At 40.8% G+C, this 144,179-nt stretch overlaps 1 protein-coding gene across 4 annotated transcripts; it reads left to right on the top strand.

The window, feature by feature from the left end:
* The first annotated feature begins 32,732 nt into the window (after window positions 1-32,732).
* LOC124593722 (pre-mRNA 3'-end-processing factor FIP1) lies at window positions 32,733-141,589 on the top strand. 4 transcript variants are annotated; one of them, XM_047132037.1, is made up of 8 exons: window positions 32,733-33,065; window positions 46,474-46,609; window positions 67,690-67,829; window positions 99,922-100,048; window positions 105,753-106,057; window positions 109,454-109,708; window positions 131,468-131,754; window positions 141,345-141,589. In XM_047132037.1, the coding sequence occupies exons 1-8, from the start codon at window positions 32,910-32,912 to the stop codon at window positions 141,490-141,492; spliced, it is 1,554 nt and encodes a 517-aa protein (XP_046987993.1). In that variant the 5' UTR covers window positions 32,733-32,909; the 3' UTR covers window positions 141,493-141,589. The 4 variants fall into 4 exon arrangements, with proteins under 4 accessions (XP_046987993.1, XP_046987992.1, XP_046987991.1 ...); XM_047132036.1 differs by having other exon boundaries at window positions 67,645-67,829; window positions 131,510-131,754; XM_047132035.1 differs by having other exon boundaries at window positions 67,645-67,829; window positions 131,468-131,748.
* The last annotated feature ends 2,590 nt before the right edge of the window (window positions 141,590-144,179 follow it).

Below are 144,179 nucleotides of genomic sequence, written 5' to 3'. Positions count from 1 at the left end.
TAGGATCCTACGGTCTTGGCGTGCATCCGTGCGTCGCTGCGGTCCGGTCCCAGGTCGACGGGCACGTGCACCTTCCGCCGACCACTGGCGACAACATCGATGTACTGTGGAGACCTCACGCCCCACGTATTGAGCAATTCGGCGGTACGTCCACCCGGCCTCCCGCATGCCCACTATACGCCCTCGCTCAAAGTCCGTCAACTGAACATACGGTTCACGTCTAAGCTGTCGCGGCATGCTACCAGTGTTAAAGACTGCGATGGAGCTCCGTATGCCACGGCAAACTGGCTGACACTGACGGCGGCGGTGCACAAATGCTGCGCAGCTAGCGCCATTCGACGGCCAACACCGCGGTTCCTGGTGTGTCCGCTGTGCCGTGCGTGTGATCATTGCTTGTACAGCCCTCTCGCAGTGTCCGGAGCAAGTATGGTGGGTCTGACACACCGGTGTCAATGTGTTCTTTTTTCCATTTCCAGGAGTGTGTGTATATATATATATATATATATGTATATATATATATATATATATATATATATAATGACTTTTGAATGCTATTAAGGTAAGTACATTGTTTGTTGTCTATCGAAATCTTTCATTTGCTAACTATGCCTATCAGTAGTTAATGCCTTCAGTAGTTGAAATCTTTTATTTAGCTGGCAGTATTGGCGCTCGCTGTATTGCAGTGATTCGAGTAACGAAGAATTTTGTGAGGTAAGTGATTCATGAAAGGTAAAGGTTATTGTTAGTCAGGGCCATTCTTTTGTAGGGATTATTGAAAGTCAGATTGCGTTGCGCTAAAATACTGTGTGTCAGTTTAGTTATGATCAGAATAAGTAAAGATAAAACTGAGTACGCTGAGGTCTGCTCAGTTGTTTGTAGATCAAATAACGTAAGAGGTTTACAGTGCAGTAATTCATAAGTTTCTTTAAGGGGACGTTTCATATGTCGACCCTTAGCCAAGGATACCTCACTGGAAACTTCTGATTTTTTCTTGTAGTTTGTGTAATTAGTGTAGTTATTCTGTATTGCTAGCGCTTAATTGTACAGAGGGTCTCCTTTGTAGCTGTAGTTTTTCATTGTTGTACTGTAAAACAGTTGTGGTGTGTATGTAGATTTGAACCAAATGTTTCACAGCTATGCTTGTAATTAATTAGATATTATTTTCAGTGCTATATTAATGTGTTTTCTTATTTTATTCTTCAAATTGTGCTTTTCTGTGTTATCGTGTGAAATATTGTGCCAATTATGGCGTGTGAAAAACGTAATACTAAGCTCCAAAGTAAACTGAGAAATGACAGTGAAGACGAGAGTAGTTTGTTAGCGCCACCATGTAATCAATTTACTAATGTTCGACATAGTAATTTGGTAATTGTTGATAGGGAAATGGACCAGGCAATAAATAATGGTGTTGATAGTGAAACAGCTAGTGAACAGGGTAGTATTGTCGATAGATCGGTCGGCAACAGCTCGCCCCAGGAATCCGCAATGACACGTCACACTCTTGCAAATACTGTAGAATCAGGTTTTGCGTCATTACCCGTTTCCCAATCAAGTCAAACACATTTCCTGCTTTTCAAAATGCGAATGTTGCCGGAGCAAATGCACTGGCGAAAAGCACAGAGGAACATGTTTCAGACACCAGTGCATTGTTATTACAATTAATGCAAAAAATGGGACAATAGCTTCAAAAGTTAGACACAATGGAACAAAATCAGAGACAAACACAGCAAAAGCTTCAAAAGTAAAACACAACGCTTGAAGAAACACGCGAAGATTTAACTGCTGAGTTACTTAACATCTAATCTAAATGTCAAAAACTCTGTAACGACGTAAAAACACAAATTTGTGAGCATTTTCAACCTATTTCTTCGCGGCATGAAAATGCATTACAGAATCTCGAAGTAGCCATAAAGGAACTGTAAGCTATTGTTCATGAAAATCACGAGACTGCGGGCTAAAATTGACTCAGTTACATCTACCGATTCGGTTACGCAACTTGCAAAAACTAAGGAAAACTTAAGAGGGCACAGTAGATATTCTAAAACTTGGTTAAGAAAAAACAGACTGAGGAAATCAGTTCATTATCGGTGAAAGTAGCCGAGCTTTCGGCTCAGTTCACTAACTTATCTACGAAGGTAGATGAGAATCTGAATGACACAAGAACAGTAGTCTTCACTGATATAGAAGAGTATGAACAAATTAAGAAATTTAAACAAAATCAGAATCAAATTAATACGCAACACTAAAGAGAAATCCGGGAAGAAAAAGATCAGTTGGTACAAGCAATAAAATAATTACATATTTCAGAGAACACTCGCGCTTCAATATGGGAAGAGGGACATAGAAAAGCCACAAAATAATAACACAGGTCATTTCGGAAATTATGAAAGAAATTGGCAAGATGCACCGAATTTTGAGATGGAACCGTCGACACGATGTAACAATGACCGATATGCGACTTGCCGACATGATGATTTTGACTATAAGCTGTTCATTACTACACGTAAATTCAAAACATTTCAGCATTCTGGCAACGACATTCATCCACAAGCGTGGCTTCATCAAATCTCTCATTGTTTTCCTCCCAGCTGGTCATTACAGCACGGACTGGAATTTATGTGTGGCTACTTAAAGAATGAACCAGCTGTAAGAATGCGATCGGTCATTCGCGATTGTCACAGTGAAGGAGAATTTTATCATGACTTCCTCTCAGCATACTGGTCTCAAGCTACTCAAGACTGAGTAAAACATAGCATCATAATGATGAAACACTTTGAACAATCTGAATTTTACAGTCTTGTCAAATATTTTGAAGACATGTTGCACAAGAATCAGTACATGTTAAACCCATAAAACCCCTCAGAACTCATCCGCATTTGCTTAATCAAATTGCCTGAACATTTACGACATATTATTTTGGCAGGACGTCGCATAGACGACATCGAAGGCTCTTAGAGACTTTTACAAGAATTAGAAATTGACACAGACAGTCACGGGATGCGAAAACAGGAAAACAATCATTACAGGTCACGTGTGTCACAATTCCGCGATGACAGAAATAATAACTGGACACGACAAGGCTATTCTTACAACGCAAATCGTGGCCAAAACATACACCACCCATATGACAAACGTTGGCAGAGTAATAATAATTATAGGGTTCAAATGGCTCTGAGCACTATGCGACTTAACTTCTGAGGTCATCAGTCGCCTAGACCTTAGAACTAATTAAACCTATCTAACCTAAGGACAGCACACACATCCATGCCCGATGCAGGATTCGAACCTGCGACCGTAGCGGTCGCTCGGCTCCAGACTGCAGCGCCTAGAACCGCACAGCCACTCCGGCCGGCTAATTATAGGGAAAGATCACCTCTCCGCAGTAATGACTATGACACAGACAATCAGAGAAACAGACAATATGAGAACCAAAATAATTATTATCAAGGGAGACAGAATAATTTCAGACGCAACGGTCCACCGCGCAGTTACGATTCTGGGTGAAATTCTACACCACGTGACCGACAAGAAAGAAATTACAGAAACTACCGACATGACGACTGACGATATAATCTTAGCAACAGACCAGAATTTAATCAGAACTGGCGCGATTCAAACAGGGCAGGGCCCTCTCGACAAGCTGAAATCTCCAAATCCCAATGACGATGCGTGACAACAAAGGTAACAATGACTCGCACCGCAGGCGGCCACGTGCTCTGGCTGGGCTTGAGAAATATAACATAAGCTAACCTTGAGAAAAATTGCAGTATTCTTTACTGACATATACCGCATGATAATTGCATTCAAGTTAATATTCTGCACACTGAGAAAAGGTAAAGGATTACACCACATTTCACATGTAAAATCGTTTATTGAGAGATAATCTGCTATTTAACTTAGTCTTTGCCATAAAATTTTTCACTTCACATTACTAGTACGCTTTGTTACACTTAGAAACTGTTAACATGCAACAATGCTAATGAGATTTTAATGTAACATTTTGGTTTACTTGAAAATACATTCTGGATTTAGAGTACTTCCTGTGAAGTTACAGATGGCTTAGTATTTAGTTTATTTGACAGCTACACAATTATATCACGACGCTACTAATGAGTGACACAATTTATATTATTCCTTTTGCATTGTATCTGTTTTATATCTGCACAGTTTTTCTGAATTCTTCTGGAAAGTAAAACATGCTTTAGTAGTAACTTTGTGGTGTAGCTACAATGAGATAGCCTTTCCTGTAGCAGAACAATATGTTACAGTACAGTACTTTCTTGATCATGGCAATAAGCGTAATAACTACGATATCTATACCCAAAGCATTTCACTTTTGTTTATGACGAGGTTAAGTACATTGACTTCTGCAGAATTGTGCTTATGGAGGACGATAACTACGACACTTGGCACATTTTTACCGTCAAGTAATGACAGAAATCATCTTACCAGCAAGACGTACAGTTTAGCACCACAGGACATGCATTTGAGTGATTAATTTTTGTACTTAAACATTTATTTTTAAAGATTTTTCAATTACAAAGATACAAAGATGGTTTTCTGTGATACATTTCATTCCATTGCTGTAATCTGTATCACCTGAGGGTATAATTACATTAATCTTCAGGGGGTACATGCCTACTTTGTGTACCAAGCACGTGGCAAGCGCTAGGAGTCCTAGCTAATATGGTACTTGCTTATACAACTTTACAGATCGGTACCATATTTCTCTACCACAGAATTACACAGCTATCTGATCATTTAACTGAGAGAGACAAACTTTTTTTTTACTATGTCAGTGACAGATGTTTATGCAGTTACGCAGCTGGATAACTTCACACCTATGAAATTGTATTTTGTCTGTACTTTGTGAACCATTGTTATTATATGTTAGCTTTGAATGATGTATTTGGTATGGGATCATGATTTTTGAAGTACGTTTGAGGTAGATTACTTTATTGAAACGAGAAGAGAGCTATTTTTTTAAGGTTTTGAAGTTATTGAGGAAAGCTATGACATTTTTGAGATTTGACTGAGGTGTTATGATGTTATTATTGTACATCTGTAACATAAATTTTCAACCTGTGAAATTTTTATATGAGACTGTCACTGTAGCAGAAACTGCTGTCGTAAATATTTCGGTAAGGAAGGTAAGTGGCCTTGATGTAATGCATTGTGGGCGCCCAACTGTGCGAGAGTCACCTGGAAAAAAGCCATTAAGTGGAGAAAAAACAGACCATTAACCTCGCTATTCACATTTCTTTGTAGAAAGCATCGCAAATACGACACACTCATACTTGAAGGCATATAATTACACTCTGGAGCTCATAATTGCTGATGTTTACTGAAATGCCATACAGCTTGTGAATGATGCTTCATGCTTTGGTTTATATATATATTTGCTCATTTTGTTTAATATCTAGTTTCTAGTTGCACTGCAGCATTGGTTAAAATAAAATTTAATAGCTGCACTAATATCACTATTTTCCATTTACAGATGGATTAAAGAATAATTTTATGATCTACTTTCTTTTAAAAAAGGGAGCACAAATAGACATTTCCCTTCACAGGAATTGCATACATAAATTTTTCAACGATTTGGTAACTTGTTTGCTAGAGTAAGTTATCATGATGCATCACTCTAGTATTAAGATGTGAAATAGGTATTAGAAAAATTCCTATCTTTACTGTAATATTTTTTCTGTTTGAGCTTTATCGTGTTTAGGTATGAATTATTGCATTTGTCAGGCATTGTCCTACTGAATTTTACATTGTATCTAGCCAGTTTTACTACTGATCTATTTTTCTTATTGCTGCACATTGGCACATATTATTTGTAAAGTTGTATTTGCTTTGCTAATTTAGATATACTGCTGCTCGCTTTGCCAATTTGCATTTTTTTGTCATTGCTGTTTGTGTTAATTATTTTGTGCTGCTGCATTGCCTCGTTCTCTAGTATATATATCTGAGCTCAGTAGATTTAAGTTAGCTTAAGAAGGGGTAGGTTATATAAGAGAATGATCTGTGATGAATTGGAAGAAATGCATTGAGAAGCTGCAAGAAAAAGGTTTGGCCAAACAAGTAGTGTACAATGAAGAATAATTATTTTGAAAGAGGATTTGAACAAAAAAGTAGGGTTTAGGGACAACAGGTTTAGGTAGGATTTTCTTGGAAACAAATGGTGAACTAAGGGAGATCTCTGACAAGGGAACCTCCCCATCGCACCCCCCTCAGATTTAGTTATAAGTTGGCACAGTGGATAGGCCTTGATAAACTGAACACAGATCAATTGAGAAAACAGGAAGAAATTGTGTGGAACTGTGAAAAAATAAGCAAAATATACAAACTGAGTAGTCCACGGGTCATATAGGCAACATCATGGTGGAAGTGAGCTCAGGAGCGTCGTGGTCCTGTGGTAGCGTGAGCAGCTGCTGAACGAGGGGTCCTTGGTTCAAATCTTCCCTCGAGTGAAAATTTTATTTTCTTTATTTTTGCGTAGTTGTTATCTGTCCGTTCGTTCATTGACGTCTTTGTTCACTGTAATAAATTTAGTGTCTGTGTTTTGCGACCGCATCGCAAAACAGTGCGATTAGTAGACGAAAGGACGTGCCTCTCCAATGGGAACCGAAAACATTTGATGGCAAGGTCATAGGTCAACCGATTCCTCCACAGGAAAACATATCTGATATATTCTATACGACACTGGTGACGGCATGTGCGTCACATGACAGGAATATGTTGTCGACCCACCTAACTTGTACACTTGGCGAAGCGGTAAAAAGATTCTTCTACCTTGCCCGACTTAGGTTTTCTTGTGGATATGATAATCACTCCCAAAAAAAGTGATGAAAACATAAGAGTTTTTCACATAAACTGAAAATAAAAAATTAAACTGTTCACTCGATGGAAGATTTGAACCAAGGATCTTTCGTTCCGTAGCTGGAGACCACGGCGCTCCTGCGTTTCCAGTGTCCTTGACGTTGCCTATCTTCCCATGAACTACTCAGTTTGTATATTTTGCTTATTTTTTCACAGTTCCACACAACTTCTTCCTGTTTTCTCAATTGATCTGTTTTCAGTTTTTCAAGGCCTATCCGCTGTGCCAACTTATAACCAAATCTGAGGGGGGTGCGATGGGGAGGTTCCCTTGTGAGAAGTAAAGAAAATTTTGTTTGCAAATCTACATCTACATCTACATCTACATTGATACTCCGCAAGCCACCCAACGGTGTGTGGCGGAGGGCACTTTACGTGCCACTGTCATTACCTCCCTTTCCTGTTCCAGTCGCGTATGGTTCGCGGGAAGAACGACTGTCTGAAAGCCTCCGTGCGCGCTCTAATCTCTCTAATTTTACATTCGTGATCTCCTCGGGAAGTATAAGTAGGGGGAAGCAATATATTCGATACCTCATCCAGAAACGCACCCTCTCGAAACCTGGCGAGCAAGCTACACCGCGATGCAGAGCGCCTCTCTTGCAGAGTCTGCCACTTGAGTTTATTAAACATCTCCGTAACGCTATCACGGTTACCAAATAACCCAGCGACGAAACGCGCCGCTCTTCTTTGGATCTTCTCTATCTCCTCCGTCAACCCGACCTGGTACGGATCCCACACTGATGAGCAATACTCAAGTATAGGTCGAACGAGTGTTTTGTAAGCCACCTCCTTTGTTGATGGACTACATTTTCTAAGCACTCTCCCAATGAATCTCAACCTGGTACCCGCCTTACCAACAATTAGTTTTATATGATCATTCCACTTCAAATCGTTCCGTACGCATACTCCCAGATATTTTACAGAAGTAACTGCTACCAGTGTTTGTTCCGCTATCATATAATCATACAATAAAGGATCCTTCTTTCTATGTATTCGCAATACATTACATTTGTCTATGTTAAGGGTCAGTTGCCACTCCCTGCACCAAGTGCCTATCCGCTGCAGATCTTCCTGTATTTCGCTACAATTTTCTAATGCAGCAACTTCTCTGTATACTACAGCATCATCCGCGAAAAGCCGCATGGAACTTCCGACACTATCTACTAAGTCATTTATATATATTGTGAAAAGCAATGGTCCCATAACACTCCCCTGTGGCACGCCAGAGGTTACTTTAACGTCTGTAGACGTCTCTCCATTGATAACAACATGCTGTGTTCTGTTTGCTAAAAACTCTTCAATCCAGCCACACAGCTGGTCTGATATTCCGTAGGCTCTTACTTTGTTTATCAGGCGACAGTGCGGAACTGTATCGAACGCCTTCCGGAAGTCAAGAAAAATAGCATCTACCTGGGAGCCTGTATCTAATATTTTCTGGGTCTCATGAACAAATAAGGCGAGTTGGGTCTCACACGATCGCTGTTTCCGGAATCCATGTTGATTCCTACATAGTAGATTCTGGGTTTCCAGAAATGACATGATACGCGAGCAAAAAACATGTTCTAAAATTCTACAAGAGATCGACGTAAGAGATATAGGTCTATAGTTTTGCGCATCTGCTCGACGACCCTTCTTGAAGACTGGGACTATCTGTGCTCTTTTCCAATCATTTGGAACCCTCCGTTCCTCTAGAGACTTGCGGTACACGGCTGTTAGAAGGGGGGCAAGTTCTTTCGCGTACTCTGTGTAGAATCGAATTGGTATCCCGTCAGGTCCAGTGGACTTTCCTCTATTGAGTGATTCCAGTTGCTTTTCTATTCCTTGGACACTTATTTCGATGTCAGCCATTTTTTCGTTTGTGCGAGGATTTAGAGAAGGAACTGCAGTGCGGTCTTCCTCTGTGAAACAGCTTTGGAAAAAGGTGTTTAGTATTTCAGCTTTACGCGTGTCATCCTCTGTTTCAATGCCATCATCATCCCGTAGTGTCTGGATATGCTGTTTCGAGCCACTTACTGATTTAACGTAAGACCAGAACTTCCTAGGATTTTCTGTCAAGTCGGTACATAGAATTTTACTTTCGAATTCAATGAACGCTTCATGCATAGCCCTCCTTACGCTAACTTTGACATCGTTTAGCTTCTGTTTGTCTGAGAGGTTTTGGCTGCGTTTAAACTTGGAGTGGAGCTCTCTTTGCTTTCGCAGTAGTTTCCTAACTTTGTTGTTGTACCACGGTGGGTTTTTCCCGTCCCTCACAGTTTTACTCGGCACGTACCTGTCTAAAACGCATTTTACGATTGCCTTGAACTTTTTCCATAAACACTCAACATTGTCAGTGTCGGAACAGAAATTTTCGTTTTGATCTGTTAGGTAGTCTGAAATCTGCCTTCTATTACTCTTGCTAAACAGATAAACCTTCCTCCCTTTTTTTATATTCCTATTAACTTCCATATTCAGGGATGCTGCAACGGCCTTATGATCACTGATTCCCTGTTCTGTACATACAGATTCGAAAAGTTCGGGTCTGTTTGTTATCAGTAGGTCCAATATGTTATCTCCACGAGTCGGTTCTCTGTTTAATTGGTCGAGGTAATTTTCGGATAGTGCACTCAGTATAATGTCACTCGATGCTCTGTCCCTACCACCCGTCCTAAACATCTGAGTGTCCCAGTTTATATCTGGTAAATTGAAATCTCCACCTAAGACTATAACATGCTGAGAAAATTTATGTGAAATGTATTCCAAATTTTCTCTCAGTTGTTCTGCCACTAATGCTGCTGAGTCGGGAGGTCGGTAAAAGGAGCCAATTATTAACCTAGTTCGGTTGTTTAGTGTAACCTCCACCCATAATAATTCACAGGAACTATCCACTTCTACTTCACTACAGGATAAACTACTACTAACAGCGATGAACACTCCACCACCGGTTGCATGCAATCTATCCTTTCTAAACACCGTCTGTAGCTTTGTAAAAATTTCGGCAGAATTTATCTCTGGCTTAAGCCAGCTTTCTGTACCTATAACGATTTCAGCTTCGGTGCTTTCTATCAGCGCTTGAAGTTCCGGTACTTTACCAACGCAGCTTCGACAGTTGACAATTAGAATACCGATTGCTGCTTGTTCCCCGCATGTCCTGACTTTGCCCCGCACCCGTTGAGGCTGTTGCCCTTTCTGTACTTGCCCAAGGCCATCTAACCTAAAAAACCGCCCAGCCCACGCCACACAACCCCTGCTACCCGTGTAGCCGCTTGTTGCGTGTAGTGGACTCCTGACCTATCCATCGGAACCCGAAACCCCACCACCCTATGGCGCAGTACCAAATATTACACTGAAAACTAACCTTGTCCTTTCCTTTTGTGTTATTCCACCATGTGTTTGTGTACCCTTGTGTATTTGTGTTCTTCCTGTCTTTATGTGTCTAGCTGATAAGAGTTATGTTGCAGAATTTTTCTGATACTAAGCTACATTCATTATGAGGAGGAATACTGTTATCCTCAAATATAATTTGCATTAATAATATGTTATTTACTTTGTGAAGATGTTTAAACATTTTTATTCTGTTCTGTTGTAATGCTCATGTGTGAAGTTAATGTTTCGAAAACTATTCTCATTATTTTATTTATTTACTTATGTCATAACTTCTTTAAACTGATGTATATGTTTATTTCTATTCTTTTGTATAGCCTGTATTACTAAAAATGTTATCTGTGTTATTATGTTCTTTAATGATGTATTTCATACCTTTGTAATTGTATTCTCATGTCATAAATTTGTAGTTGTATAGACACCACTTCTGCAAATTAAGTATTTTCATTTCACTGTACACATTTCTGTTTGTCATAGTATATGCACAATATGTGAGAAAAAAAAGGACTCTTAGTGCTCGCACATGTGGTGATAATTCAGCAAGGGACTGGTTAACAGCATAGCTGGTGCTAAGGACATTCCAAAAATTTTTGTGATCGCACAAGTATTGTATAATGGACTTGTTATATTATCTGCAAGACTTTTCAATGGTGATTGTGCAGCCGCATTGCCCTAACAGATGGCTGCTGGCCATCTCTACAAGGACTACCATGGGCCTGTACCTTTGGTGGCCCATCAGTACCATTATCTCTACAAGGACTGCATTGGGTCTGCACCTTAGATGGCCCACCAATACCATCACCTCTACAAGGACTACATTGGGTCTGCACTTTTGATGGCCCACAAATACTATTATCTCTACAAGGACTACAGTAGGTCTGCACCTTTGGTGGCCCATCAGTACTATAATCTCTACCAGGACTACAGGGGTCTGCTCTGTGATGACCTACCTACCAATATTCTTCAAAATTTCGACTGATTCTGCTGTGGGATTGCTCTGTTGTGGCCCAGTACCTGTCTGCATATCAAGAGTTAGCACTGTGTTTCCGTTGGAAGGACAACACTGCTTCTTCAAGACTGCATGGAAATCAACTAGTCCCATGTGCATTTCCTTTTACTGATCAGACTTTGTGCAATGTAATTACTACTGTGATGAATGATCAGGACTGTATGTATGAGAACAATTTTTGCTTTTGACCAACATTGTATCAATAATTGTGTGCATTTGATATATTTATTAGCGTTAATATAAAAAATAGCAAATTTGTCTTGGCCATTGCCCAAAACAATTTGTAAAATTTCTTTGTGGGGAGCATGGGGGCTATATAAGTAGGCTGTTTACGTTTTTATGTTGGTAACGCCACGTAGAGCTCTGTATAAAAATCAGTGACTGTGTTGTGTGCAGTCTGTGGCTGGTTGGACTCATTGTTGGAATATTCGCTTGTATACTGTTGGGCTGTTGGATGTGAACAGCACATAGCGTTGTGCAGTTGGAGGCGAGCTGCCAGCAGTGGTGGATGTGGAGAGAGAGATGCCAGAGTTTTGAGTGGACAATCTGGATGTGTGTCCATCAGAAAAAGGAAATTTGTTTAATTGGATATCACAAAATTGTATATATATATGACTTTTGAATGCTATTGTGTAAATACATTGTTTGTTCTCTATCAAACTCTTTCATTTGCTAACTATGGCTAGCAGTAGTTAGTGCCTCCAGTAGTTAGAATCTTTTATTTTGCTGGCAGTATTGGCGCTCGCTGTATTGGAGTAGTTCGAGTAACGAAGAATTTTGTTAGGTAAGTGATTCATAAAAGTTAAAGGTTATTGTTAGTCAGGGCCATTCTTTTGGGGGTTATTGAAAATCAGATTGCGTTGCGCTGAAATATTGTGTGTCAGTTTAGAGATGATCAGAATAAGTAAAGATAAAACTGAGTTCGCTGAGGTCTGCTCAGCTTTTTGTAAATCAAATAACGTAAGAGGTTTATCAGCACAGTAATTCATTAGTTATTCTGAGGGGACGTTTCACCATTTATTGTCACTTCCACTGATACTGCAAAGTAGTGCAATGGTAGACTTAGTTTATTTGGAATTGCTGTGTGACTAAACCTTTCATAAGCCATTAGGTATTGATCTGTGACAGTAGCATTGGGCTCAACAGCTTATATGTTGCATTTTGTATGCATTCGTGTAACTCTGTCACCAGTAAGAATGTTGTGGGTTGGTTTCCAGCCTGCACAGCCCGTTGTCTCCTGCTACAGGTGAGGTTGATGGAAGGAATCACCACGCATTCCCCCTCTCGAGAGGAAAACACCAGTGTCAACTGCAAAGAGGGATGTTTGAAGCTGACTGACAATGCTTGCTGGAGGATATGCTTGGGTTGTCGCTGCTGTGCTTGATCTTGTTCTGTGGCTTCCAGTGAGAGGAGGACCACTCCTGCACATGGCGCTGGGAGCATGTGAAGTAGCATTGCTGCTCTAGTGGTGCAAGTGCTAGCGGCAGTGGTGACAATTTTGAGAGTGGCAGGTGCCTATGGGGCAGGGCACTGTCTGCTTTGGCTGGCAACTGCGAACTCGGTAGTGGAACTGAGGCAGCATCAGCTGGTAGTGAGTCAGACATGGCGTTGGCCAGTGGCATGTCGGGGACAGCAGAGAGGACGCTGTTGGCCTGTGTCGTATTGGGTGCAGTGCTGATAGCACTGTGGCTGGATCTGGTGGTAGATGGGGGCAACTCCACCTCTATGGTATTTGCTCTTTGGCTGGAGGAAGCTCTACGGTGTAGGCCAGATTGAGCCTGTCCATGGAGATGGTTGTCGCAATCCCGTTCAGACAATTGGAGAACATCTTGTCCCCATGTCGCAACACCAGGTGCACACCTAAATACTGAGGGCAGAGTGGTGGTTAGTAGACATCCACCTGAAGCTTGCCGTGAGGTCATGGTGGATGATGTTGCGGAGGTGTTGGTCACAGTTGGAAGCTATTGAACGAAACGTAGGACAGTGCTGTGAGTGGCTGTACACATACCAACTTGGCAGCTGAAGTTCCCAGTTCAGTTTTGTGTGCAATCTGCTGGCCTAGAAGTACCAGGGGTCAGGCAGCAGACCATTTAGAAGAATAACATGTAAGGACAGCTCGAAGTTTGTGGTTAGCACCTCCAGCGTGCCATTAACTGCAGTGTGGTAGCTGATGGTATGGTGGAAACTGGATGCACAGGTGGTTGTTAGAGATTGGAAGAGGACCAAGGTGAATGCCACCCACAATCGGTATTGATGTTGTGTAGGCAACCGAAGCAGGACACCCATGTCTGAACAAAGGCTGCAGCTTCACTTTTGATGATATTTCAAGGGTTGTGTGGCCTTTGCCCAACGAGTAAATCTGCAATAATTGTCAGCAGCTATTGGAGGGTAGTGGACCAACAATGCCAAGGTGAAGGTCAATGAACTGGTGGTGCGTGAGGGGAAAGTCAACCTCAGGTGAGTGAATATGCCATGCAACCTTGGTGTCCTGGCACACCACGCAGGACTGGGCCCAATTGCAAACATCCTATATGCTGTCAGCTAGTGATTAAATCATTGCATCTACTGGGTCCAATGAAACCAATCGGTCCTGTATTGCCCCCAGGTTCTGGCCCATGGTGTCAGCCATTGACTTCACAAATTCGTTTAGTTCTGTCGTCAACTTCTGCAATGCATATGTTGTTTAACACACCCTTCTCCAAGTTTGAGAAATGCATGTAATTCTGTCAGCAGTTTTTTATCATTCATAGACTCCCTTATTTGTGCCTTAGTTATCTGAATATTACTTTCCACTCTGCATCTCAGTGTAACTCTGAAAACACCTCTTCTGACTTCCACATCTCATGCCTCATTTCTCACATATTATATGGCAGCCTTAGCATCCATCAGTGAGTGGTGAGAATAACATCCTCTTGCCTGGTGAATAACACTCCAAATTTTAGTTGCTGGTCCCACATTGTTCCTACTCCATTCTCAGTGAAGCGGTTTAGCACTGCCTGGAATATGAAAACCCTGGCCCCCATTTATGATGAGCAGCAACCTAGAAAGGAAAGATGTAATTACTCTCTCTCCACATTTCGAAAAATCCAAGATCCCCAAAGCACTTTCTTGGGTGAAAATACTAAACCCTCTGAAAGTGAAAATAATTACAGCAACAATTGTTATTCCCCCTGATTCTTATACCAATAAAATTACATTGTGATACACTTACCAGTTTTCCTCCCTACCCATACAACAATAACACTTTAACTAATGTTACAACCCAAAATACTCAGATATACCTCCTATATTAAAACACAACAAAATAATACTCAGTGGTCTCCTTTGTTACTTTCGCAACCCATACAGTATCTCACATGCAGTTGGCACAAGATCCTTGTGCTCTCCACTCTTCCTTTTTTTCTCCCTTTTTTTAGCTGACAGCACATGTGTGATAATTGGAGGCGCCAACGATGTATATCACAATGAAACTAGACGTGCTACAACAGTTTTAAAGCAAGTAATTTGTAAAATGCCTGAAGTGAAATTTTTTGTTGTCAGTATCCCTCATAGGTATGATCTCATGGAAAACTCTTGCGTGAATACTGAGATTATTACCGCCAACAGACTTTTCGCTGAGATATGTCGAGGTTATCCTAATGCTACATATGTTGGGATAAATAGTGATTGCAGACAGCATTTTACAGAGCATGGACTTCACAGAAACATGAAAGGGAAAGAAGCCATGAGTGCTGAAATATCGAATGCTATTAAAGACTCTAAAGTAGAACGAAACACTATTACCCTGTCTGAAAACGGCCTTATTAAAGCATCAACATTAGCGGAAATAGGAAGAGCTGATGTCCCACAATCATTGGTAGCAACAGAAGATTCTTTGACGTTAGAAGAAGTAAAAAAATCTGAAGTGTCGTCCAGTACAGCAGCCACATCAGCCAAATTGTCAGTAGTGTCGAAATCATCAAAAACAGCTGAACCATTATCATCAGCAGCAGATGTACCACCCTCCCCAGCAGGTTCAAAATCAAGTCCAGAATCTGTGACTAGTCCATCAATCAGAAGAACAGAGGCAAGAACAGTGGTACAAAATGCCACTCAGATATCATCAACAGAAGAAAAATCAACACCATCGGAGCTTCATTTATCAGCTTCATACGCAGTTTCAACGTCCACAGTAACGTCAGTGCCAACTGTAGTTCAAGATTTAAACGAAAATACACTTTCAGCAAAAGTTCCAGTATCAATTGGAACATCACTTCCAGTATCAATTGGAACATCACTTACAAAACCAGACTCAGCATCAAAGCTGGCAGCATCTCCAACATCCACTGAATCATCAACTTCAGAAACACCTCCAGCATCCACTGAAACAGCAGCTATAACTACAGATACAAGAAGTATGGTGGCACATCCAAGGGTAAGAGATACAAGGAGCAGGAAACGTGTAATTCTTAAGGATTTTTGGTACCCAGCCTCGGCAAGGAACAGCCGGTAACATTGGGAAACATGAGTACAAACTCCTCTCAATCTAATTTCAATAATTTAAAAATAATGAGCCTTAACATACAATGCATTAAAAATAAAATATTAGAACTTGAGATTGCAGCCAGTGAAGCTAGTATAGATTGTATTTGCGTTCAAGAACATTGGTGCATGAGTTATGAACTAGAAATTATTTGCATTTCCCCATACAAATTAGTAGGCCATTTTTGCAGGGAGGAAACAAGACATGGCGGTGTTTGCATTTATGTAAAACCTGGAGTAAAGGTTAAAAATATGACTGTAACTGAATCCTTGAATGAAGAAAAACATTTTGAGGCTGCAGCAATACAGTTGAATATGCAAAAGAGTAAATTAATAATAATGTCAGTGTACAGATCACCATGTGGTGATCCTGAAATTTTTAGAAATAAGTTAGAGGCATTGCTCAAAATATTACATCATAAAAAATCAACAATAATTATAAGCGGAGATTTTAATGTCAACTTATTGACTGAAGGTGCATCCAAAGATCAGTCCCTGAATGTTTTACATAGCTTCAATTTGTATCCACATATAACTAACCCTACAAGAATAACAAACTCTTCAAAATGTCTCATAGATAATATCTTCACAAATATAGATGCCATAGATGTAGATGTAATAAATGTTGACCTAGGAATATCTGATCACAATGCACTTATCCTTAAATTTCCCATAGCCCCTGTGACCAAAAATAGTTCATACCAAATGTACAAAAGAACCTTCTCCACAAATAGTTGCAGTCACTTCATAAATACACTGACTACCCAATCATGGGCAGAAGTACTGTTACAAACTAGCACAAACACTGCATATAATCTTTTTTCTTCCCTGTTTATGTTGAATTTTGAAATGTGTTTTCCTAAGAAACTTGTCAAAACAAACACATATGGGCATACACATGCTAACTCCTGGATCACAACAGGTATTAGAAATTCCTCCAGGACCATGAAAATGCTTAACTATAGACTGAAAAGTTGGACTGACCCCAAGTTTAAAGAATATGTAACAAATTACAAAAAATATATAGAAAAGTAATTACAAAAGCAAAATTACTAAGTAATGATAAATTAATAAGAAAATCAGGCAATAAATCAAAAACTATTTGGGAAATTGTGAAAAGGGAAACAGGTAAGGGCCTCAAGGATCAGGAAATAGTACTCAAAAATAGTGAAAATGTTGAATTAAAAGATGAAACTCTGGCAAATTACATTAATAATTACTTTTAAGTGTACCAGTGTCATTAAGTAAAAACTTTACTAAACATGAGAAATTAACAGCCCCAAAAGTAGACAGTAGTATGTTGTTAATTCCCACAAATGATAATGAAATATTAAAGGTGATAAAGAGTCTAAAATCAAAAATGTCTGCAGGTGTGGATGAAGTGCCTGTGTCAATAATAAAAAAAGTTGCCCAACAAATTATAAAGCCCCTGGTACATATTGCCAATTTATCTTTCAGCGAAGGTGTGTTTCCTGAGAGGTTGAAAATCTTTAAGGTTAGACCTCTGTTTAAAAAAGGAGATCCATACAAGGTAGAAAATTATAGACCAATATCCCTTCTCCAATCATTTTCAAAAATTCTAGAGAAATTAATGAAAACCAGACTCATAAATTACTTAGATGCTCACAAACTTCTATACTGCAATCAACATGGCTTTCGCTCAGGCCACAGCACAGAATCAGTTATCCATGCCTATACCAAAGAGATTGTCAGGAGTCTCGACACTAAAAAAGTGTAGTGGGAATTAACTTAGATTGATTTAAAGCTTTTGATACAGTAAATCACAAAATTCCGTTAAACAAGATGGAGGCAATAGGTGTAAGGGGAGTTGTGAAGCAGTGGTTTGAATCTTACCTTCAAGATAGAACTCAGGTGGTAGAAATCATCGCAGAGCATAAAAATCAGAAAATCAAGTGGGTCTCAGATGCAAAGAAATTGGAAATAGGTGTCCCACAGGGCAGTGTTCTCGGTCCTTTATTATTCTTGCTTTATACAAATGACATAAAAAATCCTAATATTTCTACCAAAATAATGTTGTTCGCAGACGACACTAGCATAATTATAAATGATGACAAAAAATCATTAACCACCACAACTGATATAGTCCTGAAATATATACAACATTGGTTTAATGCTAATGAGTTAACACTTAATCTAAGTAAAACAAATTATATACAGTATGGCAAAGCAACTCAAGATATGGACCTCCAGTTAAAACTAATGGATAAGAAGATAGTGAGTGTACAATCCACAAAGTTTTTGGGCATGCACATTGATCAGAACTTAAGCTGGATAGACCATCTCAAGTACTTATCCCACAGGCTCAATTCGGCATGTTTTGCGTTGAGGGTATTATCTAGAGTATGCAGCACAGACTGTACTAGACTAGTGTATTTTGCTTACTTTCAGTCCATCGTGTCTTATGGCATAGTGTTCTGGGGTAAAACTAAATCAAGCTTAACAGATATCTTCAAATTTCAGAAAAGAGCTGTACGAATCATAACACATAACTCTCCAAGAACTCATTGTAGGCCCCTTTTCAAAGAACTGCAAATACTCACAATGCCATCACTGTATATTTTTAAAAGCATTCTGTGTACAAGAGCACATATGAAAAATCTACGTACAAATGAGGACTGCCATAATTATAATACTAGAACTCGTAAGAATTTGTATGTAGAAAGGGTAAGGACAACACAAACCCAAAAGCATGTAAGTTATTTTGGAATAAAACTCTACAATGCTCTGCCAGTGTACATGAAGGCAATAATAGATGAAGTAAAATTTAAGACTGAACTTAAAAATTACCTTTTAAGCAAAACTTTCTATGACATAGATGAGTACTTTGATTGTGTGTAAATTTATTGCCAAAAATTTTAATTTGTATGTCTAAACTTGTACTTTTAAAAAATGTCTTGAAAGTGATATTCCATTATTATGTCTGTAGTACTTGTACTAGTATGATAACTTTGTTGTTACAATTCCCACATCATGTAAATGATATACAGGAAGATAACAAAGTGAAAATGAAAAAAATGATACTTGGGACAATGAATCCAGAGTACCTCGAAATGGTCGTAGACATTCAATGTGAACTGTAGTTGCTTATATTGGCTATTCTAGCTTGAGATCTACTGGTGATATCATTTCAATCACCTGGTATGGCCCCTGATACTGTGTAATAAACTTTTCTGTCTTACCTTCAGAATGAACATACTCAATAGAATCACCCCTTGACTTACTATATACTCTGACTACTTCCTGATAAGTTTTCCTACCTTTCCTGACTCTCAAAAACTTTTGTGCTTGCCCTTTGTACAAGTTTCCATACTTCTTCCAATGTCCTTGAGAAGTTCCACATGGGCTCTCCATTCCACCCAATTTTCAGTTTGGCTACATCAAATGGCAAAAGCATGTTCCTTCCATAACTACCTTATGTGGAGAAAACCCAGTACTGGTATGCATTTTGAAATTGTATTCTGTCACTATATGTGGCAAATAAATATCCTAATCATTATGGTTACTGTTGACATAGTAACTCAACATCCTACAGACAGTACAATGAATTCATTCTGTTCTTCCATGTAGATGAAACAGGCTAGACCATGGCTTTTGAACCCATAATAAGTGATATAACTCCCTCATAAAATATTAAATGTAGTACCTTGACCTGTGATTATCATCTGAGGGCCACCAAATTTCATCAGTCAATTATTCAGCATGTTTTAAGATTTAGATTAGATTAGATTAATTATTCATTGCATAGAACCACAAAATTTGGTATCCTCCTGTGTGTGTAACATGTCAGATAAACACATTACAAAAATGTAATTAGAAAAACTTAAGTTTCATTAATTTTAATGATCCTCAGTCAATAAACAATAAAATTATGTACATGAATTAAAATTAAACTTCTAATATTTACAGGTTTAATACTTACACCTGCTTTCATTAAATCCATCATTCACACAGTAGCTAGTTACTTGGCTATTACAACCAAGTATTCTCAAAAATTAAAGTAAATTATTCATTTCAATGATCCTCAGTTAAGAACAGTAAAATTATGTACAAGATTTAAAATTAAACTTCCACTATTTGTAGACTTCAGACTTGCATCTGCTTTCGATACATCCATCATTCACACAGTAGATAGTTACTTCACTGTTACAACCAAGTATTGTCAAAAATTAAAGTATAATAAATTTTCATTAAAATTGTCTACTGTGCTTGTTGAGAAGTTCATGGATGGAATAGAAGGAGTTTGCCACCAAAAATTCTTTTAAATTCTGTTTAAATTGTGCCTTGTCTGAAACTAAACTCTTAATGGTTGCTGGTAACTTACTGAAAATATGCATTGCTGAATACTGGACTCCTTTCTGGGCAAGATTAAGTGATTTTAAATCTTTATGTATGTTGTTCTTATTCCTAGTATTGATACTGTGTACTAAGCAGTTAGTTGGAAAAAGAGATGTATTATTTACAACAAACTTCATTAAGGAATAAATATACTGTGAATCTGTGGTTAGTATGCCCAGTTCTTTGAATAGGTTTCAACATAATGTTCTTGGATTTACACTGTACATTACTCATATTATACGATTCTGTACTCTAAAAATATTTCTTAGTTTGTGGAGTTACCCCAAAATATGACATCATATGACATAATGGAGTGAAAATAAGCAAAATATGCCAGTTTTTTATATCTCCTATGTCTGACATCATTCGCATTGCAAACACAGACTTTAGCAGTTCGTTAGTATGTTGCTCCCAACTGAATTTATTATCAAGTTGTAATCTCAAGAATTTTACACTCTCAGCTTCTCCTATTTTCATGTCATCATATTTTATACACACACTAGAAGGAAATCTCTTGATAGTTCTGAACTGCATATAGTGGGTCTTTTCAAAGTTTAATGACAGTGAACTGGCTATGAATCACTTATTAATATCAGTAAAAATTTGATTAGCTCCCCTTTCTAAATTTATGTTTGATTTACTATTTATTACAGTGTTTGTATCATATGGAAATAAGACAAACTTGGTATCTGGTAATGTAACAGATAACAGGTCATTAATATACCCAAGAAAAAATAGTGGGCCTAGTATGGAACCTTAGGGAACACCACCTGTAATTTCTTCCCAGACACATGATGTCTGATTGCCTACTGCTGAAGTTTTATGTAATGACACTCTTTGTTTTCTATTAGTAAGATATGACTGAAACCACTTTGCACCACTACAAGTGACGCCATAATGTTTTAAGTTACTTACAAGAATGCTGCGAATCACACAGTCGAAAGCCTTTGATAGGTCACAGAATATGCCAGTTGCCTCTAATTTGTTGTCTAACGAATTAAGGACATATTCACTGTAAGCGTAAGTAGCCTTCGCAATATCAGAATCCTTAAGAAACCCAAACTGTGACTTTTACAGTATGTTATTTTCACTAAGGTGCTTAAGTAGATGCTTGAACATAACTTTTTCAAAGATTTTTTAAAAAGCTGGCAAAAGTGAGATTGGTCGGTAATTTGATGGCATTTCTTTGTCCCCTATCTTCAGGAAATTTAAGCCAGTCTGGGAATGTTCCTGTGATAAGTGATTGATTACACAAATAACTTGCAATATGACTAAGCTCACATGAACACTCATTTATTAACTTTGTTGATATGTTATCATAGCCACTAGAATGCTTTGATTTCAAGGACTTCATGACGGATTCTATTTCTTTGGGTGAAGTAAGTGTCAGTTCCATTTTACTGAGATTGCTTGTGCGCACTTGTCTCAGATATTCCATTGCATTATTTACTGAACCTGACGACCTCATGCTATCAGCAACAGAGACAAAATATTTGTTTAAATGGTTTCCAACACAACATGCGTTTGTTACCAGGGTTTCATTTATTTTTAGAGCTATTTTTTCCTCATCATTTCTGGTACTACCTGTCTCTGAGTTAACTATATCCTATATTGTTTTTATTTTATTGCTGGATGTATTTATCTTCTTCTCATAATGCAAGTGTTTAGATTTCTGGATAACCTTCATCAATATTGTGCAGTAATTTTTGTAATGAGCTATAATGCTAGTATCAAAGGTGTCCCTACATATCAGATAGAGTTTCCATTTTGTGTCATGTGATATCTTTATCCCTTGTGTGATGCATGGTTTTTTATTAGACTTCTGCTAAAATTGAGTTAGGGGAAAACAATTTTCAAATAAGGTACTAACTTTATTAATGAATGTTTTGTATTTTCCAATTAATTTCTTTGAGCAATCTCCTAAATTTATGAGTTTTTAACTATTTTATTGGCCTTCTGTACTCAATTCTGATAGATGTCTTACCCTGACAATTTTCAAAATTTAATGTTAGATGTTGCATGTCATGGTCAGATAGCCCATTTACTACTGGTTTTGTAATGCGTCTTAGTTTCCTAGAATTGTCTATAAACATATTATCAATGGCAGTCTTGGAACATTTGTATATCCTAGTTGGGAAATTTACAGTAGAAATTAAATTGAATGACAGTGTAACTGATTTTAGTAACTGTTCGCTGACAGTGTTTTTCAGGACATCTATATTAAAATCACCAGCAGCCACTAGTTCTTTGTTTTTCTAATTTTAGATGAGATAATAAATCTTCAAGACCGTTTATAAACATGTTGAAATTTCCTGAAGGTGCTCTGCTCCTCCATTTTCCATATTTAGTCTATAGAAGTAAGAGGCTAACTTAAATTCTGTAAGGTTTAACATATCTATACCAGCAGTCACATGATGTTCAGAGAGGCAGATTATATCAACTGGGTTCGATGACTCTAATTCTTCATTGCAGTTAAGTAGTTCATTAATTTTACTTCTAAGCCCTCGAATATTTTGATGCACTAAAGATAGTTGGCATTCCACATTTACCAAGATGAAATCAGGTGGAAATAAAATTTCTGCTGATTGCTGTAAATTTTTAACCAACAGCTGTGTTCACTGACCCAATGTGCTAGGATTATGCTGTTTGATTTCTTTCTAAAACTGAAGGTTTGTTTCAATCTTTACTTCTCCCAGAACTTGACTTCCTTCTGTCCTACCTATCCTAAAAAAAAGTGCTGCTCCAACACCTATGACCACTGGTATATTACCACTCATGGCAGTGCCTCCCCCCTTACATTTCCTTCTATTAGCCAGTCAGTTTACCCTTCCCTTTCTTGTTGAGGTGTAGACCATGTGTAGTATAATCCCACCTACTGAGAGAATCAAAATGGCTCTGAGCACTATGGGACTTAACATCTATGATCATCAGTCCCCTAGAACTTAGAACTACTTAAACCTAACTAACCTAAGGACAGCACACAACACCCAGTCATCACGAGGCAGAGAAAATCCCTGACCCCACAGGAATCGAACACGGGAACCCGGACGTGGGAAGCGAGAACGCTACCGCACGACCACGAGCTGCGGACACTGAGAGAATCAACAGGAACCAAACCAATATGTGACACGACCCAAGTAGCCATTCCAACTCCAAATTAACTCTCATGACAGAAGAGCTTAAATGAATTCGGTCATGGCGTCTCAGAACCGATATAAACTCAGCATTGGTATGTCTCATTGCTGATGCAATCTTTGCCAGGTCACACTCTATATTGTACCCAGGATCTCTGTCAAACTACTGCCCAGCCCACTGTAGTTTCTTACTGATTCAGAATGGCGATTATTGCAATGTGTGGTGAGAAATGATCAATAATAGTCAGAACATAATGGTTTCCCACTGACGTCAGACTAAAAGGTCCTAAAACATACATTCCCATGATCTCAAAGGGTTTGGTGGCTCCAGTAACATCTGTAGCAGTACTTGCTGATGGCATAGATCTGCCTATCATCCACATGGTTCACAATTCCTTACATACTAGTCTACATCCCTTTTCCTTGTCCTCCACCCTTAATGCTGTGCTACCCGTTGACCTGTTGGCCTACAACTTCCATGCCCAGATAACACATGATTGAGTGTTTCCTTCAATACCTCTTCTTTCACCTCAGCAAATACTACTATGCACAGGCCCAGGTTAGTTGACCTACTTAACAAACTGTCATGCACAATGCACCATGGCAGCTTAGAGTCTGTGTCAGTAGCTTGCACTATCTGATGCTCTGAAAGCCTGCGACCTAGTGCTTGTACTACTGTAACCTTGTTGCTAAGATTATCTGTGTTCCCATACTTCTTGCTTGGTTTATGAATCACTGCAAAGTCAAACTCATTTAGTCTCAAAACCCACCTCATAGGTCGGCTTGAAGGATACTTCAACCCCAACAATCAGTTTAATGCTATGTGAGCAGTTATTACCCTGAACTTTTTGCCATATAGGTAGCAGCTAAAGTTTGTTACCCCATTCACAAGGTTCAATAATTTCCTCTCATTTGTAATTCTTCTCAACTTTGTTTAATTGTTGCAAAGTGTAAGCCATTGGATATTTCTCACCATGTATTACGTGACTCAAAATGAGTGTTCAACTTAGAAAATAAAATAATGTCACAGAAATACACAAATTAAAATTTACATTTGTGTAAAATATGAAAAGTTTGTAAAAATTCTGCCAGTAGAAAATGTTATAAATTACGTGATTAACGAGGGTTTTAAAAATGAAATATCTGTTCATCGATTTGAAACTAACAGTAATCAACTAAATGAAATTTTATTATTTTTTTAAATTAACTTTTCAGGTATAGATCCTCACATTCCATATAATATCTGCATTACAGTAAACTGTCAGTACTGATTTGCGTATTTTGCATTACATTGTACCACGTCACATCAGAATATGTTGATTTTTATGCATATTGCACACACTAAATGCCTTTTCAAAATCAAACTCACTGCAAGAGGCTTCTTCATGATTAATCATCACTTTACTAACTCTTTCCATAGAAAGACTGTTTCTGATTTTTGTTTTTATATTGTTCATGCAATTAAACCCTCATTTGCAGTAAAATGTGTGGAGGGGAATACTAGTGGCGCATTGTATAATTAACTCCATAAGAGGGAATTATTCACTCATCTTATTAACGTAAGTGAACTCTATCAGCTCTTTGAAATTAATTTTATTGTACCTACTGTTCAACACCTTCTTAAACAATACCTATTCTACTTACAGATCATTTAAATTTATTGATGTGGCAGAATTAATTAGTGTATGTATAATCATTGTCCTTTCTTTAGTTTTTAGTATACAATATATTAAATACGACTAAATTATCTAGATTAGATTAGATTAGATTAGATTAGATTAATACTAGTTCCATGGATCATGAATACGATATTTCGTAATGATGTGGAACGAGTCGAATTTTCCAATACATGACATAATTAGGTTAATTTAACAACATACTTAAGTTAATATAACAACTTTATTTTTTTGTGTTTTTTGTTTTTCTTTATTTTTTTATTTTTATTTTTTTTATTTTTTTTTATATTTTTGTTTTTTTTTCTTAATTTATATCCAAAAATTCCTCTATGGAGTAGAAGGAGTTGTCATTCAGAAATTCTTTTAATTTCTTCTTAAATACATTTTGGTTATCTGTCAGACTTTTGATACTATTTGGTAAGTGACCAAAGACTTTAGTGCCAGTATAATTCACCCCTTTCTGTGCCAAAGTTAGATTTAATCTTGAATAGTGAAGATCGTCCTTTCTCCTAGTATTGTAGTTATGCACACTGCTATTACTTTTGAATTGGGTTTGGTTCTTAATAACAAATTTCATAAGAGAGTATATATACTGAGAAGCTACTGTGAATATCCCTAGATCCTTAAATAAATGTCTGCAAGATGATCTTGGGTGGACTCCAGCTATTATTCTGATTACACGCTTTTGTGCAATAAATACTTTATTCCTCAGTGATGAATTACCCCAAAATATGATGCCATATGAAAGCAATGAGTGAAAATAGGCGTAGTAAGCTAATTTACTAAGATGTTTATCACCAAAATTTGCAATGACCCTTATTGCATAAGTAGCTGAACTCAAACGTTTCAGCAGATCATCAATGTGTTTCTTCCAATTTAATGTCTCATCAATGGACATACCTAAAAATTTGGAATATTCTACCTTAGCTATATGCTTCTGATTAAGGTCTATATTTATTAATGGCGTCATACCATTCACTGTATGGAACTGTATGTACTGTGTCTTATCAAAATTCAGTGAGAGTCCGTTTACAAGGAACCACTTAGTAATTTTCTGAAAGACAGTATTGACAATTTCATCAGTTAATTCTTGTTTCTCAGGTGTGATTACTATACTTGTATCATCAGCAAAGAGAACTAACTTTGCCTCTTCATGAATATAGAATGGCAAGTCATTAATATATAATAAGAACAACAAAGGACCCAAGACTGACCCTTGTGGAACCCCATTCTTGATAGTTCCCCAGTTGGAGGAATGTGCTGATCTTTGCATGTTACGAGAACTACTTATTTCAACTTTCTGCACTCTTCCAGTTAGGTACGAATTAAACCATTTGTGCACTGTCCCACTCATGCCACAATACTTGAGCTTGTCTAGCAGAATTTCATGATTTACACAATCAAAAGCCTTTGAGAGATCACAAAAAATCCCAATGGGTGGTGTTCGGTTATTCAGATCATTCAAAACTTGACTGGTGAAAGCATATATGGCATTTTCTGTTGAAAAACCTTTCTGGAAACCAAACTGACATTTTGTTAGTACTTCATTTTTACAGATATGTGAAGCTACTCTTGAATACATTACTTTCTCAAAAATTTTGGATAAAGCTGTTAGAAGGGAGATTGGACGGTAATTGTTGACATCGGATCTATCCCCCTTTTTATGCAAAGGTATAACAATAGCATATTTCAGTCTATCAGGGAAAATGCCCTGTTCCAGAGAGCTATTACACAGGTGGCTGAGAATCTTACTTATCTGTTGAGAACAAGCTTTTAGTATTTTGCTGGAAATGCCATCAATTCCATGTGAGTTTTTGCTTTTAAGCAAGTTTATTATTTTCCTAATTTCAGAGGGAGAAGTGGGTGAGATTTCAATTGTATCAAATTGTATAGGTATGGCCTCTTCCATTAACAGCCTAGCATCTTCTAATGAACACCTGGATCCTACTATATCCACAACATTAAAAAATGATTATTAAAAATATTTTCAACTTCTGACTTTTTGTTCGTAAAGTTTTCATTCAATTTGATGGTAATACTGTCTTCCTCTGCTCTTGGTTGACCTGTTTCTCTTTTAATAATATTCCAAATTGTTTTAATTTTATTATCAGAGTTGCTGATTTCAGACATGATACACATACTCCTGGATTTTTTAATAACTTTTCTTAATATAACACAGTAGTTTTTATAATTTTTGATAGTTTCTGGGTCACTACTCTTTCTTGCTGTCAGATACATTTCCCTCTTCCGGTTACAAGATATTTTTATACCCTTAGTAAGCCATGGTTTGCTACAAGATTTCTTAAGAGTATATTTAACTATTTTCTTGGGGAAGCAGTTTTCAAATGCATTTACAAAAATGTCATGAAATAAATTATATTTTAAATTGGCATCAGGTTCACGGTACACCTCATTCCAGTCTAACTGCTGTAGGCTTTCCCTGAAATTTGCAATTGTTAAATTGTTGACTGAACGTACTACTTTGGAGGACTGTTTAGTATTGCTGAATGGAGCTATGTCATATATTGTAACTAGCTGTGCACCATGATCAGAAAGACCATTCTCAACAGGCTGAGCATTTATCTGGTTAAACTTATCTTGGTCTATAAAGAAGTTATCTATCAGTGAGCTGCTATCCTTTACCACCCGAGTAGGAAAATCAATAACGGGTGTCAAATTGAAAGAACCGAGTAATACTTCAAGGTCATTTTTCCTATTACCCTCTTTCAGAGAATCTACATTGAAGTCCCCACAAATAATAATTTGCTTCCCCCTGTCTGACAGATAGCACAACAAGGAGTCCAAATTTTTCAGAAATAGATGAAGATTTCCTGATGGGGACCTATATACAGTTACAATTATAAATGTGCCTTTATTTAATTTAAGCTCACAGGCACATGCTTCTATATGTTTCTCTACACAAAACTTTTTTGTTTCTATACTTTCTGCACAATGATAACTTTTGACATATATGGCAACTCCTCCTTTCTCCATATTTTCTCTCATTACATGTGCAGAGAGCTTATAACCACTTACATTTACCTTATCCATATCAGTAACAATGTGATGCTCAGACAGGCATAGTATATCTATTTCATTCTCAGCTTCTAAATCTTCCAAACAAACCAGAAGCTCATCTACTTTATTCTTTAAACTCCCAATATTTTGATGAAATATACTTACATTATTTTTAATTATACTTTTATGAGAACCTTTCCTTATTCTAACATTTGCAGTACTCTCCTGTCTGAGTTTCTCATTGTGCTTAGGCCTAGTTCCTATACCAGTGGTCACATGGTGTTCAGAGAGGCAGATTATGTCAGTTGGGTTGGGTGACTTTAGTTCATCAATGCAATTACCTAGGACTGAGATACAACTTGGTGGAGATAAAATTTCTGGTGATTGGTGAAAATTTATAATTGATAGCTGTGATTGGTGATCCAATGTGCTAGAATTGTGCTGTTGAATTTCTTTCCTAAATCCCCTAGTTTCTCATTTTGTATGCCCAGTTTTAGTTTCACTGGGACTAGAACTTCACTCCCTTTTTTTCCTTAAAAGTAATTTATCCATCAGTTCTTAAAATGCACATATACATGCATGTGCATTTGACAAGAGTAAGTGAACCACACAGACCCAATCAGCAATGAGATACACTAGCTGAGAGGAAAAGTTTCATATAACTTGTTTGAGTAACATATTGTTATGGCCTGTTGAAAACTGAAAGGTTGTGTTTTTAGACTCTATTGTTTGCTTCTGTGGCAGATTATGTCGCATTTTGGGAGGGAGGCAGCACTTCATTTATTTCTGTGACAGATTGTTAAGGTTTGTTTGTGCTTATAGCCTAGGGCTCAAAACAACGAAGTTTAATGTGCGTCTGCTCTCTCCTTTTGGTGAGGCAATGAATAGTGAGATAACAGTCGTTTGTTTCTTTGGTAGAATGTTGCTGCATTTTGGGAATGCTATATTAAAGTTCATCATATTTTTTGACTTCGAGTAGAAAAAGGCGACAGAAGCGACTATGACTTACACCCTGCTCCAACAACCCCCATGTCTGGTTGGAAGTGCACATGACAGCACAAACTAAATTTCATAATTCAGAAAGATTTACACTGAACTTGACGTCAAAGCCTCTTTCAGCTTCTCAAATATGGGTTGGCAATCTGCTGCCACTGGGATTTTATACTCTTCTTCAGTAACTGTGTAAGTGATCATGCAATATCCGCAAACCCCTTCACAAATAATTCGTCAACCCCAAGAATGATTGCAATGACTTACTCATCTGCAGAGTCAGAAAACCTTGCATTGCCTGTATCGATCTGGGATGTGTCTTTACCCCCTCTTGACTAATTACATGTCCTAAATAATCAACTTCCTTTCTCCATACTTGATATAAGATGCATAGAACATGACCAATTAAAAACTTCCCTTAACTGCTATACATGTTCTTTCACATACATTGGAAGCATAACATCGAGATACACTACACATTGTCACAGCTACAGTCCCCTTAATACCCCATCCAACAATCGTTGAAACATGGTCGGTACATTCTTCTAACCAAGCTGCATTCCTCAATATTGTTAATGATGCCAGGGGACTAAAAATGCAATTTTAGACCGATTCTACAGAACTATCTCCAGTTGATGGTACCCACTCCTCAAAACTATTGTAGAGAAGTATCGGCACTGCTCCACATTATCAAGGGTTTCCATAATGTTGGTTTTTGGGTATACTAGTATTATTGTTTTACTTTATGTAGATATCGATAGCCACAGCAAAATCTATGCTTTTCTGTTCCATGAGTCAATTTCTTCATAATGATAGCTGCTCCCCAAGCGCTAGTGCTCGCCTCTATTATGTCGTTCTTTAGTTCTTTGCCAATGAATTCTCCATAATTGACTGTAAATTCCGAGGTATGTAGTACAGATTTTTGTATATATGTGCTGCGTTTCCTTTCGGAATTCTATGCTTTATTAAGGGCAGTGAGGGGCAAAGTGATCCTAAATTTCCAGTAACAATTCATCCATTTTTACCCTCTCCATTCCCTTCAAATGCTCTGCCTTCATAAGAAATACATCTTTAATGGCGATCTGTGTATGGCTTGGCCATATGTGCCATGTGCATATCACCTTCATCCAAAACTTCTACATTCGCAATTGACAATCTTTCGGTTAGCTTCACCTCATCAGCTCCAAATTTATCTAAATTGATGAATATCACTCTCCCATTGCCTCTTTCTTGTATGGGCACAACACTCCTCCATACAAAACATCACGATGCACCCAACACGTCATCTGCCTCTAGTGGCTCTCTCACACATAACATGCCTCTTAGTACGTCTTTGTAACATTTGAAATTACTGGGGACATCACCCAGCAGTCTTTGAGCTCCCGTTTGTGTTAAACGACCGATTATGTCGCCCTTGTCCATTCCATCCCTCACTTCTACAACCCCTATGCTGGTCAACCACACTGCACTTCTCATGTTGAGGTTGACAACATTCTGTGGATGTGACCCAAACGTCCATACCTACAACACCTTCTGTCAGCAGAGAGAATGCTTCACGATTGTGAATCCATGTGTCGCAACACGTGTTTCCTCCAGATCTGTTGCTATCCTGATCGACGGGATAGGATTTTCGTGGTACCTGCCCAAACCCTCATAGACATGTCAGGTGGTAGGCCCCTCAGGAAGCCATCTAGTGCTCTTTGTTCAACTTCCTGGAGGATAAACTTGTTCACCTCTTTGTTCTCCCTCAGTTCTTAAGTATGTACAATGGTTTTTACTATCCTATCGATGAAACTCGCCTTTGACTCATTCTGTTTTTGTGATATCTCACTCAACTGCTCATGGAAAAATCTCGCACTATTCAGCTTCTTATAGTTGCTCATATATCAGTGCATTCCTCAAATATTTATGATATCTAACAAACGCTTTCACTTTCCCTGTCAAGCATAGCTTAGCAGTTTCCATTATCTAGTCATCCATTCAAAACTCAACCCTTGCCATTGCTACCAGATGATTCAGGAAAGACATCTCATCCTCAGCTGATTTGCCAAAAAAGGAAGTGATCAAACTAGCAGCAGCAGTTTCGTTCAGCAACAGAGCAGTCAAACTGGATAATGCAGTATCCTCCCTCATAGAAATCATTTTCCCATGCATCTTTGTGTTATCTGCCGACTGTTGCACTATTTGATTTGTTAATGACTGAATCACCTTCTTTCCAGTAACACCTTGCGTCTTGGACTCTGCCATTCTGGTACCCTATCCACTAATCTACAGTACACAATCAAGTTTAACTCAGAACTAAAATAATGGCTCAAATACTTTATGGCATAGAAAACTAATGTAAACAATACACCTAATCATATGCCACACAGTAAATTCCTTATCAATGAGGCTCTAATAATGATATGTGAAACACTTTGCCGACTGTCACCTAACAGGTTGCACTGCATACAGCTTATTGACTGCAAATAGTGCTCACCAGTATTGTTACAAAGCTGTACCAATCAGCCAGTTCCTCTGACTTCACGAATGTTACTTTCAAATTTCAGTGATAATCCCACCTTGTACCCACCCCCATTCACACGAAAGTTGAAGGACAGGAATAAATCAGTTCTTCATCTTGGTAGTGGTTGATGGTGCTGTGCACTCTCCTGTCACCAAATGTAGAGACCCAGGCGGATGACTGCTACAGAGGCAGGGTTGAACTGAGATAGGGGGTTGTTTTCAGGACGATGACTAATGGTTCCTCAGAGACACATCATTACTGGTCAGACATTTCATTGAAGAACAGACTACAGTACTTAGTGATGCTGTGTGGTGGTAACACCCCCAGTGCGTTTGATGAAGGCAGTGACTGGGTAAGCGCCGACCCAACAGGCAGCCATGGCCTGTTGTTATATCATAGGCTCAACAGGAACACTGATGTGTGGAGTATGGTGCAGCACTTGTGCCAGTTGGAAAGCACGCAGCTCACAGCATTCAGTAGGTCTGCAGTCAGTGGAGGCCAACTCTTGCGATGCCTGCTTTTAGAACCACGTCACCTTGTAGTTCAGTACGGTCCTCTACTCGTAGATTGTGGCTGCCAAATTGCGATTCCTTTGGCTAAAATGACGAGTATTTATTCCATACTTTTACCAAGGTATTATTATCGACCACGTAGGCTATAAGGAGCCCGTGGCTTGGATGTGTAATAACCAGCCTACCGAAACCGCAGTAGTTCTGCCTTTTTTCTGTGTCGTCGTTGTTCAGATGGCGGCCCCTTGCCTAGCCTGCAGTGTGACAATCGGCTGGTGGTGTTTGAGCATCTGACGCAACAAGGTTTGGTCGGTTCCGAGTTCATCCGCTCACATGGTCTTTTGCAATAGCAGTAGCAACGTCGCTATTTTACGCAGTACCGGTAACGCCGAATAATAGATTTGGCGCCACGTTTAGCTCGTATTTTAATGATAGCTGCTGAGGGTTATGTCTCACTGACTTTGCATGTACTTGTAATAGCCACTCTCTTGGCTGCAAAGACGAAATCGGGAAGGACACTTGAATCCAATCCAAACTAATGAGTGATACACAAGGAAGGTTATAATGTCCACGACAGCGCTGGCTGTGGTGTGTACTTTTCTCTGTGTCACCACATGTCGTGGACAGTTTTTATCACTTCTAAATAGTTTTGTAGCACCAGTATCTCTGAAACACTATTATGTCCGTGGAATAATAGATGTGCTTCTGCTCTCCGCTTTCACCAGTATATCGATAGACCTTTCTAGTCTACTGTCAAGATTACTGATCATGTCTGTGTGGATAATCTTTGCGTGTTTACAAATGATGTCGCTTCATGAGTATTAAGCAGTTTGTTGGTCGAAAGTGCAGTGAAAATACAGTAATGTTTTTTCGGTGTAATAATATTCCGTGACTTTTTTGTGTGTCAGAAACCGTATAACTTTCGTGTAACGTCAGTCAGTATTTCAAGAAATGGCAGATGATTCAGGGAATGAAGATCAGTGGTTGTACGGGGATTCGAATCAAGATGCCCCAGAAAGGGATAATAAAACTGATCCTAAAGACGTACCGGACGCAGTTCATAATACTGATTCTCAGATCGACACTTTGGAAGATCTCGGCGATCAGGCACGTATTATGAGAAACGCATCTATTGACAGCCGGCATGTTTTACCAAATATCTGTTTATGCGTACTTCCCCTTTTTGGTTTTTAAGTAACAACAGTAATACGTTAACTCTAATCAAGAAGTTACTTTCGAAACCACGACTTACTTTTTTATTACAATACGACAAGTAGGCCAATTCTTGAATATGTGATGTTTTGTATTGCCCTGTCCCAGTGTATCAGACTTGAAAAATACTCCAAAAGTCAAATTATACATTAGTTTTGACATCAGAAAGTGACAGTCATGTAATATTGGACTATCGAGCCTGTATAAGGACTAATCACAACTAGAGTTGAGATTAGATACATTCAAGAATGCTAGTTACATTGATCAAGTTTGTTTCTCTTCAGTCCAGAGCATCGTACTGGTCGCTCTAATTTGATATTTTCAGTTTTAAAAGAAATACATAGAAATGTTGTTGTTGCCTTCAGTCTGAAAACTGGTTTGATGCAGCTCTCCAAGCTGCTCTATCCTGTGCAAGCCTCATCATCTCTGAACAACTACCGCAGCCTCATCCTACTGAATCTGCTTCCTGCATTCATCTCTTCTTTTCCCTCTATGAATATGTTACACATTAGAACTGTGGCTCTTAAGAAAAGGCCATGAAAAGTATCAAATTTTGCTGAAGATTTTTTAGTGATCTAGTTAAGAGTGTAAAAAGCTCCTCGTAAGTAGGGAAAGGAAGCATCACTAAATTCGAAGATTAACTGAAGAATCATATTAAGAAGAGACTATCACATTTTATTCAGTAGGGTCAGTGCTTCCATTGAGGCAAGAATTAGGACCAGTAGTTTTATATTAAGAACTTATTTACTGACTTGCATACAGTGATTAAAGTTCCACGTATTGGGAGAAGGTATTCTGGCATGAAAGATGCTGTGATTTGGTGAAAATGTTACTTAATGGACATTGGCTGTGCACCTCTTCCTACCAAACAATTTATATATTGAGCAGTCCCTTGATTTGGAGGTAAAGACTCAGTTCACACAAGTCCAAAATTATTCACATGAGTTTGTTTTGTGACACGAGTCTCATAGAGTACTTCTAAGCAGAAAGTGGCATGTCATCAGAGTGCTACTAACCTCATTTGTAGCAGACTACTACATGATTGGGCATCAGCAATGGACGCGTGCTGAAGTAGTACATAAGTTTTCAGTCATTTGGCAAAATGGCGTGTTGGTTCTCCACCTGCATGGGTTGGCTATCAGCTGGAATTGGCACAGTTGTTAGATACTGGAGTTGTATTTGTTGGATTTGGGGTAAAATCCTCGTTTGACAATCCAGGTAATCTTTTTGTTGTTTTACTAAATCATTTAAGGCACAACCTGGGAGGATTACTTTGAAAAGGACATTCCGCTTTCCGTACTTCTCAAGCTCAAGTTTTTGCTCAGAAATAGTGAAGAATTGATACAGTCCTTCAGCTTGGACCAGTGATGCTATCAGACACAACTACTCCTCATCACAATACGTAATCAGAGTGGTGATAAAGATGTGATAAAAGGTGTCTCATTTTAACAACTTAGGTATTGACAGATTGAGAAATAGGAGTTTTTAGTGAGAATGTAAGTATAACATCAGATTGTGCACTGTATCTATTCAGGGTGTCTCAGAAACAATGCGGCAAACTTCTATGGGAGGTGGGGCGCATCATAAGGATTAAGAATTGCATAGAAACCCAAGGCTGCCAATGTCATCGTATGCCACTAGGTGTTGGCCCTGTACGTGGGAGTACTGGAGGGGAACGTGAGGATTTCCTCATCTGAGTGCTAGCCAGCATCCAAGGAGCACAGGAAGGTGTACAGACAGTGAGCTCACAGGCATGCGCTTGATGTATGGTATAAGTGATTGCAGTGGACAAGCCGTTGGATGCATAATTCCAGAGAGACATCGACCAAATGACTGCATCAAAGTTTGTGCGACTATGGGTCATTAAGAAGTAGCAGGGCTAGTGAGGGTAGGTCTCAATTGGCATGTTCATTCATTAGGGAAAAAAGTGTGTTCGATGCCATGGAGACTAATCTAGAACCAGCATAAGTGCTGTTGCCTTGGAGTTAAGCATGTGTTATACCAGCGTTCAGCGTGTTTTCAAGACCAGGTCCTTATTGCAGACATTTCATTTCCACAGGGTGCAGTTATTACACCCTAATGAGCATTCTGCACCTGTGTGTTTCACAATGTGGTTTCTGTAACGAAGTAACCCAGCTTTCGTTTCCCTGGTAAGGACATTTTCACCAGGCATGGGATATTCAATGACAGCAATGAGCATTTATGGGCACCAGAAAATGCTCCACAATGTGTGGCACCATGCGGCACAACGTCGCATCACAGTTAATGTGTGGGCGGGTTTTGTCAGCAACAGCTTTTAGTCAGGCCACTTCTTTTACCGTCCCACTTGACTGCAGCAGGTTATCGTACCTTCTGGAACAGAGTCTTCCCAGCTTGCTTGAAGGTGATCCAGCAAATTTGAGGTGCAGTGTGGGGTTCCGGCACAGTATGGCACCTGCTTATTTTTTACTAGGTGCTTTTAGGCATTTGAACAAGTTATTCCTGCATCAATGGATTGGGTGTGTTGGACTGATTATCTGGCCTCCATGCTCACCGGATTTATCGAGCCTTGATTATGTCTTTGGGGAGGCATGAAATCTCTTGAGTTTCCCGTTCCTGTGGAGCCTGAAATAAATCTCGTTGCAAGACTCATCTGCACAGCTGTTACAATTAAAGAAACTCCTAATGTCTTAGAATGTGTCCGGCAGTCAACGTTCAGGTGTCAGATGTGCTTGGCATCTGATGGTGTGAAATTCAAGCATCAGTTGTAACTTTAGAGCTGCATTAATATCATACCCCATGTGCACTAATTATGTCCAATAAATGTCTCAAATAAATCAGTCTTTTTTTTTTCCTTTCCGGTTTTCGACTTCTGCTATCACTCTCCCCTGACGTGCACAGCCATGGGTAGCTAAGCAATTCTCAACCCTTAGGTCATATTTGTTAGCATTGCCAACTCGCAATGGAACTACTACAATTACCAATCATTTGTCAGAACAACCTTCATTTTTTAAAAATATTGTGTTTTTGTGTTCATAGGTTTGAAAAAATCACAATCAAACTCGTCGTCTTCCAACCCAACGTGGAACCCAGGCTATATTAGATATCAGTTTGTCGTGACGACCTTCATTTCAAAGAACAATGCCGATGTTGATGTCTGTGGCTCAAGCAGAATGGCTGTATTACAGATATTAGTACACCTATTTTGCTCACTCTCTAATGACTTAGGATGCATATTCTCACAGGATGGCAACATAGTGAAAGAACTGGAAGCGAGGTGTAGCAAAGCTAATGCAGTGAGCGCTCAGCTACGATCTACTCTCTTCTGCAAGAAGGAAGTCAGTACCAAGACTAAGTTATCTGTGCACCGTTCAATCTTTCGACCAACTTTGTTGTATGGGAGTGAAAGCTGGGTGGATTCAGGTTACCTTATCAACAAGGTTGAGGTTACGGATATGAAAGTGGCTAGTATGATTGCAGGTACTAGTAGACGGGAACAATGGCAGGAGGGTGTCCACAATGAGGAAATCAAAGAAAAACTTGGAATGAACTCTATAGATGTAGCAGTCAGGGCGAACAGGCTTAGATGGTGGGGTCATGTTACACGCATGGGAGAAGCAAGGTTACCCAAGAGACTCATGGGTTCAGCAGTAGAGGGTAGGAGGAGTTGGAGCAGACCAAGGAGAAGGTACCTGGATTCGGTTAAGAATGATTTTAAAATAATAGGTTTAACATCAGAAGAGGCACCAATGTTAGCACTGAATAGGGGATCATGGAGGAATTTTGTAAGGGGGGCTGTGCTCCAGACTGAATGCTGAAAGGCATAATCAGTCTTAAATGATGATGATGATGATGATCTAATGACCACATTATTGGCAGAATGTGAGTAATCTTGTTATTGACAAAATGTTAATAACTGACCTTCCTTTATCAACTGGAAGACAATATCAATACATGTTTTGTTGAAATCACGCTACATTGACTGCACAAAGATAAATTAGTTTAAACGATATCAGCTATACCGTTCTGTCCATTAAAATTACGTCATCGTGAAAGTGGCCTGCAACAAATATTGAATTGGCATGAATGGCTATATCACTCACAGTTCTTGGAGACGCCCCAATGTGATTTTCAGTGCAGCCTAGGGACCGATGACCTCTGCAGTTTGGTCCCTTTCATCCCTAAACCAACCAACCAACCGATCAGTGCAGCCTGACATGCCACCATTCTGGATATTGATCTCAACCTCTCTGATTGCCTCTTAAAAATTTCTAAACATTTTACAGAGGTTTCACAGACACACACACTACTGGTACCCTCCAGGCCAGTCCACTGAAAGATCTCTCCTGTCATATCCTTGTGTGCACCTGATTCTCAAAGTACATCCCTTGTTACTGAATATCACTGAACCTGGAAAAATTTAACGCCTTCCAATAGAGCATTGACCACCTTCCATCAAGCGCTCAACTTCTGAACATCCTTCGCATCTTTTCTAGAGTGATATTCCACTGCTCACCTGATCTACAAAATATCATCCTAATGACATCCTTATTCTCAAGTTTTTACCACATGGATCGCATCTGTGTGAATGACCCAGGTGCAAATCTATCCAATGCATTCATACAGCACATCCTACTCCAGTGTCATCACAGTCATGCCCTGTCAGAGGCAGGGAACCTGGAAAAACTTTCATGCCATATATCAGTTCAGAGCAAAAATGTGCTTTCAGTGTACTATGGCATTTTCATTGTGTGCTGCTGTTGGTAACTGTTTGTGTGATGAATAATGAGAAGTGAAGTGAACATTACAGATTGTGAATTGGTTCTTGGTAGCCAATCATCATGCTGCTTCATAATTTCCTGTCATTCATAAATGAAGTTAACTAGTATTTTGTTCTATTAGATTAGAATTTAACCACATTGTCAAAATTTTCGGTGAATTGGAAATAGGATCTACAAGTAGGTTGTTGCAGTGACAAATGTATATCACAGGCTGTGCTACACATTAATCTATAATGACATTCATATGGACATTTGTCAGCTTTGCCATCTCACAACCAATTGTTACCCTCCAGCCTAACCTAGGTCTCGGGCTTCACTACAGATCAGTCTTTCAAAATGTCAAGTTTTCTTCCATTCACATTAGTTGGCTTCACCAACTCGCAACAAAATTGTCACATTCCAACCCAACATAGACCTTGGACTTCAATACAAGTTATTCTGTCAGCACATTTAATTTTCCTCCAGGCCTCAATATTGAAAACAAATCTATTCTCATTGGCTACTGTACACTGTCACCTGATCGTCTATGACAACAGTAACAAGGACACACTGGAAGAGCTTTGTACACCATAAATACATTTCGTCTAACTCTGCTGTGACGTCAGCGCAGCTTTTTACATGTGCTCGACTACCAGCCAGCTGTCTACCTGAACGAGTGGTCATTGCCAAGCTGTTGCTTATAGCAAAGTTGACCACCTAGTGGCAAAATGTGCTGCTCAGTATAACATGCCATGACTTCAGTGACTGCTTCACAAGTCATACCGTCTAGATCTTCTTTCTAAATCTCTGGATTGCATAGATTGGAATCGTTCTAAAACAATCTTTCCCTCATCAGTCACTGTGCTAATCTCAACCCCTCCCCCCAATCCAATTGGATCAACTTATCGTAAAAGCTACAATTGTGCTGCTTAATTCACGACATGCCATGACTTCAGTGACTGCTTCACAAGTCATACTGTCTAGATCTTCTTTCTAAATCTCTGGATTGCATAGATTGGAATCTTTCTAACACAATCTGTCTCTCGTCAATCTCTGTGCTAACATCAACCCCCCCCCCCCCCCCAGTCCAATTGGATCAATTTATCGCAAAAGCTACACTCATGCTGCTTAATCCATGATATCCCTTCCCCTCTGTATATGTTAGAATTACTTTTTGCATTTCCTCACTGATCTGGTTTTCCCCTAATGGTTTCTTCTGTAGTGGTCTTCTACAAATGTAAATAGTATGTGGTATACAGTACAGTATTTTCACAGTTTCATGTCTCAGCGGAAGATAAGATATATATGTGTGCATTACACAGGGTGCACATTAATAAAATCGACAAACTGCAGGGACATATTCCTGACTAGAAATGGAGGGAAAAAGATCCTATGAACGCGTGTCTGGAAATGGATGGTGTGCATGCAGCTACAACAAATGGTCACGGAACACAGTACTGGGCTGCATTGCATCCATGTCACAATAGATGTTCAGAGTGGCCACCATGGGATTGCAGGTACTAGGGAGAGTGGCAGTTGGCATGCAGGATGCACATGATCATACTTTGGCTTACACAATGTTGACGGGCCACTTGCTGGAGCATGCACTAGAGGTCATCTCAATATCCTATAGAACCCGGTCCTCCAAAGCTGGAATAGGCACAATCCGCCACCTCCCTGCATGTTAGTCTGTTTGACAGAAACCATGATCACACAAATGCCCAAAAAGCTCTTGACACATTGTGTGATGTGGTTGGTGAGTTGAAAGTACTTTTTTTTTGGTATAGCTTTGCTGCCTCTTGACCGTCTCCATCTGGTTGACTGTACACAAACACCATCTCAGCTTGTTTCTGACAATACCAGACCATTCTGCTGCATAACAGTACACTGTGTTAAACACACAAGGCACGTGGTCAGAGGAACTTTCATTTGTCAGCGCCATGTACAGTGGCAACAATGCTTATCTGGATACATGTTCAGAGGACATTTTCTCCCTAATTTCCGGTCAGGAATCCATCCCTGCAGTTCGCTGGTTTTATTAATATCCACCCTGTATACATTCCACAGAGGGAAAACAACATAGAAAAGTTTTTCACTGCCTGTCATAGCATGTTATTGGAGTGAACGCTTCAGGGAGCACGGTCTTCATTGACTGAGTGTGGGTTTGGGACTTCTGGTTCCTGAACAAGCGTCTGGTTAGTGCTGCCAGTCTTCTGTAACCATAAGCTCTGTGCATGTTTCAGTGGGCACCATACACCAAGATTGTGAATGACTGTGTATCACAGGGAATGGGAATCTTAGCTTTACCACCCAGATCATGGGGATGGTACAAACACTATTAAAAATTTCAACATCTAGGTGCATTACATGCCAAAAGTGTGCGTAGCTATTGAGGTGAAACAGTTGTCTAACTCCTGCCCAAGCAATTGAAAATCTGTCTGGGTGGACCCATAGTTGCTCATGAGGTGTCAGTGGATCCTATAACAAGCATAAACACACACGACAGGGTGTATGAAATCCCCCTCCCCAAAAGAAAAGGAAGATGGTGGAGGGAACATTTAAAAAACTTAAAGTTTTAGGTGGGTTATTAGTGTCCTAAAATCCGTGAACTAACTTTAAAATAATAACTTGCTTGGAAACTGATAGAGAAGGGAAGGTGGAATTATTAAGAAAGTCATTAAAAATCCGTGAATTCAATATAGCAGTTGGCATCTGTTACTTTCTCAACTGTAGAAAGAGTGTAGCTGTAGCCACATTAGATGGCGTGATCTAATGGAAATGGATATCCTGGAAATTAAGCAAGAATAGACGTGAGCTGGAATAGTCAACATAAAACAAATAATAAGACACAAAATAATGGAGAACTAATGGAGACTTCCACTTTCATTGCAACTTTTAGTACTCTGTTGTGACCTGAATATATCATTGCAAACTTGCTCACCTGTAAGGTTAGTCAGTCTTTACCTTGTTAACCTTATGAGCTGTTTAAAGTGTCAACATTTTGAGCATACAGCAGTGAGTTCTAAAGGAGAAGGTACACATGGAAAAGCACCCTTTGAACATGGCACTATCTATCTGGTTCCACCTGTATGCATCAAATCTTTCTAGGAGACCGTCAGTATGTAGCCAAGGCTGCCGAGAGGAAAAAAATTAATTAAAGTAACAAAATGTATCTTCTAAGCTGAACCCAAAAAGCAGTTTTAAGATTAAACCTCCAACCTTTGTCATCCATACTTCTTAACCCAGAATCTAAAGTAGAAGTTTCGATGCAGACAACATCCATGAAAACAAGAAGCAACAGCAGCACATGTACCTGCAATTTTACCTGCTAAAGCTAGCAGTAACATAGGTAGCCATAAAACAGGACAGAAGAAGGCTATTTTAAACCTAAATGTGGATTAAGTAGTCCAAAAATAGGGTGCCTACCCTTCCTCCATCACCCATGAAGGGTAAAGAGGCAAGGAAAGGGCCACAAAATGTTTTTAACAGAATGTGAGGGAAAAGAGACAAGGAAAGGACCACAAAATGTTGTCAACAGGATGTGCCAGGTGTTATCATGTGTGTACTACTGGCACAGCTGACTGATGAGACTAACATCATGGACCTAGAAGCTTCAAGACAAGGATGGGCAAGCCCCTGGTCAAATGGTGGCTCAGCACTGTGACATGAAGCCAGGAGGAAATTAAAATCATAGCTTTGAAACAGCTCTCTTACTTCAGTGGCATATTAATTGATTCAGAACACCATGCAGGAATTTAGACTCCTTTCATAGTGAAGGCCCCATGCTTTTGCCTGCAGCAGGTATGTTTTAAACATACTGCCTTTCCTGTAATTGGTGGCTATATCCTCCACAGAAAAGGGTGACCTTACTGTGGTCACAGGCCAAAGGATGAGGTGGCATTGTTTATCGTGGGGACATACCACTCCTCATCTGTGGTCTTAACTACAACGCAACTGGCAGCTGTCACAGTTCATGTGCGTAATAATAGTTACGAAAGAGGTGCAGGTTAATTTTAGAACTGGTGGGTGCAGGGAGGCATGTATGCCAGGTGACATTTTTTAAAATAAGTTTTATGTAATCCTAAATTGACCACCACATTTTATTGATATCTACATTGATGGCCCGAAGTGGGGGTCTTAATTGACTGGTCAGTCATGTGTCTCCTCCTCCCCCCCCCTCCCCACCCTACCCACCACCCCCAAATATGTCCTCTGATAGGGCTCCCGCAGCAAATTTCTCTCCGTTATATGGTATTTTTTGCTATCCTGTGGGCACTGGACCATATAACATTATGACAGTTATATTCTAGTTCTAAAAATTCCCTTCATGCCATTGAACAGATCACTGAGCAGACGGAATGGTTCAGGACTTCAGCTCTCACTACTACTCTTGCAGGAGGAGAAGAAGGAGATAATTTTCTCCTGTATGTCAGAGCATGCAGGGACCTGGGGAAATGATCATGCTTATAGGGCTAACATGGAGAGTTGTTCTCTCCAACCAGCACCTTTTCTGTCTCCCTCTGAACAGCCACCACATATGTGACGAGGAGGGCAGTGTGTTGGTGGGAGTCTGTGGCAGGAAATGACGGGCTAAAAGCTACAGTTAGTGAAATTTGCAGTGTCTTGGTTGCTTACCTTCTTCCAGTCATCATGAACAGACATAGTACTTAATGAGCTAAGGATGGGACATTGTTTCCAAATGCGCGGTTTTCTCCTACAACAGGGGGACCCACCAATGTTTGAAACATGCAGAACACGGGTGTTGAGGCACAATATTTTAACTGGGTGCATTTTATTTGCTGGCCTGAGAGGAAGTCAGTGTCATCTGTAGGACCTGCCCATTGTTTGAAATGTGATATGGATTTAAGTTTTTGTTTGTTATCTAATTTCCTTTCCAAAACATTGGGAAGGAAATTTTTGTATATTACAAGACCACATTTGTTGCTCTTGTAATGGGTTTAGAAGTTATTGTTGTTTTAATTGATTTTAATAACAGTCTTCTCTTTATATTTTATGTATGGACAGTGAAGACCTTACTGTTTAGTGACCTAAAATAATAGTAATTAAGTTAAAAATCACAGTCACCTTCATTTGAATAACACATTAATGAAGAAGGGAGGGCGTACATACCAAAGTAATGGGAATGTTCATTTATTTTCTGTTTAGAATTCTGTAAGAGAAGACATGCCCACATCCCATCCCCTTAAAATGCCACCTTTTTGCAGTTTCTTGAGTTTTAATCTACAGTTCATAACCAATAAATTGTGGTCAGAGTCCACGTCTGCCCCTAGATGTGTCTTAGAATTTAAAACCTGGTTCCTAAATCTCTGTGTAACCATTATATAATGTATCTGAAATCTTCCACTGTCTCCAGGCCTCTTCCATGTATACAACCTTCTGTCATGATTCTTAAACCAAGTGTTAGCTATGATTAAGTTATGCTCTGTGCAAAATTCTACCAGGCTGCTTCTTTTATTCCTTACTCCCATTCCATATTCACCTACTAGTTTTTCTTCTCTTCCTTTTCCTACTATCAAATTCCAGTCCCCCATGACTACTAAATTTTCATCTCCCTTCACTATCTGGATAATTTCTTTTATCGCATCATAGATTTCTTCAATCTCTTTATCATCTGCGGAGCTAATTGGCATATAAACTTGTACTACTGTGGTAGGCGTGGGTGTAGTATCTATCTTGGCTACAATAATGTTTTCACTATGCTGTTCGTAGTAGCTTACCCGTGCTCCTATTCTTTTATTCATTATTATACCTACTCCTGCATTACCCCTGTTCGATTTTATATTTACAACCCTGTATTCACCTGACCAAAAGTCTTGTTCCTCCTGACACCGAACTTCACTAATTCCCACTATATCTAACTTTAACCTATCCATTTCCCTTTTTAAATTATTTAACCTACCTGCCCAATTAAGGGATCTGACATTCCATGCTCCAATCCATAGAACACCAGTTTTCTTTCTCCTGATAATGACATCCTCCTGAGAAGTCCCACTGGAGATCTGAATGGGGGACTATTTTACCTCCGGAATATTTTACCCAAGAGGATGGCATCAACATTTAACCATACAGTAAAATTGCATGTCCTCGGGAAAAATTACGGCTGTAGTTTCCCCTTGGTTTCAGCTGTTTGCAGTACCAGCACAGCAAGGTCGTTTTGGTTAATGTTACAAGACCAGATCAGTCAATAATCCAGACTGTTACCCCTGCAACTACTGAAAAGGCTGCTGCCCCTCTTCAGGAACCACACATTTGTCTGGCCTCATAACAGATACCCCACCATTGTGGTTACACCTACGGTATGGCTATCTGTATCGCTGAGACAAGCAAACCTCCCCACCAATGGCAAGGTCCATGGTTCATTGGGGGGAGGGGGGGGGGGTGAAAAGACGAGGGCTAGCAAAAATCCTTGGGTAACAGAAGAGATATTGAATTTAATTGATGAAAGGAAAAATTATAAAAATGTAGTAAATGAATCAGGTGCAAAGGAATACAAACGTCTCAAAAATGAGATCAACAGGAAGTGGAAAATGGTTAAGCAGGGATGGCTACAGGTCAAACGTAAGGATGTAGAGGCACATATCACTAGGGGTAAGATAGATACAGCCTACAGGAAAATTAAAATAGACCTTTGGAGAAAAGAGAACTACCTGTATGAATATCAAGAGCTCATGTGGAAAACCGGTTTTAAGCAAAGAAGGGAAAGCAGAAAGATGGACAGAGTGTATAGAGGGTCTATGCCAGGGTGATTTACTTGAGGGTAAATTATGGACATGGAAGAGGATGTAGATAATGATGATGAAATGGGAGATATGATACTGTGTGAAGAATTTGACAGAGAACTGAAAGATCTAAGTCGAAACAAGGCCCCGGGAGTAGACAACATTCCAATAGAACTACTGATAGCCTTGGGAGAGCCAAGCATGACAAAACTCTTATCATCTGGTGAGCAAGATGTATGAGACAGGTGAAATACCCTCAGACTTCAAGAATACTCTAATAATTGCAACCCCAGAGAATGCAGGTGTGAAAATTACCAAACCTTCAGTTTAATAAGTCACGGCTGCAAAAACTGTCACGAATTCTGTACAGACAAAAGGGGAAAACTGGTAGAAGCCGACCTTGGGGAAGATCAGTTTGGATTCTGTAGAAATGTTTGAACATGCGAGACAATACTGAGCCTACTACTTATTTTAGAAGATAGATTAAGGAAAGGCAAACCTACTTTTCTTGCATTTGTAGACTTAGAGAAAGCTTTTGACAAATTTCTGAAGGTGGCAGGGGTCAAATACAGGGAGCGAAAGGCTATTTACAATTTGTACAGAAACTAGGTGGTAGTTATAAGAGTCAAGGGGCATAAAAGGGAAGCAGTGGTTGGGAAGGGATTAAGACAGGGTTGTAGCCTCTCCCCGATGCTATTCAATCTGTATATTGAGAAAGCAGTGAAGGAAACAAAAGAAAAATTCGGAGTAGGAATTAAAATCTGTGGAGAAGAAATAAAAACTTTGAGGTTCGCCGATGACATTGTAATTCTGTCAGAGACAGCAAAGGACTTGGAAGAGCAGTTGAACGGAATGGACAGTGTCTTGAAAGGAGGATATAAGATGAACATCAACAAAAGCAAAACGAGGATCATGGAATGTAGTCAAATTAAGTCGGGTGATGCTGAGGGAATTAGATTAGGAAATGAGGCACTTAAAGTAGTAAAGGAGTTTTGCTATTTAGGGAGCAAAATAACTGATGATGGTCAACATAGAGAGGATATAAAATGTAGACTGGCAATGACAAGGAAAACATTTCTGAAGAAGAGAAATTTGTTAACATCGAGTATAGATAAATTTAAGTGTCAAGAAGTCATCTCTAAAAGTATTTGTATGAAGTGTAGCCATGTATGGAAGTGAAACTTGGGCCTTAAATCGCTTAGACAAGAAGAGAATAGAAGCTTTCAAAATGCGGTACTACAGAAGAGTGCTGAAGATTAGATGGGTAGATCACGTAACTAATGAGGAGGTATTGAAGAGAATTGGGGAGAAGAGGAATTTGTGGCACAACTTGACTAGAAGAAGGGATTGGTTGGTAGGACATGTTCTGAGGCATCAAGAAATCACCAATTTAGTATTAGAGGGAAGCGTGGAGGGTAAAAATCGTAGGGGGAGACCAAGGGATGAATACACTAAGCAGTTTCAGAAGGATGTTGGTTGCAGTAGTTACTCAGAGATGAAGAAGCTTGCACAGGGTAGGGTAGCATGGAGAGCTGCATCAAACTAGTCTCTGGACTGAAGACCATAACAACAAGAACAAGAAAAGGCGGTAGTTGTAATTTTTTGCCTTCTTTGTTACATATTTGTAAGTACTGTATCTGTCTTTTTCTCGTGATTAGTATGTTCCATGAATGAAGAAACAATTTGTGTTGTGCATGTTGACAGGTTTTCTCTTTATACTGTGTTCATATTATGAGTTGTTACTGTCCTACCAATCAGTGTTCAGATTGCTTTTGTTGTATCTCAGGTCTTACATTTTCAATAAATCTGTATTCATTTGTTCAGCCTTTGCCGGCACCAGAACCTCCCACCATAGCACCACCAGAGATTAAAGATGGTGAAGAGGATTCGGAACTGAATATAGCTGAGGGTGAGGGTGCACAGATTTCAAGAGAACAAGGGGAGGTGGATGCTGAAGGAGGTTAGATTTGAAGTAATTTATAGAATATGCTAGATATAAATTTAATTTACATAAATTTATGTGTAAAGTAGGTTTAATTCGTTTAACATATATTTCTGTAGGAGATTATTGTTGCATTGGGTTGTAGCTTTTTCCTTGACAAGAATAATGTCTTATAAGCGGTTGCCTTTGTAGGTGTGCTACAATTTTCACAAGGTATTAAAACAAATGTTTTCTCTATCTCCTTCAATACATTGGTCAGTGGTACTGTTCTATGCTGAGCATAGTAACTTCTACACATTTTACTGTTGTGACATTTCTCATATTATGTTGTGGGCGTGGCTGGTGCTGTGAAACATACCAACCACATTTGAAGGGTTGTATCCTGCTGGCTGCTGTGTTTTCTTGATGACTGGTTTTGCCTAGTCTATTTTCACTGTTAATTTTATATGTGGTCTATTATTGAATAACATGTTATCAAACATTTCATTTCTGCACTTCGTATTTTATGGAAGATGCCAAGGATGCACTACAGTAAGGCAGTAGACCAGGTTGATCTGGTATGAGGTGTATGGATTTGGCATGCAGTTTCACATCTCTCATGGCCAGGCCGAAGAGCAGGATGATCGCGCTGGCATCCAATGTTGGCAGTGTAGAGGAACTGAGGCATCTGAAACATCCAGTGGCCGTGTCCGTAGACTGGGATCCAGGTCCCACCGTGAGGTGTGTCAGACGAGAAACGGTTGGCAAGACTGTCAGCAGCTGAGGAGCGAACTGTCTGGATCAAGTCTGTAAAGAGAGCAAACATAGGAATTGACACATGGAACAGGATAGCTGAAAGTGGTGCAAAAGCGCTCTGAAAAGCATATGAACAAATTGCGCCTATTGGCAGGAAGTGAGGGCGGGAGCACTTCGAAGTGAAGATTGTTGAGCTGAGAAGGCAGAAATGAGTACAAGATGTAAGGGGTCCGTAGGCCCTTACTATAAGTTTGCACTTGGCACAGGTCGATGGGGCAAACAATCGATAGTGTATCGTGTTGCGAGAGCGAGCTTAGAATTGAGTCAGTGTTGTTCCCAGGTTGTGGGCCGAGCCGTGTGGAGGCCTGTTGCTGTAATGCAAGGCTTTACCGACAAAGGGAGTGGCCATCGCCACGGTTTAACCCCTTTGTGTTAGAATAATACGGGAAAGTGAAGAAGTATAATTACGAGAGTGATTAGTGATATTTCTGTGCCAATATTTTTGGTTTCGCGTCTACCGCGCCGGCATCATTTGGATTGCAGTGTTGGATTGCAGTGATTGAATTTGCGTGTGACAATAATGAATAGCGAGGAAGCCTGTGCTGAGATTAGCCGTAATTAAATATGTATGACGAAGGCAGTGGCTGTCTCCTTCCTTTTGTATTTTTGAGACGAATATAGGTCCTTGATTATTGAAGCTGTGTTGGCATTTCTTCTTGTCACCGGACATTTCATTATTACAGCATTTGAGAAGGACAAAATGGAATGTAACAACTCCGTAGCAGTCAAATCCGATTGCCAGCCCCATTAGGTACACAGTCACATTAATTAATATTTATTTGGGCTGCTATTTAGATCCGGATCCGGTCGAGATACATAAATCGGAGGTGTTACACCCTTGGCTTACCGTGAAAGGACTAGTGCAATTTTCGGACGAATCGTAAAGAACAATAGGTAATTTTATCTTGCTTAACGCGATAAAATATTTTTTCCAATTTTGGATCGAGACAGAGCATAAACTTTGAAATTGCGACAAGAAGCAGTGCATTTTGAACAATACGAAGTAATAGCATCTTACGATTGTGACTAAACTTTTTCTTTGCCATATTAGTTAAGAATAATGGTGTCAATAAACTGTGTTATAATGTGCAAATGCGTAAATCTGCGCGAAAAACTGTGAAAAGTGGACACTAAAGAAAGACACGTGTGAACATTAAAATAGCAAAACGAACTAAGAATTTGTCACTAAAGCTTTTACAGAAGTGTTTAATAGTAATATTGTGACTGGAATTGCTTTTTAAATAGTGAAAATCGGACAGCTTCATGAGGACCCATAAACTGTTATGCGGACGACAATTTAGGTGGCGACGCAATTGTTGAGTGACGTCACGCAGGCCCGTGTAGCAGTTGCGCCAAAGAGCTTCGATCTGCGAGGTGATTTCACACGTCATCCCAACTACCTGTGCGAGGAGTAGGTCAAGTACAGACGCACTACACCGACGGTCTTCAGCGCGACTTCGAGACACCGAGTGCCGACCCGGCATCTAGCGGCCGAACTACAAACTACACCCGCCTGCAGTGCCACGGAGCGGCCGACGGAGAACTACGACGACTCGCCACAGATCTTCAGCGCGACTTCACGCGGCTCTGGCGGCAGTACAGCGCCACGCCCACTTCAAACGTCAAAACATCGACTCGTGGTAACGTCAGTTGGTGAGTGAAGATGACTGGTTGGCATAACATTAAATTGTAGTGTGCAGTCTTCGCGGTAAATAAACAATTGTAAACTGAGTTTCACATTAGGAAAAGTGCCTAATTACAATAATTTCCGAAAAGTTTGCGAAACATACTCTGAAATATAGCATACTTATGGATGCATGCTGCGCTGTCTAAATGGTGATTATACAGATATGCTCATTGTGTTTGGTGATTTTACATTTATAGATTTAACGAATGGTGTGATTTATCTTATTTAGAACATTTTACATAAGCTGTGTACGTGAGAATTGATATTTGAAGTTATTAGGTTTTGAGAGTTGTTATGTTCGGTATTCAGATGTATTGTATCAATTTTGGGATTAACTGAAAAATACTTCAGGTACTGTTTGATTAGTTTCATGGTAATTAGGAGTGTTTTGGGTTACTAGAAGTTATGTTATATTACTTGCCTGTGCATTAAAAATAAACCAAACATGTCTACTGAAGATAAGCAAGTTTGTGAGGCAGTAGTTGAAAGGAAAGGGATAGGACAGGAAGACAGAGATGATTCAGGAATCAGTGATTATGTATTGTCATTAGAGAGCCCATTAGCGCATTCAACTAGTTATTCCGAGACACCGGGACAAGCGACGAGAGATAAGCCAGTCTCAGAGGATGCAGATATACGGTCGATGTTAGCAGAGTTGCTAAAGGAGACCAGGGCAACAAAAGAGAAGGATTTACAAGAAACTAGAGAAAGGGAAGAGATATTCTGCAAATCACTAAAGGAAGATTTACGAGAATCGTTAGAGAAGGAAGCCAAAGAAACAAGAGAATCAGTAAAGGAAGATTTACGAGAATCATTAGAGAAGGGTTTACAAGAAACAAGAGAATCACTAAAGGAAGATTTACAAGAAACTAGAGAAGAGGGAAGAATGTTCCGAGAATCATTAGAGAAAGGTTTACAAGAGATCAAAACATCGCAAATGAAGATAGAATATAAGCTGAAGAAGGAAATGCAGGAGCTACAAGAACAGTTGAAAATGGACATCAACGAGAGAGAGAATAAGCTACAGAAGAGTATAGACCAAGTCCAGGGAGACGTGGAGAAGATGGAAGGAAAGTTGACAAAAAAGATAGAAGACGATGTTGAAGAAACTAAGGCCGAATTGGGAGAAAGGATCGCCGAGGTGACGCAGATGCAGAAACAATGCAATGATGCAGTTAAGGGGATAGGAGATAGGCAAAACCAACTGGCTGTCAATCTGAGAAATGCTATAGCCGTGCAACGAGAAGAGGATAACAAGAGGGTTGCAATTGAGGTCAGGCAATTACAACAGGGAGTGCAGCAATTGGAGAGCAAGACAGAAGAAATTGATAAACGAATTAACAATGCCACTTTAACCGTTGGGGAAGGTAGAGTCGTTACCTTGATGAGCAGTGATAATCGGTACGTCCGAAATAATACAGGGCAGAAATTTAGACCGAAAGGAGGGTTGCACCCAATGATATTTATGAAATGGTTAAAAGGAGTTTTCCCAGCACATCTTAAAGACTCAGACAAGATTCAATTTGCAATAGATAGAATGGAAGGTGAGGCCTTCACTTGGGGAGTCAGGAAGAAGGAAGGGACTACTAGTTATGATCAGTTTGAAGAGGAATTCTTGAAGAAATACTGGTCCAAAAGTCACCAGTGTGCGGCAATTGAGGACCTACTCCACCGCAAGTCACTTAGTACATGGAGAGGAATGTTGAGAGAGTTTGCCGAACATTTGTGGGAATTGAACGAGACCTTGGAACAACCCCTGAGTGATGACGTAAAGATATCAGCGATAAAAAGAAGAATGAGCCAGAGAATGCAAGAAACTGTATCCGGGAGCCTAATTAAAGATAGGGAGGCCTTGATGGAAATACTGGAACAGTTGGAATCTGTTCGATCACAGGAACACAATCAAGCTAATGATCAAAACCGAGGTGGAAGTAATGACCCAAGGAATCATTTTGGTAATTCGTCTAATTATAGAGGAAGAGGTGGTGGCCATAGGTACAGGAACCATAGTAGTGAACGGCAATGGAGAAATGATTGGAGAAGGAGTGAAGAACCAAGAGATCATGAGAGAGGATGGGATAGGCGAATGAATGACACAGTGCATATAGAAGAGGCGGAGAGACCGGAAAACTGAATGACACTCCAGATGAGGTCCGGTCAGGAGTGAGAGCTACAAGGACCAGAGTAAACCTACTAAGACGCGACAATGGTGGAGATCTGAGAGAAGATCTACTGGAGGAAAGAAGTAGGGTTCCCAAAGAACCCATGCTACCCATGATGGGGATCAAGCTATGTGGACTGAATATCGAGGCATTAGTCGATACAGGAAGTGAAGCATGTGCAGTATCCAAGAGGTTATATGAACAAGTACTAAAAGCAAATATTAGCTTGCCTAGTTTCCCGGTGAGTGGAGTGAGAATTGTGAATGCGTTGGGTGCAAGGAGTAAACCTATTAAAGAACAAGTGTTGATTACCTTCGAGGTAGAGGGAGAAGAATACGAAGCAACATTTTTGATGGTGGATGGATTGAACACATCAATTATTTTAGGGATAGATTGGTTGAATGAAGTTGATGCAGTAGTGAGTTTTGATGAAGGTACCATCAAGGTCAAAGGAAGAAAGGGAGAAGAGAAGAGGTTAAAGTTTGCTGAGGGGAGTGCAATCAAAGAAGAGGAGGAATTCAGAAGGATAAGTTTGTGTTATGAAGAGGAACCCACCATGGGATACGGGGAAGAGGAACTAGAAGAATAAGTGTTGATATACCTTGAGGGATTAGCACGAGAGAATAGACATAAAGAGGATAAGATCAGTAAAAAGTTGGAGGAGATGAAACACCTAGATGAGGGGACTAAGAGGAAATTAGCCACAGTATTATACAGGCGTTGTAAGATATTTTCTCAACGGCCTGGTATCATGAAAGGGGTGGAGTGTAAGCTAAAGATAAAGAACCATAAACCGTTTAATATAAAACAGTATCCCATTCCCCAGGCGAAATGAAGAGCAGTAGATGAAGTGATACAGAGGATGATGGACCTTGGTGTTATAGAAAGGGCCAACAGTCAATATAACAACCCCCTATTTGTTGTTGATAAGAAGGATGGAAAGGTGAGGATAGTTTTGGATGCACGAACAGTGAACAAAATCATCAAGCCGGAGCGGGACAAACCTGAGACTATAGAAGAGCTTATTCAAAAGTTCTGAGGGGCAAAGGTGCTTAGTAGTATCGACTTAACTGCTGGTTACTGGCAAATACCATTGGCCACAGAGTCCCGCCAGTATACAGCATTTACTTATGGAGGAAGGTGCTATCACTTTAGAGTGTTGCCATTTGCGCTTAATGTGTCAGTGTCTGAATTCATAAGAGCGATGGATAAGATACTAGGCGAGGAGTTACTTAAAAAGGTCACCGTCTACGTGGGTGACCTCTTGATAGCAAGCGAATCATGGGAAGAACATTTGAATAGATTGGATGCAATCTTGGCAGCTTTTGAAACCGCAGGGGTAACTGTAAACCTGGACAAGTCGGAATTTGGCAAATCAAAGATAAATTGCTGGGCCATATAATATCCGAGGAGGGTATCTATCCTGATCCTAGTAAAATGGAGGCTATTAGAAAATTTCCGACCCCCCCATAGTAAGAAGCAGTTGCGAGCATTCTTTGGGGTTTGTGAGTTTTATAGAAAATTTGTCAAAGGATCTGTACTTAATGCCCCGAGTATGAGGGAATTGACCAAGGTGAGGATGCCGTGGCATTGGAGTGCAGAGTGCCAAACCGAGTTTGAGAATATCAAGGAAGCACTATATAGTGCAGACATATTGTACCATCCGGATTTTTCCAAGGATTTTTATTTAGGAGCAGACAGCTCTGACTATGGGCTAGGAATACATTTGTACCAAATGGAGAGGAGCAGAAATGGTGAGAGTGTAAGAACAATAGCGTTCGGTAGCAGAAGTTTAAATGCTTGGGAGAGGAAATATTCGATTACTGAAAGGGAGGCATTGGCAGTTGTGTGGGGGTTTAAGCGTTTCCGGTATTATTTGGCCGGGAGGCATGTGAAAGTAGTGACTGACCATAAGGCCCTTACATTTCTGACTACAAGCAAGTTGAGGCATAGCAGACTAACGCGATGGGCCCTGGCATTATAAGACTATGACTTCGAGATAATTTATGAACCAGGAGCAACACATATAATACCTGATGCTTTATCAAGATTACCAGCTGACTCGAGAGGAATGTTGGTGGACAGGCCAGAAGGAGGAGGAGTTAGAATTAACTTGGTGAAGGGAGTACAGTATGAAGAATTCATAAGGAAGTTCCTAAAGAATGTGCATAGGGAACAAAACGAGGATGAGAAATTAAAGACAATTAAAAACAAATACAGGTGTGCAAGAGAGGAAAGAATTCGCACATTTTATTATATTCATAATGGGATACTTTATAAAAGAAACAAGGAGAGTGAGGAGAACTGGAAACTCTGTGTGCCTGAGCATGTGGTAGAAAAATTAATTTGGTATACGCACCTCAACAACATGGGAAGGCGTATACGTAAGATACTGAGTACATGTGACACCTGTCAAAAATTTAAAACGACTACAGTACAGCACAAAGGATATATGCATCCAATTGTACCAACAGTAATTAAGGACATAGTTGCAGTGGATCTCTTTGGGCCGCTTCCTGCCTCACAAGGGAATTACACACAAATCTTTAGTAGTGGAAGAGCTGGTTTCCAAGTACATAAAATTTTACCCGTTGAAGAAAGCTACTAGTAGAGCCATCATTAACCATTTTGAGAAAGACTATTTTCAAAAGGTGTGTATTCCTAAGCGAATTTTGAGTGATAATGGGTCACAATTTAGGTCAAAGGGGTGGACAGAGATGCTAAATGAGCACAGAATAGAGCAAATTGCCATTTCTAGGTATAGGCCAGCTTCTAACCCTGCAGAACGAACAATGAAGGAATTGAACCGTTTATGCCGAACATACTGTCATAGGAAGCATGGTTCATGGAAAGAATATCTGGAAGAATTTGAGCGGGTCAGGAATCACCTCCCACATGATTCTACAGGGTTTGCACCATGTGAAGTATTGCTCAATCAAGAACCCGACAGTATTTTTCGTGAGTTGGTAGTCTACCCACCAGGATGTTCATTGACTTGGGAAAGGAAATTGGAGCTAGTGGAATTAAGTATGAAGGAGAAGGCTAGAAAAAGACAGGAAAGACACAACAAAGCTAGTGAAACCGATAACTTACCGAATGGGAGACCTGGTACTAGTAAAGGTTCATGCAAAATCAAAGAAAATAAACTCTGAAATACATAAATTTAACCACGTTTATAAGGGACCGTACAGGATTATAAAAATTGGTCATCCTAACACTGTGGAGTTGGAATATGCACGGACAAAGAGAGTGCATGGTAAGGAACACGTGGAAAACATAAAAAGGTACTACTCGCACGAGAACAGGGATAACCCAGATGAGGAAGGGGAACTCGATTAGGGCAAATGTCTGAAATGAGAGTGTTCAAGCTCCTTGATGTAGTTGAGCAGGACATGTTTAGAACATTTAGTTGTTAAACGGACATTTGAAAAAGGAAAATGTTTATTTACATTGTGTTTTCTGATGTATTATAATTAGAATTGCATATTTCATATCGACGATTACCTGAGAATGGGTATAAAACCTGTAACAACTAATTTGTAGTATAATAATTCATATGTCATGTGTTCAAGTAATAATTTTTGAGTGTATGTTGTGTGTTTCATTCAATATTGGACTATAGAGGACTATTGCTGTTTGATATAAAAAATTGTAATTTGGACAATGCCATGTTTATGAGGTGTAATAACCTTTTGTAGAATATTATTGTGGAGGCAGCCCACTACCGGAGTCGAGGGATTATTTGGTGAATTGTAATTTCATTAATTATTTACACTATGTGTTTTGTTCAGATGTAGCAATGTCTAATTCCCTTGCCGATTGTTTTACGCCAGTGGCTCCAAAGAAGTTTTCGAGGGCGGGGATGTAAGGGGTCCGTAAACCCTTACTATAAGTTTGCACTCGGCACAGGTCGATAGGGCGAACAATCGATAGTGTGTCGTGTTGCGAGAGCGAGTGTAGAATTGAGTCAGTGTTGTTCCCAGGTTGCGGGCCGAGCCGTGTGGAGGCCTGTTGCTGTAATGCAAGGCTTTACCGACAAAGGGAGTGGCCATTGCCACGGTTTAACCCCTTTCTGTTAGAATAATACGGGAAAGTGAAGAAGTATAATTACGAGAGTGATCAGTGATATTTCTGTGCCAATATTTTTGGTTTCGCGTCTACCGCGCTGGCATCATTTGGATTGCAGTGTTGGATTGCAGTGTTGGATTGCAGTGATTGAATTTGCGTGTGACAATAATGAATAGCGAGGAAGCCTGTGCTGAGATTAGCCGTAATTAAATATGTATGACGAAGGCAGTGGCTGTCGCCTTCCTTTTGTATTTTTGAGACGAATATAGGTCCTTGATTATTGAAGCTGTGTTGGCATTTCTTCTTGTCACCGGACATTTCATTATTACAGCATTTGAGAAGGACAAAATGGAATGTAACAACTCCGTAGCAGTCAAATCCGATTGCCAGCCCCATTAGGTACACGGTCACATTAATTAATATTTATTTGGGCTGCTATTTAGATCCGGATCGGGTCGAGATACATAAATCGGAGGTGTTACACAGAGTACATGAAATGTTAACCTGGTGGGCCCAGAAGGCATAAATGAGTGTGGAAGCACTGGAAATGGAAATGATGGTACTGGGAGGGTAGAGTTGGGTGCAGTAGCACATGGGATGTAAAATCTGTAAAAAATTTTATCTGGATGGCAGAAGATTGTGCTGGCAGGAAGAGGTGTGTGTGGAAGCATAGTTGACTGCAGAAACACTGTAAAAATAGGAAATCAAGTGCAGTTATGGTGCCTGGAACAAAGTCAAGAAACGTGCTCAGATTAGAAACAGAAGACTGGATCAGACATTTCGGGCATGGATGAGGCATGGAATGTGGCAGACATGAGGGAAGAGTCTCAGCTACAGAGGTGTGCTGGTAAGAGACATTGGAAGGACTACATGTGATGGTGGATGTGGACACAGGCTTAGGTGCCAGGAAAGAAGGAAACTGCTGCAGTGCTGTCTGACAGCGGATGACCATGGAGGAGTGTCGGGATGGGCCGGCCAGGGTGGCCGAGCGGTTCTAGGTGCTACAGTCGGGAACCGCGCGACTGCTACGGTCGCAGGTTCGAATCCTGCTTCGGGCATGGATGTGTGTGAAGTCCTTAGGTTCGTTAGTTTTAAGTAGTTCTAAGTTCTAGGGGACTGGTGACCGCAGAAGTTGAGTCCCATAGTGCTCAGAGCCATTTGAACCATTTTTTGTCGGGATGGGGGTGAGATCATCCAGACCTGGGATGACACTGGATGAGGGTTTGGGTGCTGCACCAGAAGCAGGAAGCTGTGGTGAATGTGTGTGAAGTTGGTAGAAGCTGAATAAGTGTCTGTGATGGTGGCTGGGTCCACCTGGTGTCTTGGAGGTGCTGGTGAGCTTTTTTATAAGGTGTGTCTGCTGCATCTTCTGTACGTTGGAGAACAAAGGTATGACTTCAGGCATCTATTCCACATTGAAGATGAACAACTCAGAATGGGAGACATTGGTGCAGGAAGTCATTATCAAAGTCTATGCAACATAAAAGTCAGATGTGCACAGGCCTCGTCTACCACGGGCAGAGAATATGTGTGAAAGATTAAGTTCACCACTTGATATGGGACAAAACTTGGCAGCAGAAGTGATTGAGGCACAGGGCCTGAAAAATCCTCATTGCCAAATGAAGTGTCATCTCTGATGCAGAGACCAAGTCCTGGTGATGGGAAGGCAGACAATGGCTGCTCCCTTGGCTGTTTCACCATGGCTTCATATATAGCAAAGGTTCTGAGCAATACTGTAACTGAACAACTGCAAATACAGTTGGTGGCTGGCCGAGAGCTTGATGGAAGACTGCCATGGAGTGGCATTGTGTGGCACTAAATACCCGGCTGTTTAGAGATACTATAGGAGTCATTTGTTATCATGTGGCCTGCAGAAGCAAACAGGTCCACAGGGGCATTGACATCTAGTGGCACTTGTGCTGCCACCTGCTGGCCTAGTCAGTGTGCATGATTGGAAGTTCTGTTGTCTGCTGATGTAACCACTTTCAGGCTACGCCACCTGTGTACCACAATTGTGGAGGGGTTGTGGGTCTGTGGGCTAGCAACCCGTACACCACACGAAAGGTGCCACAATACTACCAAATCAGACTTGTGCTACACTTAGATCTTTGTTACTGCGTCATCCAATTTGACATTCACAATAACTGAAGGATGATATTGTTCCCAAATTATGTTCTCTCAGTAAATTTGTTTCAGACTCAGTTTTCACCCGAAAAAGTCATAACTATAATATTAAGGCATCCTCCGCAAAAAGTAAAATATTGAAACTACTACCTTTTAATATTTTATTTAATTTTTTGTGTGTGTCCCCCAATTTGGTAGAATGGCTTTAACATAGCTACTAGGAAGGGTAAGTAGTGTAGGACATGCTTGTCATTTTTCCTTATTTTTAAAGTTTCTTCAGTCTTTGTATTACTTTTATTTATTATAATCTTTTATTTCCTGTACAAGGTTCCTGTGGTTTGTATAAATGTGCTGGAGTAGCCATTATTTGTTGTTAACACTTGGAGCTTTTTCAATGTCTACAAATGCTGTATGTGTTTACAAGTAGAATTCTAATCTTTTCAGTATCACTTGCAGAAAAAAAGTCCATTGTCTATAGTTGGTCTTCCTTTTCTAAATCCATTCTGCTCTTCATCTATGAGAATTTCAGAAATTATTGCAAGTCTTATATTTATTTTTCTTGCAGTTAACAAACACACCAAGTTAAAAAGAATTACACCTCAATTAATTTTTCTTCTCTAGTGATTTTCTATTCTCTGCAGGAACAGTAGATATGTAGTGCTCTGCACGCTGTGTGTTCATTTTTACTGTATCCTTCTCATTCTTTTTGGTATGTTTCAGAATTTTATAGTGGAGTTCTGTTTACCATGACTACCATTTTCTGATGAGATTCAGATTATTATTTATTATTATTATTATTATTAGTAGTAGTAGTAGTAGTAGTATTTTATACATCATCAGCAAATGTGTATACAGGGTGTATAATCCCCGGGACAACTGGAAAATTATGGAAAAATTCGAGAATTTCTTAATCTGGGAGAAAACTGGGGATAAACTCAGAATTTTTTAGAATTCCGAGAATTTTTCATTGTTTCCATTTTCAGTTAAATTTTTGTGATTTTGACTGGAAGAACTGATACTCTAACAAAGAATTGTACTGTATACTGCAGGAATAAAATGTAAACAAGAGAAAAAAATAAATAGAACTTAAGTTGCAAAGAAAATGTGCAGTTTACAACAACAAAAAAACAGTGCATATATAAGTGTCTGGCAACAGCAAAATTTGTCAATGGCTTTAGGATGGAGACTATGCAATACTTAATAGCAACAAACTGCTTCAAGTGAGTGTGATGTCACAATTGTTTACATTAGGTTCATTTGAGCAGTTGCCAGTTCTCTCATACACATGCGCAGTTGAGTCACATATGAGCAGCACCTTCTCCCACTTCTGGCTTTTACGTGTTTCAGCAGAAGCAACAAGCAGCCAGATGCTACCTGGAGAATTTTTTCTGGCGTGCCCAAGCTGTCAGTTTAGTTTAGATTAGATTAAATTCAGTTTTTGTTCCATAGACCCAAAAATGAGATGATTCTCGTGTGTGTGGAATATGTCAGAAAGTATAACATAAAAAACATAACTTTTGAATGGAACACTTACTACCCTGATCATGTGTCAGGAGATTGTCACAATAGGTGAATACATTACAGTTAACTGGAACTTCTAATGTTTACAGAATCAATACACTGTCAGAATGACAGTGCATATGCACAGCAGTCTAAGTTGTGGTGGGGAGGGGGTAGTCTCGACGTGACCCGTGTTTATATCCAGTGGTTTTGCTGTTTTCTCTTTGTTAACAGTTCTCACGTCAAATGGAAGCAAAACGGATTTCTGTGATGAGCAGATATCAAGTGAATTAAAATACATTCACGTAGTTATGGCAGGCTAAAATATGTTATTAGTTTCAGTGTACTGATTTTACTGGCACATTTTCGGCAGTCTAGCATTAATCACGTTGCAGAACAATGAAGCTACTTTTGTCGGTCTGTAAAAGAAATTTTTCGCAAAGGCAATCAATTCATCTGAAACAGTGTGTTTCACTCCACACTGTTGTCTTGTTTCAACTGTTTGCTTAATTTCAAGTGTACGTTTTCATCTTCTGTATAATAAAGAATCAAACATGAGATAATACAGTATTGGTACTCCAAGAAAATTTGCATCCTGAAAACCACAACAAAAAGTTTAATATTAGGTTGGGGCCTGTTCCATTGTGAATGTGGACATACAAATGTGCACTTTAAGTCGAATTATGCATTTTTGTATGGTTTACAAAATCCCAGTGGTCATGGAGTGTCCTCCGATGTCCTGTTTCTTTTATGACTTTATGTAAGATTTATTAAGGCTATACAAGTACAAACATAGGGGCTTCCTACAACACCGTAACTCCCCCTGCGGGTCCAGGGGTAAGAATGGGCCCAAGGTATTCCTGCCTGTCATAATAGGCGACTAAAAGGAGTTTCACACATTTTGGCCTTTATGTGATGGTCTCCTGTATGGTTTGACCTCCATTCTTCAAAATTTTCCCAAAGAGTGAGCCAATTTGGGAAGGGTACCTTACATGGTGCATCGTGTCCGTTGCGCATTGAGATCTTTAGCCCACTTTCTCGTCGTCGCATCTCAGTCCCGCTCGTTCTCCGTCTCTTGGGTGAGGACACCTTCCTCGGTGCATTTTCCACAATGCACTGTGCAGTGTCGCTTTCTGCGTCGACGATGACCATGGACTTCTTTGCACCTGATATACAGCACGACAGCCAGTACGTTGTGGTGGGGCCACCATGTACCCTGTTGGATGTAGCCCCCTGACCACACAGGGATCGTTCTGCTGATGCCTGCGCCGTTAACTCTCGACGTATGCCAAGGGGTAGATGCACATCCCCCTGGGGCATCGGGACTCCCGGCAATAGCCATCCTGTCAAGTGGCCTTTGCTGCGGCTAGGTGGTGCCCATGTGGAGGGCCCCTGGTTGGAGTGGATGGCATCAGGGCAGATGACACGCAGTGAAGCGTAGTCCACCATCTTGTGCTGGTGGTGAAACACCAGCAGTCTCTGAGTGTCCACGAGCTCAATTCAATGCACAGAAATATGACCCCAAATTGTTCCCCTCCCTGGCCACACGATGGGAGGAATGTCAGGCTAAGGATGGCAGCGGATCTTATTCGCCCCTGTACCTTGTATGTTCAAGAGCTGTGAGCTCTATCTGCAACAGCATTGAAGCACTATGCCTCGTCGACGGGTGTATCGTCATCGTCGCCACCGGATGCCAGTTTATAAACACATAATTAGTCTTGAAAATAAACTGGGAGGAAATGGGACTGCACAATCTGTTGTTCTTAATAATTGTAGTACAAAGTAATATGACCAGTTACAGTTACATTCTCAGCAAGTACACCAAGTCCTTTCATCCATACATGTATTTTCTCATCATTAGAAACTTTTCTACATGAGCGGGTATACAAAGTAAAAGGCATATTACTATAAACTTGTATGTTCAAGAGCTGATGGGGAATCTTTCATGACGATGAAACCTCAGTTTTTTGTTGAGCATTTAGAGGACAAATTTGGGGAGGTGGAGGGATTGTCCAAAATGAGATCTGGGTCAGTCTTGATCAAAACAGCATCCTCTGCCCAGTCACGGACATTACTCGCTTGTGACAAGCTGGGGGGTGTTTCTGTAACCATCATGCCCCATAAGAGCTTAAATATGGTCTAGGGTATCACATTTCACAGGGACCTTCTTTTGCAGTCTGATGATGAGCTGCACGCCAGTTTAGAGCAGCGAGGTGTACATTTTGTCCAGCATGTGCACCGGTGTCCGAGGGATAATCAGGTTGCCACCAGAACCTTCATCTTGGCCTTCAAGGGTGATACATTGCCGGAGAAGGTCACGTTGTTGGTCTACCACTGTGATGTAAAGCCCTCTATCCCTCCCCCGATGCGGTGCTTTAAGTTCTGGAAGTTCAGCCAAATATCTTCCTGCTGCACTTACAGCATCATATGTCGAGATTGCAGATGCCCATCACATCCCAACAATACTCCATGTCTCGCCCCCCCCCCCCCCCCCCCCTCTCCCTCCCTTCCCATCTGTGTCAACTGCGGAGAGCACTAATGCCTTTCTCGCCAGACTTCAGGATTCTCCAGAAAGAAAGGAAAATCATGGAGTACAAGAACCTGGACTGACTGACTTAAACTGAGGCTAAGAGAAAATTTGAACACCTGCATCATGTACGTATGACATCGTCTTACGCCGCCGCTACAACAGTTCTGGCACCATCAGCTCTGTTAACCCGTCACCTCTCAGAGCCAGAACACTCCACCTGCTTCCTTGACGGTGGGGGGGCATTTCCCTATCTGTTCCTCCTGCACCACCTACTTCGGAAGCAACACCCTCCACCCCCCAAATCACTGGGGACGTCCGTCCCCACTTCTAAGTTGGAGAAGCGGAAGTCTTCTTCAGCTTCTCTCACTAGAAAGGTATCCCTTGGGTCACTCCCTTCCCAGGTTTCTGCTAGTGGGAAAGATGACACCCACCAGTGGCTGAAGAGCTCAAAAGCAGCTGGTCGTACGGCTTCACGCTCAACCTCAGTCCCGGAGACTGAGCCAATGAAGTCCTCCCAGCCAGGGAAACCCAAGGAGTAGCGTGAGAAATCCAAAAAGGAGACCCCTAAGACCAGGGAAATTGTGGTGGCACCCACACCACTGCTACCTACAAGCTCTGCATCTTGAGGATGGGGTGGAGATTCTGGCATCCGCTGAGGTCCTTGATCTCGCCAGACCCTCAGACACTGGATATAGACTGCTCAGGCAATAAGTCAGTGGCAGCAGGTGACTCTGAGGTTTAAACTGCCTCATTGAATGTTCCATGCCTTCCCAGTCTCACAATGGCATCATCCTCCAGTGGAATTGCAGCGGTTTTTTCACCACCTGACTGAGCTATGGCAACTGTTAAGCTTAACACCTGCTTTTTGCATTGCCCTCCAGAAAAACCTGGTTCGCGGCAATGCAGACCCCTGCCCTCTGCAGCTATAAGGGATATTACAGGAACCGTAGTGACCATAATCGAGTGTCAGGCGGAGTTTGCGTTTATGTCCTAAACTCAGTTTGTAGTGACACTGTGCCCCTTCAGAACCCTCTTGAAGCTGTGGCTGTCAGAATAAGGACGACACAGGAAATAACTGTCTGCAGTGTATATCATTCTCCAGATGGTGCAGTACCCCTGAATGTATTAGCTGCACTGATTGATCAACTCCGTAAACCTTTCCTACTTTTGGAAGATTTTAACACCCATATCCCCTTGTGGGGTGGCACCGTGCTTACTGGCCAAGGCAGAGATGTCGGAACTTTACTGTCTCATTTCGACCTCTGCCTCGTAAATACTGGGGCCGCCACATATTTCAGTATGGCTCATGTTAGTTACTTGCCCATTGATTTATCAATCTGCAGCCCAGGACTTCTCCCATGTATCCACTGGAGAGCACATGATGACCTGTGTGGTAGTGACCACTTCCCTATCTTCCTGTCACTGCCCCTGCGTCAGGCCCACGGACGCCTCCCCAGATGGGCTTTGAACAAAGCGGACTGGGAAACTTTCACCTCTGCTGTCACCGTTGAATCTCCCCCACACGGTAACATCGATGTGATGGTTGATCAGGTGACTACAACAATTGTTTCTGCGGCAGAAAATGCGATCCCTCGCTCTTTAGGGTGCCCCCCCCCCCCCCCCCCAGCTTAAGGCAGTCCCTTGGTGGTCACCAGAAGTTGGTGAAGCAATTAAGGAGAGTCAGCAAGCTCTACAGCAGTATAAGCAGCACCCTTCCCTGTAGCAGCCCACAGCCTTTAAACGGCTCCACACCCGTGTTCGCCAACTTATCAAAGGACTGAAGCAGTGTTGGGAGAGATACGTCTCGACCATTGGGTGCCATACGTCACCTTCCCAAGTCTGGGCAAAGATCAAACAACTTTTCGGGTACCAGATCGCAACAGGTGTTTCCGGCGTTACCATAAATGGCGTGTTATCTACCAATGCAAATGTGATTGCCGAGCACTTTGCTCGACTCTCTGCGTCGGAGAATTACCCCAGCCTTTCGCACTCTCAAACGTTGGCTGGAAGGGAAAGTCCTCTCATTCACTACGCGCCACATTGAATCTTATAACACCCCATTTACAGAGTGGAAGCTCCTCAGTGCCCTTGCACATTGCCCCGACACAGCTCCTGGGCCTGATCGGATCCACAGCCAGGTGATTAAACATCTCTCATCTGACTACAAGCGATATATCCTTGTCATCTTCAACCGGATCTGGTGCGATGGCATCTTTCCATCGCAATGGCAGTAGAGCACCAATCATTCTTATGCTCAAACCCAGTAGAAACTCACATTATGTGGATAGTTATTGGCCAATCAGCCTCACCAACGTTCTTTGTAAGCTGCTGGAACGTATGTATGGTGTGTCGGTGGTTGGGTTGGGTCCTGGAGTCATGTGGCCTACTGGGTTCATGTCAGGACAGCTTCCACCAGGGTCGCTCTACCACTGATAATCTTGTGACCATCAAGTCTGCCATCCGAACAGCCTTTTCCAGACGGCACACCTGATTGCCGTGTTTTTTGACTTACGTAAAGCATACGACACGACTTGGCGACATCATATCCTTGCGACATTGTATGAGTGGGGTCTCAGGGGCCTGCTTCCAATTCTTATCCAAAACTTCCTGTCAGTCCGTACTTTCCGTGTCCAAGTTGGTGCCTCCCATAGTTCCATCCATATCCTGGAGAAAGGGGTCCCGCAGGACTCTGTATTGAGTGTGTCTATTATTAGTGGCCGTTAACAGTCTATCAGCAGCTGTCAGGCCCTCCGTCTCACCTTCTCTGTATGCAGACAACTTCTGCATTTGATACTGCTGCTGCTGTACTAGTGTTGCTGAGCATTACGTACAGCGAGCCATCCACAAGGTGCAGTCATGGGCTCTAGCCCGTGGTTTCCGGTTTTCAGCCATGAAGACGTGTCATGCATTTCTGTCATTGATGTACCGTTCACCTGGAACCAGCACTTTACCTTAATGATGGTCCACTCACTGTAGTGGAGACATATCGATTCTTAGATCTGGTTTTTGATGCTCATTTGACTAGGCTTCCTCATCTTCGTCAGCTTAAACGGAAGTGTTGGCAGCACCTCAATGCCCTCCATTGCCTGAGCTACACCAACTGGGGTGCAGATGGCTCCACACTGTTGCAGCTCTACAGAGCCCTTGTTCAATCCCGCCTTGACTATGGGAGTGTGATTTATGGTTTGGCAGCGCCCTCAGCATTACGTTTGCTTGACCCATTGCACCATTGCAGAATTCGACTAGTGACAGGAGCTTTTAGGATGAGTCCAGCGACAAGCGTATTGGTGGAGGCTGGAGCCCCTCCATTGAAGATCAGACGTGCACAACTGCTTGCCAGTTATGCTGCACACATTCTTAGCTCTCCTGAACATCCTGATTGCCATCTTCTTTTTCCAACCATGGTGGTTCACCTCCCACATAGATGGCCCAGGTATGGGCTAACGATTGCGGTTTACGTGCAATATTTTCTGTCTGAACAGGAGTCCTTCCCTTCACCACCTCTCCCAGAGTTCCATTCACGCACTCCTCCGTGGTGTAGCTGTAGGCCGAAGCTTCGCCTGGACCTTTTGCGTGGCACTAAGGACTCTGTTAACCCTGCGGCTCTCCACTGTCACTTCCTCTTGATTCTTGAAGTGTTCCAGGGCTCTGAAGTGGTTTACACAGATGGCTCAATGGCTGATGGTAATGTTGGCTTCGCCTTTGTCCACAGAGGCCATATTGAACAGCATTCCTTGCCCGATGGCTGCAGTTTATTCACTGCAGAGCTGGTGGCCATATCTTGTGCACTTCAGTATATCTGTTCATGCCTGGAGGAACCGTTTCTTCTCTGTACTGATTCCTTAAGCAGTCTACAAGCTATTGACCAGTGCTACCCTCGCCCTCCTTTTGTGGCGTCCATCCAGGAAACCATCTACGCCCTGAACCGGTCCCGTCATTCAGTGGTGTTTATGTGGACCCCAGGACACGTTGGCATCCCAAGCAACGAACTTGCCGACAGGGTATGTGGAAACCACTTCTGAAGAAGGGCATCTCTGAACCTGACCTGCGTTCTGACTTAGACGGAATGGCATAACAGTACGCGTAACAAACTGCATGTCATTAAGGAGACTACAAGTGTGTGGAAGTCTTCCATACGGGCCTCTCACAGGGAATCAGTTGTCCTCTGCTGGCTTTGCATTGGCCACGCTTGGGCGACCCATGGTTACCTATTGCGCCGTGAAGACGCGCCTCAGTGTCGGTGCGGCACCTGGTTGACAGTGGCCCATATTCTGGTGCACTGTCCCACTTTGACTGCCCAGCGACAAAGTCTCGGGTTACCGGACTCGTTGCTGCTCATTTTATCTGACAATGCCTCATTGGCTGATTTAGTTTTATGTTTTATTCGTGAGGGTGGCTTTTATCATTTGATCTACGTTTTAGCACATGTCCTTCGTCCCTGTGTGTCCTCCACTCTAGTTCTTTTAGGGTGGAGGTTTTAATGTGTTGCAGAGTTGCTGGCTTTTCCTTTTTATTCTGGTGGTCAGCCAGCCACTGTAATCTGCTTTCTTGTTTTACTCTCTTCTGTTTCTAGCACCTCTCTGTTGTTTTCTTGTCCTCTTTTGTTCCTTTTAGTGTTTGTTGCCTTTCCTTCATTCTTGTGGTTTTTCCTTTCTTTCCATTTTGTATTATATGTCTCATCTGTTTTATTCTCACACTTGGGGCATTGTTTTATTAGGAACAAGGGACCAATGACCTTGTAGTTTGGTCCCTTCCCCCCCTCTTTTAAACCAACCAACCGACACCATAACTGTGCATGCGCAATAATGCCTGTTTTCTGGCACACTCTGTTAAGTGCTAAAAAGAACCGATTTTAACATGTTTTAAAAGTGTTACTTTCAAAGTAAATTTCCTTTTATCCAAGATGAATTTTGCTGTGTGTGAGAAAGTGCGATGAATTTCTTAAATCACAAAGCATTTGACTCTCAGTTAAAACGTTAACACTTTAAGGGTCAGCCTTTTAGAAGAATTTCAAGCCCAGAAATTAAAAATTTTGCTGGCACATTTGTGTGGTGTATCTTAAACAGTAATACCCACAAGAAAAGACCAGAAGCTTATCTTTTTTTGCAACTGCACTATGTGCACTAATTTAAACCATTAACTCTTTCTATTCATGTGTTCGGGCTACTTAACAGTGATGTTGCTATTGGCTGACTACATAATGTGTCCTATGTTCTGAATATCTGCTGTCATCAGACACGAGCTATGATCGACTTACAAAAGCACATCACAATCTCAATTTCAACGCTTCAAAAAATAACGTGCTGTGTTTGGTGAAATTTGAATTTATGATTTTGTAATATGAAAATATGCAGTGTATTTTAGTGTGAGAAGATAGAGCGTACATGTTGCTGCACATCAAAGACTTTTTTTTTTTTGTAAAGTCCAGGGATGTTCTACGCTGATTTATAAAACCTTAACCGTTCACAGGATTTACAGTTCCGGTGTCACATGGAAAAAATGTATTTTCACCTGGGGAAAAAAATGTGTTTTTAATCGGGAAATCCCAGAAAAACCCAGGAATTTTGTTCCTTATCCACGTATACACCCTGATATGATGAAATAATAAGCACCCAATTGCATAAGAGGTGCATCTTATTGTTGATACTCGCAAATAATGCAATAGGTGTAAACCTCTGAAGAAGGGCACCAAGTGCTCAAAACCAGTAAAGAAATTAAATTTCTTTTATGCAACTGGTTGCCTTTTATTTCATTATATTATTTATTATTATTGGTGCTATTATTGTTATTATTATTCTTATTATTATTATTTTCCCTGTTGTTATTTTCTGGATGTAGATCCTTTTTCTCTTTATATGCTATATGTAAGAAAAACATGTTTACAGCTTCTTTAATTCGTTCACTCCACATCTTTGGGCAACTCCTGCTTGTTTCTTTGTTAATTCTTTTAAAGCTTTTGTGAAATAATAGACAGAAAAATATGTGAATTTTTTTACGTTGCATGAATACCATCTTATCTTTTTATTTTATGTATTTTAAGTTTGTATCATTGCAACAAAAGCAAAACTATTGTATTTCTATTAATATTAGGCATTTGTAGAAAACCCAATTTATTTCTATTTAAATCAGTTTGAGTTCTTTCTTTTTTGTTTTCTGCTTTTTATAATACCATATTCATTTTCAATAGCTGTAGATGGTAAAGAAACTGAAAATGGCATTATTGGTGGTGTAGATGATGATGATGAAGATGAAGATAGTGATGATGATGTGCAGGTTGTCATTGGAGACATTAAAACTAGTCCAACATATACAAGTCTTAATATAAAACGAGGTGGTCTTCTTACATCAGCAGTTGGTGGAGAGAAACTGAAGGTAGTATAATCCACTTTTTAAACAAAATGTTTGGATCAGTCATACAAAGTGAATCACAGCTGACTACAGTAGTTTCAGCAACAACCATACCATTCCATACAGAATACATACACAGGTACCTGTTATGGTTCTGAGTTGACCTTGTGTAGCCTTAGCACTTTTCTACTTGCATCCAGCATTCTGTTGCATCAAATAAAGGTGGCTTAAAGAAAAACAAAATTCTCTGTGAAAATGAATCACAAGAGTTGAGCTTTCAACCACTATTGTCATCTGCAACTGAGGTAACTGGCACCTGAGGTGGCAGAACAATATGGCAGTGGTGAACAGAACAGAAAAAAATGATCAAGCTCATTCTCTGATTGATTGTTGCTATGACTAAAGTCTTGTTAACACGTAGCTGTCAGTCACTTTGTTATTGATCCGTGTGTGTGTACTGTTGTATCTTCTGTGAACCGTATTTTTTTAAAGAGTCTCCTTGAAAAAAAATTATTTGTAACGTATTTTGACTAATCAGAATTACAGACCGTTTTCTTGACATTAAGTATCTGCCTAAAATGTTGTAACACTGAAAACAATCAGTTATTGACAAGATAATTTGATTAGTTGTATACTTACAACTACTACTTCACTTTTGAGGGGCAGATATACAAACAGACCAGGGGTACGGCCATGGGAACCAGGATGGCTCCTTTCTATGCCAGCCATTTCATGGGTCCGCTTGGAGGGCACTTTCCTGGGATCCATAGGTCTTCAGCCCCTGGTTTGGTTTAGATACATTGATGGCATCTTTACTATATGGACTCATTGTGAGGCTGACCTAATAAAATTTCTGTAATCTCTGAAGACCTTCTCCCAATTAAATTTCACATGGTCCTATTCCGAATCCCATGCCACTTTTCCATGATGTTGATCTTGTCCTCACCGAAGGCCAGCTACACACTTCCATCCACATTAAACCTACCAACAAACAACAGTACTTACATTTTGACAGTTGTCATCCATGCCATGTCAAACGTTCCCTCCCACACAACTTTGACATCCAAGGCAAGCATATTTGTTCGGATGCAGACTCTTTACAGCAATACACCATCATTCTCACCTCAGCCTTCACTGAAAATAATTGCCCCACCAGCCTAGTTAAAAAAACAGATTTCTCGGGCCATCACACCCATCCTGGCACTGCTGATCCCTCCAAAAAACAACTTCGGAGCACACCACTGGTGACTCAGTATTATCCTGGTCTGGAACGTGTTCATCAGCTACTTCGACAGGGCCATGACTTCCTAAACCATGCCCTGAAATAAGATCTATTCTGTCTGAAATTTCGCCCACCACACCTTGAATAGTTTTCGTTACCCTCCAATCTCCACAATATTCTTATCAGATCCTATACTCCTTCTGCACCCATCTTCCTACGCCATGGCTCCTATCCGTATGACCGTCCCCACTGTAAGACGTGCCCTATGCACCCTCCTACCACCACCTGTAGCAGCACTGTAAACACTGTTCGGCCTTCTACATCAGCATGACGACCACCAAATTCTCCATTAGGATGTATGGGTGTAGGCAGAGGGTGCATACTGGCAACTCGCAATATCCTGTTCCAGAGCATGCTCTACAATCATGACCTTGGCACTTGTTTCACCGCATTTGCCATCTGGATTCTTCCCCCAGACACCAGTATCTCAGAACTCTGCAGATGGGAACTAGCACTACGACATGTTCTTGGTTCTTGCCGCCCACCTAGCCTTAATTTATGTTAATTTCTTTCATCTCAGCATTTCTTCACAGTAACTACTCTTTGCTTCATTTCGTTTTAGTTTTCTACATCTTTCATTGTCTTACCCGTCTATTTTTCATTGACCCCCTCCCACCTCTGTTACATACAATGCACTTAGCTTTGCACTCTTATTAACTCATGCACAATGTTTAAACAGTAATCTTTCTCTGCATATTACCCTGTCATTTACCTTTTAAGTTCTCAGGTTCTCAAATCTCATCTGATGCAGTTGCCAACAATCAGTCTTTTCTTCTCATCCCATGCGGTAAGTCTCCCCTGCCTGACCTATGGTTCTGGATGACTTTCCCAAAATCTACCCATTTTCTTAGACCTCTCCAGTCCTTTCCCTTCACTCCTCCTCCTTCCCCTTCAACCCTTCTGCCTGAAGTAGCAGCCACTGGCTCTGAATACTTGCCAATTACAACCGTCTTTTATGTGTGTGTTCTGCCGCCATGTGCCTAAATCGTTAGCATTAGACCAGTTTTGAACCTAAGCCATATATTGATTGTCTACATTTTACAAACACAAAATGAAATAAAAAGAAACAGTTTACATTAATTTTTATCTTTATTACTTTTTTCTGCTTACTAAGCCTGTCATCGGGGTATCACTATTTGTAATCATCACCATAATCCAAATAACACAGTTGTGAAATGTATGTCTTTGTTATCACAAATATTTTGCTGTTTCTCCAGAATAGGTTGCAATATCTGAGATTGTGGTTATGGTGGAACCTGAGAATGTAGCTGTTTTTTGCAAAATACATATTGAATTTTGCTTCTATACTGACACGGGAATGTTACAATGTTTCTTACTTCCAAAGGTATTGTCTGCCCACCTTTCACTCATTGGCTGCACAGAACCAGCAGATGACACACCCTCTTTCATTCCTGTGTACCTCACAGTGAGCATCCCCTATCTAGACTTCTATTGTCTCCTGTAGAAATGATACTATTGTTTTATATTTGTCCAATTTTAAGTCAATTCAGGTGGATTCAGGCAGACTGCAGCAGTGTAGGATCCCATGGTTGGCAGCACACCATACTTTGATGCCCGTTCCCTACTCCCCACGCTGCACCCATGCTAGTTCTCAGCCAAGCCAGTATCACTGTTCCCCCAACCCTTCCATAATTCTGTGATGAGCAATTATGAAACCTGGACTGCAATATCTTCTAGGCTGCAGGTCATATGTAACAACTCCAACAAATACATAATAAAAGATTGCATGATGATTCAATAAAATTATAAAGTTTTCACTCATCGTGTGATCTACTGAAGTTGTCGGTACTATCTCCATGACGGGTCTTGCCACTGTAATTTGTTCTTGTGGTAACAATTGTAGTCAGTTTAATATGATTTATTTTGTTTTTTAGACAGTTAATTCTGGATAAACCTCCTTGTTCATGTGAATGTCACCATCTTGTTCTAAAGCCAATTAAAAGGTGATAATGTTTTTACCCGATATTCTAATATGTGAACAGCAACTGAATTGCTCATTTGCAACCCACTTGGTAAATCATTACAGCATTTTGTAATCAAATAAAATACTGACTTCCATTCAGAATCAAGTAATTTTTAGTCAGGGGCAACATTTTCGCCTTTCCAAGCACCACAAATGTTCGTGTGTGATATCCATACGTCTGTGAAAACTTTTGTTGCAAAACTATTCAGATATAGCAAGAGTTTCTAAGATGATAGCATCAAATTCTATGATTTAAAAAATGTCAAATTTTAAGCAGAGCAATAGACTGTTGAAGTGGCTAGCTCATAGTTTCTCATGTATCCATTGGACCAACACCACCCGAGACAAATTTCATGTGATTGTTCAAAAAAAGGTTGATACTGTATCGAGCATTTCAGTATATCAGGAAATTTCGAACCTGTCCAACTGTGAGTATCATTTGCCCTACCTACCTTTCTGAATTCTTCAAAGTAAATCTGCACATGACCTCAGTAGCCCATTATTCATCAGTAAATATGACCCCTATATCAATCTATTAACCAATGTAAAAATATATCTAAAAACAAAGATGATGAGCCTTACCAAACAAAAGTGCTAGCAGGTCGATAGACACACAATCATACACACAAAATTCAAGCTTTCGCAACAAACGGTTGCTTCATCAGGAAAGAGGGAAGGAGAGGGAAAGACGAAAGGATGTGGGTTTTAAGGGAGAGGGTAAGGAGTCATTCCAGTCCCGGGAGCGGAAAGACTTTACCTTAGGGGGAAAAAAGGACAGGTATACACTCGCGCGCGCGCGCACACACACACATATCCATCCACACACACACAGACACAAGCAGACATTTGTAAAGGGACAGGTGAGGTATGAGTGGCGGCAACTTGAAATTAGCGGAGGTTGAGGCCTGGCGGATAATGAGAAGAGGGGATATACTGAAGGGCAAGTTCCCATCTCCGGAGTTCTGACAGGTTGGTGTTAGTGGGAAGTATCTAGATAACCCAGACGGTGTAACACTGTGCCAAGATGTGCTGGCCGCGCACCAAGGCATGTTTAGCCACAGGGTGATCCTCATTACCAACAAACACTGTCTGCCTGTGTCCATTCATGCGAATGGACAGTTTGTTGCTGGTCATTCCCACATAGAAAGCTTCACAGTGTAGGCAGGTCAGTTGGTAAATCGCGTGGGTGCTTTCACACGTGGCTCTACCTTTGATCGCGTACACCTTCCGGGTTACAGGACTGGAGTGGGTGGTGGTGGGAGGGTGCATGGGACAGGTTTTACACCGGGGGCAGTTACAAGGGTAGGAACCAGAGGGTAGGGAAGGTGGTTTGGGGATTTCATAGGGATGAACTAAGAGGTTACAAAGGTTAGGTGGACAGCAGAAAGACACTCTTGGTGGAGTGGGGAGGATTTCATGAAGGATGGATCTCATTTCAGGGCAGGATTTGAGGAAGTTGTATCCCTGCTGGAGAGCCACATTCAGAGTCTGATCCAGTCCCGGAAAGTTTCCTGTCACAAGTGGGGCACTTTTGGGATTCTTCTGTGGGAGGTTCTGGGTTTGAAGGGATGAGGAAGTGGCTCTGGTTATTTGCTTCTGTGCCAGGTCGGGAGGGTAGCTGCGGGATGCGAAAGCTGTTTTCAGGTTGTTGGTGTAATGGTTCAGGGATTCCGGACTGGAGCAGATTCGTTTGCCACGAAGACCTAGGCTGTAGGGAAGGGACCGTTTGATGTGGAATGGGTGGCAGCTGTCATAATGGAGCTACTGTTGCTTGTTGGTGGGTTTGATGTGGACAGACGTGTGAAGCTGGCCATTGGACAGATGGAGGTCAACCTCAAGGAAAGTTGGCATGGGATTTAGAGTAGGACCGGGTGAATCTGATGGAACCAAAGGAGTTGAGGTTGGAGAGGAAATTCTGGAGTTCTTCTTTACTGTTAATTTGAACCCAACAATTACGTTTGTTATTGTCACTGTTGCATTTTGAAATCTTTTCTGTCGTCTTATTTTCTCTTTCTGTTTTTGCCAGTAGTTTTACTTTGTATTCACCTCCTCCCTTTTACCGTAATCTACTATACAATTTTATCCCGCCGATATATACTCAATAATACCTAATACGTAATAATACGTAACCCACTTCCAAGCCATAACCAAAAAAATTTTTTTTTCCCGCTTTCAACACTACATACCGCTGCTATGAAATCCACCGTTTCTAGTTCACAAATAGTTCCTTTCACCTATTAAACAACCATTTCGGCTAGTTCTAATAACTTTTGCTTTATTTCCATTTCCGTTTTTCTCACATCACTGATCATTTTTAGCCTGTTCCCACAGGTTTTAACGTCGTCATTTCTTCGTCAGACAATTGTTAGCCTCATTTTCATAATCTGCCACCACAAAACCACTCCTTTTAATACATTTACACGTAGTTTTTTCGAAATTTTCCCGAATTTCTCCACCCTTTAACATTTTTTTGGCGGCAACACAACCACCTAACCTTTATGCACATCGTTGTCTACCTACACAAGTTCACCACAGGATCAACATAGCCCAGCTCTAACCAACACTTTTTCGCCTTTTTTCACACCAGATCTCCAGTTGCTTTCTAGTTCACCTTTATCTCTCCCCATATATTTTTATTTTCATTTTCATTTCACCCGCATGTTACACTTTCCACCTTCTAATACCATGTCACCCCCACAACGACCCCATTAAGTTTTATTTACATTCCCTCCGCAAACATGCCTTTACCCTAGCCAGATTATGTTCCCATATTTTATTTTCTCAGGCTTGTCTTACATTTGGCATTACCCCCAAAGGCCTCACACTTAAAGTTCCCATCTCTGGCTGCAACCCTTCTTTCCATCAGTCCCTATACCAGTTCCAAACTGAAGAATCCATTGCCCTCACCCACCTAATCCTTCACCTATACATCAACTCAGCCAATGAACACACCCGTCAACTCCTATCCTTAATAAAAGTCCTCAATCTTTCCTCTCCCACATCCACACCGGCTGTTCAGAGCACCCTCCTACAGGCCAACCGCAAATTAGAACAGCATGCCACCCTCCACCTTAAAAAACTATCCAATCTCCTGGTTTCCCACCTCTGGAAAGGCAACTCACTCACCCTTCACAACCTCCTCTCATTGCACACAAACCCAATCTCTCCCATCTACTCAATCTCCCACTTCCAGCTCCACTCCCTCCAAAACCTCAAAATTCCAATCAACACAATCTGGAACCACAACACCCTATTTCAGTAGTTAACCTTTCCTCCAAACCTTTCTCCCAATCCGAAACCTCTGTCCAATCCAAAGGCCTCACCTTCAGCCCCACTCCCAGATTCAACCAAACAGCCCTCGTCAAAGATTTACTGTCCTACACTCGTACTCTCTGCTGGAAATATCACTTTGCCACGAAGAAAAATGATCCTAATCCTACTCCTAATGATACAGCTCCCCAAGACACTATCCAAATTGAACCCTGCCTGGAACAGTTCCGTCCTCCGTCACAGTGGGACCCACCTCCTCTCCCTCAAAATCACCCCCTCCAAACCTTCCAGGAATTTCTGACTTCCAGCCTTGCCTCTCAATCCTTCATAAAAAAACTTAATCCTACTCCCAACATCACCACTGCTGAACCCCAAGCTATCCGTGATCTGAAGGCTGACCGTTCCATCATCATTCTTCCGGCGGACAAGGGTTCCACGACAGTGGTACTTGATCGTCGGGAGTATGTGGCTGAGGGACTGCGTCAGCTTTCAGACAACACCACATACAAAGTTTGCCAAGGTAATCCCATTCCTGATGTCCAGGCGGAGCTTCAAGGAATCCTCAGAACCTTAGGCCCCCTACAAAACCTTTCACCTGACTCCATCAACCTCCTGACCCCACCGACACCCCGCACCCCTACCTTCTACCTTCTTCCTAAAATTCACAAACCCAATCATCCCGGCCGCCCCATTGTAGCTGGTTACCAAGCCCCCACAGAACGTATCTCTGCCTACGTAGATCAACACCTTCAACCCATTACATGCAGTCTCCCATCCTTCATCAAAGACACCAACCACTTTCTCGAACGCCTGGAATCCTTAACCAGTCTGTTACCCCCGGAAACCATCCTTGTAACCATTGATGCCACTTCCTTATACACAAATATTCCGCACGTCCAGGGCCTCGATGGAGCACTTCCTTTCATGCCGATCACCTGCCACCCTACCTAAAACCTCTTTCCTCATTACCTTAGCCAGCTTCATCCCGACCCACAACTTCTTCAGTTTTGAAGGCCAGACATACCAACAATTAAAGGGAACAGCCATGGGTACCAGGATGGCCCCCTCGTATGCCAACCTATTCATGGGTCGCTTAGAGGAAGCCTTCTTGGTTACCCAGGCCTGCAAACCCAAAGTTTGGTACAGATTTATTGATGACATCTTCATGATCTGGACTCACAGTGAAGAAGAACTCCAGAATTTCCTCTCCAACCTCAACTCCTTTGGTTCCATCAGATTCACCTGGTCCTACTCTAAATCCCATGCCACTTTCCTTGACGTTGACCTCCATTTGTCCAATGGCCAGCTTCACACGTCCGTCCACATCAAACCCGCCAACAAGCAACAGTACCTCCATTATGACAGCTGCCACCCATTCCACATCCAACGGTCCCTTCCCTACAGCCTAGGTCTTCGTGGCAAACGAATCTGCTCCAGTCCAGAATCCCTGAACCATTACACCAACAACATGAAAACAGCTTTCGTATCCCGCAACTACCCTCCCGACCTGGTACAGAAGCAAATAACCAGAGCCACTTCCTCATCCCTTCAAACCCAGAACCTCCCACAGAAGAATCCCAAAAGTGCCCCACTTGTGACAGGATACTTTCCGGGACTGGATCAGACTCTGAATGTGGCTCTCCAGCAGGGATACGACTTCCTCAAATCCTGCCCTGAAATGAGATCCATCCTTCATGAAATCCTCCCCACTCCACCAAGTGTGTCTTTCCGCCGTCCACCTAACCTTCGTAATCTCTTAGTTCATCCCTTCCTACCCTCCCTACCTTCTGGCTCCTACCCTTGTAACCGCCCCCGGTGTAAAACGTGTCCCATGCACCCTCCCCCACCACCTACTCCAGTCCTGTAACCCGGAAGGTGTACACGATCAAAGGCAGAGCCACGTGTGAAAGCACCCACGCGATTTACCAACTGACCTGCCTACACTGTGAAGCTTTCTATGTGGGAATGACCAACAACAAACTGTCCATTCGCATGAATGGACACAGGCAGACAGTGTTTGTTGGTAATGAGGATCACCCTGTGGCTAAACATGCCTTGGTGCGCGGCCAGCACATCTTGGCACAGTGTTACACCGTCTGGGTTATCTGGATACTTAGCACTAACACCAACCTGTCAGAACTCCGGAGATGGGAACTTGCCCTTCAGTATATCCCGTCTTCTCATTATCCGCCAGGCCTCAACCTCCGCTAATTTCAAGTTGCCGCCACTCATACCTCACCTGTCTTTCAACAACATCTTTGCCTCTTTACTTCTGCCTCGACTGACATCTCTGCCCAAACTCTTTGCCTTTACAAATGTCTGCTTGTGTCTGTGTGTGTGCGAATGGATATGTGTGTGTGTGTGTGTGTGTGTGTGTGTGTGTGTGCGCGCGTGCGAGTATATACCTGTCCTTTTTTCGCCCTAAGGTAAGTCTTTCCACTCCCGGGATTGGAATGACTCCTTACCCTCTCCCTTAAAACCCACATCCTTTCGTCTTTCCCTCTCCTTCCCTCTTTCCTGATGAAGCAACCATTTGTTGCGAAAGCTTGAATTTTGTGTGTATGTTTGTGTTTGTTTGTGTGTCTATCGACCTGCCAGCGCTTTTGTTTGGTAAGTCTCATCATCTTTGTTTTTAGATATATTTTTCCCACGTGGAAGTTTTCCTCTATTATAAACAATGTAAAAACATTTATCTGAGCTGCAATAGTTTAACATGTGTATATAAGACCGTCTTGTAGTGTTTGAACGATGAATTTGGGAAAAACCTTGTCTTATAATAGAGTAAATACTGTATTCAGCCATATTCTTTTACCTTTATATATTATACTCCTTGGAAAGAAAAGCTGTCTTTATTCATACCTTTCATCTACTCTTTCAGTTACATTTACACTTAATACTCTATATTTTCTATTGTGGTTACTAGCTGAAAAAGAACCACTTTGCTTGGTCTTCTTTAAAAAATTGGTGAATTGACCACTTAGGACCAAGCTAAAACTTCATTTTGTCCTACTTGTCTGGAGTTTCTACTGTTTGTGATACTCCTTCATATGGTCACTCTGTGTTGTGTTTGGTCTTTGTAAACCGTTTCAAACTTTTTATTCTGTCTTAAACCATATACTGTTCTAACATGAAGGCTCCCCATGATGTTGGACCTCCCAAGATCCTTCCAAGCTTCCTTAGTTCATGTTGTGGTGGTCTTCTTCTTCCAGAAGTAATCAAATATTTGTTTGGATAGTACAGGTGCCCAAGAAATATCACCCACCTTTTCCTCATAGTCTCTGAGATTGTCTCCACATTCTGGTAGACTTTTTTGTTGCTCCAAAGTTTCAGCTGGCCTCAGTCTGGATTTTGCACCCTTTCTGTGGTGTCCTCCATTCCAAGATCTCTAGCATGTACTTCATCAAGAGGCATTCACTGGCAACAGTAATAGTATTTCATGTTCAGAAATACTCTTTAAGTACTCTTAAATCCACTGAAGTATTCCACAATAGCCTAATTTTAAATAAAGCACTTTGTCACTTACTTATTCATCTCTTAACACAATGCCGAGGACATTGCAAAACAATCAAGAACATTCAAAAATGTTAAAGAACTCCAGAATAATCTAGAACATTTGAAAATGCTGTTAACATCCAAGAATATTCCCAAAAGCTCAAGAACATTATGTATAAATCTTTAATTTTGAAAAACACAATGATGCAAAGGATAGCGAAGGTGACGTAATGACCACACAACCTCTTCAAATTCTCATCTCTACAGCCACAGCCACAACAGATACCATCGCAAAGCTACTATAGTGCACAACAGGGGAACCAAGGGTAGCAGCAAACACAAAATCAAGTGATTGGTGGTGAGTGGTTTTGAAGGTATCGTAAACATCTCCCACAAACTCTTCAATTTCATACATGGATGTATACAAGATGTCCCAGGAAGTGTGGTCAATAGTCATGGATATGACAGGAATGATCATTTGAAGCAAAAAAGCTTCATAAAAACCCAAGTTCTATTCCAAATGATTTCAGACATATAACACTTTTAATGTATATTTTTATTTATTTTCTGTATTATTCAATATATTGTCAAAAATAAAGATGCTGTAACTTACCAAACAAAAGCGCTGGTATGTTGATAGGAAACAATAAAAAACACACGAACACACACACAAACTTCAAGCTTTGGCAACCCACCGTTGCTTCATCAGGAAAGAGGGAAGGAGAGGGAAAGATGAAAGGATGTGGGTTTTAAAGGAGAGGTTAAGGAGTCATTCCAATCCCGGGAGCGGAAAGACTTACCTCAGAGGGAAAAAAGGACAGGTATACACGCGCGCGCGCGCGCACACACACACACACACACACACACACACACACACACACACACACACACACACACATCCATCCGCACATATACACACACAGGCAGACATATATAAATGTGTGTGTGTCCTTTTTCCCGCTAAGGTAAGTCTTTCCGCTCCATGATTGGAATGACTCCTTACCCTCTCCCTTAAAACCCACATCCTATCGTCTTTCCCACCCCTTCCCTCTTTCCTGATGAAGCAACCTTGGGTTGCGAAAGCTTGTTGGCAACAGTACCTCCATTATGACAGCTGCCACCCATTCCACATCAAACGGTCCCTTCCCTACAGCCTAGGTCTTCGTGGCAAACGAATCTGCTCCAGTCAGAATCCCTGAACCATTACACCAACAACCGGAAAACAGCTTTCGCATCCCGCAACCACCCTCCCGACCTGGTACAGAAGCAAATTACCAGAGCCATTTCCTCATTCCCAGAACCTCCCACAGAACCACCCCAAAAGTGCCCCACTTGTGACAGGATACTTTCCGAGACTGGATCAGACTCTGAATGTGGCTCTCCAGCAGGGATACGAGTTCCTCAAATCCTGCCCTGAAATGAGATCCATCCTTCATGAAATCCTCCCCACTCCACCAAGAGTGTCTTTCCGCCGTCCACCTAACCTTCGTAACCTCTTGGTTCATCCCTATGAAATCCCCAAACCACCTTCCCTACCCTCTGGCTCCTACCATTGTAACCGCCCCGGTGTAAAACCTGTCCCATGCACCCCCCCACCACCACCTACTCCAGTCCTGTAACCCGGAAGGTGTACACGATCAAAGGCAGAGCTACGTGTGAAGGCACCCACGTGATTTACCAACTGACCCGCCTACACTGTGACGCATTCTATGTGGGAATGACCAGCAACAAACTGTCCATTCGCATGAATGGACACAGGCAGACATTGTTTGTTGGTAATGAGGATCACCCTGTGGCTAAACATGCCTTGGTGCGCGGCCAGCACGTCTTGGCACAGTGTTACACCGTCCGGGTTATCTGGATACTTCCCACTAACACCAACCCGTCAGAACTCCGGAGATGGGAACTTGCCCTTCAGTATATACACTCTTCTCGTTACCCACCAGGCCTCAACCTCCGCTAATTTCAAGTTGCCTTCGCTCATACCTCACCTGTCATTCAACAACATCTTTGCCTCTGTACTTCCGGCTCGACTGACATCTCTGCCTAACCTCTTTGCCTTTACAAATGTCTGCTTGTGTCTGTGTATGTGCGGATGTGTGTGTGTGTGTGTGTGTGTGTGTGTGTGTGTGTGTGTGTGTGTGTGTGTGTGCGCGTGCGTGCGCGTGCGCGCGTGAGTGTATACCTGTCCTTTTTTCGCCCTAAGGTAAGTCTTTCCACTCCCGGGATTGGAATGACTCCTTACCCTCTCCCTTAAAACCCACATCCTTTCGTCTTTCCCTCTCCTTCTCTCTTTCCTGACGAAGCAACCGTTGGTTGCGAAAGCTTGAATTTTGTGTGTATGTTTGTGTTTGTTTGTGTGTCTATCGACGTGTGTGTGTGTGTGTGTGTGTGTGGTATAATGTCTGGCAAACTTGGTGGCCAGTTAATTGCATCTCCATAACCAATCCAATGATTACACTAAATGTGATTGAGATATTCCCTCACACATCGGGTAAATGTGGAGGGGCTCTACCATGCTTGAACTACATTGCAGTCCAGGTGGCCAAAGGAGTGTTCTCAAGGTGTTTAACAAACGATTTTCCAAAAAATGCAAGTAATTCTGTCCTATCATTTCTAAAACAACTGGACCTATCATCATGTTACTGATCATACCAACCAAAATTGATACATAAACAGCAACAAATTGGATGTTGGTTTCCACCGTAGCATGTGTATTTTCCTGCGACTATTGATTATTACTGTGTGTTGTTGATTCCATTATGTGTAAATGGGCATCGTCAGAGAATACTATTAACAGTAGCAAATGACAAAAATCGTTTAACCAGTGACAAAATTCAAGTAGTTGTAGGATGTTGATGCAAGCAGAAAGTAGCTGTGTGCTGGTAGTGGAACTACTCTGTACCATTTCAACAATGTGTTGCTGTCACTGCACAGATTGATGAACTACGCATTAAGAAGGAAAATGGGAACCATGAAGAATACCTGTTTCATGCAATGTGCTGACAACTCTGGTAAACACTCTACAATCTGGAATTCAACATGTCGAATAGAGGCAACAGTACTCTTTGACAGCGGCAGGAGCACTACCATTGCATCAGATGTAAACCTACACTGTATCTGCATATTCTTCCTTAGTGTAGATATGTGGCATTTTAGCCAGTCTGTACAAACACAGTTAACCAACCGATGCTTCTCACAGATGCACTCTCAATCACTCGCACTCTTTCACTCACAAAACACCATGGGCAATGGCACATTCAGTGGGCTATTTTAATGGAAGAAAGACATACCAAGCAAAAGGCTTTAAAGCAACAAGGCAAGTAGGGCTAGAATAAAACAACAAAGAGGTTTTGTGGACAAGACACATATGTTCATGCCACTAGCCTAAGGCCGAATGTATATTGTGTTCTATCTAGGAAACCATTCAGAAGGGGGCATGTGTTCACATAAAGCTTCCCCTCCCCCTCCACCACCACCACCACCACCACCACCACCACCACCACCACATGAGTGTGTCATGTCCCAGAATACTGACCATTCCTTATGGGACACCATGTTCTAACGAACGTGCCTTCACACAGAGCCAGCCATCTCTTGTTGAATGTAAATGGGAAGTGAATCTTTGTATACAGATATTACAAAGTGAGACTAAATCATCATATTTTCAGTACTAGTTGCATTACGGTTGGAGGAAGAAAACCTTGCTTTGTTTTCACTTTATTTTGCACTTACGCTTAATTACCTTATTCTATTACAATACTTGCTTATGGACTAATGTATTTACCAGACTATAAGATGAACTCCTTTTTCTTTTTAATTGGCTTCTTGAGAAATTTTTGTCTTTATCATATTCTGACTAATCAAAATTACAAACTTTTATTGATATAAGGTATATGCATAAAAAATTGACTTTATATCTGTTCTAAACTTATGCTATTTATTAATTGGCTATGTTTTGGTATTACAAGGACAATAAAATAAAGAAAATTGTCTTCCCTTCCTTAGCTTTCCTTAACTATCTAAATCAGTCATCTGTAGTATCACTACTTTTAATCATCATTATCATCAATCACAGCATATCAAAGTAAACAGGTGTTTGATTGGTGTTGCCCATATTGCCTAGCAAATAGTTGTACTGTTTCATTAGATTACAAAGCTGTTAAACAAGTAATTTTTCTTCAAATACTGCGAGAAATCACTTAGCTAGTGTTGTTCTTCTTTGTTATGTAAGCCCCACTCTCTCTATCATCCTCACACACCAGCCACTACTTGCTTTGGATTGTACGATGCATGCAGTCATAAAATCCCTCTTTATCTCCAGTGTCTTAATTCCAATACTTTCTCAAGTAATTGGGGAGCCTTCATTGTGTTTCTTAAGCATGTACTGAACATCCTGCTGCTGTGATTCATGAAGCTTGCTCTGCTTCTGTCACCTGAAAGTTTGACATGTAGAACTTGGCTTCTTTAATTTGTTGTTTATGTGACACCACCTACAAGCATTCACTTCTGTTCACCAAATTTTCTTCCTGCTGCACTTGTTTGTGGCCTCTGCTTCAGTCATGTTGTCTGCATGAACCAGTTGTGAACAATGAACTCATAAATCTGTTTTTCAATAGAATCACGGCTGTAATTTGCATCCATTATTGTTTGCTACAGTTTACAGACCTTACAGCACTGACAATATAAACAAAACTGAATGACAACAAACCTTGTTCTCTTGGATCCTGACAGCTGAATCTGTACTTTGGATTAACACTATAGCCAACTTCGAAATTCGACTGTGCTGTACAGCAATAGCAGCTTTAGTGACATTGTTGAAGCTCATTTTTCATTTGTTGTGCCGCATTTCAGGTGCTTTGTGTGAACGTATTTTTTTAGGATTCATTTGTCTCCTGTAGAAGCATATATTGTTGCTGAGTGATTGTCCAGTTTTAAAGTCATTCCAGTTCCAACTGATGATAGATTCAGGCAAAGTGCAGCTTAAACAGGGTTATGTTCATAAAGAGCAAAGGCAGGCAGTTCACCATCCCATGGGTGGCAAGATTACAAAATTTGTTGCCGACTCACTACTCCCCTCCTCTGACCACATTTGTCCTAGTGCTCAGCCAAGCTGATGTCGCTGTGTCCCCTCCAGCCTGTCCAGATTCTTCAATTTAAATCTGCTTGTGGCCTCAGTTACCAAAACTTCATCTGTAAATGTGAGATGACCTCTATATTAATTTATTACACAACGTAAACACATTGACCTCAGTGGGACTAGTTCAGTTTGTGAATGTAAGACAACCATGTATTTTTCAAATGATGCATTTCAGAAAAAATCTTTTCTTCTATTTGGTAAAGTATGGTCATTTCTCTTTTTATTATTTAGTGAATAGATATATAAATTATTTGTATTTCTCATTCTACATCTAACTGATCATAAGAAAAGTATGATTCTTTTAAATTAAACTACAATACTGTAACATTTGTCCTTGCCTCTTATTTATGATAATAGTGACTGCTACTCTTACTAGATGTTCCAGTCTTTTGAATTCAGTTGGTAGTTGAGCAGATATGACCAGAATCCTTCGAATAAATACTGTTTCTCCTTTATCTTTTCGTTTTATAATTTTTGCTTTAATTGTATTGTTTGATAACTGTCTCACAGTCATTCTGGTTCCATTATATAGTCTTTGTAAATCTAAATGTGTCAACAGTATAAGTGGTGATCCTGTTTTAATCTTAATATGTGAAAGGCTTTCTTAGTGTTTGAACCTAATTCAAAAATTCAGTGGGAAAATAAAACACTTTCATTTGAAATAACCATTGAATCAGTTGATTTATATGTTCTTTCCTTGCTGGGAATGTTGTTTCCAATTTTTTAAATTAATATTTTCAACTGTTTCATTTCTTACTGCGAAAATGGCTATTTCAGATAACCATTTTGAATTTGCAAAATCAAACAGTGGAAAATCCAGTATGGAATGTAACAAACACACACACACACACACACACACACACACACACGGCCGCAGTTTGTGTCAGCTGAAGCCACGCTACGAGCAGCAGTAGCAGTGCATGATGGAAGAGACAGCTGGGTGGGGGTAAGGAGGAGGCTGGGGTGGGGAAGGGGAGGGGTAGCACGGTAGGGGTGGGTGACAGTTAAGTACTGCCAGAGAGCTTGCAGGGATGAGGTGGAGGTATGGTGGGCAGCTAGGTGCAGACAGGAGGTTAGACGGAGGGTGTGGGAAAATTGTTGGGGCAGGGGTTAGTGGAAAAGAAGTCAAATAAAAAGACTGGGTGTGTAGGTGGAATAGAAGGCTGTGTAGTGCTGGTATGGGAACAGGGAACAGGCTGGATGGGTGAGGACATTGACCAACGAAGTTTGAGGCCAGGAGGGGTACGGGAATGTAGGATATATTGCAGGATGAGTTCCCACCTGTGCAGTTCGGAAAAGCTGGTGTTGCTGGGAAGGAGCCATATGGCACAGCTGTGAAGCAGTCATTGAAATGAAGGATGTCATGTTTGGCAGTGTGCTCACCAACAGGTTGGTCTACTTGTTTTTTGGCCACAGTTTGTCAGTGGCCATTCATGCGGACAGGCAGCTTGCTGGTTGTCATGCCCACATAGAATGCAGCCCAGTACTTGCAGCTTAGCTTATAGATCACATGACTGGTTTCATAGGTAGCCCTGTCTTTGATAATATAAGTGATGTGTGTGACTGGACTGGAGTAGGTGGTAGTGGAAGGATGTATGGGACAGGTCGTGCATATAGGTCTTATTACAGTGATATGAGCCATGAGGTAAGGGGTTGGGAGCAGGGGACGTGTAGGGAGGGACGAGTGTACTGTGTAGGTTGGGTGGACAGCAGAATACCTTTGTGGGAGGGGTGGGCAGGATAGTGGGCAGGACATTTCTCATCTCAGGGCATGACGAAAGGTAGTAGAAACTGTGGCAGAGAATGTAATTCAGTTGCTCCAGTCCTCGGTGGTACTGAGTTATGAGAGTGATGCTCCTCTGTGGCTGGACAGTGAGACTTTGAGAGGTGATGGGTGACTGGAAAGATAAGGTATGAGAGATTTGTTTTTGTACTGGAAGGATAATTACGGTCTGTAAAAGCCTCAGTGAGATCGTTGGTATATTTCAAGAGGGACTGCTTGTCACTGCAGATGGTGTGAGCACGGGTGTCCATGCTGTGTGGAAGGATCTTCTTGGTATGGAATGGGTGACAACTGTCAAAGTGGAGGTATTGCTAGAGGCTAGTAGGTTTGATATGGACAGAGGTATTGATGTAGCCATCTTTGAGGTGGAGGTCAACATCTAGGAAGTTGGCTTGTCGAGTTGAATAGGACCAGGTGAAGCGAATGAGGCAGAAGCTGTTGAGTTTCTGGAGGAATGTGGAGAGGGTGTCCTCACTCTCAATCCAGATCATAAAGATGTCATCAATGAATCTGAACCAGGTGAGGGGTTAAGGATTCTGGGTTTTTAGGAAGGATTACTCTAGATGGCCCATGAATAGGCTGGCATAGGATGGTGCCATGTGGGTGCCCATAGCCACCCCTGGATTTGTTTGTAAGTAATGCCTTCAAAGGAGAAGTAATTGTGAGTGAGGATATAGTTGGTCATGTCAACTGGGAAGTAGGTTGCTTTTAGCATGAGTGGCATAAAGTAGATATCTTAGGTGTTGCGAAACAAATCACTTAAGAATGACAAGTCTTCCGGTCCAGATGGTATACCAATCAGGTTCCTTTCAGAGTATGCAGACACAGTAGTGCGTTTCTTATCAATCATATACAACCGCTCACTTGACAAAAGGTCTGTTCCTAAAGATTGGAAAGTAGCACAGGTCACACCAATGTTCAAGAAAGGAAATAGGCGTAACCCATTGAATTATAGACCCATATCACTGACCTCAATTTCCTGTAAGATTTTGGAGCATATACTGTACTCTAACATTATGAATCACCTTGAAGAAAATGACTTATTGATACATAACCAACACAGATTCAGAAAATATAGTTCTTGTGCAACACAGCTAGCTCTTTATTCTCATGAAGTAATGAGTGCTGTCAACAAGGGATCTCAGACCGATTCTGTATTCCTAGATTTCCAGAAGGCTTTTAATACCGTTCCTCACAAGCAACTTTTAATCAAATTGCGTGCATATGGAGTATCGTCTCAGTTGTGTGACTGGATTCGTTATTTCCTCTCAGAGAGGTCACAGTTCCTAATGATAGACGGTAAATGATCGAGTAGAACAGAAGTGATATCTGGCGCTCCGCAAGGTAGTGTCGTAGGCCCTCTGCTGTTCCTGATTTACATAAATGATCTAGGTGATAATCTGAGCAGCCCCCTTAGATTGTTTGCAGATGATGCTGTAATTTACCGTCTAGTAAAATTATCAGACAATTAGTTCCAATTACAAAATGATCTAGAGAAAATTTGTGTATGGTGCGAAAAGTGGCAATTAGCACTAAACAAAGAAAAGTGTGAGGTCATCCACATGGGCACTAAAAGAAATCTGATAAATTTTGGGTATACGATAAATCGCACAAATCTAAGGGTTGTCAATTCGACTAAATACCTAGGAATTACAATTACGAGCAACTTAAATTGGAGAGACCACATAGACAATATTGTGGGGAAGGGAAAACAAAGACTGCGCTTTGTTGGCAGATCACTTAAAAGATGGGTTCACTAAAGAGACACAATGGGGCATCCTGGGTGGTTGGGTTCATGAATTTTAGGAAGCATGTAGAAGGTAGGAATGTGGGAAGAGGTAGGGATGAGAAGAGAGATGGACTCGTGGGAGAGGTTCTGGGATGGGCTTAAGGATTTGAGGAGAGACTGGAGATCTTTCTGGATTTCTGAAATGGGGTCACTGTGGAAAGGTTTGTAGGTAGATGTACGACAGCTGGCAGAGTCCTTCTGCCAGATAATCCTTGTGATTCAAACCAGCAGTGGTGGAGCCTTTGTCTGCAGGCGGGATTATAAGGCGAGGATCAGCTTTTAGATGGTGGACAGCAGTTCTTTCTGCGGTGTAAGGTTGGTTTGCACTTTGAGGAAAGGTTCGGTGTTAAGAAATTCTGGAACATTTACAGGATGTGATTTGGGGGCAGTGGGGGTGGATCACGGTTGGATGGAGGACTGAACTGAGTCAGGCATGGCTCAGCATTGGTCATTGGGTGAGTCTGATTGGTAGGATTGGTGGCGAAAAAGTGTTTCCACTGTAGGGACCGGGAGAAGGAGGGAAGGTCTTTAACAAGTCCAGCATGATTGAATTTGAGTGTGGGGCAAAAGGCAAGGCCTTTGGAAAGGACTGATATTTCCGCGGGGCTAAGGCTTTTGGAGGAAAGATTCATGACTGTGTTTAGGTTGTGGATTCTGTGTGGTGGTGGGTCTCTCTGGCAGCACTTAACCGTCCCCCAACCCTACCTGCTATCCCTCCCCCTCCCTGCCCCAGCCTCCTCATTACCCCCACCCAGTTGCCTGTCCCATCATGAACTGTTGCTGCTGCTTGTAGTGTGGCTTCAGCTTCCACAGGCTGTAGTCGTGTGTGTGTGTGCGTGTGTGTGTGTGTGTGTCTGGTCTTTTTTTGACAAAGGCCTTGTTGGCGGAAAGCTTATTTTGTGACAATCTTTTTGTTCTGCCTATCTGCGACTCAGCATCTCCATTTTGAATTTGTGTAATTTTGAACAATGTTTTGATGAACTTTATCTATGAATTAATTTGGACTGTTGTCTGTGTTATGTAAATCATTTGTAAGTTCAGTTTGACCAGTTGCACAGTCAGTTGAGTGCCTTCACAAGTTTTTCAGCAAACTGCCTTGCCCCTTCATCATTGGAAATACGAACTGTCATATTTGTTCTTAACCCTTAACTCATGAGGTGACTTTCGGTATTGTGTACTACAAGGTGGGGTCTCTGGGACCCATCTGTTTAAACGGAGAGTTAAGGCATAAATCGTTTGAAAATTGTAGTGTAAGTTATATAACATTTATTTTTACAAATGGTGTCATTGATTTTACTGCAATATGCTGGGGTCTACATTTTTCTTTAGCACCACTCAGGACACATTTCATTTTAACTAACACTTGCATCCACCAACTAACAATTTCATCAAACGTATAATCATTAAAACAGACACATTCCTGTGAACATATTTTGTACTTCTCTGGAAAAAAAAAGTACGTAGTTCATGAGTCACAGTCTCAGGGACTCCAGCATATGTCAGTAATGTGACAACAAAAAACAAAGAAGGTGACAACCAAACATTGTAGGGTTGGCGATTTAAGGAGGGTAGGGAGCGTATAGAAACATTCCGCCATAACTGACCTCGGAGAATGACTTCTGAATTTTCGTGCAGTCTGAGGGACCACACCTAGTAAAGGCTTAATTGTACTTTGTTCACGTCAAAGAAATGATTTCTTCAAACATGCATTGATTATATCTGCTGGAGATGGTTGTGGAATAACTGGAAGTGTATGCCGAAAATCTTCATAAAGTATAACTAATGCACCGCCAATTAATTTTGAATTATCTTGGAGATCTTGCTGCATTCTGTTTGATGCTTTGAATGACTTTTTGTGCACCATTGTACATTGTCAGAGATGATTACTTCATGCTGTTTTAGAAGTTGACCTTGTCCAGATGCTCTTAATACGTCACAGGCTAGAAGTTATTGTTCAGCAAGATTTAATGGCAGTTTCAAAGCAGAATGAGCAGTTCTTCCTCCTTGTATTAATGGTACCACAATTTCAGAAGATGCCTATGCAAGCACTCTCTCGATTTTGGTGCATATTTCAGCCAATAACAAATTAGTCAAAAATGTCTTTCCAGTACCTCCTAATGCCTCCAAATAGATTACTTCGCCAGTAGCTCTGTGTATGTGATTCGTAATGAAATCATAACCTTCCTTTCGATTTTCTAATAACAGTGGTTTGTTTTGAGTGATGTATTGCAATAATTCATCAACACTGTAACTTTTCTATTTCATTGTTTTGGAATTCAATGTGTCTATTCCATCTCTTTATGAGATGTGCATTCCAAGTTAAACTAAACGTTGTTTGCTTTTTGTTTAGTATTAGTCTTCCAAATAAATAAGTGTTTAGCAAAAAAATCCCTTATTGAACTCAATATTTAATTCTGGATAAATGTGTCCCACCTGATGCAGTTCATCATTGCTCATATTTTCTTTGAATTTCTCCCATAATCTATTTAGATTCAATGGGCTTCACATTGTCAGTACTGCTGGTAATAGATGTCGCACTAGGCCTGCAGTTTGTGTCAGTGCAGCTTCTTGAAGTGCCAACTCCCAATAGTTATTATTTTCCAGTAATCCTAAACACGGGAATGTTTCTCCATATGTTTCACATATGGATGTGAAAATTACCGAACTATCAGTTTAATAAGTCACGGCTGCAGAATACTAATGCGAATTCTTTACAGACGAATGGAAAATGTGGTAGAAGCCGACCTCGGGGAAGATCAGTTTGGATTCCGTAGAAATATGGGAACACGTGAGGCAATACTGACCCTACGACTTATTTTAGAAGCTAGATTAAGAAAAGGCAAACCTACATTTCTAGAATTTGTAGACTTGGAGAAAGCTTTTGACAATGTTGACTGGAATACTCTCTTTCAAATTCTGAAGGTGGCAGGTGTAAAATACAGGGAGCGAAAGGCTATTTACAATTTGTACAGAAACCAGATGGCAGTTATGAGTCGAGGGGCATGAAAGGGAAGCAGTGGTTGGGAAGGGAGTGAGACAGGGTTGTAGCCTCTCCCCGATATTGTTCAATCTGTATATTGAGCAAGCAGTAAAAGAAACAAAAGAAAAATTCGGAGTAGGTATTAAAATCCATGGAGAAGAAATAAAAACTTTGAGGTTCGCCAATGACATTGTAATTCTGTCAGAGACAGCAAAGGATTTGGAAGAGCAGTTGAACGGAATGTACAGTGTCTTGAAAGGAGGATATAAGATGAACATCAACAAAAGCAAAATGAGGATCATGGAATGTAGTTGAATTAAGTCAGGTGATGCTTAGGGAATTAGATTAGGAAATTAGACACTTAAAGTAGTAAAGGAGTTTTGCTATTTGGAGAGCAAAATAACTGATGATGGTCGAAATAGAGAGGATATAAAATGTAGACTGGCAACGGCAAGGAAAGCATTTCTGAAGAAGAGAAATTTGTTAACATCGAGTATAGATTTAAGTGTCAGGAAGTCGTTTCTGAAAGTATTTGTATGGAGTGTAGCCATGTACGGAAGTGAAACATGGACGATAAATAGTTTGGACAAGAAGAGAATAGAAGCTTTCGAAATGTGGTGCTACAGAAGAATGCTGAAGATTAGATGGATAGATCACATAACTAATGAGGAGGTATTGAATAGAATTGGGGAGAAGAGGAATTTGTGGCACAACTTGACTAGAAGAAGGGATCGGTTGGTAGGACATGTTCTGAGGCATCAAGGGGTCACCAATTTAGTATTGGAGGGCAGAGTGGAGGGTAAAAATCGTAGAGGGAGACCAAGAGATGAATACACTAAGCAGATTCAGAAGGATGTAGGTTGCAGTACATACTGGGAGATGAAGCAGCTTGCACAGGATAGAGTAGCATGGAGAGCTGCATCAAACCAGTCTCAGGACTGAAGACCACAACAACAACAACATGTTTCACATACATATCCATCAATGTTTTTAAAATCTATGAAAATTGTTTTTCTACGTATTCCATGTAGTAGATGTAGTGGTATTTGGAGATAGAAGCAGTCAGCATTTTTTGGATGTGCTGTGTCCACTCATCTCAATGCATCACTTTTAAAGATTCCTTCCTGGTCCTTGACTGGATTTTCTTACTTCCTTTGTTGAAATATTTGTCTTGTTACATTCTGTGTATAGTATGCTTGTACATGGGCAACAGCAATTTTCTTGCAAGTGGATCACATGAAGACAGTTGGAAAATTGTATTTAATGTGTTTACTTGTCCCAGTGTGCCACTTTTGAAAATTCCTTCATAACTTTTGACTGGAGTTTTTTACTTCCTTCATTGAAAGTTTTGTCTTGTTGAATCCTCTCTGTGGTTTATTTTATAAAATGTACTCGTTGACCATTTTTGAAATACACTGCCAAATAAACAACTGCTGGTTTTTGATCGTGTGTTGGAAAGCCCAAAAATTGCCAAGCCATTTCATTACAATTTCTATATCTGTCCCTTTGTTATCTCACATTTATTTTTTTCCCATTGAAACAATCATTTTCTGGAAATCGTCTTCTCTATTTAGGATATTCATCTTCTCCTGTTTGTGTCTCGTTTAAATATGGTCTAAGCTATCTCTTTGTAACTTGCCTCTATTATACATGGTGACTCAATTTTAATTATTCACATGGAGCATGAATTATGTTGTTTCACTGTTATGCAATAATTCTGTGTCCTCGTTTGGATTCAGTAATTTATCTTAGGTTACATGTGAAAATTAAATGGAACGTGTAACCTAAGATAAATTACTGAATCCAAAAGTGGACACAGAATTATTACATTATAGTGAAAAAAACATGAATTTCTCTAGGAAAACTCAAGTTATTATGTCATAACTGTCCATGGAAGCTTGTCCATAAATAAAATTACTCTTCTCTGCGCAATTTCTTTTGGTTTGTCACGTACGTGTTATTTGTTCTGCCTCTACTTTTGCACACAGGTCTGTGCTGTAATAGGATCCACACCATACCTAGTATAAAAGTCATGCTGAACAGTTATTACCGACCTGCACTGCACAAAACGCTTTCTGTTGTCCTGACACCATTTTTACTAGAACTGAAGTGGGAACCATGTATAATACGAGTGTTTGCTCTTTCCAACAGTACATTGTTCATCCAAATATCTCAAATAACATAATAGTTCTGATTTTTTAAAAATAGGATTCTTCTTTTTGATACACCCTGTACTTGTGTGAAATCTTCTGCAGTTCTTCAACGATTTCTTGACTCACACCGCTTACATTTGCACAATGTTGATTGACTTCCAGGTGTTTGTCACCAATAAAATACACTTGCAAAAATTTATAATATTTGTTTGACAATGGTAACAAAGATTCTGTCTATGGTAGCCTTGTCCTTTTAATCAAAACCATAGGATTGAATTTATGTTCTTCACTGCTCATCAAAATAGCACAAAATGATGTAATTTGAAAACAAGCACTGTACACTTTCACATTTTTGATTCCGGAGTTTCTCAAGTCGTGTAATGATATAATTCTGGTGGAGGCACTTTCAATGGTGTTAGTCAAATTTTTGTACTTATGCAACATATTCCTGATGTTAAATTTCTTGGTATCACAGAACTAACACACTTGCATTATTTTGCCAATGACAGTGCTTTTCAGTGAGATAATACTTTAATCTCTACTTCTGCCTTGCATTCTTGTACACTATTATTTTCTTCATGCACTTGAGATAGTTGTCTTCCACGAACTTCACTCACGGTAACTCTTTGTAGCTCATTTCATGATCTTGTTTCTTCACAGTTTCTTTCTGTCTGCTGGTTCAGTGTCACTCATTTTTCATGTCTACTTTCATCTCATTGGTCATCTGTTACGTTTTCTCTTAATCTATTTATTCTCATCCATTGTGAAGCTAAATGTGCTTCTTGGTCCTCATCCGTTGCATTTCTTCCTCGTTCTTCATTTCCTTCTTTTCAATTCGCTGCTGGCAAGATCTCCTCCTCTTTCACGTTTTGGCATCCTGTTAAATTTTGATATTATAAGGGGCATTTCTGTGTGAGTGCGTTGCTGCCATATATATTCAACGTAGTGCAACTCGGCTGCGAGTAAATAAACACTGACCTGTAAGCAAGGGATTAGTGTGGCATTTGTATGTTTCAGATGTGCATGCAGTAAGTGCGAAAACATGAGCTATGTTGATGTTATTACCAGTTGTGTCCAAACAGGACCAATGTGCTGTTATTCATGTCTTGGCTGCCAAAGGACAAACACCAATAGACATATTCGTAGAATGAAGAATGAGTATGGGGCAGCATATCTGTCGAAAACCGTCACTGTGGAATAGTGCGCCAAGGGATACTACTGCTTCATGATAATGCTCATTCCTGTATTGCAGATTTTATAAGCAGAAGTTATGCCAGCTCAAATGGGCGACAGAGGTGTTACCTGCTCTATAGTCCTGATCTCTGCCAATATGATTATCATGCTTTTGGTCCCTTAAAGACATTGAAGGGTCAGTGATTCCTGTTGGGTGAGTATGTGCAGTAGGCAGTTAAAAATTTCTTCACACAGCAGGAATATTTTACCAAACATATCTTCAACCTGGTATGTTAGTGGGATGATTGGCTCAATGCTTACAGCAATTTTATCTGATTCGTGTACCAGTACTGGACCGTACAGCCTTTGGATGGTAAGTTTTTGATCTCCCCTTATACTTAACACACTGAAATTCTTTTTAGTACACTGTTCACTACCTGAAGCAATTCACTTTCACTTAAATTTATTTTACATGGTGTCACTTTTGTTTTTTCCTGCTCCAGTCTAAACATTTCCAAAATTATACTGATGTAGGCATCTCACTTGTTCATATGTACGTTTCTGAGCTGGAACGTATCCCACCAGAACAGGATAATGGAACATTCTGAAAAATTGTAGAACACACTTGGAGATTCTGTAACATAATGGGGCATTCTTGAACCTTCTGGAAATCTCTGGGACATTATACAGTGTTCTAGAAGGAACGTTATGGCCAGCCTCTGTCACTTTGACACTCCTTTCCCAGCTGCCCATAAGAAGTCCATTGGCGCATAGCTTCTTTTACCCCATATCTCTGAACTCAACCTCTGCAGTTCCAAAACAAAACCAACATGGATGGGGGAGGAGGGCTACCATACCATATAACCCACATGGGGCTGTGTAGGTGGACTGCAGAACTACAGAAGCATACATGGACAAATCACTCTTCACATATGTACTTGAGTAAAAGTTGACCTTGAATATAAGACACCCCCCATTGTTTAAACGACTCCTTGAGAAAAAAATTATTTTTAATTTATCAAAATTGAAAACTGTTTTATTGATATAAAGTACCTACCAAAAAGTTAACATTATACCTATTCCAAACTTATAGCATTTATTGATTGTCTAAATTTTGATAATACTAGGAGAAATAAAATAAACCAAAAGGAAATGGTTTACATTAATTTTTGATATGTTTCCTCTTCTACCTTTCTGGTCACTGTTTTTAATCGCCGTCGTCACCACCACCATATCTTCGTTGTCCCAATATACTACAATCCTATAAGTAATGCTCTCGTAGGAACAACAAAAACAAGATCACCACACATACAGGTGCATTGATGTAGACATTCCTTCCACGTTGCATATGTGAATGGAATGGAAAGATACCCTAATTTGTGGTTCAGTGAGAATTTTCACAGTGGTTAACGGAGTACAGCTGACGTCATAGACACAGAAAAGATTTGCAGTAACCAGTGCTTACACTGAATCCTTCACACTTTATAATCTGTCAGTTCTAATTTCGTATGTGTACTGTGATTCAGGGAATACAATAATACAAATAAGCAACTGTTTAAATATTGTTAGATACTTTACTGTATAAAGTTTATTTTGAGTAGTATACTAAAGGAGTTAAAGCAGCGGCTGGAGGGACAATGCACTTCTCACACTGGTGTTGTCAATATTAGCCTTCAGTCATGAGCAATTGCAAGTCCTTGCCTGCACATTTCGAGCCAAACCCACCACATGAACAATGTTCTGGACACCACTGTCCGGCATCTGTTTGAGATGGTCATGGAACAATGCGTTACAGGATGCTTGCTTGAAAATGACGTGTTAAGTCACAATTGGCTGATAGCGCACTGAGCAAAAAATTTTGCATCCAAAAGTGTATAATGACTTATTTAAAAATTTATGTTGGTTGTAGAACCATGCCTCAAGAAAACTTTTTATAATACTGCAGAGAAATAGCAACATTTACTCCATTGTGGATCCTTTTCATGTTTAGTGTATTTTCATTTGAATATCAGTGTGTACAATTATGAAATGATAGAAAGACTGTTACAACTACACTTTTTGGCAAAGCCTTCTTCAGAAAAGAAAGGAAAACACTTAGCACATTCACACAAGTGGACACACCTCACAAATGACATGACCAGTATCTCCGACCACTCTGGGGACCAAGATAAGTGTATAATCATTAGTGCTAACATGCCTCGAAGACTTATTGTATTGGTGTTATATGTATAACAATGTCATGGATACAGTAGTTGCATATACAGGGAGTCCTAAGAGGAATGGTCAATATTTAGGGATGTAACAGGAACCATCATTCAAAGCAAAAAAGTCTAGTAAACATGGACTCTTAAAACACATACCTTAACAGCTATGAGCCCTTCTTCATCTCTGGTTCTGTGTAACAAATCTCTTCTGCTGCAAGCTCATTGCTTTCCAGATTTTGGGGCGAGATAATGTATAGATCAAAAGAAGAAAAAATGTCTAGTAAACATGGGCTGTAAAATGCACATTTTAAGAGCAATTGGCATTTTTTCAGTAGAAGATTAAGGACTGCTCATAGCTCTTAAGGTATTCATTTTAGAGTCCATGTTTACCAGACTTTTTTCCTCTGAATGGTCATTCTCGTCATATTCCTGAATATTGATCATTCCTCCTGGGACAATCTGTATATACGAGATAGCATGTATTTATCTCCGTAGTCTGCTTCCAGGCTGGTCACTCATTGTTACATTCTCCTGATTTCCACTTATTACATTTTAACATTTTTCTGAACTTTCATATTGTTTGATATAATCTTAAAAGATTTCCTGAATGTGTGGTTGCTTTTTTCATTGTTTTTCTGGATTTTTAACTTTTTATATTTTTTGTTCTTTAGATTTCATTTTTACCTCTCTTTACACCACCTTCGAGAACATTTTTGCTTATATTGTTACCTTTGGCCCAGGTTTGAAACCTTCAAACTAATGCAATATGTTGCAAAAGATTAAAATTTTTGGAAGCTTAACAGGTTCTGTAAAATAACATAAAAAATTTGTCTCTTTATTTAGCGTATCTCAAAGAAGCACTATTCTGTTTTGTTTGTTCTCGTTTCTTCACAATTTCTTGTTCATTCAGATAAACAATAACCAATATCCCCTCAGAATCAGTTCATTGTACTAGATGATGTGTTGTTACAGAAGTTAAGACTTACCACATACGTGATATTTCATAACACATCTCTACACCACAAAATTACATACTTGGCACAGCTGAGTAAAATCAAGACATTGCCCTTGGGTACTGCAAGAAGCCAAAGAAATGGGCCAAGCCAACCAATGAAGTTACTGAGTCTGCATGCCGATGAAGTGAAAGCTACTGCCTAGGCATGTAGGCAGTTACTTCCCATTGTCACCAGGCCGGGTGACCAGAGGCCCCAAAGTACCAACACAGAAGAAAGACAGAATGATCACAGTGCATGTGGCCCAATTACCTCATGCCAAGATCATGGTTGTATTACGATTTAGTGCTGTAGCATAACAAGCAAGGGCCAGGATCATATAAATCTTCTTTATTTTCCGTTAGAGGTAGCTCAGTCTGCCGGCTTCTACGTATGAGGAGGGATCCATGACAGTCCTCAGTCTTCGCGTCTGCCGATCTGCGATTACCATAGGACTGCTTATCTTCTCCTGTGGACTTAGATTCTGCTAACTGTGGCACTGTGCTCACGCAGAGTCCATTGCTGACGACTTAGTACTCTGGAACCAGTAGGCCTCCTCGTGGCCTCTAGTTCATGACTGAGGATATGCTGCCACTCATCCACTTCCCCTTAGTGCTCCATAGCTGCAACCTCTGGGCACCTTTTAGTGACTACAATGTGGCACAACAGTAGTGTGTTGTTTGTCACAGACTGGATTAACTGCTAAAATTTATTTGAAAAGCAGAAAAAAAGTCAGTTTCAGGGTGCCGATAATTTGGATGTGAGGTGAAAGTCATAAACAAGTAACATCTGGGACACATCCGCACCCCACTTGGGCTTGTCCACATAACATGGGATTCTTACTGCAGCAAGAATCAATCTTTATTTCCATAGCAGAGGAACCGAAAAGAAGCCATTAATTCCCAGTAGAACAATGGTTTGAATTGTCCTATGGGCAGTACTCATGTCAGTTCCCAGCAGAGCACCCAGGTGAGTAGCCATCTCAACCAGGCATTGTAAAAAGTGAAAACAGTGTATTTTAACAGGACACATATTTATTCTTATTATTTGGTTGGAAGGTATGTTTAGTGTCTCTCATCTCACCATCCCAAGCCATGATGGTGTAGCTGGGTCCCTAAAATCCTTTACGGGACTCACCGTGACACACCTTATGTATAGAAATAAAGGCATCAAGCAAGCTACTAATCCCCCCGCCCTCCCCTTGTGGAGTATCCCATTGTAGCAAAAGTGTACTACACCATTAATTATTGTAAAAGTATGCTGATATGTAGCGTCAACTATGCACATACCTGTAAACACTGTGGAGCTTCAGAAGGAATTTGCCAGGTGAAGCAAGTGAATGAAATATAAAACATTGTGATGGGTAACTGGTATTTTGGGAAATACGACTACATTTATATTGATTTATGATAAAATTTCAGATTTCCTGTAAAAACATGGCCTTTTGTCTTTCCAAATCGGTCATTTGACAAGCTGAGAAATATAACAGCAATTGTCAACAGTAAGCATCCCACTCTTCACATTGTTCATCGAATGGTGGTAAAGCTGTAAACACAAGTGACGCAGGAGATACTCCTGCTACATTTGCAAACCATTGTAATGCCTGTAATGTAGCTCTTGCTAGCTCCTGATAAACCTTCATTGTTTTGTGTTAATAGTTGTAAGTGTTCCATTTTTGAAAAACCTGCACCTCTCACGTAGTTACAAAAGTTTTCAAATTTCGATTTGCAAGTGTTGTGAGCCCTGAGTTGTTGCCACGTTTGTAAAGGCGAATGACACCTGAGCTAGTGGGGACCTACCCCAGTTTATTTACAAGAGATTTAAATTAAGTGCTCTTGGAAACAGCTCAAGCTAAAACCATACCCCAAAGCAAAGGTCAGCCCATGCCATATCAAAGTTCCGCCTGTGGCAAACAGAGTCCATGCGATGAGCTCCTGAGACAAACCAGTAGCACTGCACTCCACAGATCACACTTTAACTGATGTAGACCAGTCCTGTGCTTGCTTATATGCTGGATTCGAGGCATGGTCTTGTCAGAGGGTCCTCCTAATGATTAGTGTACTCTTGGGTAATGGTGACAACACAACTGCCAACAGTAATGTTACACCAGTTACATTGTTTCCATAATAGCATCAGATGACATAATTACAAATGACATTTTATTTTATTGTGAAGCTGTGAAAAATGTTTCACTGAATTGCAAGAGATATGTTGGCAAGTCAGAAAAAGCCTCCACATTCTTCTTTACAAATGTGAATTTTTCCAGTTTTAGAGAAACCTTTACTTTTATGAGTGCTGTAAAAATAGTACAACCTCACATTATTTCCAGATGGGCATCTGTACCTCTGACAAAATTTACCACAATATGTCTTTTGAAATGCTAGGACCCTTGACTCATTAACGAGTGGGTGTTGTTGCCTACACCTAGTCAGCTTAACTATTTATAAATGATCAAGCTACATACGAGGGGAAGTCAATTATTATCCAGCAAAGTAGTTATAAAATTTTATTGTAATCAAATAGGAAACTTGCAAGAACATCATTTTTAGACATAGTCTCCTTGCATTTCAACACACTTGGTCCATCACTGTACAAGCTTCCTGATGCCCTCATAAAAGAAGGTTCTCAGTTGAGCTGCAAGCCAGGAATGCAACGCTTCTTTACTGCTTCACCCAAGGCAAATCGACGGCCCCATAATGCCTGTTTGAGTGGACCAAACAAGTGACAGAAGCGGCAAGATCGGGACTGTATGGAGGATGATCCAGTACTTCAAATTTGGGTTTCTGGAGCGTTTCGACAGTGTGGGCAGCAGTATGCGAACAGGCACTGTCGTGAAACAACACAATACATTTTGACAGCAATCCTCGGCATTTGCTTCGAATTGCAGGCTTTAGCCTGGCAGTAAGCATCTTACTGTAATGTACACTCTTTATTGTTGCGCCCCTTTCCCCATAATGTTCCAGTACTGGACCTTGTGCATCCCAATAAGCCGTCAGCATCAGTTTTCCTGCAGACAGTTGGGTTCTTAACTTTTTCTTGCACTTCAAATTTTGACGTTTCCATTCCATACTCTGCCGTTTACTCTCCAGCTCGTAATGACGGATCCATGTTTCGTCACCAGTAATGATCCTGTCTAAGAAGCTGTCCCCCTTTGTTACTGTAGTGATCCAAATGTTTTTTGCAGATGTCCAAGTGCATTTGTTTATGCAACTGTGTGAGTTGTTTTGGGACCCATCTTGCACAAATTTTATGAAACCCAAGTCTGTTGTGGATGATTTCGTAGGCAGAACTGTGACTAATTTGCAGAGGATGTGCCACCTCGTCAATAGTTAATCGTCTGTCTAAGAGAATCATTTCACGTGAATGATCAATTGTTTCTTTATTTATGGCAGTAAACGGTCGTCCAGCTCCTTCATCGTGCGTAACACTTGTGTGACCAATTCAGAATTTTTCAATCCATTCGTAGACACTCCATTGTGGCAAAACACTGTTGCTGTACTATACTGAAAGTCTTCGATGAATTTCAGCCCCTAATACGCCTTTCGACCACAAAAAACGGATCAATGAACATTGCTCTTCTTTGGTGCAAATAGACAGCGGAGCAGTCATGATTAGCAGCACTGCAGCAATAACAGAACTAACCTAGTAGCTTGAAAATTGCAAAGATATAACAACAAATAAGCAAAGCATGTGTCATCAACGTAAAATGACAGTACTTCCAAAATAAACAAAAATCTAACTAAGTTGCAGATAATAATTGACTTACCCTCACAGTTTCAAGTTAATATGTGGACACAGAATTGATATCACCAGATGCATACATACATGTTAAACTGAATTGAAATACAGTAATTTAATTCTTTAAATTCCATAGCAACCAGGAAAATTTTCCATTGAGGAATTTGAAGCTATAGGCACCATTAATGGAGTGCCTGCACATGAATTTAATCTTGATTCATTGGAAGACAAACCATGGAGAAAGCCTGGTGCTGATATTACAGGTAACAGTAGAAGCTTTTCTGAATAGTCTGTGTTATGTTATCCCATGATATAATTTTATGTCATCATGTATGTGTCTCCCTTATTCAGTTTCATTTATATGAAAACAAAAATAGTCTTTTAGTTAAACTTCCTACTGTTTGATAAAAATGTTCCTCTTCACTTTAGAAGTGAAACCTATTGTTGCGTGGTGTAAGTGTGCCTGTTCCAGTTCAAACTCCATGAGAAGATTTGTACCACAATTAAAAAATTCACATTTTGAACAGAGTATAAAGACATAAAAATTTTAAAAAAATATATTGATTAAGTTATAAATGGTTTTTGTAAGACTGTCACCATATCCAGGATGCAAATGATAACTCTTTACAGTGTATACAGTGATGTAGAAGTCTAGGCAAATGGTTTTATACAGGACATTTTGGCTCTGCCTGGACAGAAATCTACCTCAAATTGGCCTACAAAAACCACTTGCACTGAAGTGAATGTACATCACGTAAGATTTTTAATATTGTCTTCCTCTCTTTGTGCAAATTATTAGTCGTAGAAACCATTTTTGTGGGAAATTTAATGTAGTTTAATTTTGTACTAGGCTAAACAGTTTCCCTAGAGGATGCGGTTTTTGAGTTATTCAAGGCACCCCCACACTCAACGCCCACCGATCAGGATTTTTGGTATGTTGTTCATGGTACTCCGGCCTACCGCTTTACAAAAATTTAAGACTCCATGAATTATAGCCCACATAGGAGGTTTCTTGGTCTTCATTGACTCGGCTGTTATGCCACCAGCTATTCATACATTTACAAATAGTAAAATTGACGTGTGTGTAAATTTTACCATACAGTTTGGTGAATTTTAACAGTATAAAATTAACAGCTAAATCTTTTTGTTTGCCTGGCTTTCTTAAAATGAAAGTGCTATGCTTTCAAAGCTAAACATATTATCTTTTGCATAACACATTGCCCTGTCATTACCTTTACAGGAAAATTTAAGTCTAAAATTCAGCCCCTGTACATTTTTGTTCACAAAAATCAAAAAGTTGCCGATTGACTGCTTTGAAATTTGATGCAACATTACATGTGATTACATGAGTGTTTTTATATACCAATTTCATTCATATATACATATGTAAATAAGTGTGTAATACGTAATGGGGAATCTTGCTAAGTTCTTGACTGATTGACTTCAGATTTTTGCGCAATACTCTAATGAACCTTCAGACAGACAGTATGATATGAGGGTGTTACCAAAAGTCTCAAAAAGTACTTGATCTATTTACTTCATAGTTTCACACATACAGATGACGTGCTGTACTTGCTTTCTTCCTCCCCTGATGGTTTGCACAGAAAACAATAAAATTGTATTTCTGGGTTATCATAAGAATACTGTTACAGAATCTGAATTTGCAATAACAGTATATAAGGCTCAAGGTTGAGGGGGAGGGTGTGAGTAAAGGGACATAGAGAGCAGATAGACAGAGTGATAGGGCAGTAGGAGATGGGGAGAGAGGGGTGGAGAGAAGATGGACAAGAGGAGGAAGGAAGTGATGGATAGAGAGGGGGGAAGGAGGAGGAGATGAAAAAATAGGGGGAGGAGGAGGTGGAATGAGGTGGGGGAAAAGGAGATAAGGATGTACAGGGTGATCCATCTGAAGTTTCGGATGAGATTATCTCCGAACCCATACATCAGGTAAAAATAGTGGGTAAGACAAGTTCGTAAGCTCAAAGGGGGACAGCAAATGATACTACATGTAACCTCCAGTCCCTGCCCACTTGGGTGGGCTGGGGGACAACTTTTAAATCTTAAATGGAAACCCCCATTTTTTATTGCAGATTCGGATTCTCCATAAAAAAAAGTAATGAAGTTTTGTCTGAAACATTTTTTTAAGCCATTGACAGGTGGCGCTGAAATTGAGAAAAATTAAAATTGGGGATGAACTCAGATTTATTTAGAATGATCTGAGGAGGACGCATTTAATCGATACAAAATGTGCACCAATTCTTTCATTACGCCAAATTAAGCTATTTTTTTTTTTTTACACGATGTATCCTACCCGCCACAGTTTTTGGTGGCAGGAGGCGGAATGGTATTAAAACCTCATTAGGGAACTCATCACAATTGCATTACTCACCCGACTGTTGCGCTACCGTTGCCAAACTGTGAACTATGGCTCAGTATAAAGATCATTGCGATGCAATCAGATGTCACTTCACTTTCAGGTTGTGAACCGTAAACATCAACTGACAAAAGTAAATTAGTCTTTAGCGAAACATGGCTCACTATCCTCCTACAGAGATTGTTGATGTGATGTTAATTTTAGGTGAATGCTATAACAATTATGCTGCAGCACTGCAATTGTATGCCGATCGTTTCCCAAACAGACGACATCCAAATGAAAACATTATTCGAAACTGCAGTCAGCATTCTTGAAATGGATACATGCACCATCCACCTTGACATCGCGAATACAATGAAAATGATGCTCGTACCCTTACTGTCCTCGCCTGTGTTCACCTGGATTCCGAAATTAGTAGTTGTGCGATTCAGAGACAAACTGGAATACCGAAATCAGTTGTTTTGAAGATTTTGAAGGCACATAAATATCGTGCATATCGTATCACACTGACACAGGCATTAACACCGAAAGATATGCAAATAGGCGTGCATTACTGCCAATGGGCCTTGGAAATGATAAGATTTTTTTAGATATGTTATGTTCACTGATGAAGCCACATTCAAAAACAATGGTAAATTAAATCATCATGATTGTCATTATTGGTCCCCTGTCTATCCACACTGGCACAGACCCGTTGACAATCAACACAAATGGTCGTTAATGGTCTGACGTGGAGTTTTAAATGGTTACTTGATAGGACTGTAATTTTTTGACCAAAATGTTACTGGGGAATCTCATTTACAACTCCTCTGCCATGATTTGTTGGAGCTAATGGAAGATGTTGATTAGAAACTAGGCAACGAATGTGGTTCCAACAGGACAGAGCAGCTCCCCATTACGCTAAAAATGTGCGGAACGTTTTAAATTTAAAGTATCTTGGTCAGTGGATGCGGTGGACCAATTCAGTGGCCTCCACGTTCACCGGGCCTAACATCTCCTGATTTTTTTCTTGAGGGGTTATTTAAAAAATATTGTTTATGAAAGACAGTCCACAACCAGAAACAATATGGAGCAAGGCATTTGAAGAGTGTATGCAGCCATACCACGGTATGTGCCACTGAAAACTGTGGGCAACTTTCGCAGATGATTGACTTTATGCATTGAAGCAAATGGGGATAATTTTGAAAAATTTCTTCATGTCTAATTTCATTAATTAAGCACCCTAAATTGGGAGAGGCAAGGGGACTCTCACTACTGAAGCACCCCAACATGTGAAGCACCCCAGGGGAACATCATTCTACTACGTCCATGTCATTGTTCCTGGGTAACACTAAAAGTAAGATACAGTACATTTTGTACAAAAATAGCTTAATTTGGCGTAATGAAATAATTGGTGCACATTTTTTATCGATTTGAATCGACTTTCACGGATAATTCAAAATAAATCAGAGTTCTTCCACAATTTTAATTTTTTCTTGATTTCAGTGCCATCTGTCAATGGTTTAAAAAAACATTTAAGACAAAACTTGATTCCTTTTTCATGGAGAATCCGAATCTGCAATAAAAAATAGGGGTTTCCATTTAAGTTTTAAAAGTTTCCCCCCACCCCACCCAAGGGGGCAGGGGCTGGAGGTTACGTCTAGTATCATTTGATGTCCCCCTTTGAGCTTACGAACTTGTCTTACCCACTATTTTTACCCGATGTATAGTTTTCGAGATAATCTCATCCGAAACTTCAGATGAACCACCCTCTATAATTAGTTCCTGTACATATTAGAAACATGTGCTTTCTCTTTTCTTTGTTTTCCATTTAACCAGACTGAGCCACAGAAATGTGTAGAGGGCGTTAGCACACAGGGAATGAACTTAAGCAGACTGAGCTAGAGTCATTTGCAGTGATGAGTCGAAGATTAGCACCTTTGGAAGTGATGGAGTTAAGTGCTGATCTAAGAAGGGGAAAACAGCTGAAGGTGTGAATTGAAGTTCGTGTTAGGGAGAGCGCTGGACTACGGTAGTCCGTACAGCTACATTGATTATAGTGCTGTTGTGGTGTGATGGCTAGCATACCTCCCTCGTAAACAAGGAGACCCAAGTTCAAGTCTCGGCCATGGCAAAAATTTTAATTCGTTTCTTCAGCTTCCATCATTATGATGGGGTCAAGTTCATTTGTCATTGACCAGGTGAAGACTTATTGCTTTGGTGCATGACTGCCACTATGAAACATCCCATCTGTGTCATGATGTGTGGCTGCATGGCAGGTCATGGTATTGGACGTCTGGCAGTGTTAAAGGGCAACTTTACCACAAAAAGTACCAAGATGAAGTCTTAGTGTTGGAATTGCTGCCTGTATCCACTATATTTTTGAAGCTAACTGCCGTCAGTACATCTTTCAGCAAGATGGTGTGCCATGTCATACCATGAAAATCAATAACAATAGGTCCAGTAACCATGAAATTAATGTGCTGCCCTGGTCTGGCAACAGTACCAACCTAAACCCAATTGGGAACTTGTGGTCAATGCTTAAAATCATGGTTTCATGATGAAATCCAGTAACAGAGGCCATCATCAGTTCATGGTTCAGAATAATCGAACCAGAAAATCTTTGATGTTTGCTGGACTTGAAGCTGCAAAGAGTCTAGGCAGTGTTCAAATCAAAAAGATCTCCCATAAAACACTAAGAAACATTACCATAATTTTTGTGCCAAGTAATTTTGTAACTTTCTGAAATTGTTGAGTTGTGAGTATTTTGTTTGATTTTTTAATTAAATTTTTATATTTGAACTTTTATTTTCAAATAATATATGTTAAGGCATGTTTTCTGAAAATTTGTAGAGAATTATATGGTATAATTCAGCTAAAATAAATTCCTGAATGCAATATTTAATGAATCTCTACAAAGAGTCCAGAATTAATACTACTACTTTAGTTGAATAAGCCATTGGCATAATAGACCAAAAAAGGTTGAGTATGAGAAATAAGTCAGTTGGCTACAGATTTTTGTACAGTGTGAAGAGGGAGGGCCATGAACAATACACTAAAAATGCTGACCAATGGGGACTAATTGTGAAATTGGGATGCATTTGAAGGTCACTTTAGGATGTTTTCCTTGAATAATGTGAAAATCACGGTCTCTAGCAGAACTGTATCCCAGTACAAAATTAAAGAACATTAAATTTTCAACACAAAAGGCAATATTAATTTTTTTCTCTTGGACTATAGTTTGCATGAATCGAACAATACAATTTTGAAAATTATGCATAACATGCATGAGCTGTAGCTTAGGTGGTTTTTCTTGGCCAGTTTCAGATTGTTTCCTGACTTGATGGACCACAAGTCTCCTATTCCAAATTGCTCATCTCTACTTCCTCCACACCACTGTCGTACATTGTAAACAATTATCGTTTGCACCCTGTGTGAATGAAAGGTGCTTGTGAATTAGTACAAAATCACAGGGAAAATCCAATGGCTTTATAATTACTTTGTGGGACAATGTTTTCACAAACTAAAAGATCACTTCTGCACTTCTTCAGAAACTATCACAATGTTTGCTTAGCTTAGTTGCAGCGTAATGGAAGATAAAATCTTTGTTGCAGATTATTTCAATTATGGCTTCAATGAAGAGACATGGCGTGCTTATTGTGAACGTCAGAAACGTATTCGAATACACGAGTCTGGTGTGGGCTTAGCACAGATTGGAAGCACCACTGCTGGTCGTGGAGCCATACCTGTTGCAATCACCAATGACAATTCTAAATATTCAGGTTTTATGGGACCAAAGAAAGCAGGCCCACCTCCAGGAAGAAAAATGGGTGGTACTATTGACGTAATAGGTGGTGGTGGGTTGGCCTCACGAAGAAATTTGGAGAAAGGCACACCACCAAAGGAGAATGTCATTCAGGTACATCCTGATAGAACTGTCACGTATGATGCTTTAAAATTCTGTTAAGTGACATTTCATCCTGTGTAATTTTATTAAGTAACTTTCCATTTTGTGTTCTGTTATTACATTTTTTTTCAATGCTAGTCAAAGATATTTTGTTGATAATAGGGAACTGTCCATGGGAATTTACTTGTGTTTTACTGTTGAATAAATCTACAAAATAAAATAATTATATGTACACCCCTCTGCACACGCGCACACACACACACACACACACACACACACACACACACACACACACACACACACACAAAGTTGAAAATACCTTTATTTACCAAGTAGAACAAACAAAACTGAACATATGTGCCATTTTTCTAAGGGTTCCTGAATAAAAATGACATTGGTGAATGCACATTTGTGGATCAGATTCAAAATGTAATGAGTAAACAAGGTAAAGGATGTTTGCAGTGTCACCTTCATATCTAAGTATACACATATATTGTGTCAGTTTCATTTCTTCTTGAGATAATAACAATGATAGTAGTCATAAGTGAAGAAATGTCAAGTATTCCATATTACATCCTATTGCATGATGTAGGAGAACAGAAGACTGTAAAATATGAATACAGGAAAATCCCGATAATAATGAGTGTCCAACACAGAAGTGCTGTATGCAGAAACAAAATCCAGAATGCCAACAATTAAAACTGCCAAATAACATCTGGTCGAAACTTTGTGAAATATAGACTGTGAGCACAAATTTGACAACAGAGTTTGCTATCTCACTAACCATTTTAAAGATCCACTAGGATTCGATGTGCCACAACACAAGACTAGCAGTGTACAGCATGCATGTAGGGACCCATTGCAAAAATGACTAACTTGATTGTACTGTTTTGTAACCTATTTCCATAGCTTAGTTTGGGGTTGGGTTGATTTGGTGGAAGAGACCAAACAGTGAGGTCATTGGTCTCATCAGATTATGGAAGGATGGGGAAGGAAGTTGGCCAAGTCATTTCAAAGGAGCCGTCTCGGCATTTGCCTGAAGCGATTTAGGGACATCACAGAAAACCTGAATCGGGATGGCCAGGTGCGGAATTGAACCATCGTCCTCCTGAAAGTGAGTCCAGTGTGCTAACCATTGCGCTACCTCGCTCGGTCATAGCTTAGTGGTAAGCTTGGCTGACTAACATTTGGAGGATTGGGATTCGATTCTGGTACTGCCAGGAATTTTTTCATTGGTGGGAGATGGTATGGGATGCACTCAGCCTCATGAGGCCAACTGAGAAGCTACTCAACTGATTAATAGTAGTTCCAAGGTCAAGAAACCAGACAAAAACATGGATAGTGGTGTGCTGGCCACATGCCACTCCATACCACATCCAGTGATGCCATTGGCAGAGGATTACAAGGTGCTCATTGGGTCCAATTCGCATGTCTAAGACCAGAATGTGGAACTTTGCTAATTTATTGCACTATTTTGTTGATATGGAATACATCAGCTTACCATTTACGTGTAGTTGTGTATATTAGATATGGAGAACTAGATAGGTGAAGTAGAGAGATTCTTGCCCCAGTAAGTTATCAGTGAACCACACAATTTAGCGTATAAGAAGCAGAAGTATCCAATAGGTAGATAATACATGGCAAGTAAATGTATTTTAACATAGCTCGCATTTTATTTGTTGATTCAGTAATTTCCACTTTAAAATGTGTTTAAACTAAAGTCCCAGATGGCTGTTTGGCTAAAAAGACAACACTGGCCAAACACATCTATTATTTCAGTGAATGATAAGAGAGTGTCCAATGCACTCTTTATATTCAAACAACTGGAGGGGTCCTAGATGTTTGCCAAATGAGAGCACCACTATGCAATTCGTAGTGTATCTTCAGAAAAGATAAAAAATTATCAATATTTGGAAGGATTTTTTTCTATCAGCAGTTTTTATACACAAGTTTTCCTCACGTTTGTTGTGCGTAGATGCTTGAATCTTTACTACTAAGCGTTATCACATTGTAACCAAACAGTAATAATGAGAAAATAGTAGTTGGAAGTATCATAGTAAAGAGCACGTGAATAACCTGACTTTTGCCAGGTCACCAGAGTTGCATTCTTCACTATGAAAAAGTTGGGATGTAAAAGAGAGTGAATGGTTTATTGGCATACAGACAAAGAACAAAGAAGCTGCTCTGAGGGATACCAAGAATCTGATTTGAATAACTAATGGGAACTATGGAAGAAATGCTTGATGAACTTTCTGAAGAGATCGGAATAACAAAATAAAGAATGTTATGATTGCACATGTAGTAGATGAACAAGAAATCAGTGATAACCATTAGATCAAAAAGAAATGGAAGATGGTATTTGAATATTATGGTGAAAAAGGGGATACTTCATTAAGAAATAGGCCAAAAATAAAAATCAGATATGTAAAGATGGGATGACACAAGGGCCAAAATAATGAAGAAACAGGAAGCTAGTACAAATAAACTCAAGCAGAGAAGATGGGTTTCATTTATGTGTGTAACTGCTATGTATATATTTCTACTGTGCAGGAGAGCTGATATCCTATAAGGGATTGTTGTGAACCTCCAGTATAGAAATTATGCTTTCATGATTGTTGGTAATTGGCACATGTGCATTCAAAATATGAAGTTTCGTTAAATGAACATAAATTTCTGAAACTGATGGTATGGTATGGTATATATAGTTCACAGAAGATTTTTACCTGAACTACCTGATCATCAGTAATCCAAATGTGATAACATCATACAATAATTTTCTGGAATATTGTTGTTTAATATTTTGAGATTTTGGTAATGTTTGTGTATTTTCAACAAAGAAACAAATGAAAACGTAGTCGCTTAGGACATTTTTCTTGAATTCATGTTCTTATCAAGAAAATATCTTAAGTTATTGGATTTAATGGGAGAAAAGATTCATGTCAGAATGTGTATCTTGAGCACTTTATTATTAGTAATTGATATTGGGGAGTTTATAATTTTATTGTGCCAATGGGACTTGGGGAAGTGAAATTTTTATTGAAAATCATGCATGATAGTGAACATTACCATAAAAAAGTGAAAACAGATCCATTTAACAACTCTTTCTCTACCTCTAAAGCAAAGATAAAGTAATTGGCTTCTGAAGGGTGGGTAATATTTCATAACACATTAAAACTCCATACGACCAGTACAGCTATTAGTGTCATCCGGTAGTTGATCATCCCCCATAAGGAAGAAATCAAAATAAATTCATAGTTTACTCTTGCAAACAGCACACCTTATTCTGTATAGAATTTTCATGCACTTGTTGCATCAGACAAAGCTGTTATTTTTATCTTTTTTTCTTGGGATAAATATGTGAGAAATACTGTCACTGAATAATTTCCTTTACGTTGATTTGCATTGCAGGTTATGACAGCAGATCGACGGGAATATAGTAGGAAACCACCATTTCCAGACATGACTGTACCACCACCAACTACAATTCCGCCAGCTTTTGAACTGCCTCCTCCTCCACATGGCGTAATACCTCCAGTACCAACATCATTTCCTCCACCTCCCCCACCTCACATTGAGCCATATGGAAGTGAATTCTACACGCCAGAGGCAGATCCTTACTATCAGTCTTACGAACCAACTCAGGACTCTCAGTGGAATGATCCTGTAAGTATCATTTAATTATTTCTTGTTTTTATTTTTTCTAGATAAGGTGTAAAGTAAAGATAATGACTTACCATATGTGAGGGGTGAACATAAAATTTTAATTGTAGCCTTGAAAAAATAAAACTTCAATTATGAAATTTGGTGTGATGTTAATCCTCTTCTACGTATTGAACCTCCATTGTGACACTTTTTCCGTGTTGGTAGATGACTTGGCAGAGACCTTGATTGAAGGAGTCTGCATTTTTGCTGTTCATTGTAAAGGGGCAGACTCCTGTAACCTCGTTAGGCAATATTTGTAGTATGCTTATGTGACAGTTTGCGCCTTACAGCCGAAATCTTTCAGCATGACACCATGGCATTCCCAAAAAATGGTCAAGTCACCTTGCTTCATGATAGTTGAGTATTTGCCTCTATAAATGGCAATGAATCTACTTTTTCACAGCTTTCTTTGCTCTTTCACCGTGGGGGTCATAGCACTTGGGGGCATAGCTCTCATCAGTGGTGGTAGGCAGCTAAATAAGTCATCTGGCTTGATCCAACTCAGCTGCTGCCTCAGTTCAGCAGACTCTTTGAGTGGGGGTGAGCAGTTGTGAAACTAAGTGGACAGCAAACTTCATCATTTCCAGAGTGCCGTGCAAGACTTGCTTGACTTTTCACATTTCCCAGTATCACCTCAATTTGTATACACACCAGAGCACCAGAAAGTCTTTCTATTGCCGGCTCTTCACCTAGGGATTGTCTCCCACTTTGTTCTTTGTCATTCAGACTAATTTGACCACACTAGAAGTGCCTGTGCCACCTAACCACTGCATTATGTGAGAGCCTGGTAAATGCTACACAGGGTAGCCTCACGGTCTGAGGCGTCTTGTCGCAGTGAGCGCGGCTCCCTGCATTGGAGGTTTGAATCCTCTCTCGGGCAGAAGTGTTTGTGTTGTCCTTAGCGTGAGTGAGTTTAAGTTAGATTAAGCAGTATGTAAGCCTAGGGACCGATGACCTCAGCAGGTTGGTCCCATAGGAACTTACCATAAATTTCCAAAATTTCCTGGTAAATGTTGTGTGTTGAGCCCCCTTCCATTTTTTACAAGTGAAGTACGGCTTATATATATTTAACATGCACAAAAATGATTGGAAGAGTTTTCTCTATCACGTTAAACAACATTTCTCAAATGATCTTTCGCTTTTATTAATTTATAAGGAAAAGTATCTTAAATATGCATGGAGTGTTGGCAGTGGCAGATAATTTCAGAAATTGAAAATGGTTCAGCCACCAGGAAACTTGTTCTTATAACGGCATCAGTGGCAACGGGAAGGGGGAAAACTCATTCAACTCAAATTTCACAACTTACCTGATGAATTAGCACCCATATTGTCACATCAACAGTAGACCATTGTGTTTACCAAGAAAGAGAGAAATTGTGAAAAGTAGCATTATACAGTGATTCTGCCGTCCACAAAGACTATAGTTATGGGAGGAAAGGAAGTGTTGGAAAAATCATCTTAAGTAAGAATGTTCAAATCATAAAGGGATTTGGATTCCATATGACAAACTAACAATAAATCATGATTTTTGAAAACTGTATAAGTCCAGCAATGACATTACATTATGTGACTAGTTTTGGAAATAAATATCCTGTGAATTGGAAGGAACCTAGAAAAGTGTGTACTAAAATGTGTTTTAGAGAACGTGAAATGCATGGCAGGGAGTACATAATAGCAGAAATAGGAATGTAAATCGTTGAAGAGAAAATGGTTAGTGGGAGTTGGCTATTCTGCTAAGTTAGAAAGATACTTTTGGACATTTCATGTTGTACACATAGAGGCAATGGAACACTAATACAATAAACAAAAAGAATGAGCTAGAAGGGATAATTCCACTACATGATTGTTTCAGTTTGTGTAGGTACGAAGATCCAAGTACTTCACCATAAATCATGACTAACTTTCAACGAAACAAATACTAGAGCAAATAGAAATGTGGTACAGGAAATGAGGTTTGCTGTTAAAAGGTACTTCTGTAACACAAATGTAAGTGAAAACTGGATGACAGTAATTTTTTTGAGTATGTATTTAGCAAACTGTAGGCTTTTAAAAGATGTATATGTTACCAAAATGGTGTCCAAAAGAACGGAGACCATTTTGATCCTGTGGCTATTATGAATCAAGACAAGGGAATGAATGACATTTACCTGCTAGTGGCTCATGATTTACATCAATGGGGAAAGTGAAAGATTGTGCCATTCCGAAATTCAAACCCCAGGTCTCCTGCTAACTAGGCAGATGTTTCTCCACTAAGCCATCCAGACCTAGTGATCATCACAGCTGCACAGACAACCCTGGCATGCCTCCCGTGAGGCCCAATTTATCCACTAATTCAAATACTACTGACTTAGTGCCCATGCCCATTATTCTCATTACTCACAACGTTTCACCAATTCCTGTAAGAATTAGTGTGAGGTGTGCACCTGCACTAAAGGGATCATTGGCCACCATCGCCTTGATTGTATACGTGTTGTCTGTTTTTTCAGACATGCCCACAAGAAGCCAAATGTCATTAATTCCTCTGTGTGTTGATTCATAATGGCTGCAGGATCAAAATGACATCTGTTCTTTCAGACATGTGCAGTAGAGCAGACACCACATATACAATTAAGGAGGGGCTAGTCAGTGATCACTTCAGTGCAGATGTCCATCACAAAACTTTTACGGGAATGGGCTAAACGCAGTGAGTAGTGAGGATAATGGACAGGTGTATTACACCAGTAGTGTTTGAATTAGTTGGAAAATTTTGTCTGTGGGAGGCATGCTAGGGTAGTCAATGCAGATGCAATGATCACTGTGTCTGTATGACTTAGTAGTCAGAGCGTCTTCCTAGTGAGCAGGAGAGCTGGGTTTGAATCCCGATCTGGTACAAATTTTCAACTTTCCCCATTGATGTATATCAGTGCCCACTAGCAGCTAACTGTCATTAATTCCTTTGTGAGTATCAAAAGATTTATTTGTGTGTTTTATCAATGGTACATCTGCAAGTTGTACCACTTACGAGTTACCATTATACACATGAGCTACACAATTCATAAAATACATGAATAAATGCTTTTCAGCTTTATTTTGCCTTCTCCATGTATATTCAAATAAATAAGTCAAACAACTCTTTGCACAGCTTTGGTCCTTGTAATATTTTTTTAATAGCAGCCCATGTTTCTTCAGTGCTGTTTGTCTGTGCTCCTGTAGTTGGGATTTTGATATGGAGGCTGTGGTTTGTGGAGAAGTGCTTGGAATCCATCATTTAGGCACTTGTATGAACCAAAACATTTAGACGCCATAATTGTCCCAGGTAAGATATTTTCTCATATCATGTCCAAAAGTACCTCCATTGAGTTTTCTTTGACAAAACGTAGTAAACACTTATCCGTGGCACTTTCAATAGCACCAAATACCCACAGTCATGTTGCACTATTTCTTCTCCCAAATTTTCTTCCCCCATGTACGGATTCTTGCCGCCAGGGGACTCATGGCTCTTCTGTGAGTTTGTGCGTGATGCACTCCTGGCCCCAAGCTTTTGTGGCCCTCGCTTTCTTCCTGGGCTATGTTCCCTTTCCTTTACCCCTCCCCCCTGTCCTCACTCCTTCCCCTCTGCTCCTGCCTTCCCTTCTCATGGTGTTGTTGCATACATCAGCCTGGCTGTCTTTCTGGTTTCTGCTATCTCATGTGGTTTTGTTCCTCTTGTTTTCTTTTCACCTTTTCTTTGGCCCCCCTTTGGGGTTTGATCTCCCCTTCTAAATTTTGTCCCCGTAGTGTGAGCCAACTGGAGAACACCACCTTACATAGCATCTTCAGTGAGTGGCCTTACCACGTATTCCATCTTTTTCTTGATGCCGTTGTCCTTTAACAGTTTATAAACAGCACAGTAGCCAACCTGTGTGTTGGGGTTGTTATGTACCCTTTTGGTTGATCGCCCTAACAACACAGGGATTACACTTCTGATATCTGATCTGTTAACTTCCCGTGTATGTCTAAGAGTGGTTACTTGTCACTCTCTAGCATTGGAACTAGCAGCAGCAGCCACCATGCCAGACGGCCCTTGCTGCGGTTGTGTGGTGCCCAGGGGGAGACCGCAGATTGGAGTAGGTGGTATCAGGATGTGCGCTTTGTGTATGAAACACATTAAGCTTCAAAAAGCTGGCCATTCTTCTCGTGCCATCTTTCTAGTTGACAATGGAATTTCAGTGCTGCTTCTTATGACTCTGTGACCTTCCCTTCCCTGACTACCCCTTGGGAGGAGGGCCAGGCTTACTGGCTTAGGGTGAAATCCTTTTCCCACTGCCTGATCTACAACCGGACTGAAGGGTCACTTTCGCCACCACAAAGCCATTGTCTTCTGTGGAAACTATCAAAGTCAATTTTGGTGAAGTATACTCTCTGAGTATGGGGCAGTCGGGCTTGCTGTTGATCAAAACTACTTCCACCATCGAGTCTACAGCCCTTTGTGCCTGTGACCATCTTGGCAACATCCCATTGTCCAGTACTCCTCACCAGTCTTTGAATAAGGTTCAGGGAGGCATCCTTCAAACTCATAAGGAGCTACAGGCCAATCTGGAATGGTGGAGCATTAATTTTGTTCAGCTTGTTCAGAAATGCTATAAGGGCAGTCACATTGATACCAGCACCTTTCTCTAGACCCTCCCAGAGAAGGTAAGGGCTATGGTTTATCGGTGTGATGTAAAGCTGTCCTTCCCAGCACTCATGAGGTTTTTTTGGTGTTAATGTTTTGGGCATATGTCCTCCCATTGTACAGTGGGCCCTCTATGTGATGAAAGTGGACAGCTTCTCCATGAGGAGAGCCCTTTTTGTTCTGCCGCCCACCAGTGCTAATTATCAAGACCATCACCCTGCACCCTCACTGGATTACCCAGTTTATAAGAACAGAAAGAAGATACAGGATTACAAATCCATTGATCGCTAATCCTACGCTGAGACTTATTGGAAGTATGACAGTCCTACCCTGTGTCTGTGACTTCTAACTTTGTCACTGTTACGTACCTTGCCCCCCCCCCCCGCCCCCCTCCTTCCCTCTTATCTCAACCCTCTCCTCTCCCACTCCACTGCAGTTCTGACACCTTCCTCTCCAGGTGCCACTCTCCGTACCCATCCAGAGAAGTGTCCTCTTTCTCTGTTGCCACCTTCCACAGATGGAGCCCAACCTTGAGCCCTTTCTGCCACAAAAAGTCGGCCACAGGACCCACAGTATGTGCACCTCAAGGTTCCCTATGCTCTCTCTGTCTTTCACTGGAGCCTGTCCCCTCAATCTATTAAAGAGGATGAGGAGAAGAAGAAGAAACATAAATCCCACAACAAGCCCCCCTGCCCCCTCATGGCCTAAGTCTGACCTCTTTATTTATGGGTATCACCCTGTCCTTGTTGGTGATGGATGGTGACCCAGCAGCATGACTGCCTTCTGCCTACTCATTTCCCATTTGGATCCCCATTTCGTGCTTATTCAGTGGAATTGTAATGGATGCTACTATTGCCTTCCAAAGTTGCAGTTATTTCCTTTTACCCCGCAGATTGTATTGTTATCCAAGAATGTCATTTTACTTGTACTCAGTCACCGGGCCTTAGTGGTTCCTCGCTATGTCAGAACCAGGTTGGCCCTTTGAGGCCTTCCAGTGGTGTTTGCACATTGGTGCTTGTCGACATTATTTGTACAAGGATCCCCCTTCATACCACTTTGGAAACAATTGCTGTCCAAGTGGACTTGTATGCTGCAGTCACGGTTTGCAGTCTCTATCTTCCTCCCGACAGGCCACCTGCCCTAACTGCCCTCCTTCAGCAGCTTCCCCCTCTCTCCCTCCTTCCCTTTCACCTCCTTGGTGATTTGAATACCTTTCACCCCTTGTGGGGCAGTGCTTTATAGTATAATCAGGTTTTCCTCATGGACACTTTTCTTGTGGACCTCGACCCTTGCGTACACTAGTTGTGCATGATGACCTCTGCAATAGCGACCACTTTCCATTGATTCTCTCATCCCCATCCCACCATCCAATGGTCGGGTTATCCTGCTGGGCTTTCCATCACATTGGTTGGCCTCTATATATCTATCAGAACATGTCAAGTTGTGCTGATGAAGTTTCCCGTGACCCATCTGACACAATTGTTTGCGCCACCGGCATTGCTGCCCCCTTCTCGATGGGTCCCTTTTGTCCCCAGGCAATCCTAAAGTAGAACCCAGCTATTCACATCACCATCCATTATCGCCACTGAGCCTTGCAATACCTTAAGTGGCATGCATCCTCTGCCATTCTTATTACCTTTAAACACCTTCACACCAAAGCTCATTACTTAAACAAACCAAGCAAGTGGGTATGTTGGGAATGCTTTGTCTCCTCCTTAGGTTCTTCTTTCCTATCATCACAGGTGTGTGCTACACTCTGCATCCTCCTATATTAACCAATGTTCATTTGCCATCATGGGCCCTGCCCTACTGGGTGGCCTTTGTATGGGTCCATCAGTTCTTGCAGAACACCTTGCAATGGCAGCATATTCCTATCCATGTGCCTTCCTCCTCCATAAACTGTGGGCTGATGCTTCCCACATACAGGGTGATTATAATTAAAGTTAAACTTTCAAACCGCTGTAGAAATAACACCACTGGTCAGAATGACATCAAATTGCAACGGAATATGATCGGAGAAGGGAGAAAATGTAGGGCAGAAGAAAAATAAATAGTTACAAAATGTAGCAATAGATAGCTCTGTAAGCATCATAATTTTTTAGTGGTTGACGAGAAATGACAAATGAATCATACAACAATGCCTAAAGCGTACATTTGAACAAGCTGTACTACTCATTGTGCATAGGTGTACAGGTGTGATACTGTTAGTTACGTAAGCAAGGCGATATCGGATCAGATGGGATAAATTGGTTTTTAATTACCCTGAGGCCAAAAGTTGCATAAAAAGCATCAATCAAAATTAGATCAGATTTCTAATTTCCATGTGACTGGTGCAAAATGTTCAGTATGCTGTCCACCGTTTTCTGCAACTAGTTGAAATTGAGAAACAGCATGTTCAAGAAGTGACCGAAGTGTTTCTGGGATCACATTCAGAATGTGTTGCACAATGCGTACCTTCAGTGCAGCTAAGTTTCCAATCAGAACACTGGACACAACATTTTTCAGATAGCCCCACAGCCAGAAGTCACACAGATTAAGATCAGGTGATCGGGATGTCCAGGCTGAAGGGAAATGGTGGTTGATGATACTAGCATTTCTGAAATGGTGCTTTAGCAGCTGCTAAACTGGATTTGCAATGTGCTGAAGTGCGCCACCTGGCATAAAAATGATCCCATCCACACTGTTGGAGAGCTGGAATGACGTGGTTGGGCTAAAGACACCCATAGCACTTACCAGTGACGGTACAGGTAATGGGACCAGAAGCAGCTTTCTCTTCGAAAAAATATGGCCCTATGATAAACGATGTCGTAAACCTGCACCACACAGTGACCTTTTCAGGATGAAGTGGTACTCGTTGATTTGTGTGTGGATTTTCTGTTGCCCATATTTGACAATTCTGTGTATTGACATATCCTGTCAGATGGAAGTCGGCTTCGTCTGTCCACAAAATCTTCCACGGCCAATCATTGTCCACTTCCATGTGAGCAAGAAATTCTAAAGCAAAGGTCTCTCTTGCTGGCAGGTCAACAGGAAGCAACTCGTGCAAATGGGTTATTTTGAATGGATAGCAAAGAAGGATGTTTCGTATGATTTTACGCACCGTGCTCACGGGTATGTCCAATGTTCGGGCAATTCTTTGTGCGCTACACGTTTGCGCACCACCACTCATCTCCTCCTGCATTGCTGTGGCTGTTGCTTCCACTAATGTCGAATAAATTCATTTCCTCCCTCTGCCAGGTTGCACACAAAAAGAACCAGTCTTTTTGAATTTCTGAATCATTTCCTCCAGACCCACGAAGTCGTCGGATGAAGGCGTTTCCTTTTTTTTTTTTTTTTTTTTTTTTTTTTTTTTTTTTTTTTTTTTTTTTTTTTTTTCCAAACTCTTTAGCGTCCGGAACTTCTGCAGAGTGACATGTGCACAGTCATCATTCTTGTAATGCAGCTTTACAAGCAGAGCGCGATCCTCCATTGAGACAATCATGATTAATGTCACAGACACAAAAGGAGGAAAAGCCATGTACCCAGTGTGTTTATACGAACTTCAGTGGGTTGTGTGCAGGACAGGTGTTTTCATTTACGTATCCTGACACATACAGTGCCATCTATTGATCAATTTTCACATTTTTTTTTTTTCCTCTGCCATACGTTTCTCCTCATGTTTGATAATATTCTGTTGCAATTTGACAGCATTCTGACCAGTGGTGTTATTTCTACAGCGTTTTGAAAGTTTAACTTTAATTTTAATCACCCTGTATGTTTTAGCCCTTGTCAAGCAGAATCCTACAGTGAACTTTTGACTGAATGGGAACTCCTTCTGCCCCTTCCCTCTTCCCACTATTCAGCCCTTGGCCTCGATTCCATCCATAAACAATTGCTTCAACACCTCAATCATCCACAACAACAATATCTTCTCCAGATATTTAACCTTATTTTGCTCCAACATGTTTTCCCTCTCAGTGGAAGGACTGTATTGTTGTTTCCTGTCATTAAGCCCAGTAACGATCTGTTGATCCTCTGTAGTTACCATCCGATCAGTCTCACCAGTGTCCCCTGCAGGTTATTTGAATGGGTCGTCGTTTGTTGGCTCTTCGAATCTCAGGACCTTTTGTTGCCCCTACCAGAGTAGCTTTTGGGTGGAACAGCCTCCGATTGATCATCTGCCTCAATTGGAAACTGCAGTTTGATAGACCTTTTGTCAGCACTGCCACCTTGTCACAAATTTCTTCAATCTTCCTAAGGCCTATGAGACGACTTGGGACTTGGTGCCATCACATCTTACACTGATAGAGTGCGGTCTTTGGATCTCCCTCTTCATTTTTATTCACCAGTTCCTGTCATTCCACAATCAGCTCCCCACAGGCCCAAGAGTATGGTGTTCCACAGGGCTCTGTATTATGTATCCTTCTTTTCCTCATTGCGTTAATGGACTTGTGGACTCTGTTGAACCATTGGTCATTCCTGTTCTGTATGTGGATGAGTTCTATATCTGGGCTAGTTCCCACTTGGTGACCTCTGTGGAATAACAGCTCCAGCATGCCATCAACTGCAATTCTGCCTGGACTCATGGTTTTTTGATTCTGCCCCCTTAAATCGCAGGTAGTGAATTCCTGTTGCCTTACTACTGTCCATTACAGTCCAGAGCTCAATCTCAATGCCAAGCACCTGACCGGTGCCCCATTTCCATTTCTTGGGTCTGCCATTTGACAAAAAGCTTTTCAGGAATGGTTTTAAATTAGATTTAAAACTTGCTTCACTACCTGTCAGACATTTTATGTTATTGGACAAATGATCAAAAATTGTTGTTATATATCAAACTCCTTCTGAGCAACTAACACCTTTAACACTGCGTTATAAAGGTCATTTTTTCCTGTAGTGTTGTACGTACGCATGTCACTATTTGTCTCAAATTGTGACGGACTATTTATGATGCTGAAAATTATTCAGTGCGATATTATTGCGTGGAAATATGAAAAATATGTCAGGAGGTTGATATATTTGTTTTCAAGATTAGCAATTATACAGAGAGCAGAAGTAGCTGAACTTAATTATTTGAGGAGATCAATAATATTATTCTTCCAGTTTATGTTTTATCAATATGTACACCAAAAAATTTGGAGCATTCTACCCTACTTACTGACTCCTTATCATGCGCTACTTCAATTGATGGTATGGCTCTATATGTTATACAGAAGCGAATGTAGTGTGTTTTTTGAAAATTTAGGGAGAGTCCGTTTTCAGAGAACCTCTTAATTATTCTTTGGAAAATACGATTTACTAACCATAGCTATGGCATAGGAAAGCAGGAGCTGGGATCAACCAACCAAAGGGGGGGCAGAGTCAACAACAAGACTACTGACAGAGGGCAAAACAGATATCTCCACTGGATCCAAGAGGAGCAGTATGGAAGGGAAAGTTGAGTCATAAAGCAAAACTGGTATCTTTTGCGAACAATACTATTGTTGCTATAGATCCCATTTGAGAGAAAGCAACAGAAGAGTCAGTAAATCATATTTTATATGATGGAGGATCGCGCTCTGCTTGTAAAGCTGCATTACAAGAATATTGAGTGTGCACATGTCACTCTGCAGAAATTCCGGACACTAAAGAGTTTGAAAAAAAGAGAGGAAAAAAAAAAAGAAAAAGCCTTCATCCGATAACTGCCGTGGGTCTGGAGAAAATGATTCAGAAATTCAAAAAGACTGGTTCTTTTGGTGTGCAACCTGGCAGAGGGAGGAAATGAATTTATTCGACATCAGTGGAAGCATTGGCCACAGCAATGCAGGAGGAGATGAGTGGTGGTGCGCAAACGTGTAGCGCACGAAGAATTGCCCGAACATTGGACATACCCGTGAGCACGGTGCGTAAAATCATACGAAACATCCTTCTTTGCTATCCATTCAAAATAACCCATTTGCACGAGTTGCTTCCTGTTGACCTGCCAGCAAGAGAGACCTTTGCTTTAGAATTTCTTGCTCACATGGAAGTGGACAATGATTGGCCGTGGAAGATTTTATGGACAGACGAAGCCGACTTCCATCTGACAGGATATGTCAATACACAGAATTGTCGAATATGGGCAACAGAAAATCCACACACAAATCAACGAGTACCACTTCATCCTGAAAAGGTCAATGTGTGGTGCAGGTTTACGACATCGTTTATCATAGGGCCATATTTTTTCGAAGAGAAAGCTGCTTCTGGTCCCATTACCTGTACCGTCACTGGTAAGTGCTGTGAGTGTCTTTAGCCCAACCACGTCATTCCAGTTCTCCAACAACGTGGATGGGATCATTTTTATGCCAGATGGAGCACTTCAGCACATTGCAAATCCAGTTAAGCAGCTGCTGAAGTGCCATTTCAGAAATGCTAGTATCATCAACCACCATTTCCCTACTGCCTGGCCATCCCGATCACCTGATCTTAATCTGTGTGACTTCTGGCTGTGGGGCTATCTGAAAGATGTTGTGTCCAGTGTTCTGATTGGAAACTTAGCTGCACTGAAGGTACGCATTGTGCAACACATTCTGAACGTGATCCCGGAAACACTTTGGTCACTTCTGGAACACGCTGTTTCTAAATTTCAACTAGTTGCAGAAAACGGTGTACAGCATACTGAACATTTTGCACCAGTCACATGGAAATTAGTAATCTGATCTGATTTTGATTGATGCTTTTTATGCAACTTTTGACCTCAGGGTAACTAAAAACCGATTTATCCCATCAGATGCGATATGGCCTTGCTTACGTAACTAACAGTATCACACCTGTACACCTATGCACAATGAGTAGTACAGCTTGTTCAAATGTACGCTTTAGGCATTGTTGTATGATTCATTTGTCATTTCTCGTCAACCACTAAAAAATTATGATGCTTACAGAGCTATCTATTGCTACATTTTGTAACTATTTATTTTTCTTCTCCCATACATTTTCTCCCTTCTCCGATCATATTCCGTTGCACTTTCATGTCATTCTGACCAGTGGTGTTATTTCTACAGCGGTTTGAAAGTTTAACTTTAATTATAATCACCCTGTATGTGGGAAGCATGAGCCCACAGTTTATGGAGGAGGAAGGCTCGTGGATAGGAATCTGCTGCCATTGCAAGGTGTTCTGCAAGAACTGATGGACCCATACAAAGGCCACCCAGGAGGGCAGGGCCCGTGATGGCAAATGAACATTGGTTAATATAGGAGGATGCAGAGTATAGCACACACCTGTGATGATAGGAAAGAACAACCTAAGGAGGAGACAAAGCATTCCCAACATACCCACTTGCTCGGTTTGTTTAAGTAATGAGCTTTGGCGTGAAGGTGTTTAAAGGTAATAAGAATGGCAGAGGATGCATGCCACGTAAGGTATTGCAAGGCTCAGTGGTGATAATGGATGGTGATGTGAATAGCTGGGTCTACTTTAGGACTGCCTGGGGGCAAAAGGGACCCATCGAGAAGGGGGCAGCAATGCCGGTGGCGCAAACAATTGTGTCGGACGGGTCACGGGAAACTTCATCAGCACAACTTGACATGTTCTGATAGATATATAGAGGCCAACCAATGTGATGGAAAGCCCAGCAGGATAACCTGACCATTGGATGGTGGGATGGGGATGAGAGAATCAATGGAAAGTGGTCGCTATTGCAGAGGTCATCATGCACAACTAGTGTACGCAAGGGTCGAGGTCCACAAGATAATTGTCCATGAGGAAACCCTGATTATACTATAAAGCACTGCCCCACAAGGGGTGAAAGTTATTCAAATCACCAAGTAGGTGAAAGGGAGGGAGGGGGAAGCTGCTGAAGAAGGGCAGTTAGGGCAGGTGGCCTGTTGGGAGGAAGATGGAGACTGCAAACCGTGACTGCAGAGTACAAGTCCACCTGGACAGCAATTGTTTCCAATGTGGTATGAAGGGGGATCCATGTACAAATAATGTCGACAAGCACCAATGTGCAAACACCACTGGAAGCCCTCAAAGAGCCAACCTGGTTCTGACAAAGCGAGGAACCACTAAGGCCCGGTGAGTGAGTACAAGTAAAAAGACATTCTTGGATAACAATACAATCTGCGGGGTAAAAGGAAATAACTGCAACTTCGGAAGGCAATAGTAGCATCCATTACAATTCCACTGAATAAGCACGAAATGGGGATCCAAATGGGAAATGAGTAGGCGGAAGCCAGTCATGCTGCTGGGTCACCATCCATCACCAACAAGGACAGGGTGATACCCATAAATAAAGAGGTCAGACTTAGGCCGTGAGGGGGCAGGGGGGCTTGTTGTGGGGCTTATGTTTCTTCTTCTTCTTCTTCTTCTTCTTCTTCTTCCTTCTTCTTCTTTTTTTCATCCTCTTTCATAGATTGAGGGGACAGAGCCCAGTGAAAGACAGAGAGAGCATAGGGAACCTTGAGGTGCACATACTGTGGGTCCTGTGGCCGACTTTTTGTGGCAGAAAGGGCTCAGGGTGGGGCTCCATCTGTGGAAGGCGGCAATTAAGAAAGGGGACACTTCTCTGGATGGGTACGGAGAGTGGCACCTGGAGAGGAAGGTGTCGGAACTGCAGGAAGGGGGAGAGGAGAGGGTTGAGATAAGACGGAAGGAGAAGGGGAAAGATACGTAATAGTGCCAAGGTTAGAAGTCACAGGCACAGGGTAGGACTGTCATACTTCCAGTAAGTCCCAGCGTAGGATGAGCGATCAATGGATTTATAATCCTGTATCTTCTTTCTGTTCTTATAAACTGGGTAATCCAGTGAGGGTGCAGGGTGATGGTCTTGATAATTAATGCAGGTGGGCGGCAGAACAAAGGGGCTCTACTCATGGAGTAGCTGTCCACTTTCATCACATAGAGGGCCCACTGTACAGTGGGAGGACATGTGCCCAAAAAATTAACACCAAAAAAACCTCATGAGTGCTGGGAAGGACAGCTTTACATCACACCGATAAACCATAGCCCTGCCCTCCTCTGGGAGGGTCTAGAGAAAGGTGCTGGTATCAATGTGACTGCCCTTACAGCATTTCTGAGCAAGCTGAACAAAATTAATGCTCCACCATTCCAGATTGGCCTGTAGCTCCTTATGAGTTTGAAGGATGCCTCCCTGAACCTTATTCAAAGACTGGTGAGGAGTACTGGACAATGGGATGTTGCCAAGATGGTCACAGGCACAAAGGGCTGTAGACTCGAAGGTGGAAGTAGTTTTGATCAACAGCAAGCCCGACTGCCCCATACTCAGAGAGTATACTTCACCAAAATTGACTTTGATAGTTTCCACAAAAAACAATGGCTTTGTGGTGGCGAAAGTGACCCTTCAGTCCGGTTGTAGATCAGTCAGTGGGAAAAGGATTTCACCCTAAGCCAGTAAGCCTGGCCCTCCTCCCAAGGGGTAGTCAGGGAAGGGAAGGTCACAGGGTCATAAGAAGCAGCACTGAAATTCCATTGTCAACTAGAGAGATGGCACGAGAAGAATGGCCAGCTTTTTGAAGCTTACTGTGTTTCATACACAAAGCGCACATCCTGATACCACCTACTCCAATCTGCGGTCTCCCCCTGGGCACCACACAACCGCAGCAAAGGCCGTCTGGCATGGTGGCTGCTGCTGCTGCTGCTGCTGCTGCTGCTACGAGTTCCAATGCTAGAGAGTGACAAGTAACCGCTCTTAGACATACACGGGAAGTTAACAGATCAGATATCAGAAGTGTAATCCCTGTGTTGTTAGGGTGATCAACCAAAAGGGTACATAACAACCCCAACACACAGGTTGGCTACTGTGCTGTTTATAAACTGTTAAAGGACAACGGCATCAAGAAAAAGATGGAATACGTGGTAAGGCCACTCACTGAAGATGCTATGTAAGGTGGTGTTCTCCAGTTGGCTCACACTACGGGGACAAAATTTAGAAGGGGAGATCAAACCCCAAAGGGGGGGCCAAAGGAAAGGTGAAGAGAAAACAAGAGGAACAAAACCACATAGAAGAGCCATGAGTCCCCTGGCGGCAAGAATCCGTACATGGGGGAAGAAAATTTGGGAGAAGAAATAGTGCAACATGACTGTGGGTATCTGGTGCTATTGAAAGTGCCACGGATAAGTGTTTACTACATTTTGTCAAAGAAAACTCAATGGAGGTACTTTTGGACATGATATGAGAAAATATCTTACCTGGGACAATTATAGCGTCTAAATGTTTTGGTTCATACAAGTGCCTAAATGATGGATTCCAAGCACTTCTCCACAAACCACAGCCTCCATATCAAAATCCCAACTACAGGAGCACAGATAAACAGCACTGAAGAAACATGGGCTGCTATTAAAAAAATATTACAAGGACCAAAGCTGTGCAAAGAGTTGTTTGACTTATTTATTTGAATATACATGGAGAAGGCAAAATAAAGCTGAAAAGCATTTATTCATGTATTTTATGAATTGTGTAGCTCATGTGTATAATGGTAACTCGTAAGTGGTACAACTTGCAGATGTACCATTGATAAAACACACAAATAAATCTTTTGATACTCACAAAGGAATTAATGACAGTTAGCTGCTAGTGGGCACTGATATACATCAATGGGGAAAGTTGAAAATTTGTACCAGATCGGGATTCAAACCCAGCTCTCCTGCTCACTAGGAAGACGCTCTGACTACTAAGTCATACAGACACAGTGATCATTGCATCTGCATTGACTACCCTAGCATGCCTCCCACAGACAAAATTTTCCAACTAATTCAAACACTACTGGTGTAATACACCTGTCCATTATCCTCACTACTCACTGCGTTTAGCCCATTCCCGTAAAAGTTTTGTGATGGACATCTGCACTGAAGTGATCACTGACTAGCCCCTCCTTAATTGTATATGTGGTGTCTGCTCTACTGCACATGTCTGAAAGAACAGATGTCATTTTGATCCTGCAGCCATTATGAATCAACACACAGAGGAATTAATGACATTTGGCTTCTTGTGGGCATGTCTGAAAAAACAGACAACACGTATACAATCAAGGCGATGGTGGCCAATGATCCCTTTAGTGCAGGTGCACACCTCACACTAATTCTTACAGGAATTGGTGAAACGTTGTGAGTAATGAGAATAATGGGCATGGGCACTAAGTCAGTAGTATTTGAATTAGTGGATAAATTGGGCCTCACGGGAGGCATGCCAGGGTTGTCTGTGCAGCTGTGATGATCACTAGGTCTGGATGGCTTACATCTACATCTACACTTATACTCCGCAAGCCACCCAACGGTGTGTGGCGGAGGGCACTTTATGTGCCACTGTTATTATCTCCCTTTCCTATTCCAGTCGCGTATGGTTCGCGGGAAGATTGACTGCCGGAAAGCCTCCGTTTGTGCTTGAATCTCTCTAATTTTACGTTCGTGATCTCCTTGGGAGGTATAAGTAGTGGGAAGCAATATATTCAATACCTCATCCAGAAACGCATCCTCTTGAAGCCTGGACAGCAAGCTACACCGCGATGTAGAGTGCCTCATTGCAGAGTCTGCCACTTGAGTTTGCTAAACATCTCTGTAACGCTATCACGCTTACCAAATAACCCTATGATGAAACGCGCCACTCTTCTATGGATCTTCTCTATCTCCTCTGTCAACCCGACCTGGTACGGATCCCACACTGATGAGCAATACTCAAGTATAGGTCAAACGAGTGTTTTGCAAGCCACTTCCTTTGTTGATGGACTACATTTTGTAAGGACTCTCCCAATGAATCTCAACCTGGCACCCGCCTTACCACCAATTAATTTTATATGATCATTCCATTTCAAATTGTTCCGTACGCATACTCCCAGATATTTTACGGAAGTAACTGCTACCAGTGTTTGTTCCACTATCATATAATCATACAATAAATGATCCTTCTTTCTATGTATTCGCAATACATTACTTTTTGTCTATGTTTAGAGTCAGTTGCCACTCCCTGCACCAAGTGCCTATCTGCTGCAGATCTTCCTGCATTTCGCTGCAATTTTCTAATGCTGCAACTTCTCTGTATACTACAGCATCATCCGCGAAAAGCCGCATGGAACTTCCGACACTATCTACTAGGTCATTTATATATATTGTGAAAAGCAATGATCCCATAACACTCAGCTGTGGCACACCGGAGGAGGTTACTTTAACGTCTGTAGATGGCTCTCCATTTAGAATAACATTTTGTGTTCTGTTTGCTAAAAACTCTTCAATCCAGCCACACAGCTGTTCTGATATTCCATAGGCTCTTACTTCGTTTATCAGGCGATAGTGCGGAACTGTATCAAATGCCCTCCGGAAATCAAGGAAAATGGCATCTACCTGGGAGCCTGTATCTAATATTTTCTGGGTCTCATGAACAAATAAAGCGAGTTGGGTCTCACACGATTGCTGTTTCCGGAATCCATGTTGATTCCTACAGAGTAGATTCTGGGTTTCCAGAAATGACATGATACACGAGCAAAAAACATGTTCTAAAATTCTACAACAGATCGATGTGAGAGATATAGTCTGTAGTTTTGCGCATCTGCTCGACGACCCTTCTTGAAAACTGGGGCTACCTGTGCTCTTTTCCAATCATTTGGAACCTTCCGTCCCTCTAGAGACTTGCGGTACATGGCTGTTAGAAGGGGGGCAAGTTCTTTTGTGTACTCGGTGTATAATCGAATTGGTATCCCGTCAGGTCCAGTGGACTTTCCTCTGTTGAGTGATTTCAGTTGCTTTTCTATTCTGTGGACACTTATGTCGATGTCAGCCATTTTTTCGTTTGTGCGAGGATTTAGAGAAGGAACTGCAGTGCGGTCTTCCTCTGTGAAACAGCTTTGGAAAAAGGTGTTTAGTATTTCAGCTTTACACGTGTCATCCTCTGTTTCAATGCCATCATCATCCCAAAGTGTCTGGACATGCTGTTTCGAGCTGCTTACTGATTTAACGTAAGACCAGAATTTCCTAGGAATTTCTGTCAAGTCGGTACATAGAATTTTACTTTCGAATTCATTAAACGCTTCATGCGTAGCCCTCCTTACGCTAACTTTGACATCGTTTAGCCTCTCTTTGTCTGAGAGGTTTTGGCTGCATTTAAACTTGGAGTGAAGCTCTCTTTGCTTTCGCAGTAGTTTCCTAACTTTGTTGTTGAACCACGGTGGGTTTTTCCCGTCCCTCACAGTTTTACTCGGCATGTACCTGTCTAAAATGCATTTTAAGATTTCCTTGAACTTTTTCCATAAACACTCAACATTGTCAGTGCTGGAACAGAAATTTTCGTTTTGATCTGTTAAGTAGTCTGAAATCTGCCTTCTATTACTCTCGCTAAACAGACAAACCTTCCTCCCTTTTTTTATATTCGTATTTACTTCCATCTTCAGGGATGCTGCAGTGGCCTTATGATCACTGATTCCCTGTTCTGTGCTTACAGAGTCGAAAAGTTCGGGTCTGTTTGTTATAAGTAGGTCCAAGATGTTATCTCCACGAGTCGGTTCTTTGTTTAATTGCTCAAGGTAATTTTCGGATAGTGCACTCAGTACAATGTCACTCGATGCACTGTCCCTTCCACCCGTCCTAAACATCTGAGTGTCCCAGTCTATATCTGGTAAATTGAAATCTCCACCTAAGACTATAACATGCTGAGGAAATTTATGTGAAATGTATTCCAGATTTTCTCTCAGTTGTTCTGCCACTAATGCTGCTGAGTCAGGAGGTCGGCAAAAGGAGCCAAGCCAATTATTAGCCTAGCTCGGTTGTTGAGTGCAAATTCCACCCATAATAATTCACAGGAAATATCCACTTCTACTTCACTACAGAATAAACTACTACTAACAGCGACAAACACGCCACCACCGGTTGCATGCAATCTATCCTTTCTAAACACTGTCTTTGCCTGTGTAAAAATTTCGGCAGAATTTATTTCTGGTTTCAGCCAGCTCTCCGTACCTACAACAATTTCAGCTTCGGCGCTTTCTATCAGCGCTTGAAGTTCCAGTACTTTACCAACGCAGCTTCGACAGTTTACAATTACAATATAGATTGCTGCTTGGTCCCCGCATGCCCTGACTTTGCCCCGCACCCTTTGAGGCTTTTGCCCTTTCTGTACTTGCTTGAGGCCATCTAACCTAAAAAACCGCCCAAGCCCATGCCACACAACCCCTGCTACCCATGTAGCCGCCTGCTGTGTGTAGTGGACTCCTGACCTATCCAGCGGAACCCGAAACCCCACCACCCTATGGCGCAAGTCGAGGAATCATCATGGGTTGCACCATTTCGACATGTGCCAACTAACAAAAAAAGAATTATGTATTGTAACTTTATTTTTTGAGGTAATAATTAAAACTTTGGCTGCTTCTCATGGAAACAATAAAGTTAAACATACTCAGTTAAGAAATTGTGGTTAATACTTGTGCAGTCTCAACTGAAATTTGGTCTGAGAATGAATAAAGGGGTAAATTTTTTTCTGAATCAAGCATTAGTTAAAATTAGTGCTTTGTTAGTTGAGAATGTTAACTGAGTACATAATATTTCTCAACATGTTTCAGCCTCAGAAACAAATGCTCATGACTCTACAGAGTAATACTGTCACAGTAAGAAGCCAATTAAGCCTTTATGAATGATTAATCCCCATAAAAACATTGTAACTGAACACACTTTGCCAGCATCCATATTCCTTCTCTTCTGATTATGTATATATGGACTGATTTATTGCCTTTCCTCCCCACTAACTGAACTCCCTCATATCTTGAGGAGGAGGAGGAGGAGGGGGGGGTGGGGGGGGGGGGGAATGACTGTCCATACCCTAAGATAACAACACTTAGATCCACAGAATAAACACTAAGAAAAAATATAAATCTTTTAAATAGTCTTCAAATATTTGCATGTGGCTCTTCATGGTGCGGTACACTCTCAGTGTAATTAATCAACTAACTTAGTTGTCTTCTGTGATGTGAGTCGTTCATATTTGCAGTTGTAACTGATCCTATTACTTGTGTAAATTGCATGTCCTGTAGTAATGTGGTGGAAGTGGATTTTTCAAATAAAATTTCGTGTTATGAATATGAAAATAAACACATAGTTTAAATAATAACCTAAAAATGATGAAGTATGAGCAAAGACAACCACTTGTTGTCTAAAGGTAGCATTTGATAGCATATAAAAATGATGTGGGCACTGTTGTTCAAGTTATAAACATAAACAAGATGTTTCTATCTGGTACCCAACACTGTTTCTTTTGTGATTACTATTTGTCTTTCCTCATCCCATTTTGCAAATTCCCAGTTGGATTTTTAATTAGCATGAGAACTGTTTTATAAATGAAAGAAAAGTTTGTATGATGCAACAGATATCATGGCATAATTTTTTCCGAGTATTGATTGCAAATAATCACAAAAATATGGGTATATGGGCTAGCCTTATTTGGCACAGTAATTTCTTAAGCAATTTATTATTGATTTTCCATGTGCACTCTGTCTGTATCAGTTCTGACAACTCACTAAAATTATTTGCAGTTATGGGTGGGTGGTTACATATAAATCTTCCCAAGTACAATCAACCCATTAAAGCTGTATTAGTCTGTTAAATACGTATGTGATAAACTGTTGCATTGTTATTATCAAAAAAAGTAAACTGTGAGGTACCATTAATTGTAACTAATTTCAAGTGTATTGCTTGTAAAGATAAAAGCACCAGAATCAGGCTGGCTTGGTCCTGAAATGACACCCAAATTAACTGTACACTGCTCAGATACCAGTAGTGGTGGTGGTGATTTTCGTCATCTTTTAACAATTTACTTCTCATTATATAAGGAGGTACTGTGGAAAGGGAAGGAGACAGAAGGCCAAGTTTGGCAGAGATCTTTCATCGCTATTCTCACATATACAAAGATATTCTACACAATTGTTGAATTTTATGGTATTAAGAAGGCAGCTTAAGGACACTGAAATTATTTTTTAATCAGTTCACAGCTACATTATCCAAACCACCTTATGATTTCTCTTGGTATCATTTTTTCTTCTTTCATGTGCCATTTACAACTGGTGTATAGAAAGAACAGCAAGCCACCATCGATGTTCCATTTTAGTCACTTTCCCTGCCGTATATGTTGACAAAGTAATATGTTGCCTGATTCTTGGAATGGAAGCTCTGACAATATTTACAATAAACTTCTTATTGATGCACAACAGCTCTCTTGTAATGTATGTCACTGGAGTTTGATGAGCACCTCTGTGACGTACCTGCGCTTACAGAACAATTCTGTGACAAAACGCACCTCTTTATCTCCTTTTTCAATTCATACTGGTGAGGATCCCTTGCTAATAGGAATACTTAAGGATTGGTTGAACAGTACTTTTGGAGGTTGTCTCCTTTGAAGTTGACTTTCATTTGCTTAAAACTCTCCCAGTGAATCTCAGTCAGGAAGCTACCTTCACTGCATGTGGTTGTATATAGTCATTTCACTTTAAATTACACAAACTGCACAATATTTAAGGCAGGTGCTCGTGGTCTTCAACTGCAACTGAAGATGACAAACTCAAGGATTAAAAGCAGCTGCTTCAGAATACTGCGTAGTTTCCACAATATTGTCTGCTTTTACATTTGAGAACCATTCAAGCAAAACAGTTACTGTTTTAATCTAAGCCAGTTGCAAATGACTTATGAATAATTTTAAGCAACTGCAGCTAATTTCTTAATGTTGTGAGGTTCTTAATGTTGAAATCCAAACTGGTGGCATGGGTGGGGGACTATCAAATGACCCCAGATGCAGATCATGCGTCAGAAGTGTGCAGCTGCAGTAATGAATATCATAAATGAGTCAGGGAGCAATGTTAGTGTCAGAACTCATATCGTGCGCGCGCGCATTTGTGTGTGTGTGTGTGTGTGTGTGTGTGTGTTTGTGTGTGTTTTCCTTTTATATTTTATTTAATCTTGCTGGTTATTATTATTCTAACTTTTCTGTTGATTTTACTTTAGAAACTGGATGTTTCATTGTACCTCACAGTTCCATCTTTCTGGAAAATAATTTCATTCATGTCCTTTGGCTGCCAAATACATTCATGGAGGTTCAGCAACAGCATGGAAAAATTTCAAAACAGAAATAACGATTTACCTGTAGCAAGGCTACTTTGCTTGACAGACATGGCAGCCAACACCTGTACCTGTTGCCTCTGATGTGAAGGTGCTCACTCCATCGCCGATGGTCAGCCACTTGCCTCCAGTCATCTCCGCATCATCTGGTGGACTGCCTCCGGAAACAGCCAGCCAGGATTCCCGCAGTTCTTTGAGAGACCATGGTGACGACAACGCATCTGTGGCAGGTGGCAGAGCTGAATCTATTACAAAGGATTCTTCTGAGAAGGAGCCCAGAGAGAGGACCAGAGACAAAGACAGGGACAAATCTGAAAGGCATCGAGACAGGTATAGGTACATGATCCAGGATTTTACTAACATTATTTTGCAATTTGTTCTGCTTTGTTAAAAGTGAACGTCAGTAAAAAGTTTAGAGTAAGAGTAAGTGACACTGTTTCACTAAGGCAGTAAAACACACACACACACACACACACACACACACACACACACACACACTCCCTTTAATGTTTAGTGAGTGGTTTCACACACACCTATATTGCAAACTTGATAGAAAAGTACTGTATGTATATTGTTGCTGTAGTTGATTGTGAGTCTCTCTTTTTATTAGGTGTCACGTAATCAAGATATCGGTACCATATTGCCATTTTTGAGATTCATTTTAACCAACATCTCCATATTCTTTTAATTTAAACAGAAGATGTCATTGTTATTGCCAGACTCCTCACATCAGGCCATTCAAAATTTAGAGTCAATGTCTTTCAAGTAGTTTTAGCATTTGAAAATTCACAAAGTATAAAATCAAACTGAATTGGCAACATTTACTTGAAAACTGAATATGATGTGTTTTTAAAATTAATTATGTTGTTGGACTTTGCCTCAGTGAGCACTTGTACTAGTGCAGAACTGGCTCACAAGATGATGAAACTGATGCAGTTCCTGTTATGTCTTTAATGTTCTCATGTTTGTACAAGGGTTGTACCAAAAGTAAGGTTCCCATATATTTTAAAATAGAAAACATTGTTTATTGTTATTAATTTGTACATTGTTTAAAAGCTTACACTTTTGTCAATTTTTCAACATTGTCTCCATTTTTTTCTAAACACTTTTGAAGACAGTGCTTCAGCATTTGTATTCCTAAGTCAAAGAAGTCTCCCACCAACCTGCTGAGGAAGCATGTGACCTCTGCTCAGACTTCGTCACCACTCTTGACGCGTTTGCCACCTAAGTGTTCCTTTAGCTTAGGGAAGAGGTGATAATCGCTGGGGGCTAAGTCTGGGCTATATGGGGGATGGGGCATAACAGTCCTTCCAAATGTCTTCAAAAGCTCCTGTGTTTGACGAGCGACGTGGGGTTGAGCATTGTCGTGAAGAAGCACTACTCCCTTCTTCAGTCGTCCTCTCTGGCAATTCTGGATTGCTCGGCAGAGTTTGGTCAATGTTTCACAATATCTGTCTGAGTTTCATGTCGTCCCAGGTTGCATGAAATTGATGAGAACCCCCTTCCAATTCCAAAATGCAGTTGCCATAACCTTTCCTGCCGACTGTGTTTGTTTGAATGTTTTTGGTGGTGGGGAACTGGAGTGACGCCACTGACGAGATTGTTGTTTGGTTTCGAGAGTGTAATGAAACACCTACGTTTCGTCTCCTTTGATGATAGAGTCCAACAACTTCTCCTTGTTGCCTCCCCCATCACATCATTGAAGAAACTTGCGAGCACAGTCAAGGCGTTACTCCTTGTGTCCGTCAGTCAGTATCTGGGGGACCCAGCAAGCACACACCTTGCAATAATCCAACGTTTCTGTTAAAGTTCTTTCAGTTGTGCCATGGGAAGCTTCAGGAATGGGTTCAACAAGTTCACAGACAGTGACCCTCCAATCTTTGAGCAGCTCACTGTTGATGTTCTGGGCAATTGCATCCGAAACTGGCGGTTTTCCACTCCGTTCTTCATCATGAACTTCTTTGCAACCCTCAGCAAACGTGAACGTGCTGAATGGACATGCACTCTTCACCATAAACTTCAGTCAATTGCCGATGAATCTCCACGGGTGGTAACTTCTTTGCGTGGAGAAACTGGATTAGTGCTCGAACCGTGCACTTGGCAGGAGCAGTGATAAACACTTCCATCTCTGACAGCTGCCAAGCCAACACTGAGCAATGTAGTGAATCGCAGACAGGAGGGCTCAAGAGTGGGGCAACCACTGCGCACGGCACTGTTGTCGGATTTAGCCTAGAACCTTCCCTCGAGGCTGTAGCTCTTTGGAAACCCTACAACCCTCATATTATTGACAAAGCCGCAGTGCAGAAATGTTTGCCATAAAACTTTTTACAAATTTATGACTCAAGTTTGTGCTTTTTGTTCATACATTGGTCAATATTAATGGATAACAACAGGGAAATTGCTGTAGAATATTATACAGGTAGATACTGAAAAGGCAAAATTACATCCCCACTCCTGTTAGATAACCAAGGGGTTCGAATTTTCAAAATAAGGTGATAACAAAGTTTCTGTGCCATGAGTACAAGTTTGACATATCACAGAACAGCACCATATGCTATGGATATACCAACACATGGGACCAGTGTTATAGTACATGGAAGATGTAGCTTCTGATCAAATAATATATACATGCAGAGCAGAAGACTTCCCAGGTAACATCTCTGATTATACAGACTCCATCTTGGGAAATGAAGGACAATATGCAATTGAATCCTGAAACATGAATTATGGCAGCAGAATTAACAGCAGTTTTAATTGCACTTATGTATGCTTACCAAGCATTAATCTGAATACTTTTATGGCTGTATTATGCCAGCCATTAACGTGCCTTTAGATGACTGTGGCCTCTCCTTTTTGCTGAATTGTTACATTTACTCATTAAACTACTTAAATATTTGTGTCGGTGATGCCATTATAGACCTGAAAGTTGCTTGAGAAACTGATGGATGATGTACTCCTGGACTGTACCACTAAAGGTTGTGAAACCCTGGAATTTGTTTGTGAGTAAGTACACATTCTAATTCACCTTACCGCCAAGGGGGCTCGTGCTTCTTTCGTGAGTTCGTGCATAGTGCACATGGGTCCCCGAGCTATTGGAGCCCATTCTTCCTTCTCTGATTGCATTTCTGTCACTGTGCCCCTCCCTCCCTATCCTCGCGCCTTCCCTGCTAACCCCTACTGCCCCTGTCTGTGTTCTGATTTATGTCAACCTGGCTATCCACCTAGTTCCCTGTACTGCTTTCAGTTTTGTTCCTCTTGCCTGTTCACTTTCATCTTTTTTATCGTTTAGGTCCCTGTGTGAAGTTTGACCTCCACTTCTAAATTTTCTGTTTGTAGTGTGAACCATTTGGGGAAGAACACCCTCCCTAGCATCTACATCCCCCTTCCTTCCCCTTCATCCCGCTAGATCACCAGCATGTGTAGCCAGTCCGTGTAGTGGAGCTGTTTTGTACCCATCTGGCTAAGCCTGCTGACAACACAGGAATTACACTACTGATACCTGAGCTGTTTCCTCCCCCCATATTGCCAAGGAGTGGTTGCTTGTCTTCCTGGAGCATTCGAACTCCCAGCAAGGATGGCCCTTGCTGTGCTGCGTGGTGCCCACGGAGAGAGCCCCTATCGGAGTGGGTGGTATTAGGGCAGATGCTTGGTGCGTGAATCGTATCAAGCTGCAAAAATCTGGCCGTTCTTAAACAACAGTCTCTTCAAATGGTGATGGATCATTCAATGCTGCTTCGTAAGCCCCAGTAGCCTTCCCTTCCTTGATTACACCCTGGAAGGAGCGCCAGGCACACCAGCTGGGGATGGAACACTTTCCTCGCTACCTCATCTGTACTAGGACAGACGGGGACACATTTACTGCCACAAAGCCATTGTCTTTTGTGGAGAATATAGAGGACAAGTTTGGTGAAGTGGAGTCTCTTAGCAAGATGTGGTCGGGCCCCCTGTTGACCAAATCTTCTTATGCCATCCAATCTGTAGCTCTTCGTGCGTGTGATCATCTTGTCAATGTCCCAGTGTCTATTACCCCTCACCAGTCTCTGAATATGGTCCAGGGGGTGATTTTTCATAGGGACCTCATCCTGCAGACTGATGAGAATAACTGGGCTAATCTGGAGCGACACCACGTTCGTTTTGTTAGACATGTACCTCTTTGCAAATGAGGTATGTCTCCCTTCTGATAACCACCCACAGGTGGGATTCCTTGTTGGAATGCATTTCACTTCCCTTTGTCGAGATCTCCATTTGCACACTGGACACTGGAATGTGCCCCATTTATCTCCCTCCCCCCCTTGGATGGTGCCTAGACCACGGATTAGGACTAACCTATTCCAGGGTCCTAAGGTCTCTGTTGCCCCTATGGTCTCCTGGTGTCTTGTACGTTCCATTCTTGCAGAGTTCCAAAGTGTACCATCTTCTACACCGATGGTTCTTAGACAATAGATAAGGTGGGATTCGCTTTCATGTTTTCTACTGGCTTAGAACACCATTTATTGCTGGGAACATGTAGTGTGTTCACAGCAGAGCTGCTAGCCATTAGCAGAGCACTCCATTTTCTTACTCAGACCTCCCTCCACAGTGTTATAATATGTACAGACTCAACAAGCAGCTTGCAGGCTATCGACCGATGCTGCTCTTGTCACCCTTTGGTCTCTGTTGTGCATACCTCCTCTCTCCCCTTGGCCGTGCCGCCTGCTCAGTTGTCTTTCTTTGGGTCCCAAGTCATGTGGGCATCCCAGGGAATGAACTGACTGACTATTTGGCTAGAGAAGCAGTACTTAGCCCCCCATGTCCCTTTCATGATTCCAGCTGTGGATATGTGGATGGATCTACATCAAATACTCTTAGCCCAAAAGTGGAATGACATGGTGTGCTACTGCTCTCAGTAATAAACTCCACACAAGCAAGGAGACCACTGTGGTTTGGCTCTCTTGCTTCCGCTCCTCTCAGAAGTAGTCCACGGTCTTATGCTGTCTATGCATTGGTCATACCAGGCTCACCCATTGTTTCCTCTTATGTAACAAACCACCCCCACAATGTGGTTGCAGAGTCAGACTGACGGCATCCCATATATTGCTGGAATGTCCCCTTTTTTTGACCCTTTGTACTAGGTATAGTCTTCCAGATTCCTTAATTTTAATATTAGCAGATGATTCATGGATGGTTGAAGTGGTCCTCTGTTTCCTCCATGAAAGTTGTTTTTATTTTCATATATAAGGTTTTGCTTTACTCCTGAAGCAGGGGCAGTGTGGTTGTGGTAGGGGTCACTCTTCATGTTTCTTCATACTGGAACCAATGACAACTCCCCCTGGAAAGATCTCTCTTGTATCCCTCTATTTTTCCAGTTTTTAGATTTGACCTACCATTTTACCGCATTTTATAGTTTGACTCCTCTGACTGGATGCGTCAACTTTTAGCAGATTCTCTCTCTTCCGTGAGTAACTTGGAATTGCAGGACTGATGACCTTGCTGTTTGGTCCCATATCCCCCCCCCCCCCCCCCCCGCCTCCTCCCCCTGGGTCCCATAACCCCCGCCTCCTTTCCCTCAATGAATCAATCAATCTAATTCACTTTGGGGTAAGCTCATGCTCTGTGGCCACGTGTGATGTATATGAAAGATTCTGAAAACTTAAGAATAAATGTAATAAGGATGCTAACTATATTAGAAGGGTAGATTGCAGCTCACAGTAAAAATGACACATGGAGTTGCAGACAGGCACAATGAAAAGACTGTTACATAATAAGTTTTTGTCCAAAGCCGTCATCAGTAAAGAAAACAAAAACCAACACGCAATCATACAAGCAAGCACGTCACACACATGTTAATAATCACCAGCAGCTTGGGTGCCACCTTTAACCCTACACCCAAATTTAACCCTGTCAGACTTTTCAAAGACGTACTCTCCTTCTCCTGATCCCTGCAATCGAAACACTTACTTGCACCAATGCTTCCATCAGAAGCCAACCTAATCCCAACAAAGAACCCTGCCTCTCCCAGTCCATACCACCAACCAACTGCGATCCTCCCGTCCCACCACCTAACGACCCATTGCTTATCTCCCAGGAATTCCTTACTTCCAATGTGGCCTCACCATCCTTTTCCAGGTCCCTTCCTAAGAACAATCTTTCAGTAGAAGAAAGGGCAGCCATACACAGCCTCAAATAAATCTTCGTCCACTCAACCTACCTGGAGACAAAGGTTCTACCATTATCATTATGAGCTGCAGTGACTACCTGACTGAAGACTTGTGCCAGTTGTGTGATTTCTCCACCTATATACTTTGCCTGAGTGATCCCATCCCGGAATTCATACATAACATCCAATCTTTGCTTAAAGCCTTAGTCCCTTCCTTAACCTCTCCCCTGAATCTCCTTATCTCCTCACCCTTATAACACCCCACCCACCCACCTTCTATGTGCCCCCTAAAATCGACAAACACAGCAATCTTGAATGCCCGATTGTAGCTGGTTATTATGCCCCCATGCAAAGGAATTTCGGTCCTCATTGACCAACACCTCCAACCAGTTGCCCGAAATCTAACCTCCCACATCAAAGATACCAACCACTTTCTTCAACATCCCCACCCCTTTATCTCGTCACCATTGTTGCTGCTTCCCTATTCACCAGCATCCCTCATGCTCATGATCATGCCACTATTGAACACTACCTTTCCCAACATCCTTCAGACTCTAAACTCTCTACCTCATTCCTCATACTCCTATACACACAAATCCACAGCACAGTCATGGGCACACACATGACACCCTCCTGTGCCATTTTGTTTATGGGCCATCTAGAGGAAACCTTCCTAGCATCCCAAAACCCCAAACCAGTGATCTGGTTTCTGTTCATTGATGACATCTTCATAATTTGGACTCAGGCCCTAGACATCCTATCCTCATTCCTTCATAACCTCAACACCTCTTCACCCACTTGCTTCACCTGGTCTTCCTCAGTCTGCCATACACCTTCCTGGATGTTGACTTCCTCCTCTCTGATGGCTCCATCCACACCTCTGTCCACATTAAACCTACCAACCACCAATAGTACCCGCATTTTGACAGCTGCCATCCTTCCCACACCAATAAATCCTTCCCATACAGCCTGGCCACCTGGGGAAGGCGTATCTGCAGTGATGAGAACTCCCTTGTTCAGTATGCTGAAAGCCTCACCAAGGCTTGGACAAATAAGCACTATTCCACAAACCTAGTCTGCAAAAAGATCTTCTGTGTCATTTCCTCACACATGCCCCCACCACCTCCAAGAACCAGCTACAAAGGAGTGCCCCCTTCATCACCCAATATCGTCCTGGACTGGGACAACCCTACTACATCCTTCATCAGGGTGTTGATTACCTATCATCATGCTCTGAAATCAGGGATTTCCTCTCTAATATCCTTGCCACACCACTGAAAGTGGTGTTCTGTAACCCATCCAACCTCCACATCTTAGTCCATCCCTGTGCTGCTCCCAATACCAAACCCTTGCCACAGTGATTGTAACCCTATGGAAGACACGGGTGCTAGAGGTGCCCAGTCCACCCACGAAGTACTTCCTATTCCAGTCCTGCAACAGGTTTATCTTAGCCCATCACAGGCCAGGCTACCTGTGAAAGCAGCTGTATCAGATATCAGCTCTGCTGCAGTCATTGCACAGCTTTTTATAGTGGTATGACTACCAACCAGCTGTCCACTATAATGGACAGCCACCACCAAACTGTGGCCAAGAGCAATGTAAACCATGGCTCAACATGCAGCTGAATATAACATGCTTGATTTCAGTGGCTGCTTCACAACCCAGGCTGTCTGTATCCTCCCCTCCATCACCAGCTTTTCTTAACTGTGCAGGTGAGAGTTATCCTTACAACAAATTCTCCACTCCCAAAATTATCCTGCTCCTAACCTACAGTTACCTGTTGTTCCCCCACCTTCCAGCCATCAGTCACCCCCGCCCTTTCCTATAACGTCCTCCCTATTCATGTCGACTCTTCCTTATTGTTTTCCACCCTGTGCCAGCATGCCCACCTGTTCCACCTGTCTTTCTCCTTCCCTGCTCCTCTCCGTTTCTGCTTCCCGTTCCTGCCCACCTTCTTGCCTCACAGTCTCCCAACTCTGTGCCTAGCAACCTTGTCACTCCTCCATGTAGTCCCTGCATGCTCCACTTGACAGCATTATTCTCTCCTCCCACCCATTTATTGCTGTCTGTCCATCACCCTTCTCCGACCCACTCCAGGTTGCTGGCTACTTATGTTTAATGTGACGGTTAGTCTGAGGTTCCGGTGGTGATCATTTGTGCGTGAGATGTGCTTACTTGTATGAATGTGTGTATGTTTTCTTTTCTGAAGAAGGCTTTGGTGAAAAACTAAATGTGTAACAATCTTTTTGTTGTGCCTGTGTGCAACTCATCTGGTCATCTTTACGGTGAGTAGAAATCTATACTTTTTGAAATATTGTTGATATTCCATCCTGGAGTTCCGCATGTTCTGTTTAGGATACTTTGAGCATTCATTGCTGTAGTCAAAGGCGTAGTGCAGACTGTGAAACTTGGTAATGTAATATAGACTATGGTGATCCGTATATATTCTGTCACAGTACAAAAATTTTTGCAACATGTAGCAGCAGAGAATTGGGACGTAGGTTACCACCAAACATTTCATGGCATAGTTGGGAAAAATTTATTATTGTTTCGCTGTCATTTGGAATGAAATCGTGCTTTTTATCAGAATACAAGCAGGAGCAAATGTAGTGACTGAATGATTTAAACTGGATATAAGATTCAGCATTCCTGCCAGAAGTAACAGTACATCTGATTATTTCAGTTTATGGCTGCACTGAAGAGTGCAGCTGATAACTGAATGTTTATGAAAAAGCTAAATTTAATTGAAAGGCAACTGTTCAGTGCAGATTTAATATTTTTTAGTTTTCTTACTTTGTTAAGCTTTCTTGAATATACATGTTCCAATTATTAGTAATTTAAAATAAACTCATTTGTAGATTTGGTGGTTGATTTACAGCTTTTGTTAAAGTGGTGTGCATTAAGTCAAGAAACATTTCCAAGGCCGTAGAAAAGTATGTAATATGTTGTTTGTTCACTTAATTCTAAATACTATTTCCGCAGCCACGGGAAGAATAAAAAACGAATGAATAATAGTGTGTTAGGTCCTAACAGTTCAGTGGATTCTGTGTTCCAGTGAAGCTAATGCTTTTGATACCTGATATTCACTGTTTTCCAGTAGAAAATTTCAGATTCCAGCATCCTTATAAACATACTAAATAGTGGTGATAGAACGGTGTTCATATTTCCTTTATTTCTTATTCCTTATTATATCATAAATCTGGATGTCTGATTGAATGGTGACTGTGTGCGACACATCTGCTGGCCTGTTACAATAGCTCTCAAGACAGCAGTATTTTGGCCCCTTTAACTGTTAATCATGAATAATAATGCAGTGTCATTTTAGCATTGAAAAAATAGGTACCCTTGCCAATTTCAGCTGTAATTTAGTGTAAACTTATTCTTATGTTACCTGTTTGTCTGACTCACTTTCTTTATTTTTCTTAATAGGACCTTTTAATGACAGTATTCTTATTGCTATTAATAACATAATCTTTAAGAAGCAAAAGCTTGTTACAGTGTGTGTCACAATGCCCAATATATAAGACATATGGCCTATACTTTTTTTTACACAAAACTGGTTGAAAAACATTGGCTAACTGCCTCAGAGATACTTGGGGAGTGGAAAACTATTCATTTATTATGCACCATACAAACAAAAGTTATGAAAACACATTAATACTGGAGTTACACACAATATGCCTATGTAAGCTTTCAACACATCCCACATTATATTAGGTATTTTTTATGAATATGAGCCTTGAAGCAAGCAGCAAACTTGCTAATTTTTTGCAATTTATTTTATGCCCAGATCTCATCGACACCGTTCAAGGAGCCGTAGTACAGAGAAACGTTCCAGGCGACATAAAAGTCGCAGTCGTAGCCCAGGTCATCGTAGTCATCGGAAGAAGAAGTCACGTCGTTCTGACCGTGAGAAGAGCAAAGAAGAAAGTGAATAATGTGCTCCAAATAAGATAAATACACATTGACAAAAACTTTAAAATGTGCAACATTAATTATCAAGCAGTAAATAATTTTTATTTCAATAAGCAAAAATGGGTTTTTATTTCCTCAGCTCACACCTCCCTAAAAGTCGCTTACTCCAAAAGTGAAGGATATGTTTTGAGCATATATACCATATTGCAAGTGCTTACACTGTGAAACTTTTTAATTTGGAAACTAAACAGTGTACACAGTTAGTCATTTCATTTTATAAAATCTTCTTCCCAACTTTTCATTACTGTCCTGAGGCAATTCGTGAGTTACTGTATGACAGAAATATGATTTTCTATTATGAGTGAGAAAGAATTCATCGACGTACTGGTCAGAAATGAACTTATTTTTTGACATGGCGCCATTTAGATCGATATAAAGGGTCCCTTAACTTTGACGTGTGTACTACAATTCTGGAATGTCTGCAAAATGCTCGTCTGTAGCTACCGTAGAATCTTGAATTATCACAAAAGTTATCCTAGCTGCAGATTTATTTTGATGCAGTTATGAAAAGAACTTGGTGGGTACCAGACCTGATGTTTCTTCCTGCAGAGTTGGCACCTTTTTTGAAAATGGCACAAGTGGTACAATTAGTTCAGTTAGAGGGATAGTAACAGAATGTTTTTTGCAAAAATACGGTAGGAGTAAAGGAGACCACTCACTAAAAAGCAGAAATGTTGAGTCGTCGACATGCTAGCAGTCAGAGTAATCCTTTCTTGAGCTACAGTACAAATATACACACATTGTTTTTCAAGTAATTACTTAGTGGTTCTCTGTCAGTGGAATCTGTCTTAATTTAGGGGAAAAAGTCCAGTATATTTAGTACTGTGCAGTAAATAGAGTAACAACAATTAGTCTTATCACATGAGGTCACTGAAAAACAAGCTGCTTTCGACTTTTGGATGTAAATATTTGATATAGAAGCTACATGATTTGAACTTCTCAAACAGCTAAGTTTAGCAACATTTACTCTTTGGGAATGTATCAACATCTTAATATATCTTGCATATTTCTACCCTACATACTTTGGACCTCAATGAGACTCTTTAGAATGTATAATATTAACTACCAAACAAACTTCTTATTGCAATAAATAAACATATTGCGTATCTTAACAGTGCAACCATAGGTTAGATTGGAAAGGAGAGACCAAACTAATATATGGTTTCTGAAGAGATGCATAAGCCTTTTCAATTGTTGCATGGGTGACAGTCTGGATAATTGACTGATCTGGTTTTGTAACTTTAGCCAACATGGCCTTGCTATGTTGATGCTTCCAGATGGCTGAAAGCAAGGGAAAATTACAGCTGTTATATTTCTTGAGGACATGTAGCTGTACTTTATGGTTTAATGATTATAGCATTCTTGTTATATTAATGGGTTAAATATTCTGGAGGTAAGACAATTCACTATGTGGATTCCCAGATGAGAGGAAGTAGTCTACAGAAAACATAAATTTGTCTTTCTGTGAGTTGGAGGGTGGAATATTAGCTCCATTAATAGTGTGAGTAGGTAGAGAATTGAAGCGAGTATTTGATAGGTTGAAATTATTTAATGAATTATAGTGGCAGCAATACCAAGTCAAATGAATACAATACAACACCAAGAAGGGCTAAAGCTGGAGTATATCTAGTAATGAACAAGAAAATAAGTGTGCCATTGGCATCAACAGCTTAGTAAAAGGATTATCATAGCCAAGATAAGGACAAAGCTATGCCTCACCATAATAATACAAGTGTACATAACTGCTAGCTCCACAACTTAGGAAGAGAAGAAAAGAATGTATTGAGAGATTTTTTAAAAAAATCAGTACATTAAGAGAGAACAGAGATGGAAATTTAATTGTGACAGGACTGGAATCTCTAATCTGATAGTGGGAGAAAGAAGTGAAGAAAAACATGGACTGGTAAGGGGGGAGATGAATGCAGGGGTAAACCTCGTGGTACGATTTTGCAGAGAGCATGATTTAACCAAACATTTGGTTTAAATGGTCTAACAGAAAGTGGCAGTCATCGAAGAGGCATACAGGTACTGGAAGTTGTTTAGAAACAAGAGACAGTTATTTAGAAACAAGGTTTTAAACTGCAAAACATTTCCAGGAGCATATCTGGATTCAGTGCTATTTTTGGCCAATTTTGGTGTTATTTTCTCTTTAACTTATTTTTTAAGTGTGCTCTTTATTTTTGTTGTAATTCATTGTTTTTCGGTATTATATTACAATTGGAAATATATCTGTCACTTACATTACATCTATTTACACCACACATTTAATTTACTTCCATTGTTGAAAAATTAAAACTATTAACTCCAGTTAATTAAAGAACAAATAAATCTGCAACTAAATAACATAGAATTTTTTCAAAAGAAAACATTATTCTCTTTCAAGACATAATGCTGCCAAACCATCAGATACTGTTAATGGCACAGAGGCTCTTGAATGCAGAATTAGGGCCGTTGTCCAAGACAATAAACCTCCAGAAGATCTTTTAATGTGAATATGTAGGCTAACACCTGAGTGGCAGCTTCTGTTGAGTTGGAGGATCTTTGGACCATGTGAAGTTCAAGATTGCAACTGTGATTGCCATCCACATACTTCATTCAAATGGGCCTGCAAAGTCCACATGTAGGTGTTCCCAGATGCCTTGTGGTGGTG

The sequence above is a fragment of the Schistocerca americana genome, chromosome 2 (assembly GCF_021461395.2).
Source record: "Schistocerca americana isolate TAMUIC-IGC-003095 chromosome 2, iqSchAmer2.1, whole genome shotgun sequence".
Lineage (NCBI taxonomy): Eukaryota > Metazoa > Arthropoda > Insecta > Orthoptera > Acrididae > Schistocerca > Schistocerca americana.
This window is presented reverse-complemented; position numbering and strand designations above follow the sequence as displayed.

Excerpts from the sequence above, each read along its gene's own strand:
- LOC124593722 (XM_047132034.1), top strand. The coding sequence starts at position 32,910 with ATGGCAGATGATTCAGGGAATGAAGATCAGTGGTTGTACGGGGATTCG. Across the intron at positions 100,049-105,752 it reads GCCTGGTGCTGATATTACAG|ATTATTTCAATTATGGCTTC; the intron begins GTAACAGTAGAA and ends TCTTTGTTGCAG. Across the intron at positions 131,755-141,344 it reads AGGCATCGAGACAGGTATAG|ATCTCATCGACACCGTTCAA; the intron begins GTACATGATCCA and ends TTTTATGCCCAG.